Raw genomic sequence first — 144,179 nt, 5'->3', positions numbered from 1 at the left:
AAGTCACCTTTCAGGCCTTGGAGGGGAGCACTGGGTGATTCTGCCAGGTGGCAGCGGTTTTGGTCACAGGTGGATCGCAACCGCTCTATCCACCTGGGGGACCTACGTGTACCGTTTACCTGGCGAAACTGAGCCTGCTGCAATCCCCAAGTCGCCTCCATAGCCAACTGGGTCGTCCTCAATACCATGGGAAGAAGGAGCAATGCAGGGGGCGGATGAAGTGGCGTTCATTTTGAGGAATGAAAGCCACACCGCAACACTGCCATGGTCATGTTCTCGCAATGAGTACATGAACCATCCACAAACGCTGCCTCAGTGTGATCGCTGCCCAGGCACACAAGACAGCGCCAAGGCCACCGGATTTAGTGAGATATCGACCGCATCCAGGTCCTGAAAAGGACGTTCAACGCCTGCTTGTGTATTGCTCTTTTATGAGTGAAAATAAACTCTTTTAGAGAATCAAACTCTTTAAGGAGGATAAAACTCTCTTTCAGACAGAAAGTGCTGTCGAAGCGCCCATGAGTGTGGACTGCACAGTGTGCAGAGAGAGAACGCCGCTGGAAATGCACCGTAGGATCAAACAGCAGTGCTTCTTGCCAACAGAGGTGAGTGGAACTTCAGCTTTGTCTTACCATGAAACACATTTTGTATGCCCTTAAAAGACAATGATTACAACAGATCAAACATGTTTTTATGAAAAATTATATATTTCACGAACATATACTGTATATAATGACTTTTAAAACAGTGTGTGTATGTATGTGTGTGTGTGTGTGTGTGTGTGAGCGTGTATTTATCACTTTGTGGGGACCAAATGTCCCCATAAGTATAGTAAAACCCGAAATTTTTGACCTTGTGGGGACATTTTGTCGGTCCCCATGAGGAAAACAGCTTATAAATCATACTAAATTATGTTTTTTGAAAATGTAAAAATGCAGAAAGTTTTCTGTGAGGGTTAGGTTTAGGGGTAGGGTTAGGTTTAGGGGATAGAATATAAAGTTTGTACAGTATAAAAACCATTATGTCTATGGAAAGGCCCCATAAAACATGGAAACCAAACTGAGTGTGTGTGTGTGTGTGTGTGTGTGTGTGTGTGTGTGTGTGTGTGTGTGTGTGTGTGTGTGTGTGTGTTTTGAATCCAAGTGCAGAACTCTTTATTATAAACAAGATAATACAGAGCATAAAGGTGAAAAGTAAATAAATTCAGACTCAGGTCTCACCACACAAACTCAATACAATAAACAAAAATAGACAAAGGGAATAGGTAAACATTAGGACATTATATATATATATATATATATACACATACAGACTAATTGGAAAACAAGACACAACTGGAGCACAATCATTATGGGTTCTGGTAAGGGAGACTACAAAACCGAACATTAACTATAAATCTGAGTGTCAAAATAAAAATCACAACTGCCCTACAGATCCCTATTAGGGAAAGTAATTTATTACAGAGCCAGGCTTCTAGGGGTCTGTAGGACAGTTGTGATTTTTATTTAATGGTTATTTGTTTTTTGTGTAGGCCTACTGTAATGTGCTCATCTATATTTAGTATAGTGAAATTGTTTTCTAATTAAGAAATATTAATTTGATCTCACTATAAAAAAATCACATATATAAAATATTTTTTAAAAAAGCTCCACTGACAGAGTAAAACACAGAAAGAAATTATATTTTTTTCTGGGCAACTCGGATAACTTGCCCAGCATTTGCAAACATTATCAGAAACTAGCATGGGTGCAGCCAATACTTTCACAAAGTTTAATAGCATAAGTTGTATCTAAATGAATAAATACAGCAAATTATAAAGACTAAAGCACTGCTTGAGCATCAGCATTTCACTGTTTTTTCTGATTGGTTGCTCAGCTTACTCTCTATTTTACAACTGCCTTAAGTTCAGCACTCCCATCTCCAGCTGCTCTTTAGTGGGCATTTAGAGAGAATCGTCTCTGATTACACATATAGCATCGGTTTCCTGAGATGAAGGTAATAAGACATTGCGTCAGCTGAAGTTATGGAAAATTCCTTTCTTGATGACCTAGATGAAGCCCTTTGTACAATAACGGCAATTCTAAAATTGGCAGTGGTGTTTGAGCCCCACCCCTTTAGGTGCCCGGATGGCCTGTATACTTTCAGCGAGTGTGAAATCACCATTTCCTCATAATTTTTCGACTGAGGGACAACGACCGAATTGCTCACACATCGAAGCTTTGGTTTAGTAGTGCGGCTAGTTTACGCAATGTCTCCCTCCCTTCACCTTTCCATTTAGATTATGGTCTCTCAACATTGTGTCAGCTGATGCCATGTCAAGTCAAGTGGTTTTTATTGTCGTTCAACCATATACAGTTAGAACAGTACACAACGAAATGAGACAACATTCCTCCAGGACCATGGTGCTACATAAAACAACATAGGACAAACACAGAACCACATGAGACTACACAGACTAAATAACATTTCTACATAAAGTGCACGTGCAAACGTATGCAAAAAGTATGGGACAGTACAATAATCGCTAAAAGGAACAGGACAATAGGCATGGTAAGAGACAGTGAGAGACATTTGTAATTTGAGTTGTGCAAAAAGATGACACTTTCTAAAATGCTAAATGTAAACAAAACATACTATGAAATAGTGTTCTCCAGTGTCAGTCCAGTCCCTGAGTATTGAGGAGTCTGATGGCTTGGGGGAAGAAGCTGTTACACAGTCTGGCCATGCTTCGGTACCTATTCCCAGACAGCAGGAGGGGGAAGAGTTTGTATGAGGGGTGTGTGGGGTCATCCAAAATGCTGGTTGCTTTGCAGATGAAGTGTTTATGTAAATGTATTTGATGGGGAGAAGAGAGACCCCTATGATCTTCTCAGCTGTTCTCACTATCCTCTGCAGGGCTTTACGGTCATAAACGGTGCAAGTCCCAAACCAAGCAGTGATGCAGCTGCTCAGGATGCTCTCAATAGTCCCTCTATAGAATGTAGTGAAGATGGGGGTGGGAGATGTGATTTTCTCAGACTTCGAAGAAAGTAGAGATGCTGCTGGGCTTTCTTGGTAATAGAGCTGGTGTTGAGGGACCAGGTGAGGTTCTCCGCCAGGTGAACACCAAGGAATTTGGTGCTCTTGACAATCTCCACAGAGGAGCCGTTGATGATCAGCGGAGAATGTTCACAATGTGCTCTCCAGAAGGCAACAACCATCTCTTTTGTTTTGTCCACATTCAGAGACATGTTGTTGGCTCTACACCAGTCCGTTAGTCGCTGCACCTCCTCTCTGTATGCTGAATATCGTTCTTGCTGATGAGACCCACCATGGTCATGTCATCAGCGAACTTGACGATGTGGTTTGAGCTGTGCATTGCTGAACAGTCGTGAGTCAGCAGAGTGAACAGCAGTGGCTCAGTGTGGAGGTGTTGGAGATGCCGTTACCGATCCGGAATGACTGAGGTCTCCCTGTCAGGAAGTCAAGGATCCAGTTGCAGAGGGAGGTGTCCAGGCCCAGCAGGTTCAGCTTTCCAATCAGGTGCTGAGGAATGATTGTGTTGAATGCTGAGCTGAAGTCTACAAACAGCATTCGAACGTATGAGTCCTTTTTATCAAGGTGGGTGAGGGCCAGATGGAGGGTGGTGGCGATGGCGTCGTCTGTTGAACGGTTGTGACAATATGCAAACTGCAGTGGGTCTAGTGAGGGGGGCAGCTGGGGCTTAATGTGCCTAATGATGAGCCTCTCGAAGCACTTCATGATGATGGGTGTGAGTGTGACGGGACGGTAGTCATTGAGGCAGGACACTGAAGACTTCTTTGGCATGGGGATGATGGTGGTGGTCTTGAAGCACGTTGGAACGACTTCACTGCTCAGAGAGATGTTGAAGATGTCGGTAAGAACATCTGCCAGCTGGTCTGCACATCCTCTAAGCACTCTACCAAGAATATTGTCTGGTCCAGCAGCCTTCCGTGGGTTGACTCTGTGTAGAGTTTTTCTCACATTGGCCGTGGTAAGACAGAGCACCTGGTCGTTGGGAGGAGGGGTGGTCTTCCTCGCCACCACGTTGTTCTGCACCTCAAGCGTAGAAGTCGTTCAGTGCATCTGGAAGGGAGGCATCTTTGTCACAGGCAACTGATGTTGTCCTGTAGTTGGTAATGGCCTGGATGCATGTCGCCGCTGTCCTGGAAGTGACTATAGATTCTCTGTGATTGCTTTGCCTCCCTGATGGCCCGGGACAGTTTGGCCCTCACTGTTCTTAGGGGAGCCTTGTCGCCTGCTCTGAAGGCAGAGTCTCGGGTCCTCAGCAGTGCACGCACCTCCACAGTCATCCACGGCTTCTGTCGGTGCATGTGGTGATGGTCTTGGAGAAAATGACATCATCAATGCACTTGCTGATGTAGCTGATCACTGATGCTGTGTATTCCTCCAAGTTGGTAGAGTCCCCATATGTTGCAGCCTCCCTGAACATGAGCCAGTCAGTACACTCAAAACAGTCCTGAAGAGCAGAGATGGCTCCTGCTGGCCAGGTTTTCACCTGCTTCTGAAGCAGTTTTGTGCACCTGACGTGCGGTCTGTATGCTGGAATTAGCATAACAGAGATGTGGTCTGAGTAGCCGAGGTGGCCTGGTACGCGCCTGGGATGTTTTTTTAAACAAGATTAAGTGTGTTCGCCCCTCTCATTGCAAAGTCCAAATACTGATGGCATTAAGGGAGCACTGTCTTGAGATTTGCATGGTTGAAATCTCCGGTGACAATAAACAGTCCGTCACAGGCATAGGATGGTGACAAAATGCTTCAAAGAGTATGTACAAATTTTGCATCCCCCTACATAGTGAAAACCCTGGAGGGAAAATGAATCTAGACTGGGAATTTATATGAATCGTATAAATACACACAGTATAAGTACTTCATAATCAGGGTTGGGAAGGAACAATTTAATAAGAAGCACTTGACAGTGGACTACATATCCACAACTGTATAAAAACTGTTGCAAAATGCCAGTTCGTATAAATGAGCTTGGGCTCGCCTGCTGAGTACAATTCTCTTAGACAGTGAGGACCTGAAGAGAGAGATGCCATATATAAGTTAATATATATATAAACCTTGTAAATATGCTTTGCGAAGACCAACCTGCTGCTAAACATATGTCCTGCATGTCTAGAGGCCATGCCTTTGGTTGAATGCACACCAATGGGGCATCGCACACCATGTGATTCATAGGTGAGGGCGATCACATCAACAATCCAATGAAAGAGCCTTTATTTTGAGACAGACATGCCTTTCATGCATCCTCCAAAACATACAAAGAGTTGATCCGACAGTCTGAACTGACAGGTACTCTCCAAATAGATTTGCAATGCCTATATTGAGTATAGCAATTGCAATGTCTGCTGCTCATCCAAATTTAATGGTGGGGTAAGAAGGCTTGTAGATGGATGACCTGGACCCAGAAGGGCATGGATAAAACCTTAGGCACATAGCCTTTTCTGGGTTTGAGAGTGGCCTTCAAGAGACCCGACTCGAATTCCAGACATGATCTGTCAACCGCCAGTGCTTGCATGTCACACAGCCATTTAACCGAGGCTAGGGCTAGTAGGAGTTCGGTCTTTAGAGAGAACACATGTAACTCAGCAGATTCTAAAGGCTTGAATGGGGGATTGTGTACCTGTTCTGCACCAGGTTCAGGTCCCAGGTTGGGACTGTAACAGGGCAAGGGGGGTTTTGGTGCCTCGATCCTTTGAGGAACTTTATAATTAGATCATGTCTGGCTATAGAGGAGCCAGCCTCCGGGACATGGTATGCAGAGATAGTTGCTACATAAAATGTAAGCATCGACAGGGAGAGACCTGTATCCAGCCACTCTTGAAGGGACGTGAGGATATCAGCTATGGAGCATTTCACTGGGCTTTTGCTACAAAGAGCATCAATTTGCAAACACACGCCGAGCGTAGAGGCGTCTCGTGGATGGTGTTCTAGCCTGCTGGATGGTGTTCATAACCGATCGAGCTAATCCTGGCATATTTGGCCCCTAAATGGGGCAAGTTCATGAGATCCGAATCAGGATGGCAGAACATGCTCTGCGGTTTAAATGAAAGATCCCTCTTCAGTTTTATTTCCCAAGGGGGGTTGACCAGTAGCTCCACCATCTCCGAAAACCATGATTGACTGGGTCATGTCAGTGCAACTAGCAGAACCGCTTTCCTGTCCTCTCGGATTTTGCAAATGACAAAATGGAGGTGGTGTACTGGGGCAATGCATTCTTGCATTTCGGGGACCATTTGTGAGCCATGGCATCCACCCCTAATGGGGCTTGGGACATGGAGTACCACGGGGGACAGTTTATGGTTTTAGTGGAGGCAAATAGGTCCACTGCCACTTCACCGAATATGTCCCATCTGAGGATGAAGATTCCCCTGGCATTGCTCCCTGGTGTGACAGTAGATCCGCACCGAATTTCAGGCGGCCAGGGATGTCACTCACTCCATAGAAGGAGGCACCATGTTAGGCTCATCATTAGCAGTGAATGGATTCTGCCCCGGTGATTTATGTAAACTGCTGCTGTCATGTTGTTTGGTTGAATCAGAATGTGGTGAGTTGCAACCTCAGGATGAAAAGCCTTCAAGGCTAAGATAGATAGTATTTCCAGGCGACCAATTCGCACCTGTCCAGGTGCTAAAGACCGGGCGTCCATCCCGGTCCAGTGCACCTCAGCCTGTGTTGGATGAATTTGTGGTTACCACCTTTTGCCTGGAGATCATCCTGGGCCTATAGAAATGAGGCCCAGGCTGTTCAAATGGCAGAGTGGTACATTTCTGTGCTTGCACAACATAGCTTCTGATTAGGATATTAAAAGCCAATCATTGAAGTAGTAAAAATGTGCACGTTGTTCATTCAATGGAGCGAGTGCTCATCGATACACTTTGTGAACATGCGGGGAGCTAGGGATAAACCAAAGCGAAGGACTCTGAATTGATAAGCTGTTCCCTCAAACACGAATCTCAAAAACAGCCTGTGATGACATGCAATTTGTACATGAAAGTATGCGTCCTTTAGATCTTTTGATTCAAACCAGTCCTGAGGGTGGATGTGGGATAAGATCTGTTTCTGAGATATCAATTTTAATGGACACTTTGCAAGCACATGATTCAAGCGTCTCAGATCTAAAATGGGACAAAGTCCACCATCTTTCTCTGGAATGAGAAATAGCAGCTGTAGAACTCTTTGTGTGCATCGCAGTTCAGATCAATATCTATCGATTTCTTTGCAAGGAGATTGTGGATTTATGTGTGCAACATTGGCACATCCCGTGAAGGGACCATAGATGACAGAACACCATTGAAGCTAAGTGGCCAGCGTGCATTATACATGCACTCTTTAATCGATTTTAATTGATTGACAGCAATATATATATATATATATATATATATATATATATATATATACACAGTATATACAGTATATATAAAAATACAAAATATTCAGATAATTCAAATGCATTACATTCTTGTGGCAGAAGAGTTAATCATTGATAAGACAATACAAAATGTATTGTTTACTACCATATTATTGAACATAAGCCAATCATTGGCATACAGTTCACAGCAATCCATTTTGCAAGTGAATTTGTCAATCAGTTCGAGATTTATTATGAGGGCTTGTTTAAGGACACGTCAATGTACACTTGCATCAGACATGCTTGTGTAGCATCTCGGGTGCATTGCATCATAAACATAAATATTTTAGGTCACTGTCAAGTTAAATACAGTTTCATACTTTGAACACAGCTTGAGATCTCTTAATTCTGATTTGCGCTCCAAGTATTTTGAATGCAAGAACGTAATGCATGTTTGTGTTGTGCTGCTGCTGGATGGTTGTTTTCTTCACTGTATAAACTGCACGTTACCACACAGCTGAAGTTTCACTTACTGCCCTCTGGAGTAAACAGGTGGTACTACAAGCTTGCATTTCTCAGGAATCTTCCTTATTACGGTCTGGGGGCATTGCGATTAATTGCGTTATAAAATTATATATAAATCGACAGCCCTAATATACACACACACACATATATACACATAATAAATGGAAGGTGCGGATGTTAATACTTACTCTCATGTTGTGTCTCAAATTCTGAGTTTTATCCTGAGGCAATCATCAAATGCAATATCAAATGTGAATTTGACATTCTGAGATCAATTCATTGATGGGATTTGGGATGCAGGCCTTAAAAGAGAGCTTCATTGTGAGCAACAAGTCACAGTCAATGCTAATTGAAGTGCGAGATGAAGCCTTTATGTGGGCTCTAGAAGATTCAAAATCTCATGTCACAAAATTATTCAGCAACAGAAGTGTTGTGTCTGAGACAGCAGAAGCTCAGTGCGCTGCTGTTGGTATACCTGAGAAAAACTGCTACACTTGAAGAAGTTTCAAAAATTGTAGCAGAACTAGGGAAAGCTATAGGAGAGCTAACACAAACCGTCAAGAAACTAATTTTGCAGTCAGAACCTATGGCTCATTGTAAACCTAAAATACAGCCAAGGTTTACAGATGATGATCAGCCAATATGTTTCCTGTGTAATGGTGTAGGACACATAGATAAGAGGTGTGTGAAGAAAAACAATCTGTCAAAGGGAATGCTAAATTGTCAGTGCAGCAGGGAATCTTACACCCTCACTTGCTGTGTGACAGGTAGTGCAAGGGCAGTCCATAGGCTCAGCAAATATAGATACTTGTTGTGACCGACAACTCCAGGGTGCTGTGGGAAAATGTCCTGTCGCTAATCTAAAAATTAGTGGAGTGATGGTCTCTTGTTTACTTGATACAGGAAGCCAAGTCAGTACTATTTCTGGGCAGGATGAAGATATGCTGTCCACGGCAAGTTGGGTGAAGATTACAGCTGCTAAAGGTTTAGACATACGTTATTGGTTATCTTGAGTTGGAGGTTGAAATTAAGGGTATTATGAGTGTGGTTTTCAAGTATTCAGTTTTCAAGAGACTCACAAAACTCTTCTGCTGTACCAGCCCTCATTGGCATGAACATCATTAGCAGATATAGACAACTGGTTAATAAAGAGTTTGACTACTCTTGGTGGAGAGTTGCAGTCTGATTGTAGGGAGGCATTTCAGCAGATGCAGAGTGCCAGCAGTCTAGAGAATTGAGGCGTAGTCAAAGTAGCTGGAAAAGCTGACATGGTACACATTCCCGCTTCATCAATTACAACAGAAACATCTCATAATCAAAGGAAGTAATCAAGGAAGCAAAGAATATGTTACATTGTGGTGCATGGGACTTCCTGTTAGAATCAGCAAACACACCTTTACCTGGCGGTCTAATTGTTGTTCTCTCTCTTGTGACTTCAGAGAAACTGTTGTTTCCTGTACAGGCTATGAACCTCATCCTAGATGATATCTGGTTACAGGCCAGAACCATACTTGGTACTCTGTCTTGTGTTGAGAGTGTGAAGTCTAACAAGATTAGTTATTTGTATGCATGGCAAGTCATATTCCCCTGAAGTGGGACCTTATCACTCAGGGGAAGGGCATGATCCGACACCCATGGCCAGACCTCTGGAACCTCCATGTCTGGCTCCTGGACGGGACACAGAAAACCTAGCAGGCCTTTCGCCAGCGGTGATAGACACGATCACTCAGGCCAGAGCCCCCTTCATGAGACAGCTGTTCACTCTGAAGTGGTGTCTTTAGCAAAGTGCCGTTCTTCCCATGGGGAAAATCTACAGCGGTGCGTGGTCTGTGTTGTCCTTCTTACTGGAGGGGCTGGAGAGACGGCTGTCTCCCTCCACCCTGAAAATGTACATGGCTGCCATAGCAGCATATCACGATACACTGGATGGCAGACCCTCATCATCAGGTTCCTCAGGGGCATGAGCAGGTTGAATCCTCCTAGTCCGTGCATGATTCCCTCTTGGGATCTCTCTGTAGTCCTGTCAGCCTTAAAGAGAGCCCTATTTGAGCCATTGGAGGAGGCCGAGCTCAGCACTCTCTCGCTGAAGACGGCCCTCCTGGTAGTGCTCACCTCTGTCAAGAGGGTTGGGGACCTGCAGGCGCTCTCTGTCACCAGCGAATGCCTGGAGTTTGGGCCAGGAACTCTCACGTGTTCTTGAGACCCCGGCCCGGTTACTTGCCCAAGAATCCCACCACTAGCTTTCACGATCAGGGACCCGACCTTATCGTTGTTGTGTCCAGTTCAAGCCCTGCGCATCTATCTGGACTGCACGGATAGCTTTAGATACTCGGAGCAGCTCTTTGTCTGTTTTGGAGGACAGCAGAAGGGGAAGGCTGTCTCCAAACAGAGGCTGGCCCATTGGATTGTGGATGCCTTATCTTTGGCTTACCAATCGTAAAACCTGCCGTGCTCACCAGAGATGTTGCGTCCTCCTTGACACTGGCGAATGGCGTCTCTCTAACAGACATATGCAGAGCAGCGGGTTGGGCTACACCCAATACCTTTGTGAGGTTCTACAACCTCCGCATAGAACCGGTTTCGGCCCGAGTGTTACTGGGTACCAAACAGGTAAGCCTGTGTACTTGGGCTCAGTGCTCCATACACGGTGATTACCCCTCGGTAATCCTGTATGATGTATTTCCAATGTTCGGTTTCCCTGTCGGTGAACCTTGTGTCTTCTCCTTGGCAGAGCTTCACTCTGCCTCAGCCACTGTGGCTGTGTACCTCTCCAAAGATAGGGTCCTCTCCAGGGGTTTTGTTCCATATGCGAACCTCCCGGTAAGTAAGTCCATGTGAGGTATTCTCCACATGTTAACCTCCCTATTGTAGGATGTGGTCTCTATAGCGTTCTCCCTCCAGGAGAGGGAAGAGCATTTCTCCAGCACTATTCTATTAGGTACTCAGCGGAAAAATCACTTAATTCAGAAATCAGGAAAGGCCACCGCCTGTAGCCTCCGCTGGTAAGTGCTCTCCTCCCACCCTTAACAGGACCAGGGAGGTGCCTTACCTCATGACACGGTTCAGTGCCTTTGGCGTTTAGTGTAGGGATCCCTATTTTCACTACATTGAGGCAACATCAAGATAGGGAATGTATTGGTTACATACGACCGTTGACATGGCCGGGACACTCTCTCGGCTCCTCAGCACAAATCTAAATGAGTGGTGCACGCCGTCTCCTTTTATACCCATATTACTGGGCAGCGAGTGGCATGCAAATTCCACTCACCAGTTCTCATTGGCCTTTTCTGAATAAATCAGAGGTGATTTGGGCTCTCAAGAGCGAACCCCTAGTCTCACTACATCGACACAATGTCTCGTTCCCCTCATCAAGGTGTAGGATATTTAGATATTTAGGTATGCAACATTTAGAAGGGAACTTTAAAGTGCCCTCATTCTCACACCATTACATCCCAGACAGCAACTGACTCCGAGCCGTATCCGTCTCCAACTCGGCAAATACGCGTTACAGTCACATCCATTTCACTGCTCTAATTCAGTAGGCGGGAACAACAGTCTCAAAGCATCCAGACTGTATCCATGGAAACGAGCGTGCAGCTTTTTAGAAGACGAGGCAGCCACAGTCGGTATCTTACCTAAAACTTCACCAAAATAAGTCACACAGTGTGGTCAAACTGTTCTATTAATTCATTAATTTCTTAATGATTATGTTGTGTACTCGTTAACTTAAAAAGGTTTGGAGTTTTGTATTGCTCCTTAGAACTTAGAAATGTTAGCTAACTCTTATGTTATCAGAGGGCATGCTAACATGAAGAAGGTCCAGAGGTCCTTATATGGTAATTATATGTATTTGACGAATTTGAACTGCTTTTTTTTTTACTGTTAAACGTTGCTGCGTGGTAATGTTAGTGATAGGCTAGCATTAATGTTAAAGCTTAAGTTAACTAATGCCTCCCGCAGACCCTCGTTTAAAAAAAAATTAAAAAAAAATTAAAAAAAAAAATATATATATATATATATGCCCAGACAGCTAAGGGTGTAACTTGCCACTGGTTTTACAGCAGTATTGTAATGTTACAATATATAGAATTGTCCCAAACACTGTTCAGATAAATATATTTTATGAACTGTACACATACATGATAAATGTGCCTTTTATCTTTAATCATATAAGTCATGAACTGTACATGTTATTTTAATTATACACGTGAAGTATGAATGTATTAGGATTAAATGATTGGTATAAAATCAAATATTGTCTGTCTGTAAACTAAAGTAAGTCCAGTCTAAGCATTTTTGCTCTCACATATTGTATTCAGTGGGCGGGAACAACAGTCACAAAGCATCCAGACTGTATCCATGGAAACGAGCGTACAGATTTTTAGAAGACGAGGCAGCCACAGTCGGTATCTTACCTAAAACTTCACCAAAATAAGTCACACAGTGTGGTCAAACTGTTCTATTAATTCATTAATTTCTTAATGATTATGTTGTGTACTCGTTAAAAAAGGTTTGGAGTTTTGTATTGCTCCTTAGAACCGGAATGTTAGCTAACTCTTATGTTATCAGAGGGCATTCTAACATGAAGAAGTACCAGAGGTCCTTATATGGTAATTATATGTATAGCTTCTCTGTGAAAGAGGGCTTACTTAAAAGTGGTAGTACACTTCATGGCTTTCTTATTTTTTTTAAAATAATTTTGGCACCTTATTTGAGTGTGCAATAACTTAACCTAGCTTTACCTGTAACCTTTTAACAGGGAACATAAGTGTTTTTTTTTCTCTCCACATTATATTGCACATTTTAAAGGCAATAAAAGTTTAATTATTGTGCTGATTGTCAACAAAATATCAAACACTGCAAGGATTTTTTTGTCACAATTAATCTTTTTTAGACACAATGTAAAAGAGGGGACTGCCTTTAACAAGCTCTGGAGTCAGACGGAGGGCTCGCATTTCCCTCGAAAAACAACTGCAAAACATTGCAGAAGATTGTCTATTAGAACAAGAAACAACTTGTAACGCTCTTAATCAAAAGGGGCCGGATAGCTTGCCTAAATGGTTGTAGTCAGGTGTAAGCAAAGACTCACAAGACGTAACTGATATTCCACCGTGGTGATTTATTATCAGCGTCGCCGTCGGTCCCACGCACACATGGGCAGTTTGCAAAACACACAGCTAACAACAACTGCGTTACTGAATAGAAATAAAAGCAGAATAAACACAACAGAAATATAAAATGGGCTTGCACGCATACATGCGATGTTCACAGCTCGCGCTTCTCATATCGACTGCCCACTCTGAGTGAGGGAGTAACAGAGTACGTTCCATCTTAAAGGCGCATTATCTAATTCAACTTGTTACAGATTCCCCCGTCAAATAAAGGCTGACCCCAGCCGTACACAACCAGGGAGCCTTACTGTTTCACTTAACAACCATACATACATGCCACAGTTGAAAAGCTGTTACAGGGTGAGAAAAACAAAAATAAAAGCACAACCAGTACAGTCCCACAAATGTTGCAGTTAAGTTCAATAAAACAAAACAACTGTGTGCAACACCCACATAATGGAATACATTGTTTTTTCCTTTCCCTTTTTTCAAAACATCAAAACTTGAACATTTGTCAATAAACAACAAGTGACAAACAAAACCATTGTTTCATCTCTCCTTACTTAACTTCAATCTTGCGTGTATGATATGGGTTAGTCCACCTATTAACTGTCCAGTCAGAAGTAATTCTGGGGTTCTGTCTCGGTCTCAAGTTATAACGGTCAGTACCCTGGAACGGGTCATTTGTATCAGAGCACTCTGTGTCTGTAAAAACAGCACCGTCAAGTGTCTGTTCAGATAAGCTTTCTGAGGAAACGTCATTGGGGAGTTCGGTCAACCAGTCTCCAGCAACACTTAAGGCAGTATTGTCAGATTCTCTAGCCCCATTTTGGATAGAGGCACCTTCATCCCACGATTGTCCATAGTCACAATCATCAGGGAGTTTCTGTTTGGACAAAGCAGTATTCCATGGGTGAAAGGGCTGAAGGTTCACAACGTGAAACACACCAACATCCTCTCCAGTATCTGTAGTTGACATCAGACAGTACTTTTGAGACCCTGTATGGACCAGAGTATACTGGAGCCAGCTTGGCTGTAAAGTTTGCTATTGCATTAGACTTTGGGTGTGTTTTCACTGTAACCAGATCATCCACAACATAAGAAACCGAACGCCGTTTTAGGTCATAGTATCGTTTCCTACGTTTATGTCCTTCCTCTAGAGCTACTCTGGCGTGATCATGAGCGTCTTGTAAGGAAGCTCTCAAATTCCCCGGGTATGTTACATCCGGGTCATCCACTCCATTAACATTCGGTTGTGTGACTAAATCAAGTGGAGTCTCAAGCTCACGTCCATACAACATCATTGACGGTGACAGGCCTGTACTCTCATGTGGCGCAGTATGAAGAGCGAAACATATCTGAGGTATGTATCTGTCCCATGAGGTGTGTTTGTCCCCCACGTATGCACGAATGGCTGTTTTCAAGGTACGGTTCACCCTTTCTGTAGCGTTCGTCTGTGGATGATATGCCGTAGTCAACCTGTGTTCCGTACCCAGGGCGGCCACCACATCCTCGAAGAGGTTACTCACAAATGGCATACCACGGTCTGAAATCAGGTAAGTAGGTGCACCGTGTATGGCAAAGATTTCGCTCAGGAACTTACTTGCAGCAACTTGCGCTGTCGCTGTTCGGACTGCATTTACTTCTACCCACTTCGAGAAGTAGTCGACAAATACAAGAATATACTCATTTCCAGTCTGCGTCCGAGGGAGAGGGCCCACAAAGTCTAATCCAGTGTATTCCCAGTGTTTTTGTGGTTTGATTGGGACCATCAGACCTGCTGGTTTCTTTTGACTAGGCTTTGTCAATTGACACACGGAACATGAGGTAACGTATCTCTTCACATCCTCTGTAATTTTTGGCCAGAAGAACATAATCTTTAGCCTGGTCAATGTTTTGGTAATTCCGAGGTGTCCAGCAGTAGGGTGGTCATGGTAGTATTTTAACAAAGTACCTCTGATGGATGTAGGCGCATAGAATTTGAGCTGTTTCATTGGATGTAGTCCACAAGTCACTTTAGAGTCTCTGACATACAGCAAACCCTCATGAATGACATACTTTTCATCCACATCCTCTTTTCCGGCACTGCTAAGGGCACATAAAAGATCACTGACCACTGGGTCATTTTCCTGTAATTGCCTCAACTGTGTTTTGTCTGTCAGCACGACTGAGGACAGGCTACGGAGATCCATCCCTCCAATGATTGCATAATCTGGCAGAATGTCTATTGGGGCAGCCTCGCATTGAATCGGGTTGCGGGACAAAGCGTCAAAGTCCTGCAGGCGTAAGGACCATCTCGCTAGACGTCCTGAAGGGTTTGGGCAGTTCATCAGCCATCTCAGGCTATTATGGTCTGTGTAGACTGTCACATGGAGGCCCTCTACATAGGGTCTAAAGTACTCCAGAGCCCAAATCACTCCTAAACATTCCTTTCAGGCATCGAGTAGGGTTTCTCAGCCTTGTGTAGAGTTCTGCTCGCAAAAGCCACAACAACATCCCGTCCCATGTCGTCTTTTTGCATTAGGGCCGCACCAAGACCCAGGTCGCAAGCGTCTGTGTGTACATAGAATGGCCGTGTGAAATTTGGAAAACATAAGATTGGTGCTGACGTGAGACACTTCGTCAAGAAATCCATAGCAGCCTGGCAATTTTCATCCCAGCAGAACGGTGTTTCTTTCCGGGTGAGACGGAAAAGTGGTTCCGCTTTACTCGCATAGCCAGGGATGAAGCGTCGATAATAGCCTGTAAGGCCAAGGAATCCTCTGACATCCTTTGTGTCTTGTGGTGTTTTGAACTCAGTCACCGCCTTAACTTTTACCGGGTTCGGTGATATACCCTCTGGTGAGACACGGTAGCCAAGGAATATGAGCTCACTTAGATAGAACTGACATTTGCTCATCTTTAGAGAGAGACCTGCTGTCTGCAGTCTTAACAGAACCTCCCGAAGGTCTTCAAGGTGTTGTTCAAAGGTCGGTGAAGCTATTACAATGTCGTCCAAGTACATTCCACAGCATTTATATGTCAGGCCAGCAAGGACGGTGTTTATGACCCTTTGAAATGTAGCGGGGGCATTGCTGAGCCCAAAGGGAAGGACTTTGAACTGAAATAGGCCACAGTGAGATATAAAAGCCATTTTTGGTCTAGACTTTCCCTCAACGGACACTTGCCAATACCCTCGAGACAGATCCAGAGTGGTAATACATTTTCCACGGGACAGAAGGTCTAGTGATTCATCCACCCGGGGTAGAGGATATGAATCTTTCAGTGTGAGCTGATTTAGACCCCTGTAATCAAACAGAACCTGGGTTCTCCACAAGGTTTCTTTACGATCACAACTGGCGCAGCCCACGGGCTTGATGACGGCTCAATAATTCCTTCCTCCAGCATTTGTTTTATCTGTCTTTCAATTATCTGCTTTTTCTCAGGGGAAGTACGGTAAGGTGGCAAATTTACAGGCTTCGAACTACCGGTATCGATCATGTGCTCTGCCATTGACGTATGGCCCAAGTGACCATCAAACATGCACCAAAAATCTTCCACCAGGGCAAGGAACTGAGCTTTTTGTCCCTGTCCTAAACATGCCTCCTCGACTTTCCCATTTAAGTCAGATTTTTGGACACCCATGAACATCATGCGCCCTACCGCTGTAGTCTCCATCCATTCACTCGCTAGTTCACGTAGTTCTGGCGCAAAGGTGTCACATAAGGTTACTGTCCTGGATGGAATATGAATATTGACTGCAGCTCTTAACATGAAATCCATCCCTAAGATAAGGGGTGAAGCGAGATCAGGGACAATAACAAATCTATGGTAGAACCGTTTTCCATGGAATCCAGTATTCAGCCAAATGACGCCGGTTGGGCTGCAAGTTGCTCTGTTAGCTAATTGAATGGGGGGCGATAACCAAGGGTGCACTTTTTCAGAGCTTCCTGGAATGCCAGAAATAATATTAGTCCCAATTGCGGAAAGGGAAGCACCTGTATCAAGAGCTGCGTCAACTGCTCTGTTGTAGAGGTTTACTTTAGCAATGAATGGGGTGTTACAGAAGGAAGAAGAAGCCGGGTCTTCCACATGACCCAGGATGAGTTGCTCAAGTGTGGACACCGGAGAATGTTGGGGCATATTTACCTTCTGGAGGGAGGATTGCCCCTGTGAAATGTCCTCCCTCCCCTGAAGTTTCCCTTCTGCTGGTCACATTTATTTTCCTGCTCACCCCTGTTGTTGTTGCTTTGATTCTCGCTACTCTGATTATGGCCTGACATTCCATATCCTGTTTGTAAGTTCTGCTTTGCAACACCCGGGAAAACATCTGCTTGTGGCACAAAGCTACAGTTCGGACAATTTCGGGACGTAAAACCAGGTTTAGAGCATTTAAAGCAGTAAAGTTCACGTGCTTTTTCCTTCATTGGAAGCGGCGGCTCATTACGGCTGTTTGGGCCAAGAAGAGAATGGAGCTCATGTGCCCGCATCAGGAGGTCAATGACTGATGTGATCCCTGTACCATAAATTGTGACTCTGTATCGCTCCAATGCATGCTTACAAATCAGTTCAATTTGATCTTGTTCTGTTGGGGGAGACTTCAGCTTTTTGAATTCGCTCAATAGATGCGCTACAAATGTTGGAAAAGGCTCATCAGGCACTTGAACACGGACAAGGATGCCTCTCAAGATGCGCTCTTGATTGTCCGATGGAAGAAACACGCTTTTAAATAGAGCGCTATTGTGTCCAGGCTGTTATGTGTTCACTCAATACTGAAAACCATTTCCTGGGCTCTTTGGCTAGGAAGCGAGGTAATTCAAGAAGGATCTGGGCGTCACTCAGCCCCAAAGAGGTTCTGTATATATCCACAAGCTGAAGCCAGTCCTCAGGCTGAACTTTTCCATCCTCTCCAAACACAGGGGGCTCAAGTTTTGACTGATTCAAGACTGAAGCTAACGCTCTAGTTGTGCTATTAAGCAGTAAGGAAGTGTGAGAAAAGTCTGTTGCATTTTCATGTGCGATGTTGCAATCAATGGCTGTCGCTGAAAGTTTTGGCATGACGTGAACAGGTTGGGCCTGGGCATATGGAGTGGAAGAGGCAATTGGATCGTTACGTGCAGGTAAGCGGTTTGAAGCGGCTGTGTACATGTTTTGAGTGTAATCGTCAATAATACCTCTCTGCAGATCAAGGGACTCCTTTAAGCATTTTCGCAGCACTGCTACTTCAGTCTTCAGTGACTCAACCTGTGTCTCCAGGCAAACAGTCGGCTTTGGTGCTCTCCTCCTAGGCACAGACTCAAAAGGTAAAGTCAGGTCAGTCATATCTGTCATACCATGTGTGGCCATTGTATTCAATATAGGCAATATTATATCAGCTTGGTATGCAGTAAATATGGTAAAACAGTAAATTATACAGTTTTCAACAAAGGTCAACAATTGTCACCACTTTCACATTATGACGAAAATGATGGAAACAAAATAGTCTTAATTATATTTGCACTCTTCTACCTCAGAGCATAACATTTAAAAAAAAAAAAAATGTAAATCAACCGTAGAAATAACCCAGTTTAAGTGTCTCTCAATGAGTCAGAAACATCTTTACAACCATATAACAGAATTTTTTTTTTGTTTGTTTTTCACAAAAGGAATCCTAAAACATCATGTGAGCTTTCATGGCAAGCCTGTTGAATATTTCCGATGATGCTGTGAACGCAACTTCAGTTCGAATCCTGGTAAGATTCAGATGAATGTCAATTGGTCAACCGCGAAACAAGATATACAGTCAGTTGTACGGTCTTTGTCCAAACCTTCAATGGTCTACGGTCCAAGCCAGAACACGTTTTTTTTTTTTTCCAGTTGAAACTCTTGAACAGTTTTATTGAGTTGCTGGTGAATGACTCCTTTCACAATCCGAAACAAATCACACGTGCCAGAATGAATCTCACGTGTCCGTGCACAAATTACCCGCGTGCTTCTCGGAGCTTCGGCGTGGGCAAAAATGTCCGTAAATCCAGAACGAAAGATAATATCCTCGATCGACAATTCCAAAGGTCCAATCCGAGGCCAGAGACAAAATGTTTGGGCGCCACTTGTAACGATCTTAATCAAAAGGGGCCGGATAGCTTGCCTAAATGGTTGTAGTCAGGTGTAAGGTCTTGTGAGGTGATTCACAAGACGTAACTGATATTCCACCGTGGTGATTTATTATCAGCGTCGTCGGTCCCATGCACACATGGGCAGTTTGCAAAACACACAGCTAACAACAACTGCGTTACTGAATAGAAATAAAAGCAGAATAAACACAACAGAAATATAAAACGGGCTTGCACGCATACGTGCGATGGTCACAGCTCGCGCTTCTCATATCGACTGCTCACTCTGAGTGAGGGAGTAACAGAGTACGTTCCATCTTAAAGGCGCAGTATCTAATTCTACTTGTTACAAACTCAAGCTCACAAAGTTGACACACATTCCATCACCAATGACAAACAAAGCAGCAATGACTCAAGACTCTCTCATATAGATAACCATTTAGATTCCATTTGCACAGATGATATTGGAGGAGTGATAGAAAGACAAAATGTTACAGAGCCTGACTCTGAATCAGAATCTGAGTTTGCAGATGAGCCAGTCAGCCCAGTTGAAAGTTTAGCCAATTGGTCTGTACAGTTTAGTGTTTCTTTAGTAGCCCTCACAGCCCTCCTTAGTTTGTTTAGAGTGTACCACCCAGAACTGCCCAAGGATGCTCGAACCATCCTTACAACAAAAACTGAATATAAAATCCAACAAAAATTTGGTGATTTGTATCATTATATAGGTATCCTGACAGCTATGCATAGCACCCGAACCCAACTAATTGAAAATGTAGCAGATGACTTTACTTTTAGATTGCAAATAAATATTGATGGCTTGCCAATGTTAAAGAGCTCAAATTTACAGTTATGGCCCATTTTAGGACTTTTGTTGGGTGTCCCAATGAAATAACCTGTTGTTATTTGGCTTTTTTAGTTCTGACAGTCATCATTTCTTGCATGTGAGTTATGTGTAATAATTTTTTTATTTTTTGTGAATTCTGATCAGGTGATCACCTTAAAGCAAGAGAGAAAGTGAGGGCCTCACTGACCTGTAAAACCTCTGAGTTACAAACAGATGATGAGGGAGATGTCACTAGGAAGAGAAAAATTAAGCCAAGGTTTCATATTCTCAGAATATAACACCTATGCGTCATTTGAACATACATTTAGAAATATCTTTAACTATAGAGCTCACATATTAAGTACTCCAACCCTCTCTTTTTTGCTATGCAGTAATTTTCTTTAATTATCAAATTAAGCAATCGACTTTTTGTAGAATGGATATTTTGTCTTGCAGTACTACAGAAGTCAAGTGAACGAATGATTCCTAGTACAGACTCAGTAGTGTCAGGGCCAGGACGAGAACTCGGGTCTCTGGTGTGAAAGTTAGACTCTCAATCACTGAGCCACTGGAGATGGTGAACCCAACAGTGAGAGGCACTCAGAAGAAGATGAGATGCAGAAAAAGTTAATACAATTAACAGAAATCCACAGCTGAGGCAAAAATCATCAACAGTAATCCTCAAAGCACAAAAAAATCAGTCCAAAGGGGCTTTTCTCAAAAAATACCAAAAATGTTCCCAAAGGTATTAAGCACAAAAAATTTAACAGAGAAGGGAACAATCCACAGGCAAGAAAAATTAAATGTCTCAGAGTTAGAGAACACTTACTTGGGCAACCAGCTTTAGAACAACTAAACACCAAGCAAAGAGGCTATGCAACAGAGTGACTTAAATACACACATCTGAATGACACACATGTGAACCCAATAACACTAATTACAAAATAGAATAAGCAGGGCACTATAGCACCATGAGGACCTCTAGAGGCCAAAACCTGATAAAACAGCCAAAACACTGACAAGTAGTGTAGGCTAATTTAATATTTTGTGTGCCTGGTTGAGTATAAGCTGTTCTTGCTCTTAAAGCAATTTTTTGATGTTTTTAACCATGCCCAAAAATTCATTATGGTTAGTTGTTTAATTTGTTAGGCAAATCTTTGGCGATACAGACTCTGACAATGAGCCAGAGAGGGGTATAAAGAGGAGATACCACAATCTCTCCCCTTGTCCAGCACCACCTATTCCTCTACCTACTCCTGACATACCATCTAATGAAACTTGCCAGACCTCTGCTAGACCCAAGGGAGACTGAATCTTCTTGTTTCACTGGTATATTCCTGTATTCCTGTAAGAGTGGTGGTAAGGAGTGGTGGCGGTAAAAAAATCTAATTATTGTCATATTCATGTTTTGCAGCAGCACCAACTGTCCCCTTTAATACATCTGGCATGCCTTCCAGTCCTCTACACCCCTTCTCTGTTGGATATGTTCCAAAAAACATCTGTGTCTGTTTAAAACATGCCTTCGTTACAATGGATCAAATGTAATTGGACACTTGTCTACAACATGTAGACAAGTATAAACATTACTTTCTGCCTCCACATAGCGTTTTTTCCCTAAGCATCAGCATCTTTTTTCAGTTGTTCCTAATGAGGAGAGAGTGTATGCAGCCACAAAATTTCAGATTGCTCTTCATCAACTGAATTGCAGCAGCCTTGACTGCACCATAAGCCACAGTGAACTGTTGTACCAGATGTAAAATGCACTTTAGGATCCCTATGGCTTAGAGAGCCAATAGCTGACAACACTATAGTGTTGATCTGAAGTGTAGTAGTCATTGACCAAACAGCACGAGGCATTAGATGGCACTATACTCTCAGTTAAAATAGAATAGGTAAAATATAAATGCACCAACTCATTAGGAAAGTTTAGGAGAGTAAGCATAGCAAAACAGCTCACACACATACAACTGCAATTCAATCCCATCAAACAGAAATACACACCTTAAACTTCTTATGTGATATCTGATTCTGATTCTGATCAATTAAAATGTATATTTAAATCCTTGATATACCTGTTTATCCCTTAACTGATCTACATTAAAGGAGAACTATCAATCAGGAGCTTATTAGTCTGGGAAAGTTGAAGATGCTTATTGTACATTTTCTCATTCTTACGCCATCCGTTGGTTTAATCTTGCCTCTGACCATGGCGGCGTCCGAAAAGAACATGCAAGAGCCAAAGAGGCATTAACTGAGGTAAATTTCGATAGACGAAGCATAGTGGCAGTTTCTGTTTTTAGCTATTACTGTTTTTCATCAGCATAACATTAGAATGAGCAATAGTGGCTGAACTCTTAAAGAAAAAGGGGACAGTGCAGTATAGGGTTGCAGCGTTATTCCAGTTTCAGGTATACCACTGTTTGAAAATTGACGGTTATCATACCATGTACATTTGCTTATCTTTGGTATTGAGAACAAAATGGAACCGGACAGAGAATCTAACATACGCATCTCCTTTCCTCCTTGTCTGCCTGTCAGACTCGTCAACTAACGACACACACGCATACGTGTGAGTGTGTGTGTGTGTGTGTGTGCACATGCGTGTGTGTGTGTGAGTTAAAGCAGTGTTTCTCAACTGGTCTATTTCTATTTGGACTGGGTCGGACAGCAGGGAAAGAACAATGCCATGGTTCTCCCATTGAAGATATTTCGGCGGCCGCCCAAGTGATAGACTATTTAGGACTGCCAAGGCAGATTTAATGATAATCTCGTAAACAGCTAAAGCAGACATGGGCAATTTCAGGCTCTCCACATGGTTTATTGTGGCCCGCGGCTCATTTATCGTAAAAGCGTTTTTTTTTTCATTGTAGATTTCAGTTAACTTGCATTGGGACCTAACACGTCTCCACAAGTGTTTAACATGCTCAGGGTTGCCAGATAAGAGACGCAACACCCCCAGTTTGAGATTTATACTTGCGCAAATTGGAAATATTCCGCATAATGTTATACTTATTTTGTGCAATCTGGCAACCATGCACGCAAGTGCTCTTTTTCTGTCTCTCGCTTTGCCCTTTGAACAAACTTAGCGATCTGTAGTGCAATATTCTGCTCAAGGAAAAGTGTTATATGGCTACTCTGTGTCCATTCTTGAGGCTGCTTCTGATGTTTGGTGCTACTAATTTTGCAGTTAAACCTTCTCAGTGATTAAATTAAATATAAAAGAAGATTTCGGCATTGACACACGGAGGGGTAATTATTGACATGCGAGCAAAAGCAAGCCAGAGATGAATATGTATATGTATTTTTTATTTGTGCAATTTAGAAATGTTGAAGTCACTTTGCACCTGTATGTTAATCTAACTCTAAAACAAGTAAACTCTCCTGCTTTGCGACAAACATGAAAAGTTCTATAAAATTAACTTTTTTTTAATTAAAACAGACCCCTGATGTAGAGAGTGTTAAATTGAATAATAAATTAACAGGGAAGTAGAGATGGTAAAATACATTTATAAGCTCAGCCTTTATTCAGTTTTTTAATGCCTGATAGAAACGTATCTACCTTTGTAGAGCAATACAATACTTTAGGCAATTGCAGAATAGTCACATTAATCACAGATACACTTCAGAATATTGAGTACACAACTATTTCTGGGCTTAAAAGATACAAAAACCAAATCACTGCAGAATATTGGATCTCAAAAGGAATACAATGTGGCCCCCCATGCCCTACTTAAAGCCAGATGTGGCCCCTTTACCAAAATAGTTAAAAATATTAATAATTACACACCATCACCTTTTTTTATATATATAATGTTATAGTTTTATATGAAATAATCTAAAGGTACAATCTATTAGACCTTATTTTATATCAACAGTGACTGTTGATGTGATGTGACGTTTCAAGTTGTGTTTCTGCTAGTATTTATTTTTCATAAATACATTAATTTATTATTATTATTACAATTATTTAAGACTAGCACACTGGCCTAACCATGGTAATGAGGAGCCTTTCCTTCTGTGTAATATGTGTATAAATATGTAATATTAATTAACAAACGGGATAATAATGGGCTCATATAAGTAAATATGCTCTTCAATTTTTAAAAGGGGGAGAGACAACTTCCTGTAGATTTTGTTGTTGACATCAACAACAAAAATAGTGTCACTTGATACATGTCCTTGTACTGGAAAACCATGAACAAAACTATGCAACATAAAAGGAAATGCAACCCAGTATAGATTAAATACAGGTCATGTTTAATCTATGGCAGGTCGCCACTTGATTTCTAAAGTAAAATTTGTCCTGAAGCAAAACCAGTTGAGAAGCACTGAGTTAAAGGTACAGACAAGAGCAGTCTGGCTTTCACACACCTACAGTATACTGTATGTTAACTGTTAATAATCATAGGACATTACTTCAAAAGCTCACACAGCTGATGTTATTTTTCATTTAGTAGTTAATTTAAAATGCTATGCTAACATTTAAACTAACTTGCTTTAATTATATAACATGTTATAGTTACATCTTATTTTTTATCATGTTTATAATTCTGATTATTATAATTCTGTTAGCTTTCTTATTTTTTCTATTTATTTTATTTTCAAGGTACTTTTTACACATACTTTAATAAAATAAATGGTTTCAAGTTTCAATTATAATAAAGTGTTTGTTCAAAAATAAATAAATAACCCTTCTGTTTTCACTGATAACAGTAATTGTGTAATACACAGCGATACCGTGAAACCGTGATATTTTCTGAGACGGTTATCATACTGTGAAAATCTCATACCGTTGCAACCCTAGTGGAGTATATATTGTCACATGTTAGCAGTGTATGCCAAGCCCAGTTGCAGCACATTTGTCTATTTAATACTGCTACTGCTACTTGTATTAGCCTTCAGGCCGGGCACGGCGGTCCCTTTAAAACCTTTCCAAGCTCCTGGGGCATATGACATCCTCCGCGGCGGTCGCGCCACTGGGGTTGATGCATATGACACCACTTCAGCACTGGCCCCAGACTTGAGTCACAAGACAAGCATGGCGCCGCAGCACGCACCGTGTGATCATCACCCCCGCCTGCTGCCAAACTTCAAAACCATGGACAGACCTCTGCTTTCTGCGGACAGGACTACCCTTGCAGCAGGTGTCCCGACGCATCCTGGTCACAACCGACGCCTCCAGACTGGGTTGGGACGCCGTGTGCTACAGGCACGCAGCTGCGGGCCATTGGAGAGGGACCCACTGCGCTGGCATATCAATTGCCTAGAGTTGCTGACTGTTTTCTATGCCCTGCGGAAGTTCCTCCCATTAGTTCAGGACAAACATGTCCTAGTCAGGTCAGACAGCACCACTGTGGTAGCGTACATAAATCTACAAGGCGGCGTACGCTCCCGCCACATGTCGCGACTCGCCCGTCGTCTCCTCCTTTGGAGTCAGCAGCGACTCAGGTCATTGTGTGCCACTCACATCCCCGGCAAACTCAATGTGATAGCGGACACGTTGTAATGACAACGCTTGCCCAGCGGAGAGTGGAGGCTTCACCCCCAGTCAGTCCAGCTGATTTGGGAACGATTCGGCAAGGCCCAGGTAGATCTGCTTGCCTCCAAAGAGACCTCCCACTGCCCGCTCTGGTATGCACAAACAGAGGCTCCCCTCGGGGCAGACGCACTGGCACACAGCTGGTCCGCGTGGCTGCGCAAGCAAGGTCAGGGAGGAGGAGGGACAAGTCACACTAGTGGCTCCCTATTGGCCCACCCATGTCTGGTTCTCGGACCTCGTACTCCTCGCGACAGACCCTCCCTGGCAAATTCCCCTGAGGAAGGACCTTCTTCCTTTTCTCTTAAGACTGCCCTGCTGATTGCGCTCGCCTCCATCAAGAGGGTCGGGGACCGGCAAGCATTCTCTGTCAGCGACACTTGCCTGGAGTTCGGTCCGGCAGACACATATGTGATCCTAAAACTGCGACCAGGTTACGTGCCAAGGTTCCTACTACGCCCTTTAGAGACCAGGTAGTGAACCTGCAAGCGCTGCCCCAGGAGGAGGCAGACCCAGCCCCTTCGTTGCTGTGTCCGGTACGTGCTTTGCATACCCACCTGGACCGCACATAGAGCTTTAGATGTTCTGAGCCGCTCTTTGTCTGCTTTGGGGGACAGCAGAAAGGGAACTCTGTCTCCAAACAGAGGCTTTCCCACTGGGTAGTGGATGCCATTTCATTGGCCTATCACACCCAGGCCGTGCCCCCCCCTTGCGGGTCCGAGCTCACTCAACAAGGAGTGTTGCGTCCTCATGGGCACTGGCCAGGGGGACCCCTCTGGCAGACATATGTAGAGGATCGGGTTGGGCAACACCCAATACCTTTGCAAGATTTTACAATCTCAGGGTTGAGTCAGTATCATCCCGTGTTTTCTCAGGTCCGTGCCAGTAGAACTCGGTAACACGCTGATGGTCTGGCTGGATGAATCACTTGCATATAGCGCCCTTTCCCTCAGTTGAGATAAAATTGTGTGCTTTTTCTCCAAGGAGATCCCACTCCTCGGATCCCTGTATGATTCCTCCCTAGCCCTTGTGGGTCCGCAGTTCAGCGGAGGAACTCGCCGACCCAATCCACTGTGTGTACTTAATGGAATAGGTGCTCCACAGGTTAAGGACTCTACGCGAACTCCCCCTGTGTGTATTATCCGCGGTACGGTCCCCTTGCGAGTGGACCCGCATTTTTCTTAGGCAGTCCCCGGCTGCCCTCCGGTCGCCGTGTTGTAGCAACTCCCCCTCCCTCCCTACGTCTTGTTCCCTCCATCAGGGAACAGAAGCTACCTCTGTAACCTAGATGTTTTTACATAAATTACAAAACTGACATTTCATACAAAGATTATAGAGATATAAGATAGAACTTTGATCACTGATGGGAAAGTCAGTTGTTACAGCAGCATCAAACATTTAGAAGGACTTAAACTGAACTTGTTGAAACTTACAGAAACCATGTAATTTATGGTTGTGGCTGTATTCTTTATTTTAATATTGTCCTTTTTTCATTCCATAGTCTAAAACATCTCAGGTTACGTATTGTAACCCTTGTTCCCTGAAAAAAGCGGAACGAGATGCTGCGCTGAGAAAAACGCTTTGGGAACAATCCTATGTGTTTGTGACCAGCTGACATATGTGTGTAACAATGAACATTGACTGGAATTTATAGCCTCGGTTGGTGTAATCATTTGATGCACATGTGACCGGGCTATAAATGGATGCGCCACCAGCGTGTTGGTCCTAACAGGAGGCCTCAGTCGCATGGCTCCATGAATGAAGCGAGCGATTAGAGGATGCCTCCCCAAAGGCACCCCGTCCATCAAGGTGTGGCAAGCCGAAATGACAGCCACATAAACACTGAGAGTAGCGGGGCATAGGCCTGCTGACAGTTTTTCCTGCAGAAAGTCCAGAACTGAAACAATCTGGCAGTTAACTGGATCTGCACCATGTGAACTGCACTATCTTTCAAAGACACCCCACTTATTGGAGTAGATTCTTCAAGTGGAGGGAGCCCTAGCACATAGAATGGTCTCGATAACCTCAGGTGAAAGCCCTGTGTCCCTCAGTTGGTACCCTTCAGGGGCCAAACATGAAGTTTCCACAGTTCGGGCCGGAGATGAAATATGGTCCCCTGTGCCTGAGATAGAAGGTCCCTCCTGTCTGGAATTGCCCAAGCTGAGACGTCGAGGAGAGATATTAGCTCCGAGAACCATACCCTGTTCAGCCAGCGTGGCGCTATCAATAAGAGGCAAGACCCTTGCTGGCGAACTCTGGCCAAGACTTCCGGGAGCAGAGAAACTTTGGGAAATGCATACAGGCACATTCTGGGCCATGTATGCGCCATCGCGTCCAGACCCAGGGGGGCTGGGTGACTCAGAGAGAAGTAGAGGGGACATTGTGCTGTCTCTAGAGAGGCGAAGAGGTCCACTTCTGCCCTGTAAAATCTCACCCAGATTTGTTGTACTACCTCGGGGTGGAGTTGCCACTCCCCCATCTGTATCTTCTGTCTGGGCAGTAAATCTGCTCCCACATTCAGGCGTCCAGGGATATAAATCGCCCTTAGTTACAGGAACTTGCCCTGGGCCCAAAGGAGAATCCGATGTTCCAGCAGATTCAGGTGGCGAGAATGTAGACCTCCTTGATGATTTATGTAGGAGACTGCTGCTGTGTTGTCCACCCGCACAAGGACATGGCAGCCTCCCAGATGTCGGAGGAAGTATTTCAGGCCCAGAAATACCACGATGATGCAGTTGATGTGCCAACCGAACTGGTGACCCTCCCATTCCCCTTGGGCTGGATGACCACTCAAGACCGCACCCCAGCCCGTCAGAGAGGCATCTGTCATTAGCATTCTGCGACGACATGGCACACCCAGAGTGGGACCCAAGGTAAGAAACCGGGGTCTGAACCACATAGAAAGGGAACGAAGCACTTGGCACATAACCCTTATTTGCCTTAGGGGACTGGCCTTTGGATGAAATCCCCTGGCTTTTATCCACAGCTGAAACAGTCTCATATGGAGCAGGCCCAAAGGAATCACCGTGGACTATAAGACCTAGTATTTGTTGGTACTGGTGAAGAGTCCAACCTTGATCTAGCCTGAGTTTGCTCAGGGAGTTCTGAATGGATATGATACGAGCGGGAGACAACTGTGCCCGCATCGTGATCGAATTCCATATACCCCCCAGATAGGTAATTGCCTGGGTAGGAGAAAGAACGCTCTTCTTGACGTTGAGTCTCAGACCCAGAGAACCCAGATGAGCCAAGACAATATCTCTGTGCTGAATTGAGGGGGATCGGGAGGGCTGAAGTGGATGGTACACACGCCCCGTCCTGAGAGGAACTACCCCCACAAGGCTGGGTACAAGACCGTCAGGGTTTCTTTCTTTTTGAAATCACGACCCTGAGGTCCTGCTTGGGGGGTTGATGAGGGCGACGAACCTGTCCCCAGTTCTTACGAGGGGGAGCACGACTCGCCACGCTCTGTTTCTGAGCCTCCCTCCTAGCAGAGTCGGGGCGGTACTGGGTGGCCGACGGCCCCGCCCTCTGAGTGCGGCGAGGAAAAACCTGATGCCCGAAAGGTTAAGCCATAAATGCCTCTCCGTGCTGAATACAGTGGACATAGACCGACCAATAGCACGGCTGTCTGCTTGGTCGCACGGAGAGATAAATCTGTGGCCCGACGAAGTTAAGAAAAGGCTTCTTTGTCAAGCATTGCACCCAAACTCAGGTCTTTCAGTAGGTCAGACTGGTAAGCCTGTAACACGGCCATGGTGTGCAGCGCAGCACAGCCTGACCTGCCGCTTGATAAGCCCTCCCCACTAGCATGGAGGTAGTCCTGCATGGCTTAGTGGGGAGAGCGGGTTTCTTCAGTGATGATGTTGAAACCGGCGAGAGATAACCCGCAAGTGTCTCTTCGACCGGCGGCCTCATTGAATACCCTCGCGCCTCAGCACCCACGATAGCCGAATATAACGACGTTGAGGGCACGTAAATGTGAGAGGTATAAGGCTTCCTCCACGAATGAGAAAGCTCGTCGTGGAGGTCATCAAAGAAGGGAAGGGACTGATGAGGCGTTCCCTTCCCCTGGCCACCAGACAGAAATCTGTCCTCTAATTTGGAGCGTTTGGGGGTCTGTTGATCGCGAGTCTAACTGGAGTCTGGCCACCGCACGAGTAACCACATCGAGTAATTCCTCAGAAGATTTTGAGTCGTGTTTGGAGTGCTCAGATGTGGGTAACTCAAATTCCGCAGGCCAAGAGAATCAAGGTCCCCCTCATGAACTGAAGAGGCGCCGGAGCGCGCTTCAAGATCACGGGAAGGACCAGCCGGCTCTGGGGAGAGAGCGAGCGAAAGGGACGGACCCATCTCTCGCTCATCAACTAGATCCATACAAGAGCCCCACGAATGAAGTGTGGGTACCGGCTCTCGCAAGTAAGCAAGGTGAGCGTGAAGCATTTTGACCGAAAGTAGGTCACAATGCGCACACCCACCCTGTCCCAACGCGAGAGCAGCATGCTCTTCCCCCAAACAAACAAAGCAAAACTGATGCGTGTCCTTGACAGTCATAGAACGTTGACAGGGAAACACGCATCGTTTGCTTTGACTCTCTGACATTTTCCCCCTTTTTCTTTTTAAAAAAAAAAAAAAATATATATATATATATATATATATATATATATATATATATATATATATATATATATATATATCAGAAAGAGAGAAAGAAGAAAAGGTTCACTGCGCACTGCCTAACCAAATTCTAAATCCTAGCAGTGGAAAGAAAGTTTTTGAAAGGCTTGTGAGACACACACACAGAGAATGCTCTGAAGAAAAGGATCTGACAACACGCTGGTGGCGCGTCCATTTATAGCACAGGTGCATCGAATGATTACACCAACCGAGGCTATAAATTCCAGTCAATGTTCATTGACATGTTACACACATATTTGATTGTTCCCAAAGCTCTTTTCTCAGCACAGCATTAGGAGGAACACAGCACAGCTTTTTGTAAAGGGAACTAACAGCTTTCTTCTTGGTCTTTTGTTTGCTGATGCCTCATGGGAATTAAACGGCACGTGTGAAGTGGTTTGTAATACCATGGCTTTCCTACCTGTCCTGTTTTATGTTCTGTGTTGCTTTGCAGCTTTCCTCTGCCTCTTTTCTGTTCAAGACCAGAAAAAGGGGGAGTTTGAAACAGTCTGACAACGGTTGAAACAGTCTGCCACATTTACAAACAGTCACTTAACACATCCAAACACTATAGGGAAATAATCAACTAGTTTCCTTCTAGACAAGGCACCCAACATTATTTAAGGTACTCAGAAACCCTAGCTACACTAAGTCCATACGAGGTCACACTAACCCCTCAACATTGGTTATGTAACTTACACATCATGATAGGACACACTCAAATAGGCAAAATGCTAAAGCTAATCCAGTTAGCTAGCAAGAAAGTCAAGGGCATTATATCAAGATTGACTCCTTATTCTTTTCATTCACGTGCTACCATGAATTAATTGAGCATTCAGAAAGCCTTGTGTGAATAAGACATTTATCCATGATATGCCATGGTATATTGGACAAAGAAACAATCCCAAATTAAATTGAAGGAACTTAACGTGTTACACTACACAATTGAACCACCCAGATCAATTTCCAAAAGATCGCAAACCTTCATGTTATGACTTAGCATTTGGTACTTCCCGAGTGAAGAGAGTCAAACAAAACTCAATCCTCCTGATTTTAAATGGGTAGTCCTTCACCTTTGGTTCTGAATTGTGAGAGAAACAAGGCAGAAGGAATTCACCTAAATGAACTGACTAATTTCACAAACGATCACTCGTTTTCACAATGATTCACCACAATAAAAACCAAATTACCCTTTACAGGTTTCTGAACCACTTAAGATAATTAAGGATGACTCAAAACACGAACAATCGTAGAAGAGTCCAAGAGTACCAAAACAGCCCAAGAATCCTCAATGCTAGAACACTTCCTGAATAATTAGTTATTCCGCACCAGTGCTATAGCTTTGATGGAGGTGTTGTCTTGTTGTTGTTTGTGTTTGTCTTCTTCTGCTTGTTTTCCAGCGATTGCAGATGTTTGCTTCCACGTCAAACATCTTCAATCGAAAGGGGGATATGTTGAATTATACATGCAGAAGAATTGAAACATCTCACACAGTCACAGTACTTTGCTGAATCAACGCTATAAAATATACAAGACTGCATGGACCCATACACAATGCCTAGACTTGCTAGGTAATTCTGAAAATATCTTTGAACTCTGGTAACTTGTATAACTGACAAATTAATGATTGTAGCCTGATGTACCTCTTTGAAATGGGTGTAATGTTTTATCCATGTGGTATAACCAAGGAATTAACCAGTATGATTTGTAACCAGGGATTTTCATGTTTTGTTACTACACGTATAATATCCATGAAAAACATGTTTAGTATGTAAGCGTTCGTTGGCATATGCAGAGAAAGCTGATGACAACGAATATCATGTCCCTTGTACCATTCCAAGATACCAAGATTATACCACGATATAAAGTTCATGATTAAATATGCACTATTTTTGAGCGGGAGATTTGTACGAATCTGAAACAAAGGACTATAAATCAACTGTCGCAGGACACCTTTGGGGATGCGGACAATTTCAGTTCAAATGTTTCCAAACAGGAAGAACACGTTCTCTTCCTCTCTTCAGTCTCTTCCTCTCTACTCTTTGGTCTTCTCTCTCGCTCCACTGACTGCTCAGACTTCACTCTGACTATTCCCTCGTGGTCTTCTCAGGATCTCGTCGGAACCAGGTCCATGCCATGTGAGGTCCAAGGAAGCTCGGGACTCAACGTCCAGAAAAAGCTCATAACTCTCTAGGGTTCACACACCCATGAGAAGGCCTTGCTTCAAAGCCAACCTCATCATTCATACAGACAATAACTTGCGTTATACAGAGGTCCAAAACCTCGACGGAACGAACTTTCGATTAAGAACCAAGCAATACAAAGAACGCAAGGAAACACCACGTAAGTACATCTCCAATATTGTGCTCAAAGCGCTGGTGTATTTATTAAATACATTGGGTAATCCAATAGCAAACCAATGTAGACTCAAAGAAGGGTAAATGGTTCTTCAGGTATTTTTAACAGACTCCATAAAGTTCATTTTCACTGTATTGATAATTTATTTCACATTCTGTCACTCTTCTCACCAACCTGTCTCATGTATATATATATATATACACTCACCTAAAGGATTATTAGGAACACCATACTAATACTGTGTTTGACCCCCTTTCGCATTCAGAACTGCCTTAATTCTACATGGCATTGATTCAACAAGGTGCTGAAAGCATTCTTTAGAAATGTTGGCCCATATTGACAGGATAGCATCTTGCAGTTGATGGAGATTTGTGGGATGCACATCCAGGGCACGAAGCTCCCGTTCCACCACATCCCAAAGATGCTCTATTGGGTTGAGATCTGGTGACTGTGGGGGCCATTTTAGTACAGTGAACTCATTGTCATGTTCAAGAAACCAATTTGAAATGATTCGAGCTTTGTGACATGGTGCATTATCCTGCTGGAAGTAGCCATCAGAGGATGGGTACATGGTGGCCATAAAGGGATGGACATGGTCAGAAACAATGCTCAGGTAGGCCGTGGCATTTAAACGATGCTCAATTGGCACTAAGGGGCCTAAAGTGTGCCAAGAAAACATCCCCCACACCATTACACCACCACCACCAACCTGCACAGTGGTAACAAGGCATGATGGATCCATGTTTTCATTCTGTTTACGCCAAATTCTGACACTACCATCTGAATGTCTCAACAGAAATCAAGACTCATCAGACCAGGCAACATTTTTCCAGTCTTCAACTGTCCAATTTTGGTGAGCTCTTGCAAATTGTAGCCTCTCTTTCCTATTTGTAGTGGAGATGAGTGGTACCCGGTGGGGTCTTCTGCTGTTGTAGCCCATCCGCCTCAAGGTTGTGCGTGTTGTGGCTTCACAAATGCTTTGCTGCATACCTCGGTTGTAACGAGTGGTTATTTCAGGCAGATTTGCTCTTCTATCAGCTTGAATCAGTCGGCCCATTCTCCTCTGACCTCTAGCATCAACAAGGCATTTTCGCCCACAGGACTGCCGCATACTGGGTGTTTTTCCCTTTTCACACCATTCTTTGTAAACCCTAGAAATGGTTGTGCGTGAAAATCTCAGTAACTGAGCAGATTGTGAGCGGATACAACGTGATGTTGTATATCGATTTCAATGGTGGAGAATTTGTTAATAACCAATAATTTAGTTATTTGTCATTTATCTAATTTATAATGGTTGTCGAATGCAACTAATTCCATTATAAATTTAATTACCTAATAATGTACAATAAGGACAGTTTAATTTAGTTTAAAGCGCACATAGTTCAAGACCCTAAATTCCCTTCTAAATTTAGCATACCAAATACCCTTACATATAATGGTGTAAGAATGAGGGCACTTTAAAGTTCCCTTCTAAATTTTGCATACCAAATATCCTACAAAGGAATGGAGGTTACATCAGTACGTTTTGTGTTTCTTGCCACAATCGCCTTCAGCTTGCTCACTGGGGTTCTAAATACAATTATTATTTCATTATTTATTTTTAGACACAATTCATAATCATATTTTCACAATGATGACTCTAAGACTTTATAGATATTACAGTTTCATTGTCTGTTAAAGCATGATTTTTTGTAAAGTTGCTTTGAAACGATGTGTGTTGTGAACAGCGCTATGCAAATAAAAATTATTTGACTTGACTTGACATTCTTTTAAACAATTAGCTCTTTTAGATTTCTTCAATATACACTTTTAGTATTGCAATGTAAACACACTGCAAACCCGGAAGAGTTTTTGAAATGGTGCTTCTTTGCTTGCACATGCAGGTTCAAGCTGGCCAGGTGCAGGAAGCTCAGCGAAGTTGAGGGTTTTAGGGTTCCATGTGCAAGAGAGATGTCTCTGTTGCCATGAAAGAGGAAAATTCTGACAGTATGAAGCTGACTCCAGCTTATATGCTTACTATGACGTCAACATAGGCTTCGAGCTTCACTTGCCAATCAAATTGGAAAGATTTTAAAGAGTTTCTAGGTCACCGCACCTGGGAGGAGCTCCCAAAGTGTCAGCTTCTGATGCAGCGTCGAAGTAACCTTCTTAAAGGGAACAGATTTTTTAATGACATCTGTTTGTTTTGTTTGTTGATTTTTATTTTATGACCATTATTAAATGTATTAATGTTACTATTCATTACAATTATTAATGTTAGTACCTCCCATGAAGTGTTGGTGTTAATCTGGAAAGGTATTTTTGAAAATTTATATTACAAATGTTAATTCTTTGATGACCTCCATTTTATACATTTAATTAGACACCGTTTTGACAATACTATTTAATAAAATGTTAAGCATGGAATACATAAAAATAAAAATTACTGGACAAAAAAAATGTGTAATTTTATTATAATCTAAGGATGTTTATTTGTTGCCTTTGATTTTGTTTATTTGATCTATTTCGTATCGATACCAAAGTATCAAGGCTGGAATCATACTGAAGCCAAAATTTTGGTATCGGAGCAACCCTATACTTCATTCGCCAAAAAAAAAAAAACATGAAAAATGTGTTTTGTGGCACTATAATGCTACGTAAAATTGTAGCTCATTACTGGAAAAACTATACTGTTGTGAAAATAGCTGCACAGCTGCCATGCTACTAAAAAATTGTGTTAAGTCTTTTAGATAGTCACTCCCTAACACTGTCAATGTCAGCATGTAATTCATTTTTTTTTTTTCATATTTTTCACTTTTGTAGTGTGTCACTTCTCTGATCTATAAATACAGTAATATGTGTATACATGATTTTCAAGTGTTTAAACATAAATATGGGTATTGTAGTATCGCTGCATAACATACACAATCTCACCTCACAGAGTATGCGGGTATGCCCTGGGCCTTTCCTTCTGTGACATAACAGTTTGACTTCCATCATATATTGTAATGGGTAAAGGTGTGCAAGGAGGAGGTGGGAACCGGCTGAACAGTCAACGTAAGTTTTTATAACATAAATTAACTCAAATCAACTTAAACACAAACACATCGCTACACACACACACAGTGGCCACGTACGTCCCTCTCTCTCTCTTGAACTGGCGTCTCCGGCTCCCCTTTAACACGCTCTTGACTTAATGTCAGCTTTGCACCCTCAAGGCCCAGCCACACCCTCCTCCTCATCACACTCCTCCCCTGCCCAACTCAGGCCAGGGCGCAATCCGGACTGAGCTACCCCCCCATCTCTAGAGTGGAGATGCTGTTCCGCCAGGCAGTGGTCCACTCCACCACCTGGGAACCTGGGTGAGAGATGAGGGGAGGGAGAGGGAAAGGGCGAGCAGGCAACAGACAGAGAGAGAGAGAGAGAGGAGAAATAGAGAAAAACTTGCTCGCCGGTCCCCGAACACATCGTCGCCTGATCCTCAACCACTCCTCCGACCTCTGGCAGATGACAGCCGTTCCTCCCCGTGAGGAAGGCAGTGAGTCTTCTGACCCCAGGTGGATGGAACAGCTCCTCCCTTTGCTGGCTGATGGCAGCAGTTCCTCTGACTCCTGGCAGCCGGCAGTGACTCCTCCTTCCCCCGGCAGATGGCAGCTGCGAGGACACCACTATCCCTCCACCTTATGTAATAGGTAAAGGTGGGCATGGAGGAGGCGGGAATCGGTAGAACAGTCAACATAACTAAGTTCAGTAACTGAACTTAAAACAATATGAAACAAACATAAACACAAACACAGCGGCCATGTGCAACTCTCTCTCTCTCAAACTGGAATCTTTAACTCGCTCTCGCACTGATTTTTCTCTGAAAGAGTTATTTCCTCTAAAAGAGCAATACGTAGCTAGCGTTGAATGTCCTTTTCAGGACGCGTCTTTGTAAAGATGCCCTTCTGCTGCTGCGCAGTTCCTGGATGCGGTAGAGTGCTCTCCGCTTCAGACGGCCACAGGCCACAGCTTTCAACAGAAAGCACGCCACTCCAGCCGCCCCGCATTGCTCCTTCTTCCCACGGGATTGAGGACAAAGGCTAAAGCCTACAGTGCCGCTGGACACGCCACTTCTGCCCTGCATGCCATGGCCCTCTTGCAAGTCCACCAGGCCAAGGAATTCAAAGATCTGCATGGGGGTAGCCCTGATCCCGACGTGCTGCAGGAACTGCGCTCAGTGACTGACCTCGCTCTCAGAGCCACGAAGGGCACAGCACAGTCACTCGGGCAGGTGATGACCACACTCGTGGTCCAGGAACGTCATCTGTGGCTGAACTTGGTTGAGATGCGTGAGACCGACAAAGTGCGCTTCCTCAACGCCCCTGTCTCCCAGTTCGGCCTCTTCGGTGACACCGTCGAGGATTTTGCCCAGCAGTTCTCCACGGTGAAGAAACAGACGGAGGCCATTTTGCATATCCTGCCCCGCCGCAAGCCTGCTGCCATGGGCCATGCCCATCTGCTCGCCGAGGACGTCCTCCTGTGATGAAGAAACGCCATGCTCCACCTCAACCCGGGCCCAGCTCTCAGCCCACGCATCGAGCACCCCACAGGAAGTCGACATCCCCCATCTCATGGACCCCCTCGAGGATCTGCAAGGCTCCCAGGCGCACCTGAGACGATGGAACCAGGGACCAAGACGTTAGCGCCGGAGCAGGTAAGCAGACTGCTCTGTCCCCCGGTGGAGGGCCAGGAGGAGAACCTTTTGTTGAATTTATTTCATTTGCCGCAGCCCCGTGTAGGGTACCCACATTCTCAGTAAAAGAGCTATTTCCTTTGTCTCTGGGGTTGATGCATATGAGACCGCTTCAGCACTGGCTTCAGACTCGAGTCCCGAGACAAGCATGGTGCCACGGCACGCACCGGATAATGATCAACCCGCCCTGCCGCCAAAAATTCAAACCCTGGACAGACCTCTGCTTTTTGCAGGCAGGAGTGCCCTTGCAGCAGGTGTCCCGACGCGTCCTGGTCACGACCGACGCCTCCAGATCGGATTGGGGCGCCGTGAACAACGGGCACGCAGCCGAGGGCCGTTGGAAAGGAGCCCCGCTGTGCTGGCACATCAATTGCCTAGAGTTGCTGACTGTTTTCTTTGCCCTGCGGAAGTTTCTCCCGTTAGTTCAAGACAAACATGTCCTAGTCAGGTCAGATAGCACCACCACGGTAGCGTACATAAATCGCCACGGCGGCGTACGCTCCCGCCACATGTCGTGACTCACCCGTCGTCATCTCCAAGTCGCTGCACGCCACTCACATCCCCGGTGGCCTCAATGTGGTAGCGGACGCACTGTCACGACATGCTTGCACGGTGGAGAGTGGAAGCTTCACCCCCAGTCGGTTCAGCTGATTTGGGAACAATTTGGCAAGGCCTCCCGAGAGACCTCTCACTGCTCGCTCTGGTATGCCCGAACAGAGGCTCCCCTCGGGGCAGATGCGCTGGCACACAGCTGGCCCTCGGGGCTGCACAAGTAGGCATTTCCCCCAGTGAGCCTTCTTGCACAGGTGCTGTGCAAGGTCAGGGAGGACGAGGAACAAGTCACCCTAGTGGCTCCCTACTGGCCCACCCGAGCCTGGTTCTCGGACCTCCTACTCCTCATGACAGCCCCTCCCTGGCGAATTCCCCTGAGGAAAGACCTTATTTCTCAAGGACGGGGCACGCTCTGGCATCCGCACCCAGACATCTGGAACCTCCACGTCTGGCCCCTGGACAGGACATGGAAGATCTAGCTGGTCTACCACCTGCCGTCGGTACGTGCTGTCTGACACAACTGGTCACCTTTGCACATGAAATACCTGCCCACTCGTGTCAGCAGTAAACGTACACAGCCCAGCACATGGCATGATTTGAATTGGACCCCTAGAGTCGCTTCTTCGACACAACGGCAAAGTGAGCGACAGACGAGGAACGTCTAGGTAATGGATGTAACCTCCGTTCCCTGATGGAGGTAACGAGGCGTTGTGTCCTCCCGGCCACGTCGCTGAGCCGAGCCTCTGTAGTGGCCGGACCATTTCTGGCTCCTCAGAAAACTCCTGAATGAACTTGACGGATTTCCACGCTTTTATACCCGTATGTCCAGGGCGGGGTATGCAAATACTGTCTGCCTAATTCCATTGGCCTTTTTTCATAGATCAGAGGCATATTCAGCACTCAAGAGAGACCCTTAGTGTCGCTTCTTCGACACACGTCTCATTCCCTCCATCAGGGAACGGAGGTTACATCTGTAACCTAGACGATTTCAGCATTCATCATCTTAATACATGCTTATATCATTCACAGCATTTTATACATATAACACATGCTTAAAAACTCACAGTATTTTATGCATTCAACACATGCTTAAATCACTCATAGTATTTTACTTATTTGTGTACATGTACAACAGTTTAAAACAATAACATTATCATTACACTTGCTCACTTAATTGGAAAACACTCTGGGCTATAAATCATTAAATAAGATATAATTAATGTTTATGTTCTTGCACATGTAGAAAATGTGGTCAAACTCCACACATGCAATCCATATACATCCTTCAAAAATTATCATAACAAAGACTTCATTTTAACTTATGACTTATTACACATATTTTATTCAATTTAACAACATTTTGTGTAAAAGTTTATATTTACCCAAATAATTCTCAAATGATAGCTCTCTTGTACAATGTTACAAGAGAGTACTGGTGAAAGTTGGTGTTGCAAAATTCTTAAAGGGGCCACATCCAATTTATGACTAAAGTTAAATAACATGAAATTTCTCCACTTGGCTACTTATATACAGCATATATATATAAAACCTGGAAATAATTAGGCACTAATTCTAGCTTACTAATCAAATGTAAATCTGTATTTCATGTTTATTTTTTAATTAAACCTTTATTATTTGTGATGGAACAAACTGTATTATCTGAATATATCTGAAATGTAATAGTGTGTAGAAATATCTATTTGTACTCTTACATTTGAAGCATTATTAATCAGTATTTAAATAGAAGTGAAAAGAGGTAGTGCACACATTATTCTGCTGTCACCCATGGATGTTACTGCCTTTAGTTACACTTAAAGTTAACAAGTTAGATTTTAAAATGAATATTGCAGTATTATTGAGTGCAGAGAACAGGGTTTTTAAAGAAAATTCTCTCATATAGCTTTATATTAGTCTGCGCTTTATGGCCAGAGTTGTGATCCTGTGAGCCTGGATGGAGAAAGAGATGAAGAGGATGAGGAGAGAGGACTCTTTCTCATTCTGCACTCTATCAATATAGATGTTGAAGGTGAGATGAAGTGTCATTAGAGAGTGTGTCTGTGTGTGACACACAGGCTCTATATGTGGTAAGATACAGTACAGTACACACACTCTGTCCAACCAGTGCACAGCTATCAAGACATACTGTTTACTGAATCAATATTATGGGTTAGTCCAAGAACACATCTTGGGTGTGTTTGTGAGTCTGTGTGTGTGTATAAGAAAGAAACAAATGGATACACTTGCATCCTTTGATGTATGTGGAGTCAATTAACAGTGACCCCAATAAGTAATTGGACACTTAAAAACAAACTTAAGACGGTTAAAACACATGTCATTGCATTAGATCAAGTGGCATCTGCAAACAAATCATGCTAGAACTGATTTAACATTTCTCAGCTATCTGTGCAATTTCTTTCAACAGGTGTACTTGCAAAGCAACCACAGGTGTAGTTCACATAAACTAATGATATGTTCTGCTATTGTTTGACAAACAGTAGTAGTACAAAGTGTCCAAATACTTAATTTGGAACAGTATATCTATGTTTAAATCATATTTTTGTGAAATGTTTTGCATGGAAAATGTGCTTGTGCTCTCGTACTTTACAATAAATACCACTAGCTTTGATATTTGATTTGCAAAAATATTCATATACTTTTTAGGGTCACTATATGTGCCCGGGAGCTTCTACATGAGTGTCCATCAACATTTTTGTCAGTGTGTGTGTAGAGGTGTGTCTGTGATAGCTGCAGGTGCACACAGAGTTTATAAAGGTCTGTGCACTTTTGTGAGGGTCTGTGGAAAGTGCTTCTTTGAGCAGTATAGTCAATTATTCAATTTCAGGTAAGTGTGGTGTCACTATTATTTCTGTTTAGCTGTAAACTTGTTTTTGTGTTCTTTGTTTTGTTTTAACTTATTTTAAACTTGTTTTACAAATGTGTCATGTTATACTTTTAGATTTAAACGATAATTTGAAAATGTGTATTTTACTGTTATAGATTTTTTTTATATGAAATAATTAGAAACAGAAAACAATGCAATATTTCCATGGATCCTTCAGTGTATTGACCAATATATATATATATATACACACACACACACACACAGATTCATAGCTTAAGATTCACAACTACATAACTTGTACATAACTGCATTTTGAATGAAAATCTGCATAACTTTTACACTTTTACAAGAAGAGCGTCAATGGTAAAAACAGTTACATCCCAATTACTTGTCAGGTTTTTTAGATCTAAATGTGGATGGTTTCGCTGGACACCTAAAACAAAAACTCAACTCATTGCACAAATAAAAATTATTACTATTATATGCAACTTATGCTGTATTTCCACACTTCTCATGAACAAGGGTCAACACAAGATAACCACACACACACACACACACAAGATTTAGTGGCTACATGTATCTCTCAGTTGGTAAACAACACCAATGTAATTTCAAGCAATTAAAAACAATGTAGGCAATTAACAATTTCAAAATGTATCAAATCTGTCTAAACAATTTTGCCATTTTGAGAGTTTTTTTTAGGTGTATCATATTTTTCAACTATCAAACATGAACATGAAAACACCAAACTGAACATCAAGCTTAAGATTAATAATTTCTGAGTGAACATTGTTATAAAAGAGAGAAAATGTTGTACCATGTCTTATTCATATAAATTTTGATTTGTACATGTCTGTGCATAGCCAATGGCTGTTGTATGCTTAGCAGATCATTATCAGTTGTTTCATAAGATACAGTTAGTTGTTTTATAAACAAAGTTTGATGTCATATCAAGACATTGACCTCACAAATTTCTTTAATCAATTCTCTAGGTTTTGTTATCACATGCTTGCTTATTTGAATTATACACACATTTCTCTGTTTATGTATTGTCTTGACAAGATAAACTAAAAATCAAAGGATTAAACTGAATTAATCTGTCATGTATGTTGTTTTCTAGCTACTCTGAAAGTGAATACCAACGCCAATACTAAAACAGAGTCTCTAGTAAGTGTGCACACAATCTCTAATGCTTTATAGTTTGCCATGATTTTTGGCATTGAGACACACAAGCACACAAATACACTTACATACTGTACATGTGCTCACGCTCACTGATAATTTTCCACATTTGTACACTGGCTTGTGCCACTTACACTCTTTATGTTTGGACAGCAAACATGAGCTTTAATTTATCAGTCATCACTAGACAGGAAACTCACACACTGTCACGCTAAGCACTGGTGGTCCAGTCATCATGATTAAGCACTTGCCATCTCTGCTTTTGCATATGACAAACAGTAGAACAAGAAGGACACTGAGATATAATTTGTAATGAATAATTGTCATCTACTGTAATATTATCAGCATAACAATTTGCAGCATTGAATAAACTATAGGCAGTGTTGGATGTAATCTGTTCATTTTTGTCAAAAATTCAATTTTCATTTAAAATTTTGTGTAATCAGATTACAGCTACTTATTCTAAATTAAGGCAAATACTTGTACATACATTACTTGGGTTACTTGTGTATTATACATTCAAATATGAATTAATATGTTCATGTAAGTCTGTTTGTATTTCTGTGGCAGCTTATGAATGTGCCTCAATGAACAATGAGAAAATACAGACATCGTTTTGAATTTGTTAAGTGGAAAAACGTCTCGGGTTACATATGTAACCCTTGTTCCCTGAAAAAAGCGGAACGAGATGCTGCGCTGAAGAGTGCTTTGGGAACACGTCTCAGTTGTGACCAGCTGTGAATATGTATGCAACACGTCAATGAACATTGACTGGAATTTATAGCCTCTGCAGATGTAATCATTGGACGCACCTGGCGCAGTGGCTATAAATAGATGCGTCACTGGTGCATCATCAGATATTTTGTCTTAAGAGCATCCCAGTGCGGCAGAAAAGCCATGTATTCTGGGCCATGTATGCACCATCGTGTTCAGCCCCAGAGGGGGGGACTGGGTGACTCGGGGAGAAGTAGAGGAGACATTGTGCTGTTCATAGAGGCGAAGAGGTCCTCTTCTGCCCTGAAAAATCTACCCAGATTTGTTCCAAGTGGAGGGAGCCCTGAGACTTAAAATGGTCTCGATAACCTCAGGAGAAAGCCCTGTGGCCAAGCATGAGAAGGTTCCACAATTCGGGCCAAGGATGAAATACTGTCCCCTGTGCCTAAGAAAGAAGGTCCTTCCTGTTCGGAATCGCACGAGGCGAGCTGTCGAGGGGAGAATTTAGCTCCGAGAACCATACCCTGTTCGGCCAGCATGGCGCTATCAGTAGGAGGCAAGACCCTTGCTGGCGAACCTTGGCCAAGACTCCCGGGAGCAAAAGAAAAGAAACGCATACAGACGCATTCCGGGTCATGTATGTGCCTTTACATCCAGACCCAAGGGGGCTGGGTGACTCGGGGAGAAGTAGAGGAGACATTGCGCTGTTCATAGAGTGAAGAGGTCCTCTTCTGCCTTGGAAAAATCTCACCCACTACCTCAGGGTGGAGTTTCCACTCCCCTGTCGGTATTTTCTGTCTGGACAGTATATCTGCTCGTATATACGGGCATCCGGGGATATAAACTGCCCTGAGTGACAGGAGCTGCCCTGGGCCCCAAGGAGAATCCGACATGCCAGTAATTCAGCTGACATGAACGTGGATCTCCCTGATGGTTTATGTAAGAGACTACAGCTGTACCCGCACCAAGACATGGCAGCCTCAGGAGGAAGTATTTCAGGGCCAGAAATACAGCCATCAACTCGAGACAGTTACTGTGACAACCGAGCTGACGACCCTCCTATTCCCTTTAAGCTGGACGACCACTTAAGGCCGCTACCCAGCCCATCAGGGAGGCTATCATTAGCAGCCTGCAACAACGAGACGCACCTAGAGTGGGACCCAAGGTAAGAAACCGGGGTCTGAACCCTATAGAAAGGAAACGAAGCCTGCGGCGCGTAACCCTTATTAGCCTAGGGGATTTGGCCCTTGGAAGAAACCCCCCTGTCTCATGAGCAGAAGGTCCAGAGGGATCACCAAGGACGCAGTCGGCCTGAGACCTAGTACAACCTTGACCTAGCCTGACTTCACTCAGGGTATTCTTAGTGGACTTGATTCTAGTGGGAGGCAGTTGTGCCCGCATTGTTATCGAACTCCGTATGGTCCCCCGAAAGACAGTGTTCAGAGTGGGAGAGAGGACGTTTTTCTTGGCGTTGAGCCTCAACCCCAGAGAAGCTAGATGAGCTAAGACGATATCCCTGTGCTGAACTGCCAGTTCCTGGAACTGTGCTAGATCAGCCAGTCATCTATGTAATTCCAAATGTGGATGCCCCGGAGTCGCAAAGGAGCATGCGCTGCAGCCTGCATTTGTGAATGTGCGGGTAAAAAGGGCTAGGCCAAATGGAAGAACCTGATACTGGAAGGCTTTGCCCCCGAAAGCGAACCTTAGGAACTTCCTGTGTTGTGGCAGAACTTCAAAGAGAAGAAGTGCGTCATGAGATCAATTGTGACCAGCCAAACATGATGTTTGGCTTGTGACACGATCGTCTTGATAGGCAGCATCTTGGGCTTGAACACCCAGACTGGGCAGTTCAAGCCTTAAGATCTAAGGTCAGATGCAACCCCCCACCCTCCTTGGGAACCAGGAAGTATTTGCTGTAATAACCTGACTCTCTCTCTGGAAGGGGAACACGTTCCGTGGCCCCTTTAGCCAAAAGATTTTGCAGTTCGTTTCACAGTAGACATGCCTGATCGGGTTTACTGTAGTGGAGACTATGCCATTGAAACATGGAGGGCGGCGAGCGAATTGAATTCTGTAGCCCTTTTCTACTGATCTTAGGACCCACGTAAAATATCTGGCAGAAGTTTCTATGCTGCCAGGTTCTTAGAGATGGGTATTCATTTTTGAACACTTCGTGTTGAGGGGGTGTCGAGTGTTCCGCGTCCTGGATAAATGCAGAAAGCAGCGAAACACCCAACTTTTTGATGGGAACCTCTACCTCCCGAAACACAGTAGGTGGCGGGAATGTAGAGGTTTCGTGGGGGTACCGGGAGGAGCGAAGTGGGACACGCGCCCATCCCGAGGGGAGCTACCCCAGAAGACTAGGCGTAAGACATCAGGGTTTCTCTCTTTTAGAATTTAGGGTCCTGAGGTCTTGATTTGGGGGCTGTTGAAGGCGATGAGACTGTCCCCAGTCACCGCGAGGGGGAGCACGACTCGCCACGCTTTGCTTTTGAGCCTCCCTTCTAACAGGACCGAGGCGGGTCTGGGTGGCTGACGGACCCACCCCCGAAGGCCTCCTCATGGCTTTTCGCCTCTTGGAACCAGGAGATAACCGTGCTCATGGCGTCTCTGAATAGGCCAGTAGGCGAAACCGGGGCATCAAGGAGGAAAACATTATCCTTGTCCTTGATGCCTGAAAGGTTGAGCCAAAGGTGCCTCTCCGTGCTGACAAAGGCAGACATAGACCGGCCAATAGCATGGGCTGCTTGCTTGGTCGTGTGGAGAGAAAGGTCTGTGGCTCAATGAAGCTCAGAAAAAAACTTGCTCGTCTATCGGCTTTTTAAATGACGATGCCAAGCCTGGCGCGAGATAGCACGCAAGCGTCTCTTTGACCGGCTGCATCATTGAAGGTCATCAAAGAAAGGAAGAGACTAATATAGCGTTCCCTTCCCTTCCTTTTTTTTTTTTTTTTAGCCACCAGACAGAAATCTGTCTTATAGTTTGGAGCGTTTGGGGGGGTGCCTCTTGTTTGCGTGGCCAGTCTAGCTGTAGTCTGTCCACAACCCGAGTAACCACTTCAAGTAATTTCTCAGCCGCTTTATTATTATGCGTGGAATGTACAGAGGTTCAGCGCCCCCCCTCGTGAAACGAAGAGGCGCTGAGGCACGCTTCAGGCTTACGAGAAGGATCTGCTGGATCTGGGGAGTGAGCGAGCGATAGGGACGGACCCGTCTCTCGCTCGTCAGCCAGCTATATGTGAGAGCCCCACGATGAAAGAGTGGGCGCTGACTCCCGGAAGTAAGCGAGGCGAGCGCGAAGCGTTTCGCCAGAAAGCAGATCGCAATGCTCGCACCTGCCCCGCTCCAGTGCGATAGCAGCATGCTCTTCCCCCAAACAAACAAAGCAAAACTGATGCGTGTCCCTCTTGGCAATAGAGCGTAAAAAAGGGAACATGCATAGTTTGCTCTGATTCTCAGTCATTCTCTCTCTATTTATATATATATTTATAGAAAGCAGAGAAAGGAGAAAAGGTTAACTGTGCACTGCCTAACCAAATTCTAACTCCTAACAGAGGAAAGAAAGTTTGACAGCTTTGTGATGCACACAGCACAGAATGGCTCTGAAGACGAGAAACCTGATGATGCACCGGTGACGCATCTATTTATAGCCACTGCGCCAGGTGCGTCCAATGATTATATCGGCAGAGGCTATAAATTCCAGTCAATGTTCATTGACGTGTTGCATACATATTCACAGATGGTCACAACTGAGACGTGTTCCCAAAGCGCTCTTCAGCGCAGCATCATAGTGAAGCTTTTTGTAATGGGAACAAACACTTTCTCTGAAAAAGGTTTTAGAAAGTAATTCAAAAGTTATTAGTAATGTGTATTTTTTTTTCAATGAACTAATCAGTAAAGGAAACTGACTACAATTACAGAGAAGTAATTAGTAATTTGTAGTCGATTACTTTTGGTAACTTACCCAACACTGACAACAACATCTTTGTTTTGGTTTATTATGATCTGTGGTCAGGTTTACGTGCAAATGAACGAGCTAATGAAGAACCAGAGACAGCAGAGCTATTGGCAGGAGGTGGGCAGATGGGTGGGCTATGAAGAGACATACGATATTGAGGCGGGCTGCTGGGGCCCCTCCCACATCTCCTACCTCACATTCAAGAGCCTGGTGCAATTGCGCAGGACAATGAACACTGGTGAGGACCTGCCTGTGAGGTCATAAGGGGCAACCTGAACTGTTTTTGCTAGAAATGACAATTTATAATTAAATTCAATTTAATTCAATAAGGTCTGATTCAATTCAGATAAATGCATTTCAGCTCAAACCAAGTCATTACGCATTTCTTCTGAACTTAAAGTCAAAGCTGTGTTTATCAGTTTAGTAGTAATAAACCTTATATTATGTTTGGAATAGTTATAAAGCTACTAAACTTAAATTATTTGGATAAAATTCATAATAACTTCCATTCATGACATTAAAAAAAAGTATGTAATGCCATATAGATCTTTAGTTGAAGTACATTCAAATTTGAATGTCATGAAACTTATATTTATATTTGAATGTACGTCAGCTAGATTGTAAAAGGTGAAAATGTGCAGATGTTACCATAATTGTTTCTTAAATTTCACCCAAAGTTAAAAATGCTCTCATCATTTTCTCACCCTCATGCCATCCCAGATGTGTATAGATTGTGTTCTTCAGTAGAATATAAATTATGACTTTTAGAAGAATATTTCAGCTCTGTGGGTGCATTCAATGCAAGTGAATAGGTGTCAACATTTATATGCTCCAAAAAGCACATTAAGGCATCATAAAAGTAATCCATACAACTCAAGTGTTCTAATCCATATTTTCAGAAGTGTTATGATAGGTGTGTTTTAGAAACAGATCAATAGAATCAATCAGTTTTTGCTTGAAATTCTTCTCCCTGCCCAGTAGGGGGTGATATGCATGAAGAATGTGAAAGTGATCTGTTTCTCACCCACACCTATCATATCACTTCGGAATACATAGATTTAACCACTACTTTATTCTGATTTATGTGATTCAAAGTTTTGGCACCCATTCACTTGCATTGTACTGCAGAGCTGAAATATATTTCTAAAAATGTTCACATGTTCTGCTGAAGAAAGAAAGTTATACACATCTGAGATGGCATGAGGGTGAGTAAATGATGACAGAAAATTGTATTGGGGTGAACTATTCCTTTAAGGAGATATTTGAACCTGACCTTACACTTATAAATGACTTTGGTTTGTGCAAACTGATTTAATCATATTAAATAATATGCTAACTTATATTCTTAAATAACTATGCTAAGTTTGGCTAAATTGAAGTTGTAAAAACATAATATTATAGAATACTGTAACAAAGTTCACAGTAAGGGGGAAAGGAGGATGCGGGAGACGGTGAATCCAACTCAAACGGTATGTTTATTTTAAACTTAAATCACGCTTTTCAGAGCCACACTCTAAATCATTAAAACCCTCTTAAAACACCCTTAAAACCCATCTCCACTCTCACTGCAATGACAAACAGCTGTTTGAGACAATCATTGCCAGGTGATTCACAAGCCGGTGCTCAACCACGCCCCCCCCCACCACCACAAATACTTACAATTAGTTGAAGAACATTAAAATTAAGATGTCATGAAATTTTCATTAGTTTATTTCCTCATATTCATAAATGATGAGCTGTTTCTACCTGACCTACAATACCCTTAAATAATTTATGTAACTTTATGTAGTCAGGTTGATTCAGTCACATTAAATTATGTTTCTAAGTTAATATATTTGAATATGGTAGTTAATTTACGTTGCCACATGAAGCACATTCTTGGTTACCTGATAAAAAAAACAGCGAAACTCTTATATTTTTAACATTAACATACAGGTACATTACATTATGTAATTATTAATAGATCCTTAGTTAATGTGCCTTCAAATTGAAATATCATGAAACTTTTATTCAAATATTTTCATATGCATTCATATTCAACATACCTTTAGACATGGCATATATTTTTATAAACATTTGTAAATGTCTTATTAATTAAAAATGTTATTAAATATTACAAGGAGGATTATACTGCACCAACATCCTGGTCTCAGTGCTGCCCCAATGCTGTTCTAATATCAGTGGTCACAAAAATTGTGGAATGTGAGCAACAAGGTAACTTCACTGCACAGGTTCAGATAAAATGGTAATGGATCATTTGTTTCTTCTATAAGAAGGACACTAAAAGCCTTGCATCAATTCCTGTCAAACCTGCTGAACTTGTGTTTATCAGTGGTGTCCCTAGTGGGGTTTTTCAGTATTGTGATAAATCTCAGTCACAGCCCCTATCCTCTGCCTCATTCCCTCTCTTTGACTTCCAGTGACCTCTCACTGTTCTAATTTATTTACACTTTGGCTGATCCATGATCAATGGAAACATGTAAATTCTTCACACTCTAAACCCCAACCTCATCCTCTCCCCTGGTTTAACCATGTTCAGTGTCTCTGTGCTCTTTAAGCACTTTTGCCTGTGTACTGATTTAACTGTCTTCTCTTTTTGTATGCTCTTGGTTGGGATCAGGTGTGGTGATGCTGGACCAGGAGGAGAAGATGCTCTCCAGCATCATTGAGAAGATCGTGGATGCTCTGATTAGCAAACAGGAGATCCAGGCAGGGGATAGAGATAAGGTTCTTCAAGCTTTAATGCACAACCAAAGGTACTAACACACATTTCCTTAAGTTTAGGTCCAATGTGGGCAAAATCTTTGATTCCATGCATGTCAACACTTTCGTTTTTATATACTTTTTTGTTCTCTGAACAATTTTAAAGAAACAGTTCACCCAAAAATAAAAAAATTATGTGGTTCAAAACTGATATGCTGTTATTTTCCTATGTGACACAAAATTAGAATTCTTGAAAAGCTTCATGCAGATCTTTTTCATATAGCTGAGCACAAAAGTTCATAGTGATCATCATAGTGGCTGTAGAGATCCATAAAATTACCCTAAACATAGTACATAGGACACAATTTCATAATTTGCTATTCCTAAGGATAGTATAATGTTTTTCTATTAACTATATGTGTAAAAAAGGCCACCCTTCAGAAAACTCCCCCGCCTCTGTTTGTGATTTGGAATGTTCCAAAACTTTCTGGGGAGTTGGAAACAAGATATTATGGAGAAAGGATGTGTAGATGTGTTTATTAATAGTTAAATTAGTCAGAAGTGTTGCCAGCTAAGGAATTTGTGGATTATATGTGTGCGTGCAACTAATTAACCACATACAATAAATCATATACAAGTACACCCTGGTGTGAGACTTAATGTTCTAACCGGACATCCTGTAACCGTTCAATTACTCCGAACCAGAGTTAGACTCAAAAGTGAACAGCAGTTTTTACATGGTCCTTCGAGCCGGATAGTGGATTGTTACAGACATGTCTCACCCAGAAAGAGAAGCCCCTGCTGTGCGACCAAGGAGACGAGTTAACCCTCCAGCTTACTTCGAAGACTATGAGCTCAGCATACCTGGGCCTCGTCGACAGCAACCACGGTCGCCTACCTACCGGGGTGTACTGGAGGATGAACCACTAAATACTACAGGTTATTCCAGATCCACTTCACCAATCAGCCAAACATCAGAGTGTTCAGAATGGATAATGACTGACTAATGGGACAGCACTTCTGAAAAGCTGAGAGAAAAGAATGCTGCATTGCAACTACCAGTGAAACAGCTACCAGAGCTAGCAGTTATGTTAGAGGAAATGAAGCGGGAGAACGCAGCCTTGCACCAGCAAGCCAGCCATTTCCCTGAGATCATCTCAGCACTCCAAGAGATGTGTCAACAGAATGCTGCACTTAGTCACAAGCTTCAAAGCCTAAAATCTGAGCGGAGAACTCCGCCTGAGTCAGTCACTTCACTGATGCCATCACCATGCTCTCACTCTCCAGCAGTCCACATTCAGACTCCACAGCCATACCGCCCAATACCAGCTCCACGCTCCAGGCTACCACCATCCACCACTAAGAGACAGCCATTCCCGGCAGTGCCAGTGGAAAGCCCAGAGCTGATCGAGGACCTGAAAAACATGAACGTTTCTTCCTCCTCATACAAGAGAGCCCCCTTTACAACACAGTATAGCGACTCACCTCAGATCAGGTATGCTAACTCTCTTCCGTATTCTCTGCCACCTCGGCTGCCTGAGTTTGTGGTCCCATCACAGGACTGGAGGAGGCCAGCCCACGCAGAATATAGTTCAGAGTGTATCTTACCCTCATCTACCCATGAGAAACCCTACAGAGGTCCAGCCCCTACCATCCCCTTCTTTACGTCTCCTGACCCTAGGGAGTTTTCAAGGCTGAGAATTGCTTTGGAGAACATCCTGCCCGATGATGCCCGATGATGACCATCTGAAATTGGAGGAGGCACTCCTGGTGGCGGACTCTTACAGCAATGCAAGGTTTCCTTTCACAAACACCATGAAAGCTCTTAATAAAATGTATGGTCAACCTCACCAGTTAGCCCTGCAATGAATTTCTGAGCTGATGGATGGACCTAACATACAGAGTGGAGATGTAAAAGCCTTCAGGATGTTTGGGCTGCAGGTGCGCTCTCTTGTCAGTATGTTGCAACAGCTGGGCCACAAAGGTAGCGTAGAGTTGGAATGTGGATCACATGTGTCTCGACTCCTGAGTAAACTGCCACATGACCTCAGATCTAGTTTTAAGCGATACACCCAACCTCTGCAAATTACTTTTCCCACATTGCTGGACTTTTCTGATTGGCTGGAATATGAGCTTCAAGTACAGGAAGACAACAGCCAGTATGCTTGTCACCCAAGGCAGGAATCCTCAGTAAGCCGCAGAGAGGTGAGAAGAGAGTCTAAGCAGCCTCATAAACTGACTACTATTCTGCTTGGAACTGAAAAGTCACAGTCCACACCTATGTTGTCAGCCACGTCTAAACCAGTTACAGTTAGAGAGTTGAAGCTGAGAGCTTTTTGTCCATATTGCGACAATAATAAGCATTATTTAAATGGCTGTGACAAATTTAAGCTTCTCAGCAATACCAGAAGACAGACTGGATAAAGAAAAAAAAACGATGCTGGCGTTGTGGTCGTGGACATCAAGCAGCCAACTGCATGCTACAGAATCTCTGCCCAACGTGTAATAAGAAGTACCTTTTGGTACTGCATGATGTCAATGACCAAAGCAAGCCACCTCAGCAGAGTGCAGTTCCTTTCAGTGCAGTTTTGTATGTCGACCACCCAACCTCTGGCAGTAAAGTGCTGCTTAAAGTGACTAAGGTTCTGATCAGAAATGGCAACATTGCAATGGAGGCCTATGCAGTATTAAATGATGGATCAGAGAGGACCATCATTCTGCATGATGCAGTGCAGAAATTAAGACTCAAGGGAGAACCAGAGGGTCTTGTACTCTGCACGGTGAGACAGGATAACCAGGTCCTTCACGGGGCGGCTGTGATCTTTACTGTGTCCCCAACTGTTAATCCCAGTAAAGTCTACAAGATCCGTAACGCCTTCACAGCCAAGGCACTGGGTCTGGCAGAACATACACAGGCAGTCAGTGTCCTGCAAAAGGAAATTCAAGCATCTTGCTGGGCTACCTCTACAACAGATGGACAATGTACATCCATTGCTTCTCATTGGCTCTGATTGCCCCACCTCACTACACCCATACAGCCAGTCAGACTGGTCCCCCTGGTGGACCGGCGGCAGTGAGGACACGTCTAGGATGGACACTGCAGGGTCCAGCTCAAGATCTGAACAGTCATCTTACCGCTAAACAATGCCTCTTCACCTCGCTGCGACCCATCAATGACCTTTTTGCAAATGTAGAGAGAATGTGGCAAATGGATGTTCTACCTTACCAGAGTGAAAAGGTGATCACCAGTTCACGTCAAGATAAAGAATCCGAGTTCATGGCCCTCAGTCGGATCCAAGCCGAGTCATTTCCTGAAGATCCACCCAATACACCCCATTTTGGTGGATGCTGGGAGCGGGAAATTCGATCTTTGAAAACATCCCTGCAAGTAACCCTCAGAGCACAGACAGTCACTGAAGAAGTATTGCAAACTGTTCTTATTGAAATAGAAGGAATACCTAATGCCTTTGCCCATTGGGTACACATCTTCGGACATCACTGACCCAGATCCAGTTACACCCAACATCCTTTTGATGGGGCAGCGAGATGCCTCACTTCCACAAGTGACATACAAGCATACAGTTAAATTAGTCAGAAGTGTTGCCAGCTAAGGAATTTGTGGATTATACAGGTGCTGGTCATATAATTAGAATATCATCAAAAAGTTGATTTATTTCAGTAATTCCATTCAAAAAGTGAAACTTGGATAATGTATACATTCATTCCACACAGACTGATATATTTCAAGTGTTCATTCCTTTTAATTTTGATGATTATAACTGACAACTAATGAAAAACCCCAAAATCAGTATCTCAGAAAACGTGAATATTGTGAAAAGGTTCAATATTGAAGACACCGGGTGCCACACTCTAATCAGCTAATTAACTCAAAACATCTACAAAGGCCTTTAAATGGTCTCTCAGTCTAGTTCTGTAGGCTACACAATCATGGGGAAGACTGCTGACATGACAGCTGTCCAAAAGACGACCATTGACACCTTGCACAAGGAGGGCAAGACACAAAAGTTCATTGCTAAAGAGGCTGGCTGTTCACAGAGCTCTGTGTCCAAGCACATTAATAGAGAGGCGAAGGGAAGGAAAAGATGTGGTAGAAAAAAAGTGTACAAGCAATAGGGATAACCACACCCTGGAGAGGATTGTGAAACAAAACCCATTCAAAAATGTGGGGGAGATTCACAAAGAGTGGACTGCAGCTGGAGTCAGTGCTTCAAGAACCACCACTCACAGACGTATGCAAGATATGGGTTTCAGCTGTCGCATTCCTTGTGTCAAGCCACTATTGAACAAGACACAGCATCAGAAGCGTCTCGCCTGGGCTAAAGACAAAAAGGACTGGACTGCTGCTGAGTGGTCCAAAGTTATGTTCTCTGATGAAAGTAAATTTAGCATTTCCTTTGGAAATCAAGGTCCCGGAGTCTGGAGAAAGAGAGGAGAGGCACAGAATCCACGTTGCTTGAAGTCCAGTGTAAAGTTTCCACAGTCAGTGATGGTTTGGGGTGCCATGTCATCTGCTGGTGTTGGTCCACTGTGTTTTCTGAGGTCCAAGGTCAACTCAGCCGTCTACCAGGAAGTTTTAGAGCACTTCATGCTTCCTGCTGCTGACCAACTTTATGGAGATGCAGATTTCATTTTCCAACAGGACTTGGCACCTGCACACAGTGCCAAAGCTACCAGTAATTGGTTTAAGGACCATGGTATCCCTGTTCTTAATTGGCCAGCAAACTCGCCTGACCTTAACCCTATAGAAAATCTATGGGGTATTGTGAAGAGGAAGATGCGATACGCCAGACCCAACAATGCAGAAGAGCTGAAGGCCACTATCAGAGCAACCTGGGCTCTCATAACACCCGAGCAGTGCCACAGACTGATCGACTCCATGCCACGCCGCATTGCTGCATTAATTCAGGCAAAAGGAGCCTCAACTAAGTATTGAGTGTTGTACATGCGCATACTTTTCATGTTCATACTTTTCAGTTGGCCAACATTTCTAAAAATCCTTTTTTTGTATTGGTCTTAAGTAATATTCTAATTTTCGGAGATACTGAATTTGGGATTTTCATTAGTTGTCAGTTTTAATCATCACAATTAAATGAAATAAACATTTGAAATATATCAGTCTGAGTGTAATGAATGAATATAATATCCAAGTTTCACTTTTTGAATGGAATTACTGAAATAAATCAACTTTTTGATGATATTCTAGTTATATGACCAGCACCTATATGTGTGCGTGCAACTAATTAACCACACACAATAAATCATATACAAGTACACCCTGGTGTGAGACTTAATGTTCTAACCGGACATCCTGTAACCGTTCAATTACTCCGAACCAGAGTTAGAATCAAAAGTGAGCAGCAGTTTTTACAATATGAATTGCTTTGTTTTGTGTTTTGTTTTATGTTTTTGAGAGCATGTGGTCTGTAGTCACCCTGACAGAATTAAAGCCAGTTCACCCTTTTAAAGCATGTTTTTTTTATCTCTTTGTTTTTCTCTAGCCAGTCAGTGGAGACACAGCCTCTGACTTTACCTGTGGAAATGCAGAAATTCTCTGTCACAGAGAGAGTGAGCAAAAGCTTTTCCATTTTGTAACTGTTCTAGATATATGATGTAAAATGATCTCATTAGAATTCACAGGTATTAGTAGGTAGAGTGCAATACAAATACAAATACAAATTCACACATTTGAATAGATATTAAATCAATAAAATACATGTACTGAGAGCTTCTAAAATGTAAACCTTTTATGTATAAACAACTGTCGAGAACTTTCTCAAGAAAATGTACTGAGTCCTGCTATTTGTGTCCAAGTTGGGTATAACTTAAATATAATTTTAATGGTTTGAATTATTATACTTGACATTTTTCTGACTGTTTTGTTTAATTCTCAAAAGAGGGATGCAGCTGACAGTGCAGAGGCCGCTGTGGTGCTTGTTGGCAAGTATAATATCAAATCCATTGGTTTTACAAATAGCTTTTAAAACACACATTTTGTAATTCCAAGTATATCATTTACAGTCAAGTGTGCATTATCAAATGACACATGTTACTGACAGCAATACACAATAATAATTAAGTTTGTGTATTTTTGATCAGGTGCTCTGGAATTTCTGGAGAAGCCAACGGTGGCATTCATGCGTTTGCGTAATGCTGTGGTGCTGGAGTCGGCTCTGGAAGCTTCTGTACCTGCGAGATTCATCTTTATTTTGATCGGCCCATCTAAGAATGACATGAACTACCATGAGTGTGGCCGAGCAATGGCATCACTATTAGCTGACAAAGTAAGAGAACTACAGTAACTAAATATATGATCAAAATGAGAGAGAAGTATAAATTAGAAGGATAAAGTTTTCTATAATTAGATGCACATCATGACTTAGCTAATTAGGCCCTGTTCCCAGATCACTGTCCTAACCCTCTACACCTGTCTCTCTCTCTCTGCTCTCTCTCTCTCTCTCTCTCTCTCTCTCTCTCACACTCACACACACACACACACACACACACACACACACACACATACACACACTTTAGGTATTTAACCAGGCAGCATTCCAGGCTCAGAGTGACAGGGAATTGACTGATGCTGTGGAAGACTTCATGGACTGCAGTATCGTGATCCCCCCCACAGAGATACAGAATGAGTCCATGCTCTCGGCACTCATCCCCTTCCAGAAGAAACTTCTGATGGAGAGACTCCGCCCCTCTGATCCCAAACTGCGTCTGGATGTAAAACCTCGCAAATGTGAGTACACATACAAAGTAGACCACATGTTCCATGACAAATCTACTTGACACACTTGATCCAAGTGTATATTTATACATACATGCTTTAATTCCTCTTTGCACTGCTATGAAGGCACACACAACAAAATAGAGTTTCATTTAAAAAGGTTCTGGAGGAGCAAGTAATTTAATCTGACCAATCACACTGCCAGATTAAGAGTATATAGTACCTCTACATGGCATTGAGTCTTCTGGCATTCGGCCCCACACATTGCCCACAAAGAGACCTGTGCAAGTGTCTCAACTGGGTCTGCAGTAAGATGTAACTTCGTTGCAAAACATTCTCCTTCATCAGAACAGCTCTTCCGTCCAAACAATTTCGTTATTTAACAGAAGCTGCCACAGCATCTCATTTGTTTTCACAGAATTGACTGCTACCACGTTAAGTGTTATATTTTAATCAGTCTTTCTTTCTATTCTCTATTCGCCGAAGCAGATTATAGCATGAAGTTGCTTCTGCAAACTTTCTGCTTTGGCACTGTACAAATGTCTATCTATGGCTGTTCACATGTTCTCCTATCTAAACTTCCCACCTGGAGCGGTCCATCACGTAAACCTGCCTCCGTGAACGGGTGCTACTCCGGCGTCATGAAACTTGAGCTCTAGCACAGCTTCATTTGAACGCAAGGGAATCAAAAGATTAACTATTTAATTAAAGCATCATTCCAATGCTCCCCAGCATTTCAATCTGGTTCTCCCGCACAAGTGATTCATGTCAGCCTCATTGCCGTTCAGATCGTTTAGAGCATGCTCCATTCAGCGATTACTTTTCTTCCAACATGACAATCACGATTGTTTTCCCTTCAAATCGCACTTCGGAGTGTGATTATTCTATTCGGAAAACAGCGTGCAACAAGCGAACGCCTTCCAAATGACTCGCTGCCGCAGCAGCTCCCCCTCTGACCTCACTACAGCTATACATAGCCTCTGCCCGAACAGACATGAGCCGTATTTGGCTCCGCAAGAGGTGGATCGCGCACCACATCCAACTCATTCATAATCATTCTGAAACATGTCTCCCCTCCGCCCAGCATTCAAGCTCGCCTCACAGCCCCAAAAACCATGAAGCAAGCGTTTCTACAAACTTCTACTCATCTCTAGACCATAACATGACTTTCCCTCCTCCCACCCAGGACAAACGCTTCGCGCAGTTAAAAAATCAACACAACATTTTATGGGGGGGGCCAGGGTGATCGCTATAATGTGGTTTGCTCTTGGTGGGGTGCATGGTGTGTTGTGTGTGGAGGCCACGATGGATGGCCTGAAGCCTCAACATGCGCTATCAAGCCATGTGATAAGATGTGTGGGTTGACGTCTCGGATCTCGAAGTCACTACGCCACCACGAGGACTCAGAGCACATTGGGAATTGGGCATTCCAAATTGGGAGAAAAAGGAGAGAAAAAAACATAATTTTATGTTACAGACAAGCCTTCTCTACTTTCACGTGAATCATTGGATTACAAACTCTTAACAAGCTTGACCATAGAACCTTATTGTTGCTTCTAAAGCATTTAAACAATCCATAATAATCTCACACTCCACCCAAATTTAAAGTAATTGGTGTAAACCGACATTAGTGTCCTGAAAATAAATGCTACCTATCAGGATGAGCTACCAACACTATAATTGCAAAGTTTTAGGGTTGGGGTTAGGGTTTGGGGTAGGGTTAGGGCTTAGAATAGCCACATGTCATATCACACAATGTGATTTTGCTGTTAGCACATCCTGATAGGTATTATCTGCCTGACAAGATGTGCTACCTAGGTTTTTAACACTTTTCTTGCTGTTTTAGTACACACCGTTTGGTACCATTCTCCCATGCCTCCCGAATTGTGCTACCCATGTTTAAGCTTTACACATCACAGTTTTTACTGCTGGTAGCACATCCTGAGCAGGTAGCACAGATTGTCAGAACATTGTCACAATATTTCAATTTCTCTGTAGAATCTATTATATGTAAAAAATATAAACAAGTCGTATTATTTGCCACACTACTGCAAATGGTGCTCTTATAGTATCTATTAAATCCAACTCTCAGGCACAAACTCCAATGATTTCATACAAACAGTGCAATTCGCTGTACAATCGCTGCAACTGTGGTGTCTTTTGGGCCATGCGACAAACTCCCATTACACCGCAAACAGCGCAATGCGTCGTTCACATCCCACAACCGCGACACGTCTTTCAGGTCATGCATCTAAGTTTACATGGCTCTGTAACCCATATCATGCCATTCATTCAATATGAACCATTACCCACCTGGTGAACGACAACAATCGGTCCGTTTCAGGTCTTCCATAAACAGTTCAACACAAGCCACATCTCAATGTATCAATCAATTTCATTCGAATATAGCCTTCTATACACCCTCACATCAAATGCCGTGCTCAACGACCCAATCTTTGGTATTGCAGGGCGAGTTCTAACTCATGCGCAGCATAAACTGTTCACACGTAAACACAGGTTCTTCCATTTCCCATTTTTCTCTCCTCTCCACATCCTCCTTCGCCTCACACCTCAATCAATCCAAAAAACTCCAAAAAACTCCGCACCAACCGTATCCATATAAGGAAAGCACAACAAGCTCCAATTAACTAATCACAACGTTCATAATGGAGGTCAGGGAGATGAACTCAACTGATCCCGATCTGTTGTCCCTGGCTTGAGTTCTTGTGGGAGTGTTAGCAAGTCTGCTACATAAAACTGGTGCCGTGACCCAGATGGGAGTTAGGTTTAGAGGGGTTGACATAATTGTAGCCAGCGGTACATGATACCTGTGCAGTCTGTAAACCTCACTTTCCTGGCTTTAAGAGTCGCACTATTGACCGAGGCTAGAGCCATGACTTTTATAGCCTCCTTGCTAGCACGTCCGACTCTCATCCCAGTAATTACCGGTTCGTATCCTGCTCGGGGTGGAAGAAAATTACTACAATTTCCAAATGAGGAAGATTCAGAATAATAGTGTTGTATTTTAACTTCCTTAAAGAGTTATGAAAACTTCCTAGTGATGGCACCCCTAGAGGCAGAGTTTAATTAAATATACTGTTTGTCCTCAGATTTTAAAGGTGTTTATATGAACAAGGGTTCATTAAGTTTGGACATTGGGTTCAGATATACTGTAGATATAGGTCCATTACTTAATACAGGCCACAGCCAAAAATGTAATTGGCTCGTATCCGGCAAACTATTTAATGAATCAAAATTTCCTGAGTACCTTTTTGTCTGGGGTGTTTCTGCACATGATACAATCCACAATTTGCATGAATTGGACCAAATGTTTTGGATACAAAAAAATAAATAAAAGGTTGTTCAGCTCATTTAAAATGGCATAATAATAATAATAATCAGGCAGAAATTGAAAATCATGTGACCGTTGTTTTATAATCTGTGACAATGGCCAGCAGACATTACATTATATCTTACAAGGTAGTCAGCTGCTTGCACCCCTAAAGAGTTAACTTAACAAAAAGCCAGAGAACACAGATCTAATACTAATTTGTCTTCCCATAGTTTCAAAATCATCAAGTCGCCCTTCTGAGGATCCACTGGCACGTACGGGTGTTCCATTCGGTGGCATGATCAAAGACCTGAAGAGACGATACAAACATTACGTCAGTGATATCACTGATGCCATGAATTCTCAGGTGGTGGCTGCAATCATCTTCATCTACTTTGCTGCACTCTCCCCTGCCATCACCTTTGGAGGCCTTCTTGGTATGAATGTTTAGTCTAAAGAAGACAGGGAACACAAATAATGTATTTAAAAAATAGCAACCTTTATACACTACATGGACGAAAGTACGTGGACACCTGAACACAGTGTGCTTTTTGAGCATTTCATTTCAAAACCATTGGCAAAAATAGGGAAAACTGTTATCAAAAGGCTTTCCACTAGATCTTGGAATATAGTTGTTCAGATTTGCTCACATTCCGATGCAAGTGCATCAGTGAGGTCAGGCACTGATGTTGCGCATTTGGGTCAGGCCCAATTTTCATGGGATGTTCCAATTCATCCCAAAAGCGGTCAATAAGGATTCAGGTCTGGGCATGATGCAGGCTAGGCAACTACCCAAACCATTTCCACAAATTTACAAGCACACAATTCTCTAGAATGGAATTGTATGGTGTAGGGTTGAGATTCATCTTCATAGGAAGTAATGGGCTTTGCCAAACCTGTAAATGAATGTCCACATACTTCTAGCTATGTAATGTCTGTTGTTTGGCACTCATCCTTTTTTCACAGCTGATAAGGTGGATAACATGATGGGTGTGTCAGAGCTAATGATCTCCACTGCAGTACAGGGCTTTATCTTCTGCCTGATTGCTGCCCAACCTGTACTAGTCATAGGCTTCTCTGGGCCTCTGCTGGTGTTTGAAGAGGCCTTCTTTAGTGTGAGTGTCTATTTGAAGAACATTTATTTGAATACAGCATGCTGTAAAAATGAATGTATACTTGACTTGATTGCTACAATGGTGCAGAACCTCTAGACACCCTTTCAAAAATGACAGTTCTCATAGGAACTTGCAAAATGTAACAGAATATTCTGTAAGAACTCTCAAGACTGTTAATGGTTCCTTCAGTAACCCCATTCTAAAGGAAATGTTTTGAGGCACTTGTAATGTATATTTTCCATGAGTTAAAATAGGAAACGAGGTTCTTCATAAGGTTCTGTAAGTGTCACAGTTTGAGAAACAATCTTTTCATGTTTACACTGCCCATTTCTTGTGTTGTTGTGTTCAGTGATATCTTGCTCTTCCTCTTGCCTGTAGTTCTGTAAGTCTCAGGATATTGAGTACATCGTTAGCAGAGTGTGGGTTGGCATGTGGCTGGTGGTCATCGTCGTGGTGATTGTTGCTTTGGAAGGAAGCTTCCTGGTCCGATTTATTTCCCGCTTCACTCAAGAGATCTTCTCCATCCTCATCTCCATCATCTTCATCTACGAGACATTTGCCAAACTCGGCAGGGTACACATTACAACATAAAAAAAGACACACATTGTGTCAACAAACACACCAAACCTCATCAACATCACCAACATTTGGAAGTCAACATGACTTCAAAATTCACACTATTTACCTTCTATAAAGGCCCACTTTTCAAAATACAGTCAATTGAATATTCTTCACTCTGAAATACAGCACATCGCTGGGTTGTATGAATGCTTTTTCATGTTTACTTTAATGTTTTGAAGAATTATCTTGAATTCTCAATATGCAACAATCCATTCAGATTCACATCCTTATATTCACAAATTTCAGGACCATTAAGATTTTTTGCATTGTTATATTTTTTCTTGACAATGAACAACCCCCATCCCTATTCTCACTACTGTAAAAAAAAAAAAATGTAAATCTCATTCACATTACTGTAATGGAAAAATAAATATGATATGGTATTTAAATTGTAAACTATTTATACAAAATGTTAGTATTACCTTTAATTTATGTTTATGATAAAAAAAAACTCAAATTATATTCTGTATTATAATAATGCAAATCTAATACAAATCCCCATCATGAATAATGAGAACTAAAAATAAAAATAAATCTCCAGACACATATGGTAATGAGATTGGGAGGAAAATGTGCTTAGTTCTAAATGAAAAAGTCTAGGTTATGGATTTAACCTCCGTTCCCTGATGGAGGGAACGAGACGTTGTGTCAAAGATGTGACACTAGGGGTCTCTCTTGAGTGCTGAATATGCCTCTGATCTATGAAAAAAGGCCAATGGGAATTAGGCAGACAGTATTTGCATACCCCGCCCCCGGACATACGAGTATAAAAGCTGGCAAATTTGTCAAGTTCATTCAGGATTTTTCTGAGGAGCTGGAAATTGTCCGGCCACTACAGTGGCTCGGCTCAGCGATGTGGCCAGGAGGACAAAACGTCTCGTGCCCTCCATCAGGGAATGGAGGTTACATCCGTAACCTAGACTTTCCCCGTCTGTCGCTCACTTCGACGTTGTGTCGAAGAAGCGACATTAGGGGTCCAATTCAAATCACGCCATGTGCTGAGCCGTGTACGTGTACTGCTGACACAAGAGCGGGGAAGTATTTCACGTGCAAATGTGACCAGTTGTGTCAGACTGCACGTACCCTTCCCCAATGCCCCATACAAAGTCGTCGGAATCCTTTTGGTTACCCGAAGCAGGGGAACAAGGTGACGCTTGCCAACCTGGAAATGGGCCGAGCCTAGCCGGGCCTCTTTTCTCTCTATGTTTCCCGCATAGAGCCAAACGGCTGGGAACCTTACACGCATCGTGGGAAGGGGGTCTTACCCAGTTGGGAAAAGACCATGCGTAGACAACATCTGACCAGGAATGGGGAGGTAAAGTGGCAAAATACGTTACATGGGCCACTCAGGTCAAATGTGGAAAAAATGGTGCGGTGGTAGATCCAGCCTCAAGGAGGGGGGAGTTGCTACAGCACGGCGACTGGAGGGCAGCTGGAACTGCCTAAGGGAGACGCGGGTCCACTCGCAAGGGGACCATACTGCGGAAAATACACACAGGAGGAGTCCCGACCTGTGGAGTACCTATTCCAGTACAGGGTAGATTTGAGTACCCGCAGTGGATTGGGTCAGTGAATTCCTCCGCTGAATTGCGGACTTATAGGGCTAGGGAGGAGTCATCCAGGGATCTGAATATATGGAATCTCCTGGAAGAGAAAGCGCACAGTTTTACCCCAACTGAGGGAAAGGGTGCTAGGTGTAAGCGATCCACCCGGCCAGTCCGTCAGCGTGTTGCAGAGTTCTACAGGCTTGGACCTGAGAAAACACGGGACGATACTGACTCAACCCTGAGATTGTAAAATCGCGCAAAAGGTATTAGTGTTGCCCAACCCGCTGCTCTACATAAGTCTGCCAGGGAGGTGCCCCTGGTCAGTGCCCCCAAGGACGCAACACTCCTTGTTGAGTGTGCTCGGACCCGCAAGGGGGGGACACGGCCTGGGTGTGATAGGCCAATGAAATGGCATCCACCACCCAGTGGGAAAGCCTCTGTTTGTAGACAGCGTTCCCTTTCTGCTATCCACCAAAGGAGACAAAGAGCTGCTCAGAACGTCTAAAGCTCTACGTGCGGTCCAAGTAGGTAAACAAAGCACATACCGGACACAGCAACGAAGGGGCTGGGTCTGCCTCCTCCCGTGGCAGTGATTGCAGGTTCACTACCTGGTCTCTGAAGGGCGTGGTAGGAACCTTGGGCACGTAGCCTTGTCGCGGTCGTAGGATCACATGTGTGTCTGCCGGACCGAACTCCAGGCAAGTGTCGCTAACAGAGAACGCTTGCAGGTCCCCGACCCTCTTGATGGAGGTGAGCGCGATTGGCAGGGTAGTCTTTAGAGAGAGGGCCCTGACTCCAACTGATTCTAGAGGGTCAAGGGGGGTCTCTGAAGGCCACGAGGACCACTGAGAGATCCCAGGAGGGGAACAGGCTTGGCCGGGAAGGATTTACCCTCCGGGCACCTCTTAGGAACCTGATGATTAAGTCGTGCTTACCCAAAGACTTTCTGTCTACTGCGTCGTGGTGGGCCGCGATAGCAGCAACATACACCTTCAAGGTGGAAGCGGACAGCCTCCCCTCCAACCTCTCCTGCAGTAATAAGAGCACTGACCTAACTGTGCACCTCTGTGGGTCTTCAGCCTGGGAAGAACAACAATTTGCGAACAAGCGCCACTTCAGGGCGTAAAGTTGCCTGGTAGAGGGGGCTCTGGCTTGGCTGATCATGTCTATGATGGCAGGTGGTAGCCCAGCTAGATCTTCTTGACAAATCCAGGGGCCAGACGTGGAGGTTCCAGAGGTCTGGGTGTGGATGCCAGAGCGTTCCCCGTCCCTGAGAAAGAAGGTCTTTCCTCAGGGGAATTCGCCAGGAAGGGGCTGTCGCGAGGAGTATGAGGTCCGAGAACCAGGCCCGGGTGGGCCAGTAGGGAGCCACTAGGGTGACTTGTTCCTCGCATACCAGAGCGGGCAGTGGGAGGTCTCTCGGGAGGCAAACAGGTCTACCTGAGCCTTGCCGAATCATTCCCAAATCAACTGAGCCGACTGGGGGTGAAGCCTCCACTCTCCACCGGGCCAGCATTGTCGTGACAGCGCGTACGCTACCACATTGAGGTCACCGAGGCTGCGCGCCTCAAGAGGCTCTGGTGTTGAGAAAAGACTTGAAGCACTTACTTAGAAACTAACTCTTTTAGAGAAAATAACTCTTTTAACTGCGCTGTCGAAGCACCCAGGGACAAACTGCACTGCCGTGCAGAGAAGGAGAAAGCCACTTTCTCATGGCCCCTGGCGGCAGGTTTGTGGCAGGACAGGATGCCTCTGTCTGCTTCTTCACCGCTGAGGACTGCTGGGCAGAGTCGTCAACGGTGCCGCCGAATGGACAGAGCTTGGAGACAGGGGCATTCGAGAAAGCGTGCTTTGTCTACCTCCCGTATTTCGACCAGGTCCAGTCCATAGATTCCATTTCTGGACCACAAGGGTGGCCATCGCCTGTTTGAGTGCCGGCGCTTCAGACCTTCGTGGCCCGGGGGGCGCGATCGGTCATTGAGCGCAATTCCTGCAGCACATCAAGGACAGGACTACCCAAGTGCAAGTTATGAAGTGCCTTGGCCTGGTGTTGGTTGCAGGAAGGGCCATGGCATGCAGGGCTGAAGCGGTCTGGGACTGCTCCACCGCGAGGGTATTGAGAGCGGAGGAGTGAGGAGTCAACTCGACATGCATGTCTGGGAAGAAAGGAACCGGGGGGTGCGCAGCTGTGAGCGGCGCACATGCCCGCGGAACCAATCAAGTAGCCGTGAGGGGGAACCAATGCCCGCGGAACCAATCCAGCCTGGCGCTCGCGGTACCCGGGAAAGCATAGTGGACCTCTGTGCGTCAGGCGAGCAGACCCGAAGGTGGCGGCCCAGACGAGTCATCAGCATCAGACACCGCTGTAATGCTCTCAGATGCAGCAGCGATGTCGTCATCCATTTCCGGGAGCTCAAGGGACCAAGGGGCCGTGAAGCAGGCTGCACTCATCCCAAGCTCGAACGGAAGCAAGCGTACCGGGGAGGCTGGTGGTTCGAGGGGATTTACCCGGTGAACAGAGCCCGTCATTATCACCAAAACGCCTCCATCGCCCGCGGCGCCTGCCTCAATCTCGTAGGAAGGAGGCAACTGCAATGCTGCCATGGCTATGTTCTCGCACTGAGAACATAAACCATTCATAAAACGCTGCCTGTGTGTAATCGCAGCCCAGGCACGCACGGCAGCTTTTATGACCATCAGAGGTGGGAGGAAATGAACCGCATCCAGAAACTACACAGAGGCAGAAACACGTCCTGTAAAGGACGTTCAACGCCAGCTGTGTATTTGCTCTTTTAGAGAAACTAACTCTTTTAGAGAAAATAACTCTTTTAACTGCGCTGTCGAAGCACCTAGGGGCAAAGTGCACTGCTGTGCAGAGAAGGAGAAAACTACTGATGTGCATCGTAGATCCAACAGCAGGCAGCGTCAGAGGAACAGGAAGGGGTGTGTAACATGCTGCTGACTGCATATACGACCATCGGCTCGGAAGAAAATTTCTGAATCAACTCGACGTATTTGCCCACGGACCTGTTTGAAGGTGTTCAGACAGAAAACAGCGGTTCCACTGAAACTGTTTCAGAGGCTATCCCGGGCGACCTCAACACTGCAGCGAATGTGCTGCCATGACAGGTTACCAGCAGGGGAGAGTGGAAACTCCACCCTCAGGTGGTCCAGCTGATTTGGACTCGATTCAGGCAGGCGCAGGTGGACCTGTTCACTCCCCGGGAATCCTCCCACTGCACGCTTTGGTACACCCTGACCACCTGGCACCCCTCGGTGTAGACACGCTGGCACACAGCCTGCCCTCTGGACTATGCAAATATGCGTTTCCCCCAGTGAGCCTACTTGAACAGACCAAGGTCAGGGAGGACGAGTAGCAGCCCTACTGGCCCACCCAGACTTGGTTCTCGGACCTCACGCTCCTCGCGACAGCCCCATTCCCCTGAGGAAGTACCTTCTTTCTCTGGGACAGGGCACAATCTGGCACCTGCGACCAGACCTCTGGAATCTCCATGTCTGGCCCCTGGACAGGACGTGGAAGATCTCCCCGCCATGGTAGACACGATCACTCAGGCTAGGGCTCCCTCTACGAGGCATCTGGCACCTGCAGAAGAGGTTGGAGGGGCGACTCTGCCCCTCCACCTTGAAGGTGTATGTAGCCACTATAGCAGCACACCATGACACAGTGGACGGTAAGTCCTTAGGGAAGCACGACCTGATCATCAGGTTCCTGAGAGCCGCCAGGAGGTTGAATCCCTCCAGACTGCACCTCGTTTCCTCATGGGACCTCTCTGTAGTCCTTAAGGGTCTACAGGGAGCCCCTTTTGAGCCATTGGAGTCAGATGAGGCAGACTTTAAAGACTGCCCACCTGACTGCGCTTACTTCCATCAAGAGGGTAGAAGACCTGGCACTGCAGCGGACACACTGCCATGACAGGTTACCCGCAGGGGAGAGTGGAAACTCCACCCTCAGGTGGTCCAGCTGATTTGGGGTCAATTTGGGCAGGCGCAGGTAGATTTGTTCTCTGTCAGCGAGACATGCCTGGAGTTCGGACTACTCTCACGTGATCTTGAGACCCTGACCGGGCTATGTGCATGCAACGTATATCTTCCGCTAAATCATTTCCCTGTTGGTAAGTCTTCCTTCGGCAGAAGCCCCTCGGCCCCAGTCACCATGTTTGTAGAAACTCCTCCCCCATTGGGTAGGACCTTCCTTGGGGCTTCTCCACATGACATACTTCCAACATGGCTCGGCAAGACCATGTGGCGTATTTCCACTCAAAATACCCCCCCTCTGGTTGGGGTGTGGTCTCCGTGCTGTCTTCCCCTTGGGAGTGACCCCACCCACCCGACGTAGACACTGGTGGCACCAGTCGGTTGAAAGATTTCACACTTTTTTGGGGAGAGAAAAAAAGAGGCATGACTGAGCTTGCCTGTCCATATTTTTTGAGCAGTTGACTTGTCCCTGAAGGGCCGTTTGACACTCATAACAATGTTGGGGGAGGTTACATGTCGGCCTGGTGTGCTGTCTCGTAACGCCAGTTCACGTAACACAGTTCAGCTAGTTGTGGCATTTCGTATAGGGACCCGTAGTGTCACTACATTGACACAAAGTCGAGTGAGTGACAGATAGGGAACGTCCTAGTTACTTTCATAACCTCCGTTCCCTGATGGAGGGAACGAGACGTTGTGTCCCTCCTGCTACAACGCTGGACTACCCGCTGAAATGGCCGGGACCTTCTCCCGGCTCCTCAGCACAAAACCTGAATGAGCGGTTCACACGCCAGCTCCTTTACACCTGTATGTTCGGGGGAGTGGTATGCATATACCACACCAATTCCCATTGGCCTTTTATCAAAGATCAGAGGTGTCTCGGGCTCCCAAGAGTGACCCCTAGTATCACTACATCGACACAACATCTCGTTCCCTCCATCAGAGAATGGAGGTTACGAAAGTAACAAGGACGTTTCATGACGACATACATCAATTACTATGTCAGTGTGTTCCAACATGAGAATAAACCGCAAAAAAGTCTGAATTGACTAAGTGCGGGGAAAAAAAATTGCATGCTATTTCTTCATGATGCATCTGAAATTTAATCTATGCACAAAATCAACCTTTTGAGCAGAATCGTCCATATTTCAGTGGATATAACTCATCTTTAGAAGATTTACTTAATGAAATGCAAGACAGAGAAAGTGCTAGAGCATTGTTGTGATGGTATTCATTCAAGCCATTAACTTCAGTATCCAACTCTTTGTTTCATCCTCCATCACAGATTTTTGGAGAACATCCTCTTAATCTCAATTACGATCATTTGAACAGTACAGTGGAGGACCCGTGGCACTTAGTTGTCAACTATCAGAGATTTATTGATAATGCTACAGGCAATGTGACTGTCGCGAGGGACATTCAACACCGGGCTTATCCCAACACCGCTCTTCTGTCCATGTGTCTCATGTTTGGCTGTTTCTCCATTGCTTACTACCTGCGTATGTTCAAAAACGGCAAGTTCCTGCCAGGCAAGGTCTGTATAGATCTCTAAATTCTGAAATATTATGATAAAAATCAGGCAAATTGGCAAGCTTCCATTAATGGAAGTATCTGTATCTTATTCTGAATGTTTGTTTCATAGATTCGACGTTTGCTTGGTGACTTTGGAGTTCCCATTGCTATTTTCCTAATGGTTGCTGTGGATATCAACATTGAGGATGCATACACTCAGGTATGTGTGTAATTTTGAACTGTATATGTGTATTTGTAAATATTACAATGGAATTCAACATTAAACTGACATTTATTTTTATTTTTATAATGTTATACTTAATTAAAATGTTATTACTTTTCTGTTTTTTGGGGGGTTGTTTTTTTTGCTGATGCTTAAAAGACTGCATTTAAAGATAGATCTTTATGGCACCAATTCAGATCCAACCCTGTACAATTGCTGTTATAACCTCTCTGACCTTTGACTTGTGTTATAGAAACTGATAGTGCCTAAGGGTCTTCAGGTGTCCAACCCTAAGATGAGGGGCTGGTTAATCAACCCAATGGGTGAACACAAGACCTTCCCTGTGTGGATGATGTTTGCCTGCATTATCCCAGCTATGTTGGTGTTTATCCTCATCTTCCTTGAATCTCAGATTACCACGTGAGTGATATTATTACTGTAGAAACATGATTTGGTACAGTAATTTTCCCTAGGCAGTGCACCATGTCTCTGGCCAGGTTTTTGTTTCACATCGCAAGCGTGAGCAAGGTGTATGTGGAGCGAATATGTTTTGGAACCCCATGTTAACATGTTAGAGCATTCATATCTGAAGCTTCAGCAGAGCATCAGAGCATAACTTCAGTATCGGGTGAGCAGCTGCGTTGCTGGGATTTCTGCTCCGAGTCTATTTTTGCAATGCTGCTCACGCACCATTAAAGTGACAGTACACTGTTGATGGACAAAATGAATGTAATTTGACACAAAAAAGAATACTTTGCACATTATAAGCATATATGTGTCTAGTGTGTCTTTATATAAAAAATTACAAAATATTACTATTGTCTAATAGCTATTTAAGCTATAAGTAAAATGGCACAAAACTAAATTCAATTATTTTAATTATAGCTTAAGCAGAAGTATAGTTTATCATTTAAAACTACAGTACACTTGTCACGATTCCCTTGTTGTCTGCCCCGTGTTTCACTTGTCTTTGTCTAAAAACTACACTTACCACAATTCCCGGATCTCAACCTGGAGTTAAGTGCCTTGCTCAAGGACACAATGGTGGTGGCAGTGGGGATCGAACCAGTGACTTTCTGATTAACAGTTATGTGCTTTAACCCACTACGCCACCACCACTCCATATAAGCACATCTGGAGTTTGCCAGAAAGCATGTGAGTGACCCAGCTGCGATGTGGGAGAAGGTTTTAAGATCAGATGAGACCAAGATTGAGCTTTTTGTCCAAAACTCAAAGCGCTATATGTGGCACAAACTTAACACTTCCTATGCCTCAAGACACACCATCCGTACAGTGAAGTATGGTGGTGGCAGCATCATGATGTGGGGATGCTTCTCATCAGCAGGGACTGGGCATCTTTTTAGAATTTAAGGAAGAATGGATGAAGCAAAATATAGGGAAATACTACAAGAGAACCTGCTTAAGTCCGCTAATAACCTGAAGCTTGGGAGGAAATTCACCTTTTAACATGACAATGATTCCAAGCACAAGGCCAAAGCAACATTGGAGTGGCTCCAAGAACAAAAAGATAAATGTCCTACAGTGACCCAGTCAAAGTTCTGATCTCAATCCTATTGAGAATCTGTGCAACTATTTGAAAATTGCAGTCCACAAGCGTCACCCAAACCACCTGAAAACCTGGAGCAAATCTGCTGAGAAGAATGGGCCAAAATCACTTTGTCACTGTGTGCAAAGTTGGTGCATATGTACCCCAAAATACTTACAAAGCAGTTATTGTAGCAAAAGGTGGCTCGACCAAATATTAATGTGTGGGGTTGAATACTTATGTAGCAAGATATTTCAGTTTTTTATTTTCATAAAAATATTTCCCAACAAAAAAACAATGCCACTTTACAACAATTGATTTTGAGTTTCAGTGTTTTAAAATAAAATATTAATCAGAATGAAATTTCAGTGTACCATTTCTAATTCGGTAATATGAGAGAATTGTTCAGGAGTCTGAATACTTTTGCAAAACATGCTCAACCTTACTGCTGTGAAGGTGCTGATAGGGCATCAGAGTATTTCAAGTAACACATAGCTTCTTCATCGCTAGACAAAGACTTAACAACTAACTAAAATGCTTTTTATTTGTGATATTTGGTCATCATTCTCCCACCCGTCATCAATAACAGATGGATGGGGAAGAACAATCGCCTTGCTGTAATTGTGTTTTTTGTTCCCAAGTTTCTCTTATTTTAATGCTGCTTTAATACATAACAATTGTTTAATCTTAACCAGAAGTTCCACCCAATGTTTGCAGGAGGTTCACCACTGCCGGTGAAGAGCTGCAAACTTCTGGCAAACAATTGCTCATTCAAATATTAGCACATAGGGATAGTTCACCCAAAAATGATAATTATCTCATAATTTTCTCACCCTCATGCCATCCGAGATGTGTATGGCTTTCTTTCTTCAGCAGAACACAAATGAAGATTTTTAGAGAAATATGTCAGCTCTGTAGTTCCAAAAAATGCAAATGAATGATCACACGTTTTAGCACCACAAATCACATAAATAAAACATAAAAGTAATCCAATGGACTCCAGTGTTTAAATCCATATCTTCAGAAGTGATATAATAGATGTGGGTGAGAAACAGAACAATATTCAAGTCCTTTTTTAATCTAAATCTCCATTTATGGTATTCGAAAATGACTGAATACCATGGGAGAGTTAAACGTGTTAACACGAATTTAGTATGATAAAATTGCTTATTAACCTTATCTATGTGTAGTTATAGCCAATACAGGGATAAGCCAATTACAGGGTTTAGTTACCATAACAAAAAAAGTTGTAATATTGGAGATAACTTTACATATGTTAGTAAACAATTTGATCACATTAAAATCATGTATAATCCCGTGGCTATACTTTTGAATTTATGTGTTTTTTAGTATTTAAAGACTGGTCCCATTCACTTTCATTGTAAATGACCCACTGTTACTGCAATTTTTGCTTTTGCTTTTTTAAATAAAGAATGGACAAATCTAAATTATTTTATGTGGTAAACAATATTATGCTGCCTATACTGTTTTTTTTTATTTTTTATCTTGAATTGTATTTAACCCAGATTATTCCTTTAAACTAGCGCAGTGTTGCAGATTATTTCCGGGGTATAACAGTCAAATACAGTTTAAATTGTCACTTGTCGCAGTCACGGCAGGTTAAGTCAGCATGTGGTTGCATGCTAGATAGCAGATAGTAGATACATTTACAAAGAGTTACATATAATTAAACTTCCTCTGAAGAATGATTTGCATTCTTGAAACTTACATATGCAGATCTTTTCTGAATTACCTCTCTTTTTTAAAGACTAATTGTGAGTAAACCAGAGAGAAAAATGGTCAAGGGCTCTGGGTTCCACATGGATCTTCTCATCCTGGTCAGTATGGGAGGACTAGGTGCCATATTCGGCGTACCTTGGCTGAGTGCAGCAACCGTACGCTCCGTATCCCATGCCAATGCCCTGACTGTCATGAGCAAGGGCCCGAAGCCAGAGATCGAGAAGGTTCTTGAACAGAGAGTCAGTGGAGTAATTGTGGCCTTGCTTGTCGGTATGTTGACCAATCTCTGACATTCTCTTAAAGGGATAGTTCACCTTGAAAATTATGTTATCATTTACTCATCCTCATGTCATTCCAAACCTGTATTAGTGGTGATGATTTTGATTAATTTCAGTGACTTGATTCTTTTGATTCAATTTCAACAAAAGGTTTGTTCAGATTCATTCGATTCGTACACTGACCATATTTTTAAGTTACACCTTTGCACACAAGTCACTTCATTATTTCAGTGAAGGGGTGTGTTGGTTTAGTGGGTCCAACCAATGATATACTCCTTCACAGCCCACTCTTGAATGATATTGGCTCACGCTGAAGTCAGTCTTTAAAAGCATGACAAAGGAAGACAAATTGAATTTTTTTACGAGTTTACAAATGAGTTTACACTTTAAAAATAGAATTGAATCACCATAACCATTTTCACTACAAATGGCAGGTCTTATTGTCCCTATGTTAGCAAAATGTTGGGCTTAGTTATTACCAAGAAAAGAAAACTTTAAGAAAAGCCTAAATATCTTACACTGTGTATCAAAATGCCAAATTTACACATTCATAAATTTGGGATCATGTTTTGTGTATACTGTACCTATAAACTTGTCTAAACTTTTTTTCTCCTTGTTGAACGTAGTTGACTCATGCTGAACTGAACGAACTACATGCCTCCATCTCGTTCAGTCATTCAGCAGATCTTTGTTCAGGAGTCATTCGCGAATGAGTTTACCAGTATATTCAGTTCATTCACAAACCATCTCTCATCTCATTCGGACTCAAATGACCGACTAGTTGTGTGATGGGGCATATTCATTCAATGGGTAAAATGATATGCTTCTTCACAGTGTACACATGAAAACTATTGGCTCATGCTATAGTGAGTCACTGTATGGAGGTGAACGAGAACGATTCATTCACTTAAAAGATTAGTTCATGAACGAAACATCACTAACTAGCTGTTGTACGGCTGCAACTGGATCATTGGGTCATTCAGTTGAACTTGAGAACTGGATCTGTTTGATTCATGAACAAATCGTTGTTCCCTTTACAAAAGGCTTCACTTGATGCTGCGCTTTGCTAAGCGCTTTGGGAACAATCCTAGTTGTGACCGAGCTGTGAATATGTGTGTAACACGTCAGTGAACATTGACCAGAATTTATAGCCTAGGCTGATGTAATCATTAGATGCACCTGTGGCCAGGTGTCGTCAGATCCTCTTTTTTCAGAGCGATTCTGTGTGTGTGTGTGTGTGTGTTTTACAACCCTGTCAAAACTTTCTTTCCTCTGCTAGGAGTTAGAATTTTTTAGGCAGTGTGCAGTGAACCTTTTCTCCTTTTTTCTTCTTTCTAAGAAAATAATATATATATATTTTTAAAAGACAGAATGACTGAAAGCCGGGGCAAACAATGCGTATTCCACTGTTTTCGCTCTATAGCCGAAGAGGACACGCATCAGTTTTGCTCTGTTTGATTGGGGGATGAGCACGCTGCTCTCGCGTTGCAGCAGGGCGGGTGCGAGCACTGCGATTTGCTTTCTGGCAAAGTGCTTCGCGCTCGCCTCGCTTGCTTCCGGGAGTCAGCATCCACGCTTAGTTTGTGGGGCTCTCGCATGGATTTGGCTGAGGAGCAAGAGACGGGTTTGTCCCTTTCTCTCGCTCTCTCCCCAAACCCAGCTGGTCCTTCACATGATCTTGAAGCACGTTCCGACGCCTCTTCAGTTCATGAGTCCCTTCCCTTCTTTGATAACCTCCATGAAGAGCTTTCTCGCTCATGGAGGAACCTCTATTCTTCCCGTGTTCACGTACCCTCGACGTCATTATATTCGACTATCATGGGTGCTGAGGCACAGAGATATTCAGTGATGCCGCCGGTCAAAGAGACGCTTGTGGGCTATCTCTTGCCGGGCTCGGCATCATCATTCAAAAAGGCCTCTCTCCCCTCAAAGCCTTGTAGGACAACCTCCACTTTAGTGGGAAGGGCTTATCAAGCAGCAGGTCAGGCTGGTGCTGCTCTGCACACTATGGCTGTATTACAGGCGTACCAGGCTGACCTGCTGGACGACCGGAGTGTGGGTACTGCACTCGATGAGCAAGCCTTCTCTGAGCTTCGCCGAGCCACAGATCTTTCTATCCGCGCAACCAAGCAAACAGCCCGTGCTATTGGCCGGTCTATGTCTGCCTTGGTCACTGCGGAGAGGCACCTTTGGCTCAACCTTTCGGGCATCAAGGACAAGGACAAAGTTTTCCTTGATGCCCCGGTTTCGCCCACTTGCCTATTCGGAGACGCCATGACCACGGTTATCTCCAGGTTCCAGGAGGCGAAAAGCCATGAGGAAGCCTTCGGGCAGTTCCTCCCTTGCCGCACTCAAGGGGCGGGTCCTTCGGCCCCCCAGACCCGCCTCGGTCCTGTTAGAAGGGAGGCTCAAAAGCAAAGCGTGGCGAGTCGTGCTCCTCCTCCCAGGGATTGGGGACAGTCTCGTTGCCCTCGGCATCCCCCGAAGCAAGACCTCAGGACCATAATTTCTAAAAAGAGAAAACACTGATGGTCTTGCGCCTAGATTTAGGGGGTAGCTCCCCTCGGGACGGGGCGCATGCTTCATTTCACCCCTCCCGGTACCCCCTCGAAGCCTCTCCATTCCCGCCACCTCTTGGTGTTTCAGGTGGCAGAGGCTCCCATCAAAAGTTGGCTGTTTTCGCTGTTCTCTGCATTTATTCAGGACGCAAAACACTCGACAATCCCTCAACAGGAAGTGTTAAAATCTAATACCCATCTTAGAGATCCTGGCAGCGTAGAAACTTCTGCCAGATATATACTTTTTCTGTGGGTCTTAAGAACAGTAGGAAAGGGCGTCAGGATTTAATTCACCACCGCCTTCTGTGTTTCAACGGTGTGGTTCTCTCTACCGTAAACCGGAAGCAAATCTCCTGGTTAAAGGGGCCATTGAATGTGTTCCCCTTCCAGAGAGAGAGTTAGGTTATTACACTAAGTACTTCCTGGTTCCCATGGAGGGTGAGGGGTGGCATCTGGCTTAGATCTTAAAGCTTGAACTGCCCAGTCTGGGTGTTCAAGTCCTAGATGCTGCCTATCAAGACGATCGTGTCTCAAGCCTTACGTCTCGTTTGGCTGGTCACCATTGATCTTATGACGCACTTCTTTACTTCAATTATAAGTTCTGCCACAACACAGGAAGTTCCTGAGGTTCGCTTTCGGGGGCGAAGTCTTCCAGTGTCAGGCTCTTCCATTCGGCCTAGCCCTTTTTACCCGCACATTCGGTGCATCTGCATTCTGAATTATATAGACGACTGGCTGATCCTAGCGCAGTTCCAGGAACTGGCAGTTCAGCACAGGGATATCGTCTTAGTTTATCTGGTTCCTCTGGGGTTGAGGCTCAAAGCCAAGAAAAGTGTCCTCTCTCCCACTCAGAACACTGTCTATCGGGGCATCGTATGAAGTTCAGTCACAATGCGGGCACAACTGTCTCCCGCTAGAATTGAGTCCATTCAGATCACCCTGAGCAAAGTCAGGCTAGGTCAAGGTTGCACTGTTATCAGTATCAACAATTTCCAGGTCTCAGGGCGACCGTGTCCCCGGCCCGAATTGTGAAACCTTTCATGCTTGGCCCCTGTAGGGTACCAACTGAGGTTCACAGGGCTTTCTCCTGAGGTTATCGAGTCCATTTCAAGTGCTAGGGCTCCCTCCACTTGGAACTGATCTGGGTAGATTTTACAGGGCAGAAGAGGACCTCTTCGCCTCTGTTGATAGCGCAATAGATAGCCCGGTGGGGGGCTGATCGTGGTGGCGCATACATGACACATGGCCTGCATGCGTTTCCTTCTAATAAGTTCATATTACAGAACCAGCTAACTGGCAGTTTGCTTCAGTTCTGGGTTTTCTGTAGAAAGAACTGTCAGCGGGCACTTGCCACTGCCAGGTTCTATGTGGCCTCCACATCGGTTTGCCACACCTTGGTGGGCGGGGTGCCCTCTAAGAGGCATCCTTACCGGGACCTCTTCATAGGGTAAGACCCCCCATTTAAACCTCTAGAGTCAGCGTTTGGTAGACTTCTGACTCTCAAGATGGTTTTTCTTATGGCAATTACGTCTCTAAGGAGACTTGGGAACCTACAGGCTCTGTCTCTTTTGCCGGCCTGTTTTGAGTTTGCCCCAGGTATGACCGAAAGCATTCTTTGCACCCTCAACCTGACTACCTGCCCAAGGTGCCTTTCGCGACCCTTGGCCGGTTATTCTCTAAGTCTTCTGCTCCCTGCCGTTTGTAACGCTGGAGCAGCTAAGACTTCTCAGACTTTATCCAGTCTGTACCCTTCAGACTTATGTCCACCGCATTTGCTAGTGGCGTAAAGCCAGGGCAGCAATTCTTCACTTGGAAGCCGTGACCTCCTGGCAGACTATGTCACTTTGGGTGAGGGACATTACTTCCCGGGCCTACGAGGCGCGAGGTCAAGCTTCGCAGGTAGGTTTTAGGGTGCACTCTACCAGAGGGCTCTCCTCCTCTAAGGACTTGTCTAGAGGTCTCCCTCTGAAGCAAGTTTGTCAGGTTTTTTTCGTATGTAACCCTTGTTCCCTGAAAAAAGAGGAACGAGATGCTGCGCTGTTTTGCCGCACTGGGATGCCCCAGGACTGCTCTTCAAAAAGAAGTATTTGACGACACCTGGTGACGCATCCAATTATAGCCTGGCCACAGGTGCATCTAATGATTACATCAGCCGAGGCTATAAATTCCGGTCAATGTTCATTGACGTGTTACACACATATTCACAACTCGGTCACAACTAGGATTGTTCCCAAAGCGCTTAGCAAAGCGCAGCATCTTATACTGCTTTTTTCAGGGAACAAGGGTTACATACATAACCCGAGACGTTTTGAGCTGGTGCTTTTCAATGAACCAGTTGATGCAGTTCACAAACTGGACTTGGACTAAGTTTACAAGATAAAGATTTCAGTGAATAACGACTTGAGTTTGGGCTTGTTCACCACACAAAGCTAGCTTGTCCTGTATGACATCAGAAGACCTATGGTCATATAGACTATTTTGATGGTTTGGAACAACATGCGGATGAGTAAATGATAACACAATTTTAATTTTATGGGGAAACTATTCCTTTAAAGAATGAAAATGTGGTTATTGCATTACTACATATCCTTTGAAACATTATGTTTGTGTCAGTTAGGAAAGCTTAATTAACAGTGTCTTTGTCTGTTGGCAGGTCTGTCCATTCTCATGGAGCCCATTCTGAAGCTGATTCCCATCTCAGCTCTGTTCGGAATCTTCCTCTACATGGGAATCACGTCCCTCAGTGGTATTCAGCTCTGGGATCGAATGCTGCTCCTCCTTATTCCCAAAAAGTATCACCCCAATGAACCCTATGTTACCAAAGTATGTATCTCTCATACATTCATATATTACATTTGCATTTTCCATTATTCTTTGGTAATACTATACAATTATTATTAAAATTAGAGTTTTTTTGGAGTATTATTAGATTAGGATTCTGCACACCTAGTCAAAAAGTGTAAATGCTAATTGAAAGACAATTATATACAGTTGAATATACAGGTGTTTGATCAGCTTTGGGCACTTTATGAAAAGTTAAGTCTTGTTGAAACATTTTTCCGACAACATACCTTTGACAAATGCTTTTAAAAAAAAAGCACCTTCAAAGCAACTGTATTCAAGGTAGAATTTTTTTTTTAATCTATTTGTCTATCACAACTTTTTTTTATTATTATTTGCCTACTAACACCAACAGTAGATGCACATGCATCACAGGAGATTAATGTTTTTGTTTTTGGAAAGTCATGAAAATTCTCAGTGTCATTTCCAGCACATCTCAAACTCTGCATTGTGTTCAATAGAATTTTTTGGTGGACATTATTGAGATGGAAATTACATTTTTTATTTTTTTAATAAAATGACTCATTTGTCTTGCTAAGGTAAATTTAACAGCTAACATTTTATGTATCCTAAATACACACAATTAAAAAAAAATTACACTTTTTGCGTAATTTGGCAAAATTACAACTTGATTGGAAATAATTTTCTCGCAAGTGATATTTACCTTTGAATTTTCTTAAAACATTATTATTAATATTTTATTTTTATTTTTCATATTTCACCTCATGCATGCTCACAGACACTTTTATGACTTGGTCAAGTCAAGTTTTTATTTGTATAGTGCCTTTCAAAACACACATCACTTCAAAACAGCTTTACAGAAGATCAGGCATTAATAGAAGATAAAACAGTAATGTCTAGAAGTCATTATTGTGTAGTTTGATAAAATTTGATTGTGAATTGTGTTTAAAAATGAGTAATTCAATAATAATTGTATTTATAACCCCAGTGAGCAAGCCGAAGGCGACTGTGGCAAGGAACACAAAACTCCATAAGATGTTGGTTAATTGGAGAAAAATAACCTTAGGAGAAACCTTAGTCTGGCTAACATCATAAATATAATGCCAATATTACTTATGTATAGTGCAAGTCATGGTTTAAAATTAATAAACTTGTTAAGTGTGAAGGGACATTGTTTAAACAAAGATTTTGAATGAACTATAAGATTAATATTAACTGCAGAAGTTCACATAGATGCAATTGTCCTTGTTAATTGGCTGATGAAGGCTTTTGTTGGCAATTGATAGTCGATGTATTTCATTTCAAGAGTGTAATCCATCATTAGACCAAGGTGATGCAGGCAGAGATCAGTGAGCAGGTATACACATTTTTGCAAAAATGTATAAGGGGCAAATAATGCCACAACTGTGCGACAGCTATAATAAAAATAATAAAAAATAAAAATAAAATAAAGATAGAAATATTTTGACAATAAATATTGAAATGCATTGTGTTTATTTCATTCTTTGTTTTTCAGTGTAAAAATATGTAATTATTTGTATGTTTGCATAGTTTAATATTGAAAGTCTGGATCTGAGACAAGGCAAAACAGTAAATATTTATACATAAAATACATTTGAAAAATACCACAAATAAATGATGAAGGCCTGGTAAAAAGGTCATAGTTCAGTTTTAATGAGACCCTCATATAATTTAAAATCTGTTTGTTTTATAAAAAACAACCCCTGGGACATCAAAGTGCCCTAAGCTGAAGAAACACCCATACTTGTGATTAACATCTTATGGAGTTTTGTGTTCCTTGCCACAGTCGCTTCCAGCTTGCTCACTGGGGTTATTAATAAAATTATTTTTAATTACTTATTTTTAAACACGATAAATAATCATATTTTATCTAATTACACAATGATGATTCATCAACATTATAGACATTAGTTTTATCGTCTGTTAATGCCTGATCTTTGCCTGCTTTGAAACGATGTGTGTTGAGAAAGGCGCTATACAAATAAAATTGACATGACTTAACAAAAAGGTGTAAAAAAAAATAAAATAAAGTTATAATACTGTTCATCATTTGATGGAAATTTTCTGCCATGATCAATTGAAAATGTATACAAAGGTCTCTTTAAAATTAAACACCTACTTACTGTGGGCAATAATAATAATAATAATAAATTTTATTTGTACATCTCCTTTCATAAATAAAATGCAGCTCATTAAAACATATATATATAATACAAAGTATTAAAACATAGAATTCAACATTTCAGAGAAAGTAAAACAAATCATTGCAATAAAAATTAAACCGTATAAAGATAAAATATAAAAAAAAAAAATGAATTAAAACAAATGTAAATTATAAACATACAAATGGAATATAATGATAATCAGTAAAAAACTAAACTCAAAATATATTAATCAAAGATAGTTTGAAAATGTCTTCAAATGCTTTTTAAAAATGTAAATGCTTGGTGCCATTTCAATTGGTAAAGCATTCCTGATTTTGGGCCCATAATGACTAAAAGCAGCTTCTTAAGATTTACATTACAGTTTGTAATTAATTATGCATTGGAAGACCTCAAACTGCGAGTTGGAACATAATTTGATAAACAGTCAGAAATGTATTAAAAGACCATTAAAAGAACCTTAAAATCAAACATGTAACCAATGCAAATAGCTAAAACTGGTGTAATGTGGTCTCTCCTCCTGGATCTTGTAAGCACTCTGGCTACAGCATTCTGCACCAGATCTATACCACTCTTAGGTAAGCCAGTACATTGTGCATTACAATAATCGATGCAAGAAAAATAAACAGCATGAATCAATTTTTTCGCATCAAGTGAAACAAAGGGTCAAATTTGTGCGATGAAGATGATAAAAACAGGTCTTAGTAACATAATTTATATGAGACTTGAAATTCAGATCAAAATCTAGAAAATCTAGAAATCTAGAGGTGAAGAACTTTGACACTAAAGTTCTTCACCTCTGTCTTTGACTGTAAACCCAGAGTGCAGTTTCAGTTCTTTACCTCTCATGTTTTAAGCCAACAATAAGCACCTCTGTTTTATGTTCATTTAAATGCAAAAGGTTTGTGTTCATCCAAAGTAAAATGTTGGACAAACATTCAGACAATCTATTTAATGCTTGTGTGTCATTTGGTACTACAGAGATATATAATTGAGTGTCATCGGCATAAAAATGGTAGTTTACCTCATGTTCATTAATTATATTTCCTAACGGCAGCATATACAATGAAAATAAAAGTGGTCAAAGAGCTGACCCTTGTGGAACACCATTTAGTATGTCATGTTTCGTAGAGGTACAGTCACCTAATTTTACAAAAAAATATCTTCCAGTAATATATGGTCTAATCAAATTTATGCCTGAGAGGCCTATGAGGTTCTCAAGTTTGTTAAGCAGATTACTGTGATCTACTGTGTCAAAGGCTGCACTTAGGTCCAAAAGCACTAGGAATGATGTATTACTCTAATCAGTATTCATTCTAAGATCATTCACCACTTTTAACAATGCCGTTTCAGTGCAATGACTGTTTCTTAAACCCGACTGATACTTCTCACACCAATTGTGCTCATCTAAAATCTTTATTGAGCCATTTAAAAATATTTTTTTCTAAAAACTTACTTAAAAATGTTTTATCTTAAATTGGTCTTAAATTATTGAGAACTAGGATCTAGGTTGCTTTTCTTAAGTAGTGGTTGCACAACTAGGTGCATTTGTGAAATTACCAGATTCTAAGGAGATTACAAGTTTCTAAGTAATAGTGCACACTAAGTGCTTAAGGGAAGAAACACAATCTATAATTAATCTAATTTATATAGAAAGGGGAAAAGAATGACAATTACTACATTTAAATACAGTGCAGTGCTATTTGAGCACATTTTTCATCATAGATTGCAGGTGGTTTTCTAAATAAGATGCAGGGTTTTGTACTAATACATGCTCAACTCTAAGTAAATTCACTCCTGAAATGTTTGCATTTCCTTTTTCGTGCACTTTGTACATTGTTTGGTTTATCACATGACTAATATAATTCTTCAGCCAAATCTATCTGATCAGGGATTTTGGACTCAAAGGCAAAGTTTCTTTGAAATTCCAATTTAATTTTTTGACTAAACATGCAGAATCCTTATTATTTTTTTTATTTTATTTTTGTGTCTCAGTAATATTGACTAAAGGTTTTTTTTTTTTTTTTACCACACTGCTTTCTTTTCCTGTTGAGATGCAATCACTATTCTCTGATATTTGTGTCACCACAAGACTTCAATAAAACGCCTTTGGCATGAGTTAACAGCTTATCGTGGTCTCTGGCTCCCTCTGCAGGTTAGCACCGGTAAGATGCACTTATACACGGCTATCCAGGTTATATGTCTGGCAGTTCTGTGGATGGTGAAGTCGAGCCCTGTCTCACTGGCCTTGCCGTTTGTCCTCATACTCACTATTCCTCTGCGCATGTTAATGACTGGACGACTTTTCACTGAGCTAGAGATTAAGTGTGTAAGTGGAACTACCAGATAATCACAGTGGCATCCACTATATTGCAGTGATATACTCTATACAATGACGTCTACTTAATTTAATGATCATTAGGTTTTGAACAAATCTTCAGGCATGAGACTTGGCTTCGGGAATGCTTGTGCCCCAAGATTTGGTAAAAAGTTAATGATCATTAAAGGTGCAATATGTATTCAGAAACCCATGTTATTAATGACACCTGTGGACGTTAAGTGAACTGCAGCCAGCTATCTGTTGCTCGTGCTCCTGCACACACTGCATAGGGACAGGAGCGAGCCAGCATGGACCAAAACAATTATGTAATGTACAGAGAGACAACGTGATTCACTGGCATCGTGCTGACAGAGGTAGCATAATTCAAATTACATAGTTATGATTGTTCCCCGTCTGTCGCTCACTTCGCCATTGTGTCGAAGTAGCGACACTAGGGGTCTCTCTAGAACGCCGAATATGCCTCTGATCTATGAAAAAAGGCCAATGAGAAGTAGGCAGACAGTATTTGCATACCCAGCCCTCTGACATAGGGGTATAAAAGCGAGGAAATACGTTGAGTTCATTCAGAAATTTTCTTCGGCGCCGATGGTCGTGCATGCAGTCAGCTGTGAGTCACACACCTGTTCCTGTTCCTCTGACACTTTTGTTTAGGGTAACCAGAAGGATTCCGACGACTTTTATGGGGCACTGGGGAAGGGTACATGCAGTCTGACACAGCTGGTCATCTTTGCACGTGAAATACCTGCCCGCTCCTGTGTCAGCAGTACACGTACACAGCTCAGTGCATGACGTGATTTAAATTGGACACCTGGTGTTGCTTCTTCGACACAACGTCGAAGTGAGCGACAGACCGGGAATGTCTAGGTTACGTATGTAACCTCCGCTCCCTGATGGAGGGAACGAGACTTTGTGTCCTCCCGGCCACGTCGCTAAGCCGAGCCACTGTGGTGGCCGGACCATTTCCGGCTCCTCAGAAAAATCCTGAATGAACTCAACGTATTTCCCCACTTTTATACCCGTATGTCCGGGGGCGGGTTATGCAAATACCGTTTGCCTACTTCTCATTGGCCTTTTTTCATAGATCAGAGGCATATTCAGTGCTCAAGAGACACTCCTAGTGTCGCTTCTTCGACACAACTTCTCGTTCCCTCCATCAGGGAACGGAGGTTACATACGTAACCTAGATGTTTTACTACATACTTTGAGACTGTATATTATATTTGACTCTCCAGTGCTGGAACAGGGCTAAAACAAAGTGTGGAATTAGGTCTGTCTATGCAAGACCGTAGTTTGAAGTAATCACTTTTCTTTGCACAATACATTGACTGCATTGATATGATAGCCTATGTTGGAACGAAGGTCCCTCCAGGAATCAAATGCCCTGCTGATGTTCACTCTAGTTTTCGCTTGACCACGATTATGTTTCCGCATTGCCAGACTGGATTCAGTAGATACATGTTTTGTTTTTTTGTTGGCTTACTCTGACTGTACGTTCACACCAGAAGCGGTGAGAGCGTCAAAATTCGCTCTGGCTGCCCTGCCTTCGACGCTCAAGGACGCTCGTGGACGCTCTGACGTAGTTGAAATAGGCGGCAACGTTTGTTCAGAATGCTTTGTTTTGTGAACTATATTTAAAGGGGACGCAATTTAAACATCCAGACATGTCGACCATTTACTTTTTGCCGACCTATCACAAGTAGCGTATATCCTCATGTACTCTTTAAAATGTGAAAATAATTAATCGATCGATGGCAGTAAGTAATTAAAATTATAGTTGTTTGTTATAAAAAATAGAATACATTTGTAGTAATAACTGTGGTCTTGGTCATATATTACAGGGAAACCCGTCACGGCAATAATTCGTTTCTCCTCCATTTTATCTTCGGAACGAATGCTTGGTGGGAACCAAAGTTTACACGGTTGTGTTCTCTAGACTTCGCTAGAGCGGAGCACTTCTATATTCCAATAGGTTGCCGCCGAAACGCGTCACAGCTCATTACCATAATGTTGACTGCACTTGAACTTCCATCTGACGCCCACGCCGCCCAAGACTCGCCGCGCCGCTTCTCGCCGCGGAGAGACGCTGGCTGTCATTGAAAATGAATGACTTCCGGTCGATTTGACGCTCTCGCCGCCTCTGGTGTGAACGTACGGTGAGTTTGTGTAGGAGTCGGTGTTGTGCTGGGAGCTGGACGTTTGCTCGATTCATCTCCAAGATAATGTTACCTAGTGTTGCTGTTTGTTGTCACTGTTGAATAGCAGAAGAGAAGCTATTACTGTATGAGGCAAGGATCTCTGGAGCATACATAAACATAACGGCAAAAACCGACCTGCTCCCTTCGCATGAAAATCAGTCTACAGGTTTTAATAGGCAACCTAGGAAGTCCGGGATGGGCTCATTTTTTAAGTTACAAAAAAAGGCTAAGTTTTGTAAATTGAAAAGGACAAAGAGTTAGTATAGAATATTAGTATATTTTACTTGAAACCTAAAATATCTATGTTATCTCCTTGCTTTGTACTTTCATTGTAGCTTGACGCTGATGATGCCAAGGCAACATTTGAAGAGGAGCCAGGAGTGGATGTGTATACTGAAACTCAAATGCCATTGTAGACCCTACAGCCTGCAACAAGACTCATTTATCACAATAAGCTTGTGATGTCATTTGAAAACTCTGAAAAAAATATACATTTCCCCCTGTTGAGTAAAGTTTGGAAAGGTTTTTGAATAAAGTTAGTGTACTGTGAGTTTGTGCAGCTTTTCTGTGTTATTATTGTTAATTAATTTTGCCCATGCAGATTATATAAGACATATCTTGCTAATTAACTAATATCAGGTATATTACTTAAATGTGTCATCATGACTATGGAAAACTCAATAAAAGTGCCTTACATATTTTTGCTAAAGCTTTGCACTATTACACAAACTTTCAGCCCTAACATTTTAAGGTATTAAATTATGAAGGTCTATAAATTCACATGTACTATATATAGTACAAGCACCTCAACAAAAATATTGTTATTGCATTTTAAAGATATTGTTAACTTTGTATTATTGGAAAAGTTAAAGATTTGCCTTGCTCCAAAATGTGCTACAACCAGATGTGCTTTTAATGCCACTGGCGATAAGACAACAAATCCAAAGAGACATTGCATAAGGGACTTAAATTTATATTTCCCAAAAAATAAACAAGCTTGAAAAATAGTGTGCCCACCCCATAGTCACAGTTTGATGTTTCACCATATGTAGCTATATTGTCACCTGCAACAAGAAAGTGTTGCAATAATACAGTACCTGCAGTTACCTCAGCTGTCTGTGGTAATTGTACTAAGCTATTCTCAGATATGACATTACAGTATATCTAATATAATGTACTGCATTCTCTTATGCTCATTATTTTTGTTTGTGTGGGGGAAAAAATATATAAAAGTATATAAGTATAAAAGTAAAATAAGGCTGTAACCTTTATTTTTATTTGCATTCCCAATAAAAAATATAGAATAAAATAAAAATGAAACGAGAATGCCTCGACATTTGCGGCTGACAAATGAGACCTCCGGAGGACGCATCCTTCCAATAGAGACAGAGCGTATTAGGCCACGCCTACACCAGGGCGGGAAACAATCCAACCGTCTCCATTGACTTTGCATTGCGAGAGGCTGCCTCCTTGTCATTTATGACTTATAACAAAAAACAAAACAATGTCTAAAAGCTGCTGTGTGACAAGGTGTACAGCAAAAAAGCTAAATAACCCAGAAATACATTTGTATAAGCTGTCGACCCCAAAAAACGGTTTGTTTCAGGACATAAAAGTGGATCAATTGAGAAATTATGCATAGGGTTGCCAACTTCAGAAAAGGAAAATACGGGACACTCAAAATATTTGTACAGTATCACACAGTGTATGTCATATCAGTGTCTGCGGGTAAATAGCCTATGTTCTCAGACATAAACACATTTGTTTTGGTTAACCTATTTATGTACAATTTAATTCTAAATACTTTGAATGTCATACACTTCTTTTCTTTTTACAACAAACTATCGTTCAAAATAATAGCATTTATCTGACATAGAAAGCTTTTGGACGAATACCAATTGGCCCAAGCTACAGCTACTTGCACACATAGCTAATATAAATATATATATATATATATATATATATATATATATATATATATATATATATATATATATATATATATAGCTTTCTAATAGCTAAGTTGTCCTTGTCCCATTATTTTAGTAACAGTGTGTGTTTTGATCGTAGGTGAAATGATGCTGTTACCTGGTGATTCGATCAAATAGTTGTAGATATCAGGGTATTTCACGTTGGGCCTTCAGTCGGATAATTTTTCCAAAAAAAGGAAGGTAAGGAAAAGGGGCACTGACATTTACCAATACAATTTTACTTCTCAATATATCTCCTCCTCTCAGGTTCACATAGGGTGGTGAAATAAGCAATCGACTTGGTTAAAATTATGAATGTTATTTTTTTTACAATATCATCGCGTTCCAGTGGGCGTAGTTCTCAGAGTAGTTCGAGAACTAGTTGCGCTCTGTCTCAATTGATCCACTTTTATGTCCTAAACAACCCGTTTTTGGGGGTCGACAGCTTATAAAAATGTATTTCTGGGTTATTTAGCTTGTTTGCTGTACACCTTGTCACACAGCAGCTTTTAGACATTGTTTTGTTTTTTGTTATAAGTCATAAATGACAAGGAGGCAGCCTCTCGCAATGCAAAGTCAATGGAGACGGTTGGATTGTTTCCCCCCCCCCGGTAGGCGTGGTCTTCAGATTATGACGCGTTGCGCTCTGTCTCTATCGAGACACGAGGAAGAACGTGGGCGGGCACTCTTGCTCCCTTAACTCAGACCTGGCTAAGCGATTAAGCGATGAGCGAAACAGTATCGATTGCTGATGATCGATTCGCCGGGTCTGAGTGAAGGGAAATGGCAGTCTGCAGACGGGCATAACAGACCCAGCCGTGAAAGTGGAACTTATTTGTTGTATGTGAGGAAATACCGCAACGCAAATGTCTGTTTGAACGTTGTATGTATGTTACCTTTTATTCGCAGGCCATTAGTGCGACAAATAACCGCTCAATTCCTATGAAGTTTTTTTAATCCATTGATTTGATCAGATGAGCAGGCACAGTCAGTGCAGTGAACAGACAGAAAAGACAAACAACCTCCATTCCACAGCTGGTGAGTGACAGGAATGAACAAATAAAAAGATTACTTCTGGCAGTCACGCCACAATTTAGGTTACGATTTTTCCAGACATAAGGTATAACCCCTTAAAAGTCAAATCCATGTCAGTACAAGCTAATAAATACATTAGAAACAAACCTTCCGCTTTGAACGTCTTTATAAAAAAAATTGCAGCTATTATGTTCAGTAACAAACCTTGTTGTTTATCATCTTAGGTCGTTAAAGCTTTTTATTTGATCTGTATCCAAGCTACGGAATTATCATGTTATTTCAGTCTAAAACGCGATTCAGTGCGAGGCGGGCTATGCGCAATGTCGCGATTAGTTGTTTGACGCGAATTTTTGTTGACACGGTTATGTGATGTCTTTTACCTTTTGTTAATAGGAAAACTGAAATTTATGACGAAACCTTTCATCTTTGTAAAACTCGAACGATTGCAGTAAACGAGCGTCATTAAACGGAATGCAATCTTCTTGCAGTCATTTACATATAACTTGCATACCCCCGGTTTTATTGGTGATATCAAGGGCGTAGATTCCAGGGGGGATGGGATGAAGGGATAACCCTCCCAATAATGAAAACAAGCTAGTACATCTCCCCCCAATATAATTGGTCATTCTCAATATTATAATGAAATGCAGATGTTAACGATTAAGACTCGTGTTTTGAATGCCTTTATCAAAGCGTCCGCCATCATATTTTGCTGTCTCATGCCTGCCTGTGTCTCTTATCTTCCTTTGTTTGGTTTGTTGTTGCAGTCTCTCCTCAGCCGATGACTGTTGCACAAGTACTACAGCATGTAGACAGCAGTGCATTGTCCCGGACCTTTTGCAAATGAAAATGGAGGACGTGTCTCTGTCCAGTATGGACAGCAGTAAGATGGAGGTGAGTGGGTACAGCATTGTCTTTCATGTGTTGTCATTTTCTGCAAATTTGCATAGTTTATCCAACAAACGAGTTATGCTGGTGTTTCAAAACTGCATCACAACACTGTCTCATGGTCTTGTACTCTTATTTCATAATTTGATTACTTGGCGACAGCAAATTATTTTGTCATAAACATTTATCAACGCATGTATTGCACCCTCTCCCATAGGGCTTTGCTCAAGAGATCCTGTCTGACCTGGTGGAGGATGCCTGTTTGGGTCTTTGTTTTGAGGTTCACAGGGCTGTCAAACAGGGATATTTTTTCCTAGATGATACAGACCAAGATAGTATGAAGGACTTTGGTAAGAGTCAGACACGTTCATGTAACTGCCATTCCGGGGCTTAAACCGGTTTAGGAATGTGAATTGGATTACTTGTATGGAACATTTCAAAAGGTTTGGTTTACTCGCACCAGATTTCAGTCAGACTAAAACAATCATTTATCTTTTTATGTCACGTAAACATTTTAATCTGGCGGAAATCACATCACTCTGGATTTTGCTTAGACTAACAGACTGTAAAGAAGTCAATGGAAAGGAGGAGGCGAGAACCGGCTCTTCAATATAAATAATAGTTTAATATCAAACTTAAAAGACAAACACACACACGACGGACATGTCCATTAACTATCTCTCTCTCCCGCACAATCCTCCGCAGTCGGCCTTTATCCCTCTCGGAGGCTTGATTAGCCTGATAAGGGACCGGGTGTGTATGATCACGACCCGGCCCCACCCTCCACCCTGCCACACAGACCTATATAATGTGATTTTAACTCAACCTCATTCAGCATTTATACACCTTAATAGGACCATAACAAATACTTCAGTTTTGGCACAAACGCTTATCACAAGCTTTTCAAAGTATTCTTCATTTGACTGTGTGTTCATACACAGGCGGTCGGTGCATGCACGCTACAACTGCTATGAGATACTATTTCTCTTCAGAAGTTTAGACTCATAAAGATCTCTTTATATTTCTTTAGACTCGAGTTTGCGTTCTTGATGTACACATCCACTGTTGTTTCTGCCTTGGTCTCTTGATGTTTAGCTGTGATTACATCTTCTTCTAGAGTTTCTTCGTGACAGCAAAGACTCAGTTGTGAGTGTTGCCACCTTTTGGAAATAATTACAGGCGCACACGCATTCAGCGCATCCAGAGTACGCGCAGTCTGAAAAATCAGGCTGCGCGCGTTCAGTGTTCAAGAACTCCGCTCATGACTAAATTTGCTTCATGTGTCATATACACAGACACTTACCATTTGCATCTGACGAAGTATACTTTGGGCTTTATTCCCACCAATTCTGAGACAAATTTGATAGACAAACTGATTGTTTATTGTTAATAATTTAATTGATTAAGCTTATCGATTAATCAATTTCAGAACAAATGCATTCATTAATAGAGAAAAGACTGTCTATACTGTTGTCCTCTGCTAGGGGACACACTACAGCTTGCATGATGCGGGTTGAGCATGCAGGTACGTTTACCTGAAATCTCATCTTCACCAGTTTGTAGATGTATGTTATTATGTTTTCACACAGCATGTTCTTATTTGATTTTCATTTCAGATAAAAAAGCCAGTTCCTTGTTCTTCTTTAGGTGTTTAAATGTCAGTTTGCTAAGTATATTTTTGGTGCATTGGTGCCACCAGCACACTGGATTTTGTAGCTGCAGCAGCATGGAACACTTATCTCATTGGTCGGTCAATGTTGTACACCGTACGACGAAAAAAAATCCGAATGCTCTTCGAAAAAACACTTTTGATTATCTTGTTTTGTGTGTATAGCTCTGTAGGATTCTATTGTTCTTATTCAAAAGCTCATTCACAACTAACATTCACACAGAAAATGCGAAAATAAGTATGATGAACAAATAGTCTACAGTCATTATGCTAAATGCCCATAATAATGTGTTACTAATGTGACAATTACTGACGCTTCATTTCAAATCAAATGGATATCAGTGGGAGAATCAAACCTCCAATTTAATCAATCGCGCTGCCTCAGCGGATACAATACCAATGTCTCAGAGGTCAAATGTACAGGTTTCAAAATGTTTTGGATGGTATTTCCTTTTTCCACGTCCATTTGTGTCATATCTGTAAATCATGTTACTTTCTTTATCTACACTAAACTGAAAAAAAATGTCTCTCTACTGACATTTTTGATATCTGGATTAGGGCTGCCCCCGACCAAAGATTTTCCTAGTCGACTAGTAGTCATTAATTTAAGCCATTAGTTGACTAGTCGTAGCAGGTTTATGATATTAATTGAATTGCTTATATGTTGGGGGCATCAGAAAATGGTTTTGATAACATTGCTAACACTGTTCTACACTACAGAGAAATACTAAACTGTAATAATGAGCCTTAAAAATATACAAGCGCACACAAAGCGAGCCGCAGCGGTAATGATCCTGAATGTGTCGGGAAAACCAGCAAGAGACTGTCTGAACATTTTGTTAATCTATAAAGAAATGCACATTAGCGTTGAGCAAACAGACGATGATTTCTGGGATTGACGATGGTCAGAGTGATCACCAATAGCTGATGCTTTTGATATTAAGACAATATTTGGCTCGTTTTCCCATTAATCTATAAAATTATTATTATTAGACTTATTATTATCAAATTAATATTACAAATAATTTGCCTGTAGGCACACGCTTTAAGAAACACTCTTTATTATATTAAGAACAGTCTTTATTATATTAAGAACAGATGACAGAAAAGCCGTCTATGCTCATATATGACGTGCTGATACAGAGGCGTGCAATCTCATGGAACACGTGCATCTAAGGATCTCACTCTTTGTAGAAACAAAGGCAGAAGCCTTCCGATTAAAAAATGTATTATGAGTGCTGCAAATGACCTCAGACATCTCAGCTGCTTTGAGGTTGCTTTGAGATTAGTTCACTTTATTTCCACAGAGCAGTTTATTGTGAACGCAACTCTGCAGCCTGTAAAATAATACAAAATATATAAAATAATACAAAAACTCGTTCACCTCGAACCATGATTATTAACATCATTATTATTTTTACATTTATAATTGTTTTTATGTCTACATTTGTGTAAGTAATTTTCCGCCTGCATGTTTAGACGGATTCTTGCCTGACGGAATATCGAAAGGTGTTTGGAATATTCACTGATCCCTCAGCCCGAGGTTTCCGATATAATTGGATATTGTGGTTTTTTTTTTTTTTTTTTTAATATATATATCGTGAAGGAGGGAACAAAATTAATTTATTCACACACATGGTGTATTTTCCCAGACAATGAAATACCCAACCGGTAGATAATGCACTGATGATGCAGGTTCTTTGCCAGAGAGATGTTGACAATTGTTGTAAAGCCATCTTTCAAATAGTTAAACATCACACATTTTAAATGCATTTTTTTTTTTTGTTAAAATAAATAAAAAATAAAGTTAGAAGTTTGAAATCAAGGTGTCTTGCTTTATTGTGTAGGCATAGACCTAACCCTGCTTAACAAAAATTATCCCATAGAACCACCTAGCGTACAACCAGCAATAACACCGGTGTTCGTCAGTTTCCTGTGGATTTTTGTTTTTTGACCAACCGACCAGTCAACACTTAGTCGACCAAAACTCTTCTCATTGACTAATGGTTAGTCGACCATCAGGGGGCAGCCCTAAACTGGACTATCAGCAGGGGCAATGATTATACATACAATGGTTTGATATACTGGTACTTTATAAGTACTTAATTTAAGAAGTTAAATTTTACACTTTGACTGCTAACATGCCAGTGGAAGTGTGTGACAAAATTGTCATTTTGGTACTGACTGCAAGAATTTCCGTGAGCTGGTATCTGCTTTTTATCTCATATAAATATAATGGTTAAAAGCAGCTGATTTCGATATGTAAAGGAATACTTCACCAAAAAATTACAATTCTCTCTTCATTTACTCACACTCATGTCATTCCATACCCATATGACATTTGTTTTTCCATGGAAAACAAAACGAGATCGTCAGGAGTATGTTCACTCTACAATTTTCCATACAATGAATGTGGATGTTTATTTGTATTGCCAAGCTGCAAAAAGGATTTAAAAAAGCTACGTAAAAGTCTTCTGAAGCTGTACAATAGCTTTGTGTATGGAACAGACTGAAATTTAAGTTGCATTTAACTGAAAATCCAACCTGAAACTCTGTTGTCTACTATGTCTCTTGTAGAAATTGTGGACCAGCCTGGAGTAGATATTTTTGGGCAAGTATATAACCAGTGGAAAAACAAAGAGTGTGTGTGTCCCAACTGCAGTCGGAGCATTGCTGCATCTCGCTTTGCTCCTCACCTGGAGAAATGTCTCGGTATGGGACGCAACAGCAGTCGCATTGCCAACCGCAGGTACTTCACTAGTGGCACAAAACACATTTGCAAATAAATGAAATAATGATTGTTTTCAAACAAATTTCCTAACTACTTTCCCCATCTGCCATAGGCAGCCAAACAGATAATCCCTCTCAAATGTATTACGCTTATTACTCCCAAAAATCATCTCCAACAAAGCAAGAACTCTGCATTTACATGACATTTTAAATTATTGTCTTATTCTCTACTTTTGATCTCAAATCATAAACGACATGTGCACACATTGCATGAGTTGTTAAGAACTGTCAACTATTTGCAAGGCACAATCGGCATAATGGGCAAAAATCTACCCATGTTGATCGGTTTATTCTTATGCGTTACACGCATTGTCAGCTTAAGGTGTGCTCACACTAGGCTTTGAGTACACATTTTTTCGGACAATGTGAATGGACCAGGATATGATCTTGGTTCGTAAGGGCTTCTAGTTTTAGTAAAATAACACTTCACAAATAACATTATATAAAAAAAACATTTTTCTTTATTTTTTTTAATCCCTTTTTCTCCCCATTTGGAATGCCCAATTCCCACTACTTAGTAAGGTTCTCATGGTGGTGCGGTTACTCGCCTCAATCTGGGTGGTGGAGAACAAGTCTCAGTTGCCTCCACTTCTGAGACCGTCAATCCGCGCATCTTACCACGTGGCTTGGTGTGCTTGACACCGTGGAGACTCTGCATGTGGTGGCTCATGCTACTCTCTGCAATCCACACACCCCATTGAGATCGAGAACCACTAATCGTGACCACAAGGAGGTTACCCCATGTGACTCTACCCTCCCTTGCAACCAGGCCAATTTGGTTGCTTGGGAGACCTGGCTGGAGCCACTCGGCACAGCCTGGATTCGAACTCGTGACTCCAGGGGTGGTAGTCAGCGTCTTTACTCACTGAGCTACCCAGACAGATACGCCACAACATTAAACCTTAAACAACATTAAAATTGTACACTCTTAAATGTCTAGGCTTGCAGAGTTTTTTTTTTATTTTTATATATGATTCCACATTGTGCTGATGCTACTACTAAACTTTAAAGACATATTGCATAATTTTCATCAGAACTTGTGATCTTCATTGAAGATCACATGGATTGATTGATCCAAGATGACAGCGAGGTAGCACGCAGCGGCCACTCCGGATCCAAAATGGGGCTATTTTTGTCACAGCCCGACTTTTACGGCACATGGACATTGGAGCAACCAGTGTTCGTGTTCACCTTCGCCAGACACTGTTAAACTATAAGATTCATGCAACAACCAATCTGCATGATGATCTGCAGGAGTTGCTACGCGAACTCCGCTTGCTCCGGGACGTCGTAAGTGGTGTGCGAGGAAGCGAAAGCGTGTCCTGAGTTGCACTTTAATTATTGTCACTTTATAACTGGCTGCTACCTCAATAACTGCTATGTGCACAGATCACTATCTCATAGTATGTTATGTTTACCTTTGTCATTTTTAGAAACGGTCATCTTTTTGCACTACTGTGTACTGCCTCTCACTGTGCCCATTGTCCTGTTATTTTTTTTAAAATGTATTGTACCCTCCGATACTTTTTGCACGTGCACTTTATATAGGTATGTTATTTAGTCTGTGTAGTCTCATGTGGTTCTGTGTTTGTCCTATGTTGTTTTATGTAGCACCATGGTCCTGGAGGAACGTTGTCTCGTTTCACTGTGTACTGTACTAACTGTATATGGTTGAACAACAATAAAAACCACTTGACTTGACTCGTGGATGAAATGGTCCTACATAAACCATTTTTAGCTGCATGCTTCATATTTCCAGATATTTCAGACTAAGAGGAAGATCGTGGTTTATACATTAAATAGTGCCTTTGTGTGTTTGTAATGTGCCCTATGTGATAAATCCATCAAATTACTTCTCTTTAGTGGTTTCTTAAACAACAATAATAATTTTTTAAATTATGTTGAACAAGTTGTTAATGCTGGTTAATCTGTTAACTGTCCAACATCCTTAATTCAAAATTAAAATTGCAGTATGATTAAAGATGTGTACCTGCTTCCTATTATTCAGAATTGCCAGCGGCAACAACACAAACAAATCAGAGAGTGATCAAGAAGACAATGATGATGTCAACGACAATGACTGGTCTTATGGGACGGAAAAGAAAGGTGGGACTAACGGCCAAGACACCAAAGTTGGGCCCTTGAGCAAGGCCCTTGATCCTATCTGCTCCAGGGGTGCCGTATCATGGCTGACCCTGCACTCTGACCCCAGCTTAGCTGGGATATGTGAAAAAATTATTTCACTGTGTATATATGCAAAAAATGTATGTATAATGTGTGACAATAGATTTATTATTATTATGTATTGACTTTTCATTGCAATCTCTTCATAGATCAGTGTTTAAATGTAAAGATTACTTTTCATGTCCTTTAACATTTGTTAACCTTTTGCTTTCCAGCCAAGAAGAGAAAGTCAGATAAGGTATTTTTACATTCTTTGAAACAACCTGTACTTTTGGTAAGTTCAATTTACTGTTACAGAAGTTATTTCATGCGCGTAGATGACCTTTCAACATTTGTAGCTGCAGAATGTGGGGCAATCTAGCTGTAGAATTCCTATCCATAATTCATGTCTACTGTTTTTATTTTTGGCTACAAGTAGTTAATCACAAGACAAACTTGCTCACTAATAAGTGTTGGACTGTAGCATACAATATCTGCCCTTTCACCTTGCTTATTCTCCTTTACTGTGTCTTTTCATTTGTTTTTATGCATATACTGGCTGCTAAACAAGCCAAACAACTGAAGGCTAATGTTTGATGTCTCTTTCTCGTTATACAGAATCCAAATTCACCAAGAAGATCCAAATCAATGAAACACAAAAATGGTAAGCACGTGCTCTACCATCCAAAGCAAACAAATCTTCTCATTTTGAGAAAAACATGTGTTTTTAGCCTTATGTTTACAAAATTGACTTTACTAGCCCTGGATCATTAGGGTCCACCAGACCCTGAGCGATGTGTTTTCATTTCTGGTCGGATCTCATAAATTCCTGGGGCTTTGCCACTGCAGAGTTGTTTGACTACCTCAGTGACCTCCCCCAGGGAAATAGAATCTGATTCCCCATCAGCCTCCGGCTCTGCCTCTAGCATAGAGGGCGTGTTGGGATTTAGGAGTTCTTCAAAGTGTTCCTTCCACCGTCCAATAACCTCCTCGGTTGAGGTCAACAGCGTCCCATCTTTGCTGTATACAGCTTGGATGGTTCCCCGTTTCCCCCTCCAAAGGTGGCGGACGGTTTTCCAGAAGCACTTTGGTGCGGACCGAAAGTCCTTCTCCATGGTTCTCCGAACTTTTCCCACACCCACTGCTTTGCCTTTGGTGTTTGTTATACTCTTGAGTTTGATCTAAACTCAAGAGACCGTTGTGTGTGTGTGAAAATCCTAGGAGATCTGCAGTTACAGAAATATTCAAACCAGCCTGTCTGGCACCAACAATCATGCCACACTCCAAATCACTGAGATGAAATTTTTTCCCCCGTTCTGATGGTTCATGTGAACATTAACTGAAGCTCCTGACCTGTATCTGCATGATTTTATGCATTGCACTGCTGCCACGTGATTGGCTGATTGGATAATCACACGAATATATAGGTGTACAGGTATTCCTAATAACGTGCTCAGTGATTGTAACTACACAAATAAGGTTAGTTAGCAATTTTGGTCACATTGTAAGAAGCCAGTTTTTCTTGTCCAAAAGTACAAATAATAACTACAAATATACCTTTATGTATTCCAAAGAGATGATTAAGAGTATGCAACACTTCTAAAGAGTATGAAGATATCTTTAATACTTCTGAAGTTTTAGGCTCTCCAACTTTGGAAAAAACTAAAAGAAATAAAAATGTTTTACTTGCACCATTGGCACATAATGCAACAAGGGGTGCTGAAGTCAACGGATTTTAGTAATATACGTACCTATATCTGTTTAAAACCAAGTTATAATGCTGGCATTTTTTTTTCAGGGTTGACAGAATTACCCAGTTAACATTTAGCACAATTAAAGGGATCGTTCACCCAAAAATGAAAAATTATTTCATAATTTACTCTCATGCCAGATGTGAATGACTTTCTTCTGCAGAACACAAAGATATTTTGAATAACATTTAAGCTCTATAGGTCCATTCAATGTAAGTAAATGGGTGCCAAATGTTGACATTATTTCAAGTAAAAAATGACTTTAATCCATGTCTTCAGAAATGTTATGATAGGTGTGGGTGAGAAACAGATCAATATTTGTCATTTTTTACTTGAAATAATTCTCCCTGCCCAACAGTGGGCAATATGCATGAAGAATGTGAATCACCAAAAATACAAGAAGAATGTTGGTCTGTTTCTCACCCACACCTATCATAACATTTCTGAAAACATGGATTAAACCACTGGAGTCATGTGGATTATTTTTATGATGCCTTTATATGCATTTTGGAGCTTCGACATTTTGGCATCGATTCACTTGCATTGTATGGACTTGCAGAGCTAATTAGTCTTTTAAAAATTATAATTTGTGTTCTGTTGAAGAAAGTTCTGTTCATGCTATTGGTGTGTTAAAACTGTCTGCGAAGTTGCATCTTTTAATTCATCCCCTTTAAAGCACTACTGTTAAACTAGATGTGCATGACACCAGTCATTTTTCCAACAATCGTTAACAGACAGATTGTTTCACGTTTAATTGAATATATCACAATTCCAGTGGGTCAGAAGTTTACATACACTAAGTTAACCTTACCTTTAAGCAGCTTGGAAAATTCCAGAAAATTATGTCAAACCATAGACAAATAGAACTGATAGGCTAATTGGAGTCAATTAGAGGTGTACCCGTGGATGGCCTACCTTAAACTTCAGTGCCTCTTTGCTTGACATCATGGAAAAAAACAAAAGAAATCAGCCAAGACCTCAGAATAAAAATGGTGGACCTCAACAAGTCTGGTTCATCTTTGGGAGCAATTTCCAAATGCCTGAAGGTACCATGTTCATCTGTACAAACAATAGTATGCAAGTATAAACACCATTGGACCACGCAGCCATCATACCGCTCTGGAAGCAGACGCATTCTGTCCCCTAGTGATAAATGTAGTTTGGTGCGAAAAGTGCAAATCAGTTCCAGAACAACAGCAAAGGACCTTGTGAAGATGCTGTAGGAAACAGGTAGACAAGTATCTGTATCCACAGTAAAATTAGACTTATATGGACATAACCTGAAAGGCTTCCCAACCGTGAAGCATGGGGGTGGCAGCATCATACTGTGGGGGTGCTTTGCTGCAGGAGGGACTGGTGCACTTCACAGAATAGATGGCATCATGAGGAATTCAAATTATGTGATATATTGAAGCAACATCTCAAGACCATCAGCCAGGAAGTTATGGCTTGGTTGCAAATTGGTCTTCCAAATGCACAATGTCCAAACATACCACAAAGTTGTGGCAAAATGGCTTAAGGACAACAAAGTCAGGGTATTGGAGTGGCTATCACAAAGCCCTGACCTCAATCTGATAGAAACTTTGTGGGCATAACTGAAAAGGCGTGTGCAAGGCCTACAAACCTGACTCTGTTACACCAGTTCTGTCTTGAGGAATGGGCCAAATTTCCAGCAACTTATTGTGAGAAGCTTGTGGAAGGCTACCCAAAACAATTTTAAGGCAATACTACCAAATACTAACAAGGTGTATGTAAACTTCCCACTGGGAATGCGATGAAATAAATAAATCATTCTCTCTATTATTCTGACATTTCACTTTCTTAAAATAAAGTAGTGATCCTAACTGACCTAAGACAGGGAATGTTTTCCATTATTAAATGTCAGGAATTGTGAAAAACAATGTATTAAATGTTTAAATGTTTAAAATATTTTAAATGTATTTGGCTAAGGTGTATGTAAACTTATGACTTCAACTGTGGATGGATGGATATATCCCTAGTTAACCATGTTGGTAAATGTTGAAAACTATAATAACAACCTTTTCTATTAGTTATTGAAACCAAAATAGAGCATTATATGTGATGAATATCTTCTTGTGAATCTTTTTCTTGAAGCTTTGCTGGGCTCAAAGCGTCGTGTGGACAACCAGGACAGCTCCTGTGTGTTGCTAAGAGACGAGACATTTTCTCAGTAACACTTTTTGTTGCAGAAGTCACTCACTCCCCACAGTCCCCACAGTTGACCTTACGATGGGATTGTGTGAGCTAAGTTATGCTGATCAGTGGAGGAGGCATGGACTAATTCTTTTGTCGTTCAGTTTACATGAGTATTTTTCCCCCCAATATTTACCATTTATTTTTTTCTTCAGGAATATTTGCACAGTTGCTCATGTCTTGCTCATGTAGCTTTGAGCTGACACAATGACATGTAGGATAGAGGAACATGCGCAGTGCTCTCAGGGACAGTTGTAACTCATCATATCGGCCACCAGAATCAGCCGAGAGTCATAGACCCTGGGCTAGTTGACTTTTCCCTTTACATGGATACAGGATTTGTACCAAATTATACCTGCTCATATGTGACCTCCCATTCTAGTTGGATATAGAAGCAGCAGTTGATAAAGAATCATACAAGGTTATGATCAAGGTTAATTGCAAAACAAATCAAGATTTGTAATCAATGTCAGTTATTCTCGATCAGGTAATTACTACACAATTTGTACACAAATGTTATAGAGAATCATGATCCAGTAGAGTGTTTTCTTTTCTCTGTAGTTCCAACAGCCAAAGTGTGGTACTGTTGTTCTATATTATGTCCCTAGTTCTTTAGGGACATAATATTTTTTTATTTTTTTTAAATCAATGGTAAGTTATTGGTTACATAGAGAGCAGAGTTTGGCGTAGATTGAATCAAGGCTTGAGAGTATCTTTATCATTGTAACTTTTTTTTTTTTCTTTTCTCAATTTCTTATGTATTAGATGTTTACAGTGTAAGGTCTCCTGTGCGGTTTCACTTTGTTTGTAACTGTGTATATATGTATTTGACTGGTGAAAAATGCTGCTATGCTGACCGTGAGCCATACGCTTATGGGCATATTAACCAATAAATGATCAGAACTCTGAACGTGTTTTATATGTGTTCAAAACAGCATTTATTTCAGAAATGTGGGGGAAAATTGTCACGTCCTACTTCGGATTATGATTTAAGTGCCATTGTACTTACAAAAATGATATGGTAATCAAAGTTTCCACCAAAATACCATGGTTATTACAATTATAAAACTGGGATCATGGTAACAGCCACGGTTATAAAAATAAAAATAAAAATAGTTATGAAAATATTCAGAAATGTTCAATTATTTAATGTATTAAAATAATAAATATTGAAATACAAATTTCAGTCTATACAATAGTACAGTTGAGTGCATAAGTTTGTGTCCCAAATGATGTTTATCATTTAAAAAACATAATTTTTTTTTTTTTTTTTTTAGTACTCTCCTGATGAAGATATTTTACATAAGACATTTACATACATTTACATTTTTAGAAGAATATTTCAGCTCTGTAGGACCTCACAATGCAAGTGAATGGTGATTAGACCTTTTTGAAGCTCCAAAAATCACATAAAGGAAAAATAGAAGTAATTCATATGACTCTAGTGGTTAAATACATGTCTTCAGAAGTGATATAATAGTTGTGGGTGAGAAACGGATAAAAAAAGTCCTTATTTTACTCTAAATCTCCACATTCACTTTGACATCTGAAAGTCACACGTGCCTATTTAGTTTAAATTTCACATCTGAAATTGAAAATGGAGGTTTAAAGTTATAAAAATTAATTTCATAATTAATTACAATTAAATTTAAAAAATAATAATTGTAGTGTTGGTGGTAAAATTGTTCTGTTTCTCACCCACACCTGTAATGTTGGTATATTTACTATTGCTTTGTGTTCTGCTGAAGAAAGAAAAAAATCTTACACATCTGGGATGGCATGAGAGTGAGTATATAATGAGAGAATTATTATTTTTGGGTGAACTAACCTTTTAAGATTTGACAGAAACACCCACTTTTCTGATTGGCTCTCTGTTCTTAACTGACCTGCTTTCTCTACTTGACATCTCTCTGTAAACTAGGATTGATGTGTTGTTGTGGAGGCAACAAATGCTCTTTTTGCTTTTAGGTAATGACTCAGTTTAGTTCATTTTAAGTAGGCCTACATATTTTGGTTACACATTTCTATAAAATATTAATTATATAGAATAATACATTTAACACATGAATTATTTTAATATACACAGATGAACATTAACTTGAGTGTGACAATGAACAAGCAAGAAATACAGGCTAGACAGTATTTTGAATTTATTGAGTGAACTTTTCTGTGAAAATTGAATTAAAGAGTAACTTAAAAGTAAATAATTAGAAGGTAATTTTCTTGAGCGCTACCTGCAATTACTGCGCGCTAGGTCTTATGAAATTTTCATGCCTGCGCTAATCGCAAATGGGCGTGTCTGGGAGTGTTTGCGCTATATTTGGGTGTATGCCTGCAAACGGTGGGTATTTGTATGTAAATGAAGTCACGTAATTTGCTATTTTCCTGAGAAACAGGTCATTGCAGCACATGTCTAAAATCAGTTCCTGCATTTGCAGTTTGAAGAGTCCACCAGCAGGTGCTAATAAAGTTAATTTACAAACTCTGAAATATAGTGGAACATTAAATAATGTCCCTAGCAATCACTGTTGTGTCCGTTTTATGAAACATTAGTGAGATTTGTGTTAAATTCTAGAGGTCATGGTTTATTCTTGAGATTTGATTATTGTTATGTTTATATGTATTATTGTATTTATGGTCTAATTAGTTTTAATACGTTTCACCTGTTGCCATTGAGTGATTTTTATGTCACTGCAAAATGGGTGATGGAAGAAACTGTTTAAACAGTTTGAACACTGTTATTTCAACTACATTTCCGTTTAGTTTAAAATGTAATGTGAATAAAAATATTTTTTGGTTTAAGTTTTTCGTGTTTAAATAAATTAATTAAATGTTTAAAGCAAAATCTTTAACATTTTGGCTTGTTTGTGAAGCGCAAAACAAAAATTAACCAAAAATCCCTTGATCCACAGAAAATATCGATACAATCACTGTTAACACTAGCAATGATTTCTGTATCACTATGATTAAAAATACTTAGCCTATATTCTATTTAATGGATCCAAATCCTGATGAGAACCAGATTTTCTATGCGAGTAAAATCACTTTGCTAGCGATGCATGTCACTAGAAAGATGCTAGACATTCAACATGAATGCAGTTAATGAACAAAAGAACATTTGTCCATATTTCTATTCTTCTAATTCATTCCACAGCAAAAAGTTAGACAAACAAATTCTTATGAATGTGCTGTCTTTGTTTATATCGCAGGTGGGGAATGGACTATAATAGGATGCATTCAGTGCAGTAACCAGAGTAAAACCTCAGAATTAAACTGCACTTGACCCAGCCCACTAGCGCTTTTGCCAGTCCCACTTGTGCCTTGACTTAGCGCATGATTGCACGAAAATACCAAACTTTCATGGCCATGCCACTGACTTTGTGCTTATAGTGCTGGTGCTTTAAAATATGGCCCGTAATATACCCATGAGGAAATCATTATAGTAATCTGATTGTAAATTAAAAAGTAATTAGTAATTGTGAATGGATTACTTTTTAAGCAATAAGTAAATACTGATGTAATGTAACAAATTACACTTACTGCAGTTTTTTTTTATTTTACTGTTTTAATTCTACTGAAAGCTAATGTGTGTTAAGCTAAACTTTTTTGGTGTTAAAATACTTTCTCCTATTCCAGCTTAATATGCAGAGACAGTTATAAGTAAGCCATAAATGGTTAATTGTCTTGAAAAATGTGGCACTATAAAAATAAATCCAGTTTGTTTTGATTAGACTAGATGACTATGGAGTGAGTTGGTACTGGATTTCTGTTTGTTCAATCAACAGAAGATGGGAGCTATTTTTAATTAAAAAAAAAGAATTATATTTGAAATTCAGTTAGGTGGAGCATAAACACACGTCAGCTTTCAATTTAAATTTAGAATAACTGTTTTTTTTCTTTCTTTCTTTTTTTGGTTTTAACACTGTTAAATAAAATAAGCCGATACAAACTAATTTGGGAAAGGCTAAAATTTGGTTTTCCTTCAGTGTTTAAAAGATTTATTTACCTTTGAATATAATTTGGGAAAGGCTCAAATTTGGTTTTCCTTCAGTGTTTAAAATATTGATTTAACTTTGAATATTTGATGCACATGTGAGCGGCATTGAAACGCCCCTTTCATCTGATTGGTCAACTTGCCCCGTCTTCTATATCCTACTCCCTTCAGCTAGAATTAGAGTTGGGATCGCTCTCGAAATGTGTCTCAATTTTCATTAAATATTGTCCCGAACCACCACTAACTGTAAACTATGCATGCCGTAGGCCTATGTATTAGAATCTTGCTGCTTTGCACATCCTGACGTTGTTGCCTCTTAATTGACGACACGTGAGAGATCGCAAGCCACATCACTTGGCCATAGGCTATGCTGACTGGGAGTTTGTCTAAATAAATTATTCTTATTTTTAATAACTTTGTATGATTTTGTAGTGACTAGTGCCGCGTAACACAAAAGTTGCGTCACTTTGTATAAAAGCCCTAAGTGTTAATGTGAGTTAACACGTCCATTTATTTTACAAGTAATATATTTACTAAATGTTCATCCAGGCTCAGGCAATTACGTCGGAATCACACTCTATCAGCAATACGGCTTGCAGAAATTAACATTGCATTTATGGATATAGGGTGAATAGACGTCCCAATAACAAGGAAAGTCCTGATTTTACACGCCGTGTCCCTCCGTCTTGTGTCCGAATCTAGCTATTCGAATTTTATTTCCACTCCAATCCATGTTCATGATGCCTAAACATTAATATAGCATTCGCTTTTATCCAAAGCAAAATAAAAAATATTTTAATTACATTTATCAATGGGACACGAATACACAAGTACAACTAAATCATACAATGTTATTAAAAATTATATATAATAGACCAAATCCCAGTCAGCATGGCCAAGTGACGTGACTTGGTATCTCAAACGAGTCGTCCATTAACAGGCAATAACACCATGATGTGGCCAGCAGCAAGATTCTAATACAAATTGCATGCATAGGTTAGAGTTAGTGGTGGTTCGGGTCAGGACAATATTTACTGAAAATTTAAACAAATTTGCAGAGCAATCCCAACTCTAATTCTGGTTGATAGGATTAAGGCAGTACAGAAGACGGGGCGGTTGACCAATCAGATAAAACGGGCGTTTCAGTTTCGCTTTCCTGTGCATATAGCATTTTCAAACCATATATTTATTTTTTAAACAATGAAAGAAAACGAAAATCAAGCAATTTTTCCCTTTCTCTTTATTAATTTGATCTTTTAACTTTATTAACAGAAAATTAAAATGTCAAAAGAAAATTAGTTTGTATCTGCTTATTATATTCATCAGTGTTAAATCCAATAAAGATGAAACCACATTTTTTCATTTTTGGGTTTAAAAAGTGAAAAAGAATGGATGTGGAAAGTACACGGACCTTGCTACCTCAATTAAAATTCAGTTATAAATCAGGAATTGTGTCTGAAATGTCAGTTTCTCTATGGCCCTGTTAAGTCTTGGTATATTAACATCTGTCTCATGTGATCCGCTCACAAGTGGAAAGCGCTTAATATGCTGGTGTGAACGGGGTCTAAAATGTCTTGTGATTGAATCATTCAGATCACATCAGGTGGTGGGAAGGGATGCTACATTATGGCTACATTCCAGTTAGTGTGAATGGAAAATATGTCCTGATGGGTCTCCAAAAACTCAAATGAAAATTATGCCATCTTGGGTGGACTTTTAGCGAGGCCATGAAACAGCTGGTATTCTGAGAACATGAACACTACTGCATGGAAATAAATCTTTTTTTTTTTAAATAAAACAAAACATTGCAAGTACATTTGGTTGTGTGACATGTTCAGTGTCTTCCTGTTTGCTCAACACCAAAAGTGACATTGTTTTTGTGCATTCTAGACCAGTGGTTCTCAACGTTTTTGACTCCAAGTCCACTGTCCAATACAATATTTGAAGGCCCCCTCGTCTGAAACTAGACGTGTCTGATTAAAAGAATTAATCATGGATAATATTTGATTCTAAGTTTCAGAAAGATTCTGTTTATGATTTGTAGTCATACATTTTAAGTATTTTTTAACATTTTAATTATGTTGAATTATTTCTATATTTCTTATTTTAAATTTTAAGTCAACTTGAGGCCCCCTTTGAAGTGTTCTGAGGCTCTATAGTGTTCGTTGTTTGGTTCGTTGTGTTCGTTGTTCATGCCCAAAAGGGTTTTCAAGCAGGGAGATCAACAAACTAGATCGCGCAGCCTTAAAGCACAGGGCACCCTGGGCAGTCAAGGGTCCCCTGGTAGTCAAGGGCCCCTGGGCACTCTGGGCCCGATCGGTAATCTGTCCCTGGGCATGGGAGGCGGGCAAGAAATACATTTCCATTTCCTTTGTCACTTTTAACTTCTGTTAGAATTGTTGTGTAAACGCAATAATACATGGACAATCGTGCTGTTGTACTCAGTGTCCATAATAAATATACATTCAATTCAATATGATAAATTGCTAATTTTATTTGAATTTTTTTTCAATTATTACATAATTTTATTTAATTTATTGGTTAATTATTATCAAATAGCTGATTCTGTCTATTTACCCAAATCTTTAGATATGTATTGTTTAATTGATTTCTCTGTTGATTTAGGATATAGCTTTCCCAAATGATTATTTAGTGGCACTAATGGGCCCCCATAATAATACCTAATACCCATAATACCCAATACTACAGTCATTATTGCCGCTAAAATCAATCCCTTATACAGGGGGATTAGAGGGAATATTATTTGGCAACCCAGAGGGAGGAGATTTAAGAAGCCACACACACTGATAACTGTAGACATTGGCCAGGCTCTTAAAATGTTATTGAGAGGCGACCATTAAAATAAATGGGGGGTGTTTGACAAGCTTTTATGGGAAGAGCTGACACACTCAACCTACAGCGAGTGAGAGTGAGCGACAACAGCGAATCGACAACTCGATGTGACGTGCTTGAATATGACTTTTATGGAGTTTCTTCAGTTGCCTCAGTAAAGGTCTTTTTTTTTCTTGTTTATTTAAAAAAAAAAACAATCAAGCCACATAATGGCTTCTAGAGTGGGTTTCCCCATCAACTCCACCACCCCAATAAACCTCAACATGAACCCGGGTCACAGCAGCGCCATGAGAATGCCAGCAATGCCGCAGAATTCCCCCTACAGAGGGCTGACTATAACACCGAACCAGTACCACCAAGTAAGTGATAAAACAACTCATTATTTTGTTCTTTTAAGCACTGGCATCGCGCCATAGCTGTCCACCCTGCTACCTTCAAGGAAGTGACACTCACAATAGATATTTCAAAACCGCTGAAACTATTTATCGCATTAAATATTGTAGAAAATAAGATATGATCACGCATTTTTTTGAGAAAAATATGAAGAGTGGTCTCTAAAATGTTTTAATCACTTTGTGCTTTATAGTGAGGCCCTCGAAGAACAAACGTCTGCTTCCGCGTTTCTGTGTCTTCACGAAGAAAACGCGCGTGCTTTACTTTGAACAAAGTTGCATGCAAAGACATTTGGACGAACATGCATAAAAGTTTTTTTTTTATGTTTGTTGTTGTTTTTTAAATGTGCCATGGTAAAACCATGGTATTCTTTGAAGTATCTTGAGTTGACCACGGTATATGAATATGGCATTTCTAAATAATTTAAACCTTTAAAATAAACCGAAATGATTTAGCAAAACAGAAATATTTGGTAAAATAAGAAGTGTTTACTATATACACTATTGCTAGGTCACTAATCAAATAAGCTCATTTACACGGTGACATTAACCATGTGAACTTTTTTGGTACCAAATTTCAGATTTCACTGCTTCCATGTAGGAATTCTAAAGGAATATGCCGGCTTTAATACAAGTTACGCCTAATCGGCAGCACTTTGTGGCGTAATGTTGATTACGATCAAAAAACAACTGGACTTGTCCCTCTTTTAAAGCTACACTATGTAACTTTTTTGTTGTTGTTAGAAAACATCAACATATTATTAATGAGAGAGTGAAACAAAAATCCATATTCCAAACCATGTCTGTACCCAAATACACTCTGATAAAGTATTATAATGATCTATAGAGCTGTCTGGATGGATTTCATAGGAAATTGCATACATTGGTCATTCGCCCGTGCATGTCACGTCATATCTGTACACACAGAAAATAAGCTCCTGCTATTGTAACGTGTGTGTGTGTGTGTGGGAGTAGCTGAAACTGAAAGTTTCTTGTCACAACGAACAGAATTTTTTTTTTTACCATGGATCATTGAAATCGGTAAACCTCAGTGGAATCACTGGTTGCAAAAACAAAGAAACCCAGAACAGAACAGAACAGAGCAGAGCAGAGTCTACAAGCAAAAAGGGAAAGTGACAGAGTCTGTAATAAAACTCGAATCCACATCAGCTTGGCTTTTCAGAGGTGGTGACAACTCCAAGATCTGAAGAGATTTAAAAGCATATCTTTAACATTGAGGCAAGCTTATCTAGTTCTAGTAATATTAAAACTGTGTAGCTATCTGTTAAATTGACAAAGCTATGAGAATATAGTGGAGAATGTCAAATGCTTTAATCCCATAAATATACATTTGTTTTTACCCACAGCGCCCAAGCATGCCACCTAACCGAGGAGTGCCTATGGGGGGCATGGGGTCAATGGGTTCCATCCTGCCTGGTCCATCTTATAGTGGAGCCATGCCCATGCGACCTGGAATGCCTCAAGCTCCAATGGACCCCACTCGGAAAAGACTCCTTCAACAGCAGCAGTCGGGGGGCCTTATGGGTCCCAGAAGGGGGTTAGTAAATGAAGTATCATTATATGTTCACTTATGGCCACAATTGCCATTGCTACAGCTTAAGTATTTGTGACCGTAGTATTTGCACAAAACCGGTTTCCATGTTCGTCTGCTGGTCTTCCGTGTTGGCTTTTAAAACTGTAAAGAGCATATGATTCATAATAGTAACTGTCAATTACTGAACCCAAAGTGTGATTTGCTAATGGGTCGAGGCTTGTCTCAGGAGAACAAAGGTTTCTTTGTCCCTAAAACCTGGAGATTCATTGTTTTGTTTTGTTTTTATTGCCAAAGAAAGCATAGTTTTAAACTTGTCTAATGACATTAACTGAACCAAAGGGTAGATTGCCTGTTGTTTATTGGGATGTAACGATCCATTCATCTGGATTGATGCAAATGAAAATCCTCTCTTGATTTACTTCCCTTTAAGCCATCCCAGATGTGTATGACTTTCCTTCAACAGAACCGAAGTGAATCTTTTTATAAGCAGATTTCAGCACAGTTTGTCCATAAAATGCATGTACTGTAAATGGGTGCCATCAGGCTGCTGGGTGTTTGATGGTCCAGAAGTCATATTTGGGCATCATAGAAGTAATAAACATGACTCCAGTCAATCAATTAATGTCTTCTGAAGGAAATCGATAGGTTTGTGCAAAAAATAGATAATTAAAACTTGATAAACTTCTAAATGTGCTTCCTGCCAGCTGTCAATGCATCAGTGATTTAAGCGCTGTGCGGAAGCAATAATTTAAAGTTCAGAATCGATCTGTTTCTTACACCAATCTGTCGGTTTGCTGCTGATAGACTGGAGTTATTTTTAGACTTGATTACGTTTATGCTGCCTAAATACGCCTTTTAGACCATCAAACAGCCAACAGCTGATACATGCATGGTATGGAAAAATTGAGCTGAAATCTGCTTGTAAAAATCCTGAAGAAGGAAAGTCATCCACATCTTGGAAGGCTTAAAGGTAAGTAAATCATGAGAGAACATTTTTTTTTGGGTGACCTAACCCTTTAACTAAAGCCCCTGTCCAGGATCTGCATGACTTTATGCATTGCACTGCTGCCACATGATTGACTGATTAGATAATCGCATTAATAAGTAGGTGTACAGGTGTTCCTAATAAAGTTGTCATTGAGTGTATATCGCCGGTAGAGCAAACATTGCTATTTAAATAAACATGTCTTGTTATTAACATTTTTATTGATTCCATCCTCAAAAAACAATAAACGCAACATAAAATAAGGAATCAGTTTTATAAATGTACCCCACCTGACACAAACATGCATTAAAGTGGTCACTTAAATTTATAACAAAAAATAAACAATACCAAAAAATATATACTTTCAAAAAACAAGTGCACATACACATCAAACTAAAATTTTTAAATCCCTCTCCACTGCCCCTCCTTGAGAACCTCCAAAAAAATCTAAATATCCACCCCACTTACTATTAAACAAATCCAAGTTTTGCAACCTTCTATGAATCTCCTCCTCAAATGCTTCTGTGCAAAATTACATAATGGAAAATTATATATAAAACAAACCCCAACCAATAGGCAGAATAAACGCAAAGAACATTCACAGAACTGTTTTGAAGGTGTGTGTGATGGGGCGGAGGTCAAGGCCGGTCCCTTATCAGGCTAATTAAGCCTCCGAGAGGGATAAAGGCCGACTGCGGATGGTGGTGCGGGAGAGAGAGCGAGATTGTTTACGGGCAGCTGACCGTCGTGTTTGTGTGCGTTTGTTTGTGTCTTTGGTTTCAGTTTTGCATTAAAATATTATTTCTATTGTCAAGCCAGTTCTCACCTCCTCATTTCCATTTGAACTCCCTTTACAGTGTGTTCCTCCACAAAACAAGCTCTAGTCTGTAGCGGAACTAGCACAATTTTTTTATATATATATATATAAGCCGTACAGTTTCCTCAAACAAACAAATAAATGTTCAGTGAGCCGGCTGGTCATGACTGCAGCAAATGACGTAATCCTCCCAATGTCCTAGAAAAATACTCCACAAAACAAACTGTGGAGCCAATAGGAAGCATACAGTATCTCACAAAAGTGAGTACACCACTCTCATTTTTGTAAATATTTGATTATAACTTTTCATGTGACAACACTGAAGAAATGACACTTTGCTACAATGTAAAGTAGTGAGTGTACATCTTGTATAACAGTGTAAATTTGCTGTCCCCTCAAAATAACTCAACACACAGCCATTAATGTCTAAACCGCTGGCAACAAAAGTGAGTACACCCCTACGTGAAAATGTCCAAATTGGGCCCAAAGTGTCAATATTTTGTGTGGCCACCATTATTTTCCAGCACTGTTTTAACCCTCTTGGGCATGGAGTTCACCAGAGCTTCACAGGTTGCCACTGGAGTCCTCTTCCATGACCACATCACGGAGCTGGTGGATGTTAGAGACTTTGTGCTTGGCCAGTCCTTCACCCTCAGCTTCTTTAGCAAGGCAGTGGTCATCTTGGAGGTGTGTTTGGGGTCGTTATCATGCTGGAATACTGCCCTGTGGCCCTGTCTCCGAAGGGAGGCGATCATGCTGTGCTTCAATATGTCACAGTACATGTTGGCATTCATGGTTCCCTCAATGAACTGTAGCTCCCCAGTGCCGGCAGCACACATGGCAGCCCCAGACCATGACACTCCCACCACCATGCTTGACTGTAGGCAAGACACACTTGTCTTTTGTACTCCTCACCTGGTTTCCGCCACACACGCTTGACACCATCTGAACCAAATAAGTTTATCTTGGTCTCATCAGACCACAGGACATAGTTCCAGTAATCTAGGTCCTTGGTCTGCTTGTCTTCAGCAAACTGTTTGCATCCTTTCTTGTGCATCATCTTTAGAAAAGGCTTCCTTCTGAACGACAGTCATGCAGACCAATTTGATGCAGTGTGCGGCGTATGGTCTGAGCACTGACAGGCTGACCCCACCCCTTCAACCTCTGCAGCAATGCTGGCAGCACTCATATGTCTATTTCCCAAAGACAACCTCTGGATATGACGCAGAGCACGTGCACTCAACTTCTTTGGTCGACCATGGCGAGGCCTGTTCTGAGTGGAACATGTCCTGTTAAACCGCTGTATGGTCTTGGCCAGCGTGCTGCAGGTCAGGGTCTTGGCAATCTTCTTATAGCCTAGGCCATCTTTATGTAGAGCAACAATTCTTTTTTTCAGATCCTCAGAGTTCTTTGCCATGAGGTGCCATGTTGAAATTCCAGTGACCAGTGTAAGGGAGTGTGAGCGATGACACCAAATTTAACACACCTGCTCCCCATTCACACCTGAGACCTTGTAACACTAACAAGTCACATGACACCCGGGAGGGAAAATGGATAATTGGGCCTAATTTGGACATTTTCACTTAGGGGTGTACTCACTTTTGTTGCCAGCGGTTTAGACATTAATGGCTGTGTGTTGAATTATTTTGAGGGGACAGCAAATTTTCACTGTTATACAAGCTGTACATGCACTAATTTACATTATAGCAAAGTGTCATTTCTTCAGTGTTGTCACATGAAAAGATCTAATCAAATATTTACAAAAATGTGAGGGATGTACTCACTTTTGTGAGATACTGGAAGTACAAAGAATGTGCAGATTCATCCACAACATCCCCAAGCAGTATTATTCCACACAAGAAAATGTTGTGATTCTTCCAAGAAAGCTTTCCTTTTGCTCCTTGCCTCGCGCAACACAAGATCTTTATCGGATTGTCTCAGAAATTTGCAGAGAATTGATCTGGGCCTGTCTCCCTCTGCAGATCTGCGAGCTCGATTTCCATCTTATGGTCTGTTCTGTCGAGCAGACTTGGGAAAAGCTTGTCTAGGAATTTCACCGTATCTTGGCCTTCCTCATGCTCAGGAATTCCAACAATTTGCATGTTATTTTGCCTACTTAATTCTCGAAATCTTACATTTTCTCAAACGCGTTACAAATCTATCTTGGTCATTGGCGGATTAGTGGCTAAATTCAATCTCCAATGACTCCAGATAATCGTCCGACACTCTTGTAACCAACTCAGAAATGTTGTTTCCATCGCCGTAATTGATCAACGTATTACAGCAAGATCCACCCAAGTCGGCAACTTTCATCAGCGTCACAAACATGTTGGACAGTTGATGCTGGATTTCTCCTGCCGCACTGTGCAGATAGAGTCCCTGGTTTGCAGGCCTGTCAGAGGTTTCAGCTTGAGCATGTAAGTGTCTTTTTATATCTCCAGAGCCTGAGGATTTTGACTTCTTTGCCATGTTGACTTCAAAAGAACATATGTAGCAGGATGTATCGAATCTCACTGGATCAAAGCTCACCATTTATACGTCTGCTCCTCCCATGGCATCACGTGACTACTCTCTCATGACTTAAGAGTTTAGAGACTCACAATAATATTTAAAATCCACTTTGCAACAGTTTCGTTTTGTTACTTTATGAACACAAACCTTCCCCAAGAAAAACTGAAAAGGAGAGATTCTGCCCCTGGAAAACGGAATTAAACAGCATTTTTAAACCAGTTGTCTCATCACAAAAGAAAGGGATCTGTGGTTGACAAGATAATAATAATTGAAATCAATATTAAATCTGCTTTTCATCGCCTTGTCCGCCATGATTTTTCCTCTAGCACAAACTCCAGTCTGCTGTGATTGGTCAAGAGAATAAGCAGTGTGCACTGTTGGGTAGTAGACCACTGTAGAGCTTGCACCAATGTGGTTTCTGTTAAAGTGCACAAAAGAGTGAAAATGTCAAATGGGACACCCTACAGTCTTCGTGGGCATGTGCAAATGAAGGCCACAAGACAACATAGTATGCCATTTGGGACAGGACCATAGAGACTTAGGCTCTTTTAACTTGATAGTAAGCAACCACCTAGGAATGATCCAGAACACACTAGCAACTATATAGCAACAGACTTAAACCACCCACAACACCCTAGCATTGTGATGGTGAGTACGGGAAAGCAACACCCACATTTTCTTCAGAATATGTAAAAAAAAAAGTGTGTGTGTGTGTGAGAAAAGGAAAATAATAAAGGTTATAAATTGTCAGAAAGGCTTTAAGGAATTTAGCTTTTTATTGTCAAATATTGTGCTTGTGAGTTTTTGCAAACAGTCCATGAAGAAAGATAGAAGTTCCTATCTTTTCAAATATTTAAAATCAGATGATTTGTTTCGTAAATCTCATGAGAAGTTATGTTTGAGAATAATATTGTGGCATATAAAACTCTGGACTTTTTTTTAAATGATATTTTTACATATGTGCTCAGAGTGGTTTTCGTAAATGTCTGCTCTATACTTACAGGGTCAAAAGGCGTAAGATGGCTGACAAAGTTCTCCCACAGAGGGTGAGTTTAACTGTAATGGTATACATGTGTTTGTGTGATGATGAAGATCAGAGTTTCTAATAACCATCATGTTCTCCAGATCAGGGATCTGGTCCCAGAGTCTCAGGCTTACATGGACCTTCTGGCCTTTGAGAGAAAGCTGGACCAGACCATCGCTCGCAAACGCATGGAGATACAAGAGGCCATCAAAAAGCCTATCACGGTATGGCTCCTTATACAATTGGATAAGCAACTACTGGTGTAGAGTTTTGAGGTTGTGTTTCATTTTCAAACATTGTTCATGAGTCCCTATTTTTAAAAATAGTTTTGCGTTCCCTTGCAATTATTTGGAGTTCCCCCTCAAATGTTTTATCCATCCCTTACAAATATTTATTACAAATTAGTGTAAAAAAATAAAATTAAATCAGAAATGAAAATGCATGTGTATGTGGTTCAAAATTACCACAAAAAAAAAAGACATTTAAAAATTAGTCTTTAATACAAACACTCCAAAAATGTGTCTACATTTAATTTTTCAGACTCTCAAGGCCGTGACAAGTTTTCAAGGATCGGACTGGGCTGTGTTGCGAACTGGTTATCCAGAAAAGTGAAGCTTGCGTCATAATAAAAGCTAGATACCTGAAATGGACTTTTAAAAAAAAAAATGTGTTCTACATTTTTGAAGTGTACATTTATAACATTGTGCTTATTGTTATATTACCCTGGAATTAGTTGAGCCCATATTATGCTAATTTACAGATTCGTGATTTTATTTTGGGGGTCTATTAGAATAGGTTTATATGCTTTAATGATCAAACACATAATTTCTCATACTGTACATTTTTGCTAAACCTGTATTCATCCTCTGCTCAAACGCTCTGATTTAGGTCCTGTCTCTTTAAAGCCCCCCCCCTCTCTGAAAAGCCCAGACTACTCTGATTGGTCAACCACATGTCGGAAATGTAACGTCGCTTACTATAACTGGGTTTCAGGCTTCCTTAACAGCTGTAAACACTATTGTAACTATGGTAACAGTGGTGTCGGTTTTTGCCATACTAGCTCTAGTTCGAGTCTGATAATAAAAGTTTGGAAGAACAAGCCGATCGACCTGAATCACCTTCAAAATCATGACTTGAGCAGGTTGTTTTGCAGTGGTAAGTTTTAGTTTTTACAAGTACACTGTTGGTTTTATTGTGAACCTAACCAAGCTTCAGCCATTTCTTGTAGTTCTTGAACAATGTTGTCTGTGGGAGAGAATAACTTCCTTTTGCTTGGACTTTGTGCTTTGTAACTTTGCAGACATTTTACATGCACAAACAGCTATATTAATCACTAAAGGAAAGGTAAAATCCCAAAAAGCATAATGGGGCCTCTAAAAAATTTATTACCACAGCTGCTGAGTGTGACAGAGGCATCTTCTCTCATCTGGCTTGCTTAATCCACTGTTTTCAATTTTATTTCCTCTTCTGGAAAGTCATTCAAATGTAATGGTGGGGGTTTTCTTTTGGTCTTTGAGCAAATGGATAAGTGAAAATAGTATTTGCTGTGATTTCCCATTCACCGCTGTCAAAGTTTACCCTGCAAACGCTGGCGCGTCCTGCTGGATATTTCATCATTAAAGCGGAAACAACTTAAAATACTCATTTTGGGGCATACAGATAAGTGTAAAACATCATTAGAGACTATAAAGGGTGTACTTTTATTTATTTACACTCACAATAACAAAACCTTGTGCTTTTGTAAAATAAAGAAAATAAAAAGGGTGAGCTGTAAGCAGTCTCCGTGTGTCTAAAGAAAGCTTAAGATTTCTACTTTTAAATGAAACAAATATTCTCCTGCAATGTAATCTGTATGAAACAGAGCGATGTACTGTTTTTACAGGCTCCGCTCATTATAGGTAATGTGATCCCATCCACCAGCACAGCACACTATTCATACGCTAATGTGCTGAGACTATCAAGGCAAATGGTAAACACCCCCCAGTGAGGTTTGATATAAACACAATTCATTCATTTTACTGCGCGTTTGTAATGATACACAGGCAAGGAAACTCCTGGATAGTAAGGAAGAGTTAACATTGGAGATGCACCGATCGACCGGCCAGGGACCGGAATTAGCCGATTTTCCGCATGCTCGGACCGGTAACCGTCCTGTCAGCCTCGCGTCTTACCGATTCCAAGCCAGTCCGTTTTGTTGCCAGCGGCGCAGGCAATAACGTCACAGCCGCACGTAAACATGTCATTGGCGTGGAAGATCTTCACTGTGAGTGAAGAATATATAAAGTTCGAAATGTGTAATAATTCTAAGGCCAAAGTAAACTGTGGGGGAACCACCACAATAACTTTCGGATCAACAAACCTAATTAGACATTTAAAACACCATCACCCAGCTGAAAATGCCCATTTTAAAAAAGAAGCTAAAAAGTGAAAGCGGCTAAAGCTAGCCAGAGTTCAGAGCCATCCACAAGTCAGCAGCCTCTCCTATCATTCCTTGGTATGAGCAGCGAAAGGACCAAAGCAATTACGAGGAAAATTATGGAATTCATGGCCCTGGATGACCAGCTGTTCTCCATAGTTGAGGACAGAGGGATCAGAAATGTGATAAATTTCCTCTATACAGAGTATGAGGTACTTTCTGACGTTGCGTTGCCCGAGTTGTTTAATCTCGTGTCATGTAACACTGTGCCTGTTATCTGTCAACATTTGGGTATACCAATCCGGGAGAGGGGAAGTGGGGTGCTGCATGGCAGAGGCAGGTTAAATACATACAAATTGTGCCGTTGTGATTTAACGTAATTGTTCCCACCATGTCCGATATTAAAATCAGTGCGACACGCATTGCAAAAGGCATGGGCATTGTTTGGATATGGCTTCGGGATATGAAATTAAATTCTTCCATCCAGCTGTTGTTAAATTTAGATGTATAATTCGTTTTTTTTGCACCAGAGCACCAGCTGAGTCTTCCTCTCCCATCTACCAGTGATGCTTGATTTAACATCCCGCGTCTACTGCCTGCGCAGATATCAACAGTGCAAATGGGTTGTAGGTTGCCAGATTGTGGTCATAAATGATTTGTAATGTGTATGATGTATCGATTGTGTGAGTAGGATGCGTTTCATTCAAGATCTGGCAACTGGACACCTTGGAATAATATATTGATTTGATTATTCATATAATGTGGTTTGGGCCATACAAATTACGGGAGTTTTTTTGGGAGAAATAACAAAACGGGAGACTCCCGGGGGAAAAATGGGAGTGTTGACCGGTATGCAAGCCGTTCCCGAAGCAGTGCTCAGTTTTACAACTGATATTTGTACATCTAAATGAAGTTGAGCGTATTGGAGACTTCAGTTTTTCAGGTCTTTGGAATTGTTTTGTTAGATGAGTAATAAAGAGAAAAAGGTCCATTTATAAAAATAGTGGACAATGACATTTGTTATATAAAGCAACTAATTTGCAGTTAATTGTTATTTCTACCTCTTTCTAGTTACAGAGCACTTTATTTTGAGAGTTGTTTAAGTGAGAGAAGATCCTGTAACTTAGTGCAGTTTGGGGGAAATTGTAATGTTTAATAATTTATTTTATTATGAAAATAAAATTTAGAAAGGTAGATTTTGTTTGTATATGTGGTCAATAATAATTCTTAGAAAGAAAATCGGAATTGGAAAAAAAATCTGTATCGGCAGGTCACACGTGCAAAAAATCGGAAATCGAAATCGGCCAAGAAAATTGCAATCGGTGCATCTCTAGTTAACATTTTCCTCAGAAGAAGAGTGGGACTCCGATGAACATTTGTATTTTGAAGAGAGAAGTGATCCAGCCGAGGATACAATTTCGGACGAGTTACTCATTTAGTTTTCTTTAGTTGACATGCTATTTTGGATAAACATGTACATATTTTTCTAGTGGGACTGTTTCCAGACTTGCCAGCCAGGATTCGGAGTATTGACATTTGAAATATGTCCTAATAAACAGGTTTTAGTTACATTGAAATGCTGTTTTGGCTAAAGCAGGTATTTAAATTGTATGCTGTATGATATGTAATATAATATAAAATTATATGAATGTTTAGATTATATTTTATCTAATGTTTATGCTGCCTCCATTATCAACAAAGCTTGTGCTTGCAAATGTGTTCAGGTGTGAATGAGTAAAATGCACTTTAAATATGCCCATATTAGAAAATCGGCATATTGTAATGATTTCTGAAGGATCATGTGGCAGTAATGATGCTGAAAATTCAGCTTTGATCACAAATTGCACTTTACAATATATTCAAATGGAAAACTGTTCTTTTTAAATTGTAAAATGAGTTCACACAATGTTTTTACTGTATTTTGGATCAAATAAATGCATTCTTGGTGAGCAGAAGTGACTTCTAAAACTTGTATATGGTAGTGTAGGTATAAAATTAAGTCTTTATGTAAAGAAAACATATAGTCAGATTACTTTTAACTTTATTTAACTTAAAACTTGATTTTGATCATTAAGTCTCCTCACATTCATTCTCTTTCTGTCACATTCCTCATTGATAGGCCCAGGGGAGGGGTCTTTTGTATCCTCAGGTGTGAATTACAATCCATATTCATGATCCTCCTCGCATATGACCTTTTCTAACACTAAAATTGTCTTACAAAAGTTCAATTACTATATTGTTTTGTATGAATGAGTGATCAGGATGGTTTTCACATCATTTTGTAGCAAAAACTCTAGGCTACAAGATCCAGGTCTCAAAAGTCTTGTGGACAAATGTTTAGTATGTGTTATATGGCCTTCTTTCAAAAACCACGCATAAACGTTATTTTCTCAAATACTAACCTGTACATACATTTTGCTTGCATATTATTTTAGCCCAGTTTGTGCTGAATACAGTGTTATCAGACTTTAGCCATTTAATATGTTTTTAAGCAACTAAAAAAGCACAAATGTCAAGGCATGTCAAAACCTTTCCAGGGCCCAAAACACCCTCAGACCCCAGAGGGTTAATGGCACATTATCATATTGGCATATTTTTACTGTGGTATCAAAATTGGTATAGAGAACTGTGAAATTTCACTGTTATCTGTACCGACTGCTGAATTTTTGGTACCGACAACACTAGTTGCTATAGGAAAAGTTTTGCCAGAATCATAATTTTTTTTTTTTTTTAACCATAGTTTTTGTTTTCCTGGATTATTACTATGTTTTTACTACAAATAAAATTGTTAAACTATGGTTACTGTAGTAAAACCATGGTAAATTTTGCTATGATGGCTACATTTTGCATTGTAAAAGTTGCTATGGTTTTTTTAACTACAAATACTATAGTTTACCTATGGTTACCCATATGAATTTCTGTAAGGGATGAATAAATCTTTGGTGAGAGAATGCAAAACTTATTGTGAGGAAACGCAAAACTAATGCGAGGGAACAAATAACTATTTTAGAAAGTCAATTCCGGTCCTGTAAGTGTCTCAGTAATGGAAATTTTGTCCAACACTGATAATCGATTACAAGTGTTCCCACCAGTGGTGGACGAAGTACACATACCATGTACTTGAGTTAAAGTAAAGATACTCAAGGTAAAATATTACTCAAGTAAAATTAGAAGTGTGCCTTTAAACATTCACTTGAGTAAAGTACAAAGTATTGCTTCAAATGTACTAGTATCAGTACTATGATATTTTATGGCCATAGTGTCCTATTATAATTTGTCACAAGACTCTGCTTAACTCAGTCTACATGAAGACTAATGTCACTCTTGGCACACCAATCTATTAATAAATGACATTAATTAGTCAGATGTGTGTGTGTGTGTGTGTGTGTATATATATATATATATATTTGAATTGAATACATTTTTTGTGTGTTTAATTTTGGAGGGAAGGGGACTGTTCCCATAAGGTATAATACATTTACAGTATTTACTGTATATATTTTTCTTGAGTGTCTATGGTCATAATTATTAACATCCTAATGTTATGATACATTCACATAAACCTGCACAACGCCATTAAATATATATACACGCGCACACACACACACACATATATATATATATATATTCATTCTATGTTATGGGAGCAGCCAATTTCCCTCAAATTAAACACAAAAACGTATTAATGCAGTGTTTCTGCTACTCCCCAGAAAAAAAATGCTATTATATGAAAGTCATTTTAGTGTCAACATAATAAGCAATGTACATTATGCATCAATATTTACCAATAATTGCTGCAATAATAGCTGCTGCTCTCTGCCCCGCTTAAAATCAATGGCAACGCAATTTGTTTGGAACTATTCACGAGAGCTACACGAATCACGTGACCGCGCGGCGGCGAGATCACTGTCGCAACCGTCTATGTTCGCAACTCTCATATTTAACGGCTCTGGGGTGCGTTTCCCGTACAACGATGTAACTTGCTGCTCCACTACCGTAGTATGATGCACTGTTGAAGAAATCAACTTGCTAGTCACGACTGTTTCCCGAAACCGTATTGTCGCAAATTGGTTGTTCAACCACGTTGGTTAATGATGTCACATGTGGTGGAGTAAAAACTACTTTTAATGAATCTGTTTGCGATCGAATTAATGCTAGATGTTTTGCTATAAATTACGGACATGTCATCTGAGGACTCTCATATTTTTCTCAGTTATTTGCTTTATTTCCAGATTCAATCATAGGCTCGTTCTTACACACTAGAGCACGTTCACACATGCGCACTCTTCAGAAACGGTGCTTTAAATCTATTGACAAACTAAAATACATAAAGGACATTTGTATGTCTTCTAAATAAAAGATACTGAATGTCATCTTGCTTATTTGGCTCAAGATAATAATTTATTAAGCCCACATGTTATAATAACAAGAAACTCTGCTTCTAACCACAGGTCGAGAGCTGTCATTCCAACCACACAATTCTGTGATGCTGTTTGCGAATGTTCGTTGGAACGATGGTTTCGGGAAACACCGACTCGTTGAACTATGATGATAACGACGGATCTTGCGACCATAGTTGGCTAACGATGCTTTTGGGAAACGCACCCCTGGTTCGCGCTTAGTAGATGCCGCCAAGGCAAGTTCAAAACAAAGCGCGCGCGCTGTACTGTGATTGGTGGCTTGTTTGAACAGTTACGTTTTTATCCACTCATAAATAAAAAGGAACGACTGATTTTGAAAATGTAGTAGAGTAAAAAGATATTTGACTTTGAAATGTAGTGGAGTTAAAGTAAAAGTCTCCCCAAATTTAAATACTAAAGTACAGATACGCAAAAAAGCTACTTAAGTACAGTAACGAATTACATTTACTTCATTACTGTCCACCACTGGTTCCCACACATCTTGAAAACCTGGAATTTTGCAATGCAGTTCCCTATCTGTCACTCACTCGACATTGTGTCGATGAGTTTACACTAGGGGTCACCCTTGGGAGCCAAGACATCCCTGATCTTTGAGAAAAGGCCAATGAGAATTAGCGTGTGGAATTGCACTCCCCCGGACAGTGCCACTTGCAAACGCACTCCGATTTCTTCTTCGGAGCAGAGCAGACGTATTCACTGAGCTGAATCTCCCGTGTATGTGTGTAATATATATATATATATATATATATTACACTCACCTAAAGGATTATTAGGAACACCTGTTCAATTTCTCATTAATGCAATTATCTAATCAACCAATCACATGGCAGTTGCTTCAATGCATTTAGGGGTGTGGTCCTGGTCAAGACAATCTCCTGAACTCCAAACTGAATGTCAGAATGGGAAAGAAAGGTGATTTAAGCAATTTTGAGCGTGGCATGGTTGTTGGTGCCAGACGGGCCGGTCTGAGTACTTCACAATCTGCTCAGTTACTGGGATTTTCACGCACAACCATTTCTAGGGTTTACAAAGAATGGTGTGAAAAGGGAAAAACATCCAGTATGCGGCAGTCCTGTGGGCGAAAATGCCTTGTTGATGCTAGAGGTCAGAGGAGAATGGGCCGACTGATTCAAGCTGATAGAAGAGCAACTTTGCCTGAAATAACCACTCGTTACAACCGAGGTATGCAGCAAAGCATTTGTGAAGCCACAACACGCACAACCTTGAGGCGGATGGGCTACAACAGCAGAAGACCCCACCGGGTACCACTCATCTCCACTACAAATAGGAAAAAGTGGCTGCAATTTGCAAGAGCTCAACAAAATTGGACCGTTGAAGACTGGACAAATGTTGCCTGGTCTGAGTCTCGATTTCTGTTGAGACATTCAGATGGTAGAGTCAGAATTTGGAGTAAACAGAATGAGAACATGGATCCATCATGCCTTGTTACCACTGTGCAGGCTGGTGGTGGTGGTGTAATGGTGTGGGGGATGTTTTCTTGCCACACTTTAGGCCCCTTAGTGCCAATTGGGCATCGTTTAAATGCCACGGCCTACCTGAGCATTGTTTCTGACCATGTCCATCCCTTTATGGCCACCATGTACCCATCCTCTTATGGCTACTTCCAGCAGGATAATGCACCATGTCACAAAGCTCGAATCATTTCAAATTGGTTTCTTGAACATGACAATGAGTTCACTGTACTAAAATGGCCCCCACAGTCACCAGATCTCAACCCAATAGAGCATCTTTGGGATGTGGTGGAACGGGAGCTTCGTGCCCTGGATGTGCATCCCACAAATCTCCATCAACTGCAAGATGCTATCCTATCAATATGGGCCAATATTTCTAAAGAATGCTTTCAGCACCTTGTTGAATCAATGCCACGTAAAATTAAGGCAGTTCTGAAGGCGAAAGGGGGTCAAACACAGTATTAGTATGGTGTTCCGGATGGATGGATGGATGGAGTGGCAAAAACGAACGTGTCTTTTTTTCAAGATGCTTTTTCGTTTGTGTATAATTCCTGGTTGCGGTTGATATCTTTCCGCTTCTGATGGCCATGAAGCCTTACGTGTTGAGGTGCTACCCACGCGGAGTCAGCATTCTTGGGTGGTTCGTGTCCTCATTGCGAGGACATGACCACGTTGTGGTCACGGCTCGCCTTCGTAAGAGGGCAAGCGGCTCCCCGACACTGTCTACCTACGGGTATGAGGCGGGGTCGGTTAGCACTGGGGGCGATATGGGGACATCAATTGGAGATTCTCCGCCGGGTATTCCCCACGGACCTCCCATTCACCATCACGCTCGTATGCTCCTACCGAGCTCTGGAGCGAGGTTGCCGGTCCGTCTCACGCTGGGCCCGCATTCTCGTTCAGAGTTCATGACGAAAATGAGTTGTCAATCGCAGCATCTGAGAGCTGGTTCCTCAAGTCATGTCAATTTTATTTGTATAGCGCCTTTTCACAACACCCATCGTTTCAAAGCAGCTTTACAGAAGATCAGGCATTAACAGACGATAAAACTGTAATGTCTATAATGTCGATGAATCATCATTGTGTAATTAGATAAAATATGATGTTAATAGTGTTTAAAAATTAGTCATTAAAATGTTTTATTAATAACCCCAGTGAGCAAGCTGAAAGTGACTGTGGCAAGGAACACACAACTCCATAAGATGTTTATTAAAGGAGAAAAATAACCTTGGGAGAAACCAGACTCGCTGTGGGGGGCCAGTTCCCCTCTGACTAACATCATGAATATAATGTAAATATTACTTATGTATAGTTAAAGTCATGCTTTAAAATTATTAAACTTAACTCTTTCCCCGCCAAACACGGAATTTTCCGGGTTTCCGTGTTTTAGGTGTTATACGGTAAGGAAGACCCCTGCGCATGTTTTGAAAGAGTACGCAACTCTTTGATCAAAGAAACAGACTGCGATCGTCTCAAACATGAAGAAGTGGAGTATTGAGAAGCTCAATATCAGACATAAACATTCCTTTTTCTCAGCTTTTTGTCTGAAATGTTGTTTTTTGACAAAACCTACCTCTGTTCAAGTCGCAATAAAAAAAGAACAAATGAAGATAAAATAAAATCGTTTTTTTTGCCTAAAAGCAGAGGCTCGGATCTTTATTGTGATATATAGCATCTTCATATATTCATGGAAGAAAATATTCTGCGGGCCATTAAAATTTAGCGAAAATCGTCAAAAACCCTGGCGGTGGCTGGCAATTTTTTTTTAAAAACGCTGGCGGGGAAAGAGTTAAGTGTTAAGGGTCAGTGTTTAAACATTGATTTTGTATGAACTAAGATTAATGACCAATGTCTTTGAAGTCCATCCTGGATTAACTGCAGAAGTTCACATAGGTGCAATTGTCCTTGTTAATTGGCTGATGAAGGCTTTTGTTGGCAATTGTTAGTCTATGCATTCCATTTCAAGATCGTAGTCCATCAATAGTCCGAGGTGATGCAGGCAGAGATCAGGGATGTGAAACTCAGTTCAACCTGGCCGGTAATTTCGGTGAGGTTCGGTGTGGTCCATTTTAAATCCAAGGTTCAGACCATGGCATATGAAGTATCCCATGTCTTATGGTTGGATTTGGCATCAGTTCATCCTCTGAAGTCCATCATTAATAGACTGAAGTGATGTTTGGCTGGCACCGGCTGCATTTGGTCATCATCATTCAGCGACACGTAGCAGTGGAGTCCAACACGAAGCAGGAATGGTGCTAGATCCAGCCGGTTCTGGTGACCTCAGGATAGGACGGGAAACAAAATATATAAGCATAGATGCCATTAAATTTATTGCAGAGTTATAAATCATGATCAATGTTTCTGGTTCTGGCAGACCCAACTAAAACAGCCTAATTGTGGGTTGGAGAATAAATTAGGTGTATGCCTGGCTAAATGGAGGAGTCTTTAGTCTAGATTTAAACTGAGAGAGTGTGGCTGCATCTCGAACAGTGTTAAGGTGCGTACACACTGCCAGCAACGTCGCGCGACAGCGACTCCATCCCATTCATTTTCAATGAGAGCACAGAGACTTCCGGCACCACGAGCTGTCACGACCGGCGGCGACTAGATGTGTGCGTGTCCAGCGACGAAAAAAGTTGAGACAAGTTCAACTTTATTCAAATGAAGAACGAATTACGGAAGCGACAGCCAATAGGAGAGAAGACGGGAGAGCTCACGTGATCCTTCTTGCTCTCTCAGCTCCTGCAGTAATGGAAAGATGGATGAAAGGCTAATTCTTGCGGTTAGAAATTTTCCAGTGCTCTGTGTATCTTCCCACATACAAGGACATTTTTAAGAAAAATACTGCGTGGAAAGGTGTATCTGAGATCACAGGGATTTTGTGGACCAGACAGACCGGCATTTACATTTTTGCCTCAGATAAACAGCCGCTATGGCAAACGGCACGCCTTGTTTCTCATTCATCTTTGATATAAATGGAATCAGTACATAAAATGCTTTATATTTAGTCTTTTCCCTCCAAAATGTTTGTTTTTAGCGGCAAGAAAAGAGATTTGCTGTCAACAGCAATGGAATGACATCCGTGAATGTCATTTTATAAACGTTACTAGGCAACCAGTAGTGGGAACGCCCACTAGCGACTTCACCGCCAGCCACTGGCGACCTGCAGCGACAAAGTCGCTGACAGTGTGTACACAGCTTTAGGGAGACTATTCCATAGTTTAGGAGCCAAATATGAAAATGATCTACCTCCTTTTGTGGAATTTGATATTCTAGGAACTATTAACAGGCCAGAATTTTGCAATCGTAATGAACGTGATTGAATATAGCGTGGTAGAAGGTCACTTAAGTACTGCGGAGCTAGACCGGAGCTAGCTTTGTACGTAGTTAACAGAATTTTAACCATGATAAAATGGGGCTAATATGATCATATTTCTTGGTTCTCGTTAGCACTCTGGCTGCTGCATTTTGAACCAATTGAAGTTTATTTATTGATCTTGCTGGAAATCCTCCCAGTAATGCATTACAATAATCTAGTCTTGAGGTCATGAACGCATGAAATAGTTTTTCGGCATCAGCAACAGAGAGCGTATGCCTTAATTTAGCAATATTTCTTAGGTTGATGAATGCTGTTCTACAAACATTGGTAATTTGATTTTCAAAGGACAGATTGGTTTCAAATATAACACCAAAGTTCTTTGCTGTTGAAGATGATGTAACTGTACATCCATCTAGTGTCAAATTATATTGTAGTGGCTTAATTTTAGAGGTTTTCTTTTTGGTCCAATAATTAGTACTTCTGTTTTGTCAGAATTGAGTAGAAGGAAATTTCTGGCTATCCAATCTTTTATTTCTTTGATACACTCTGCTAATTTCGTGAATTGTGAAATCTCATCAGGTTTTGAAGAAATAAAGTTGTGTATCGTCGGCATAGCTGTGAAAACCTATTCCACGATTCCTTATAATATCTTCCAGGGGAAGCATATACATGAAGAAAAGCAGAGGCCCTAAAACTGATCCCTATGGCACTCCATATTTTACTTTGTTTCGTCATGTCTGACGCTGAGGACTCTGAACTCTCACCCTGGGTTGCGGCAGCTCAGTCGCAAGCCGACGCGGAGCTGATGGCCATGCTTGCTCGGGCAGCTGCAAGTGTAGGGTGGAGTAACGCTGCCTTGCGCACTGAGATCGCCTCCCTTCTACAGAAGGATGCGATAGAGCCTGTCCCTCCAGTTGAGAAGAGGGGGGGGTTTTACAGCCTCTACTTCGTCATACCCAAAAAAGGCGGCAGATTGCGAGTTCTGACCCGGGCTCTGCACAGACTCCCATTCAAGATGCTCACGCAGACACTCACACATGTCCCGCGAGTGAGCTAGGATTAGTCAGTCATCAAGATAGTTGAGGATGCGGAAGCCCACTTCCCTTAGTGGTGCAAGAGCGGCCTCTGCGACTTTAGTGAAGGCGCGAGGAGACAAGGTCAGGCCGAAGGGTAGGCTTTGTACTGGTATGCCCAACCCTCGAAGGCAAACCGGAGAAAGGCCATGCGAGTGTCTGGCTTCAGGATTGGTTTGTGGCCGTAGACTTGAAGGACGTGTTCTTCCATATCTCGATTCTTCCTCTGCACATACCCTTTCTCCGGTTTGCCTTCGAGGGTTGGGCATACCAGTACAAAGCCCTACCCTTCGGCCTGACCTTGTCTCCTCGCGCCTTCACTAAAGTCGCAGAGGCCGCTCTTGCTCCACTAAGGTAAGTGGGCTTCCGCATCCTCAACTATCTTGATGACTGGCTAATCCTAGCTCACTCGCGGGACATGTGTGCACACAGGGACCTGGTGCTCCTTCGGAGAGGCTTGCATCAGTAATAATGGCATTTTCCAGTCATCGATATAGTGCAGTTATTGTTTTCCATTTCAACACTGCTGTTGTTTAAACCTATTTAAAAAAAAATTGTTGTTAACTTTACTACGACTAAGGTAGGACCTCAAATTTGTATGAAAAATGAATTTTCGTGTTATGGCCAGTAACCAACATGATATATGGGATATACAGTGCCCCCAAAAATATTTGGGGGCACTGTATATCCCATATACGGACACTAAAAAATTTATGAATATCATTGTATTAGATAATGTATCAAACCAATGGCATTTAATTTTTTATTTCAAGAAAGGGAGCACAAGCAACCTTTTTAAAGCAAAACATTTCACAAAAAGAAGTTTGTGAGGTTTCAGTTTATAAAACGATGTAATAAAAAAATATATATATGCTTTTATTAATACTAAATGCAATTGGACCGATTTTAAAAACTGCAGGTGAAATCAGGTGTCACGACATTAATATATAGATACAATTGTTAACTATTTAATACTTTGGTAAAGATGCTCAATTGTGTTACACTCTCATTGGTAGTTGACAGCATAATTAAATCAGCCAGAACTCTTCTCATTTGAACAACATGGAGGGATTCTGCCTCTGTTTACTTTCCATGATATCTCTAATGACATGGTAATTGTATAATCTATATGCATTTTGTGCTCGTCTAGCAAAAACGCAAGTTGAGAATCTACATTTCCAACACCTACACACCTCCCAAACCAGAGGGGGAGGAGGCTGACAAAGTGGCATCCTGGGAACTCAGAGTGGAGGGCAAACTCCTGGAGGATGTACGTAATGCTTATCTTTATATCAGTGTTTCTTAAAGAATGGGTTGGGTCCGAATGTGCTTAATAAAATGTGCAATTATTTCCTTAGTTCGATTAAAGGGACAGTTCACCCAAAAATGAAAATTCTCTCATTTACTCACCCTCATGAAATCCCAAGTGTATATGACTTTCTTTACCAGAACACATTTGAAGAAAAATAGACAAATATCTTAGCTCAGTAGGTCCTTAATATGCAAGTGAATGGAGATAAGCTCCAAAAATAACAGACAGTCAGCATAAACGTCATCCATGTGACATCAGCTGTTAAATTAATGTCTTGTAAAGCGACACAATCGCTTTTGGTGTGAAAAGATACATTTTTAACTGTAATTTACTTTGTAATGTATCCGCTGAAGTTGTATGGATGATGTTTATGCTGACTGTCAGTAATTTTTGGAGCTTCAAAAGAAAAATCTCAATCCACTTACATTTTTAAGGACCTACCGAGCTGAGGTATTTTTAAATTTTTCTTCAAATGTGTTCTGGTGAATAAAGAAAGTCATGCATTTCTGGGATATCATAAGGGTGAGTAAATGAGAGAATTTTAAATGTTTGGGTAAACTATCCCTTTAACTGTAACGTATACATTTTGACAAGAGAATTTACTTTCTCGAAACACATAAATAGTGTTATTGTACGCATTTAAGCACATTCACATTCAGTCTTCATAATTTGAAATTTTATAACTTGCTCCGCCTCTGAAATTACTTTCCTTTTCGGTTGATATCACCTGGACCATGCAGGTAATTGGATAAAGTTAACCAACAGCCAAAGAGTAATTTAGCTACAGTTGTTGGTAATACAGCCTTTTTTTGTAAATCGTAGTATTTAATGTTGTCTTGGGTCAATGTAGGTTTAGACCAAATTGATTTTAAAAGAAGAATTCTTAATGGGATATAATGAAATTCATTCAAAGTCATTAAAGATAATCGAGTGAGTTTTGTAGGAATATTGAGTTGCTTACAAACAAACATTGTATTCAATGTGTACAGTTGTGTGCAAAGCAGCTGTTGGGATGGGAGGATAAACAACTTTATGATGTTGGATAATGGTCAGCTGCTTGACACTAGTTAGCTCGATCTTATTAGTTCCGTAAAAATGTGTTCAATATGTATTGGAACAGTTTTATTTTTTTCATTGTGTACGCATTTTTTTATTAATTTTTTTTTTTTTTTTAAAAACAGTGATCAGTATCTGTTGATATTCTGCTATTTTAGTCATAAGATAAATTAAATTAACTGATCGTTACAGCATATATAGTTAGTTACTCTATGGAATGCTCTACGGTTTTGTAAGTGAATTTCAAGTAAACATCACAAAATGTCTTATTTCTTGAGTCAAGAAATTTTGTGTTTGCTGGTTACAATGTTGTATATGCACTCAAATGCATGGTGAGGTGTCCATTTACAGTGTTTCATGACAAGCAATTTCTCTAGATAAGGCTGACTTCACTCTGTACTTCATGTCTTTTTATTTGGCATTCTTGAGTCTCTCTGGCCTTCTGGCTAGATTTGAACTGGCTCATGTCCTCAGCTCACTCCTACATACCAGATGTGCTTTAAACTTTTCCTTGTCCTCTCGCTTTTCTTTTGAGGAAAATGAAGTCCACAAAATGGGCATGCATTGGCTAGCTGAAAGCCCCTGGCTGTGTTGCTGCCACATGAATAAGAGGAAACACTTCTTTCTGTTTCTAATTTAATTTTTTTTTTATGCCTCTGTGGTGGTGTTGTACTGAAAGCGAGGGAGAGTGAACATATTGCACAAGCCTGTATTGGCACAATAGCTCTTTGTATGTGAGAGCCTGTTTGTGTCGGAGTGTATGTGCTGCTTCTAAAAAAAAAAAAACAACTCCCCGAGTGCGGTCAGCTCCAAACAATGCAGTAACAATCAACGGCATGGAAGCATTAAAATGATTAATGTGTTCTCGCCTTTTTTTTCCATTTTTAGCCTGGGAAACTGAAGAGAAAGTTTTCATCCTTCTTTAAAAGCCTGGTCATTGAACTGGACAAAGAACTTTATGGCCCAGACAATCACTTAGTGGAGGTATGGTATTACAGCACACTCAGAATATAAATGATATACATTTTTTTTAAAAGATTGAGGGGGACTAAATATGGTGTTGTTTACAAGAGTGCATGAGATGTCCATTGTGCTCTAACTAAGCTAAAAACACTCCAATGACATGATGGCTCACAGTGACTTGCATAAAAATTAAAGCTATTTGTTTTAAAAAATCTATATACGTTACATAATATGCTGATCAGTAAATTTAATTAATCACAAATTAAAGTAAATAAAATATCTAAATTGCTGAGAGAAAAAAAAATCAAGATAAATCAAAGCATTACATTATTGTGGCAGATGATTGAAGCATTGAATAGGCATTATAGTGTCATTGGAAGTCAGTATACTGTTTATTTTCATATAATTGAACAAAAGCCTGGGCTATAGTCAAAGTGAATTGATTTTGGGGCCTTTTTAGCTTTGGCACATGACTAATTGTTTAATCCTGACAGTCGCAATGACTTAACCCTAATTAAATTCACCCTAATCAAACATAGACCCTGATTTACTGAAAGTTTACGTGTATAAAAACATTTGCAAACTTGATTGCACATATAAAATGTCCCAGTTGTTGTTCTAACATAGTGTTCTGAGTATTTCTATTGTAAGACATGTAAGAATAGCCAAGATGCTCTATTTTGCATGTTTACTTTAATGAATATGCAGTTTTAGGCATACATCTTATATATTTGCAAAATAATGGACAGTGTCAATGCAAATGGATTTATCAAGCCACAAAGTAATTTCAGAAACTTTAAGACCAAATTAATACTGAAAGGCAGGTAGGTATTAAGGCCCCGACATACCTCATACGAAATGGAAGAACGAACAGTTGTGACATAATTTCGAACAAAATCTGGCCAAAACAAAGTTGTTTTTGAGTTTATTTTGGTGGTTGTTGAACTTTCAGAACTTAACACCTTCTTATTGCCATTGGTCCATGTCATCGGTAGGTGTGATCTGCCCAAAGTAAGAAATGCCTTTTATCATCTGTCTTTTTGTCTGTATTCTACCCATTAACAATCTTTTATACACCCATCTTTGCAGTAGTTTCAGTTTCATAAAAAATTACAATAACCGAGTATAATCGGCATATATTATGGCCACGTGAGGAATGCAGAATGTAACGTGACAAATTATGCATTATCTAATACATATACATTAATTTAAATGTTCAAGTGTTAAAGACGCTGGCTACCACCCCTGGAGTCGATAGTTTGAATCCCAGGGTGTGCTGAGTGACTCCAACAATGTCTCCTAATCAACCAAATTGGCCCGGTTGCTAGAGAGGGTAGCGTCACGTGGGGTAACCTCCTCACGATCGCTATAATGTGGTTTGCTCTCGGTGGGGCGCGTGGTGAGTTGTGTGAAGCCTCCACATGCTCTGTCTCCGTGCAATGCGCTCAACAAGCCACGTGATCAGATGCGCAGGTTGACAGTCTCCGACACCGAGGCAGCTGAGATTCATCCTCTGCCACTTGGTCACTATGCCACCACAAGGATTTATGAGCCCATTGGGAAATGGACATTCCAAAAAGTCATCACTCAAAAAAACAAAAAAAAAACACGTCTTTTACTGATCTCATGTGAATTCTACTCCTAGACTGAGGCATATAGTCATTGATGACACTTTTTTTTGTAGTAATAGTTGATGTTTTACATGTAGTCTTGAGTGTCCTCCTATTTAAATGTGCCTCCCCCAGTGGTGTGGCCGGTGTCTGGATGTTTACAAACAGTATGCAGTTGCTCAGCTGTTTCAAACTTCTTTTTGGCTTTTAGCGAAGAACGAAAAAGAACTATATTCATGTGATACAAAATTATTTCTCACAGATTTATTTTTTTTTTTTTCTTCATTTTTGTTTCTTCAGAATTTTAGAACATTTTCTTTAGAATCTTAACTGATAACATGATTTATAATGCATCACTCTTATAACCCTATACCTTTTATAACCCTAAATATAACACCTCTTATAACTCTAGCTTCTTTTTGGATTATTTATTTTTGTATTTGCTTATTAAATTTGTAATTATATCCTTTTCTGTATGTATCAGTGGCACAGAATGCCCACAACTCAGGAGACGGATGGCTTTCAGGTAAAGAGACCAGGTGACGTGAATGTGAAATGCACTCTGCTTCTCATGCTGGACCATCAGGTATTGCACACACTTTTAAAAATAATGCTCCATTTAAAAGCCTAGTGAGCTGCCTCTGTTTGCAACATAAGGCATATCTTCTTAGGCTTCTTTCTGATGCCTTTACATAATTATGCTTCGAGCTGGGTGATAAAACGATATAGATATTTATCGCGATAAAAAAAACTCCACGATATCGACAATAAGTGAGTAATTTTCGATATTTAGCCTTTGTTCTACATCTAGACATGCTTGTTGCTAAAAACACTAGCAGTTTGGCTTTCTTGTCGTGTGTTTCCACTGGCGCGTGCTGAGAGAATGTGAGGGAACGCTTTCAATTCCTTCCTACGGAAGCCGAGCTTCAAGCTCGCAAGTTGGATTGTAAAACTGACAGCAGTGCGGGGCAAGCGGTTCTCTAGTGTTGGGAGTGGCTTCGTGCGGATTTATTCCGCTTCAGTGGAAACGCAGCCTCAGACTGTATGAAGTTGCTATTGCCCCTGCTACGCAGGCGACCGCGTACCGGATCCAGACCCCAGATTGATTCCATCTTGACTGCAAGATATCATGATGATGGTTACACCCTCTTCTCGTCTCTAGTGAGCAGCGCGACAAAACAACAGTGGCGGTTACATCATATCTGAACTTTCTGCGCTGTATTCTTGAATATTTTTCTCTAGAACTGAAACACGCTTCACTGATGCCCGGCCCAGGGCTGCACCTGCATCCTCTTTTCCCCACATGTGCGTAAACATGAGGTGCGTGTTTCCAGAGGGCCTTTAGATCAAAGTTTTTTTTCTTTTTAAATTTTTGTTTTATCAACATGTTCCAAGCCTTTAATAATAAACAAATCGATTTTTTTTGCCATATCGCCCAGCCCTAACTGTGCTGCCTTTTTAAGTGACCTTGTTTTGGCCAAAATAACTTGTCCTTACAAATTAGAAGATATGATACTAATTCTATCCTAGATTAGAAATATTCTTTGTGGAAGTGAAGACAATACCAATTGAGCTGAAAGTGAGTGAAAGTTTTATATGTAGAAATATGCTTATTTTATGCAATACTTAATGTTGATTTTAAAATCTAATAATAATGGAATATTTTAGCCAATATTTGTGTTTGCTATGTATTCTTGTCAAGTCAACCATATACAGTTAGTACAGTACACAGCGAAATGAGACAACGTTCCTCCAAGACCATGGTGCTGCATAAAATAACATAAGACAAACACAGAACCACATGAGACTGCACAGACTAAATAACATTTCTACATAGACTAAATAACATTTCTACATAAAGTGCATGTGCAAACGTGTGCAAAAAAGTACGGGACAGTACAATAAATTACTAAAATGAACAGGACAATAGGCACAGTGTGAGACAGTGCAGCACTGACCAGTACTCATTTGTAATCTGAGTAGTGCAAAAAGATGACACTTTCTAAAATGCTAAATGTAAACAACATACTGTGAAATAGTGTTCTATGGACATAGCAGTTATTGAGGTAGCAGCCAGTTATAAAGTGACAATGAATTAGAGCAACTCTGGACATGTGCAAAAGTTGGATCGTGCGTGCGTGCGTGCGTCAGTCCAGTCCCTGAGTATTGAGGGGTCTGATTGCTTGGGGGAAGAAGCTATTACACATTCTGGCCGTGAGGGCCCGAATGCTGCTGTACCTCTTGCCAGACGGCAGGAGTGCTAATTAGAGTACCTCATCACTTATAAACTCGAAAAAATGTTGCTGTCTATAGAGTGTGCCAAGTCACTTATGAGGTTTTATTTTGATTGGTTATTTTATATTTGATTGATGTTGCTTTACAAGGCAACTGCCTATGTAGGCAGCATACAGTGAGGGAGCACACTAACGTTTGAAACAAAGCCTAACTCGACAAAACAAAGCATTGCACTGCAGTCAGTTTGTTTCAGAATCTGGATGGCTACACAGGATTTTGATGCATATTTTTATGTATATGATAACCTTTTTTTTTTCTCTGCTGTCCTGGTCCAGCCTCCGCAGTATAAGCTGGATCCTCGTCTTGCTCGACTCCTGGGCGTCCATACTCAGACCAGAGCTAGTATCATGCAGGCCCTGTGGCTCTACATCAAAAACAACAAGCTGCAGGACTGCCATGAAAAAGAGTACATTAACTGCAACCGATACTTCAGACAGGTAACTAGGAGTGTAACGGTTCTTGGTAAAAATAAATTTACAATACGGTTCACCACCCACAGTTTGGCAAGCATTGGCATCGTGGTCTGTTCACGTCAAGTTTAATGACACATCTGGTACACAAGGTTAGGTGAAGAAAACAAACAGTCAAACTGATTTTGGCAGAGTTTTTAGCAAAGTTACATCCTCTGCTAATGCCCCTGAATGGATCTGTAGATGGATACGCTTTGCCTGTGTTTCACGTGGGTCAACTTGATGACATCACTGTTTTGCAAGCGTTGTGTGTATTTAGGTAATGGCAAGTGGAAAAAAAACAAGCCGCTGATAGAGAAGCCCCCTGCGTTTCTTCTTTCTGGAAACCGAATCACATCTTTTTGCAGTCAGTTACAACAGCGATGGTCAAAAAAAAAAAAAATGTTTACATAGCAGGCTGTTTGCAGACATTGCTCAGAGAGAGTGCCATATGCTGATAAAATATCAATAATGTGCATGAAGGTATAAAACGTGCATGCAATTATTTCTGATCAAGGCAAATACTGTACCATAACCATGAAACAATTTGAACCATTACATCCCTACAGGTAACCAAAACTTTTAGCCTTCTTAGCAGTGAGGTAGCTATAGTAGTACTGTGTTTTTGTTTCTCACAATTCCTTAGTTCAATCTCGAAAACATGAGAAGAGTCTTCAGATAATGTACCTCTGTAGTTGAATACTTATTTTAAAACTAGATTGCACCAAGAATAACTTGATACCAACAAAGTCAGTCTGGGGTTAGGTGCTTTGAAATATTCATTGTTGATAAATTGAGCTGTGTGTGACTGAACTGCTGTAATGCTGCAGATTTTTGGCTGCTCCAGGATGAGGTTTTCAGATATCCCCATGAAGCTTGCTAGCCTCCTTCAACACCCTGACCCCATCGTCATCAACCATATCATCAGGTGTGTCCGTGTGTGTAATTTGTGTTCTAAAAGTTCTTTCTTATTGCAGTTAAATGCTTTTCTGTTTACATTTTTCTTTTTAAATTCAAAATGATAGTTTTTTGAAAAAGTGGTTTACCAATGTGGCTTTTTTAATGCCAATGCTGATCTCTAGTGAGCAGGTTGACCAATGGAAGATATAATAGAGATGCATAACTTCAGACACTTTTACATTGCCTGATTTCGTCTGTTTTTGTGTATGTCTCATACTAATTTGTTTCTAAATTTCAAACAAAATCTTACATAAAACAAAGGCAATCGGAGTAAACACAAAATACAGTTTTTAAATGATAATGTTATTTATTGAAGCAAAACAAATAAAATATCCAATACCAACTGGGCCTGTGAGAAATGGTAAAAAAGTGTGAAAAGCAGTTCTGTGAAGAGGGGGCCAAAATTCCACATCGCCCATCTCCAGTTATCGGAAGCATTTGTTGCAGTTGTTGCTGCTAAAGGTTGCACAACCAGCTGTTAAGTTTAAGGGAGCAGTTCGTTTTTTTAGATGGATGATATGTGTTGGATAAATAAAAAAATATATATATATATATATATTTCAGAAGTCAGTACCAATACCATTGAAATTTCACGGTACTCAATACCATTTTCGGTACAAAGCAAAACACAAAAAACAGGTTACTAAACAACACTTTTCTTAACAAAGTTAACCAAACATTAGCAGCAGAACTAAGAAAAAAAATATGCCATTGAGCAACACTTGTAATTTAAATATATTATTTTTGAATTATTACAAAACTGTACAATGTATGCTTAAAGTATTTTTAAACACTTATATAAGATTTGCTTCAACTTGTGCAACTTTTAAGCTTAACAAGTACTAAATAAATCAATAAAGCTGCATATTGCCATTTTTCTTCATGATAAGAAATGCACAGTGACATATATTATGATTAAATAAGTCGCGAGCCATCGTATTCTAATCTAGCTGCATTAAGCGTCCGCGCTCGAGGGATGAGCGTCCCCAAGGCAGAGTTTCTCAGCAGGGTACAGTTTCAATCTCTCCTCATTAGATCGGGACATTCACGCAACTCATTGAAGAGGCACCAACCACACAGAGAAATGCCAGTTTCTGAGTTTATAGTTATTAACTTGATCTGCTTCTGTATTATTTGAACTTTAATAAAGCTATAATGCATTAAATATAACCGCATTTAAGATGTAATGCCGGGATGTTTCCTGTAAAGAGCTCCTGCTCCTCCTCTTATTCCACACAGAGAGTGCTTCTGAATTTATTTATTTTTTTATAATTCCCATCGTTTTTAATAATAAAAACAAAATACAGTTTTCTAAAATGTATATAAAAAATTTTTTTGTGTGTTATCTCGTTTGAAGATCTAAAAAAATTTAGAATGAAAAATACAAGAAATCATGGAGGGGTAAATACATTTCCACAGCACTGTATAGTAGAGTAGTCTTAAACATTGTTACAATAACAATTTTATTTAAAAACATTTCCCACAACTAACAATGTCCAACAGTGTACATACATTTTAATGTGTCTTTTTTTTTCCATATGTTTTGGAAGTCATTTAAATTCCCACCACTTTGTCATTTTGACCATCTAGTCAACAAATTAATAATAAGTATATATTTTCGTATTGATGTTTTAAATGTGCATCTGAAGTGTTCCGCTCCATGCAGAGTGTAGTCTCGGGTGTCAAAACATGCACGCATGTCATCATTGAAGTCTCATACTGTATAACGGCAGCGGACACTTCCCAGCCGCTCCAGCACTGGACGCAACAGGGAAAAACTCTGTGTGGATTTTTGCAGATAACCGATAGTTCCAGAAATCGGTGCTGATTAATCGAAACATACATATACATATATATATACATATATATATATATATATATATATATATGTATATATATGTATATATATATGTATATGTGTCGACTTCCTAATGTTAACAAATGGAACCTTAAAAGTGTTACCAGTTATATTTACCTATATATTATTTATTTTTGTGTATAAACCGCACCAACCCGCATCTCAGAATAGCATTCTGATATAATATTCTTCTCACCACAATTGAACAGAGCGGTTATCTGAGTTACCGTAGACTTTGTCAGTTCAAACCAGTCTGACTATTGTTTACCTCTCTCATCAACAAGGCATTTCCATCTGCAGAAGTGCCACTCACTGGATGTTTTTTGTTTTTGGCACCATTTGGAGTAAATTCTAGAGAATGTTGTGTGTGAAAATCCCAGGAGATCAGCAGTTACAGAAATACTCAAACCCAGCCCATCTTATACATTTTTGGTTTAAAATGTGATTTTTTTTTTATTTTTTTTTTTAAACTTACCAGACCATGTGTCCTACTGTTGCATCCACCTTGAGCAGGAAGTGAGAAAGGGGTACTTGGAGTTATAGCTGACAATGACATTGTCTGATTTAATCAGGATTATAAAAAAAAATCTGATGGAGATAAAGTGAAGACCACTTTGTTTGGCAGTTTTATATGGAAATATATTTATGAATGTTGCATTTTAAAACACTTCGTTTGGCAATTTAACATTGACCGTGCTGAGGACAGGTTAAATGACATGTGCTTCCAAGTATAGAGCATGCATTAAACAAAATTCTAGTGAAATTATTAAAAAATATAAGTGATTATTTCCCTGAGCATACACACTTCCTTTTAAAAGTATCTTTTTCAGTATTTGTATTATGATTTTTTGGGGGGTTTTAACAATCAGATGATTTTTGTATGCAAGACATATTTAGTGCGTGTGTGCGCTCTTAATCTTTACCAAAATATGTGTGGATCCTAATGATCCGAAGAAGACTGCGTGTTTTGACATTGATGTTGAGGTGGATGACCTGCTTAAGGCTCAGATGCTCTTAATCTTTACCAAAACTGCTTCATATTTCTGTATTTTTTTGTAAGTGTGGATCCTAATGATCAGAAGAAGACTGCTTGTTTTGACATTGATGTTGAGGTGGATGACCCTCTTAAGGCTCAGATGACCAGCTTCCTGTCATCAACCACCAATCAGCAAGAGATTGCTGCCCTGGAGATGAAGGTGTGTGTGCATAGACATGAATGACAAATTATGCATCACCCCCAATTCTGAAAACTTTGCAAACACTATATTTAAATGTTTATGCCAAATTTACATACGTTTTGGAGAAAAAAAACAATATACATTGTTTAAACCAAACATCCGTGTTCTCCATAAGATCCATGAGACCATTGAATCCATCAACCAGCTGAAGACCCAAAGAGACTTTATGCTGAGTTTCAGTAAAAACCCACAGGAGTTCATACAGGACTGGCTCAAGTCTCAGAGCCGAGACCTCAAGGTACACCGAGAACATGCACCATAATTTGAACTTCCCTGTATGGTTTTGGTCATTCAGAATTTTCATTTGCCATTTATGCAATTCTTTTGCTGCTTTGTGCAGTTAATGACAGACACTGTGGGGAACCCAGAGGTGGAGCGGAGAACTGAGTTTTACCACTCATCATGGGTCACAGAAGCAGTTGGACGCTACATTTTTTCAAAGGTGAAAACTTTTTTCCATCCAAATATAAAAGACAAGCAATCAGACTTTGGTAGTAAATGAGGTTCTTAAAGCCCTCATGAAACCAATTGACAAGCAGTTTTCTTGCTTATGACAAATTTCCTATTGGGGCAGGGCATATTGATGGACCCATTCTTTTCCTTATTTTTTTAAATAGCCAATAGCCTTTAGTTTAGATCACAGCTGTGAAGCATGATTTGCTATGTGCTATTGCAAGATGGAGTGCACCTGGTGTTTAGAATTTTGGGGGAGGAACATTCTCATTCGAATGAGCAGATTAGGAGTATAATATTAAAAGTGTATTAGAAGTCTGTATTAGCATTAAGTTGATGTCTGAACCCGGTGTCCCTAAGACCGTGTGCCATCAGATTTTAAGCCAGAACCTGAAATCGTTCACTTTATAATTTCTTCTCCAAGCAAGTACATTTTGTTGTATCATGCTGGATTTTATTTCAGCAACATGGGAAACATTCATTATAGTATAGTAACTGTAAACTAACACCGTTTTAATATGGCACAGCGACACAGAGCAAAAGGGGAAAGACATTTGCTTCCCGTTTATCAAGCACTGGAACTTCGCTGGGTGCTGAACAATCTGGAATTATGTGTAACAGTTACAGTATATGAAGTCATCTTTACAGCCTGGTCTTGTTCAGAATCTTTGTGACACATGCGCTTAAAAATAAACTGGAATGTAGCAGAACGCAGGTGTCTCTGGATGCATTTATAAAAATGTACGTTTTTAATTTGTAGCAGAGTTGTGTAACTTTGTCTGTTCGCACATGTCTAAGTGAGCTTGCGTGCACGAAATAAGTTATTTATTTATTCACTAATTACAAACCAGAAGTTATATTTTAAAAACTGAATTGAACCCAACCCATAACCGAATGTTTGTCAGGTTCCGTTAGGTTCGGATCGGATCGGATTGCAGACCTTTAAGCCGCCTTTTCACTGTCTCCGACATTAACAAAAGACGATGGACTTTTCTCCCCCTAGTGGCAGTCGTGATGAACTGTCATTTTTCTCACAACTGATTTTATTCATTAAGGGAGAAGCGATGGGGTTTACCTCAGAACATTATTTTGTGTGAATTTGATGAGCAGATTAATTAATTCAATTAAATTCATGATTAACATTCCCTCTGTATCATGAATATTTATTTTTTTATCATTATGATTGTTTTTGGACTTTTATTGTTTAGATTTAGTTAAAATTATGATAACAGCAATAACAATCATAATTCAGCAAATGGGAAGCAGAAATTAATTGATGTTAATTTTTAATATATAGGTTTTGCGTGTGCAGAAACAAATGCCACATGTAGGGCTGGGTATCGAGTTTGATACATTTTAGGCACCGACCGAATTGCCTCTGAACAATCGAGTATCGGAAAATGTCTTTTTGTCGTTCGGTACCAAATTTCGATACATTTACATTTATGCATTTGGCAGACGCTTTTATCCAAAGTGACTTATAGTGCACTTATTACAGGGATAATCCCCCCGGAGCAACCTGGAGTTAAGTGCCTTGCTCAAGGACACTATGGTGGTGGACATAGGGATCGAACCAGCGACCTTCTGATTAACAGTTATGTGCTTTAGCCCACTACGCCACCACTCCAGTACCTACACTCCAACACCTAAGGGGTTAATCTAGTCAACGTCAGTGATAAGCATGTAGCATGCTAGATGTGCCCAAATCTAAAAGTGCTGGTATCAGAAAATGGTTTGAGTTCAAGGGCTGAGAAAGAATGTTATAAGTAACATTGCTAACACTGTTCTATATTACAGAGAAATACTAAACCATAATTTTTACAAGTGCACGCAAGAAGCGAGCCGCAGCGACACAGGGAAAAGCGGGAATGGTGCACTTATGTGTCGGGAAAAACCAGCAAGAGACTGTCAGAACATTTTGTTAATTTATTTTTGTTAATATAATTTGTTATTCACATTCGGGTTGAGCAAACAGACGATGATCTCGGGATCAATGATGGTCAGAGTGATCACCAATAACTGATGCCTTTGACCATGTCATGACGATATTTGGATAGTTTTACCATTAATCTATTAAATTATATATATACATTTCAAATGAAACTGGAAAAACAAAAAGTGCATTTAAAATGTGTTTCAACTTTTTAAAAGATGGCTTTACAACAGTTTAAAACCGGAGGGTTACATGATATTTGTGTATATATGAATATATAACTTCCGGTCGGCGGTTATGCACTGTCAAGTCGCACGAGTTGAAATGTATCAAAGCAGCCGAAGCTCAAATCTGATCCAAAAATGTCGCATCCGGACTGGCCCCCCCGCAGCCCCCGTACGACACACAATTGGAAATTACTATGGTCTGTCTTATGTCAGATGCAGCGTAAAGGCGGCTTTAATGTGCATTTCTATTATTTATCAACTTCTATGAGTAGCATATAGATGATCTTAAAGCTAACAGACATGGACTAAAAGCCATAAAACTACAGGATTTTATGTCATTGTTGTCTTTTAAGGTTACTGCTTCCTCGGTTTTGTTTTATAACAAAGAGCCTGAATCTTTCGGTCAGGTCAACATACACCGTTTGTAATTTATTTTGATTATAGGAAGAAGCCATTCATGAAAAACAATTTCTGTGGTGAGACACGATATACTCCATCTAAAACTGTATTACGTTTTTCCTAATTGTCTTATGTTGCATGTTTTATTAAAGAACTGACATTGAGTGACTACATGGCATATTTGTCACACAGGCAGACCGTTTAAAATGAACAAAGGGTAAAGGCAAAAGGTGATTTAAAATGGTGAAAATTTTAAAGAATGGTGACCAGTCACAGCACCTAAGATGAACTTTATGCATCAACTGTTCTTATGTAAATTTTACATTATCTGTTATTGATTTTATTTTTATTTTTTATTTAGGTCCAACAGAGGAGACAGGAATTGGAACAGGTACTAGGAATCCGTCTCACTTAAGAGTCCAACTCCAAATCTGCTGACACTCGAGGAATACAGCTGGTAATGTTTGAGATTGAATAGAAACACTTCATATAGATGTTTTTGGGTGTGAGTATTGTTTGGAAATTTTGAACATATTGCACTGTTATAAACAGCTTGTCAGTTGCAGCATTTGCAGATTGTACCGTGACACATTTCTGCTTAAAACAAATCTCAAATGCTGTTACAAAGTTTAACTGGAACTCTTCAGTTATGTATCCTTCTCATTTAATTAATTTACCAAGCTTCTCTTGTGTATTCTGAAAATGTAATATGAAATTAAGTCATCTATTTCATGTTTGTCTTTTTTTTTTTTTTGCATTTTTTTTATTGCATCCTTTCTTGTTTATCTATATTTTACAGTATGATATACTGTATGTTGTTGTCTGCTAAAACTCTACAGATAACAACCGATGCAAAGCAGCTTTTTTTTTAATTTCATAGTACCTTTTGTGTTTTATAGTAGGAATTGGCAAACCTATGTGTGCCATTTTTTTTCTTTACTTATGAAGTAGACTAGTATGAATAGGATTTTTTTTATTATTATTATTATTTTTTCTATAATACACAATATTCTGGATTTTTCTATTTGGTCTCTCAGGAAAATATGTGCGGTGCTATTCAAGAGCCATGTTTGCTTGTCCCAATGGGAAATTAAGCACATTTGGTAGCACAGCTGTTCCAGTTCACTATACCAGACTTGTTGTCTTCATCTTGTTTGTGTTTGTTGTTTACAGATTTGTTTTTTTGTACAACAATGCTCTGATTTGTGAATGATTGAGCTTACTTGTGTAAACCATCAGTATATTCTTAAGTTCAGGTTTTCAAAGCCATATTTTGGAGTTTTTAATTGGTTTACTATAGTTCAGGATGTACTTCTACATTCCAAACACCAGTTGGGAATTTTCTGTTTGAGTGTTGGATTTAATAAATTGTGATTTCATGTTGGTGTAGTAAATTCAGCTTTTGCAAGTATTAATGGCTGCAAGTAGAATATTCTGTGTTCAATACTGTAAGATTTATGGACCGCATCTGTGGCATGCATTTGACTACACTTGATCTGTTGATTTATACCTCAGTTATTAAAAACAAACGATGTGTTTGCAGTTGAAATCTTTGGGGCAAGCAGTTGCTCCCTAGACTTCTAGTGCTTTTCTGTGGTATGAGTAGACCATATTTTTGATGTCAATAGAGCTTAACTTATATTGAACCCGGAATATTCTTTGCAATGGTTTAATTTTGTTTATAACCTAATTTCTCAGACAGTTTTATTGCTGATTTGAAATGCAACAAGCTCTTAAACTTTTTCTTCTGTTAATGCAATTAAATTCATACAACTTAAAGGTGCTGTAAAAACATTTTTAATTTTTTTAAATGACAAGCAGAAAATGCTTCTATTTCCTTAAAGATATTAATGAAATGGGTACAATGAAATATCACACCTGTCTCTGTAAATGGTGAAAAAAGCAACTGGCCGTGGACTGCGGTTAGTTTGACTTGTCAATGCACACCAAGTTTGCGGACGCTTATTTGCTATCGGTGCTTTTTGCTAAGTGAAGTTCTTGAACTTAAAATTGCTTCCAACACCTTTTTTTATTTATATATCAATCAAATGCTTATCTTTTTATGCATTTTGTAACTGGGAAATTGGAGCATTTTAAACAATAAAGTTGTTTCCACAAAGGTGAACTCTCATATCTTTAATCAATGTATTTACATTTAAGAAAAATGGCTTGTTATTCTTCCCATCTACGTTGGGCACTTATTGGCTGCTTTTCTTTATTATTTGGTCCAAGTTATCAATTTTAAAAACGTTTTATTTTTATTAAATTTGAATTTTGTAATGAAATTAATATGGTGGCACAAATATATTTTGTCTACAAAACTAATTCAAACATTCTGATCAAAAGATTTTTAAGATCATGAGAAACATTTCAGTCAAGTGTTTCAAATCTTTTGACCGGTAGTGTATATATGTAATGTTAAATAATTATAGATCAATACTGATAAGAAACTAAGAAAAGTAGGTAGATTTTTGTCTCGTCCAGTCTAATGAGATATGCATCAGAGGGAGAACTGTTGGTTAGACAATCCATCAGTCATGTTGAGGCATGTAGACTGTAGTACTGATAAACATGTTAGTCTGGAAATATCTGTCATTGGTAATGCCTCACCTTTTCTTAAGAACATTTTCCCACATAACTGATTTAATGGGGGCTTTCATTGTTACTCCTCAAAATGTTGATATAATAGGATGGGTGGACTTCAGTTGACATTTGATCTTGAATGGCTATATGATGCAGATCAGAGATCTGGATAATGTGTATATTATGTAAAATGTGAAACCCCCAGGGACTAAAAAACAGTTCATGGACCAAAAACTGAGAAAAAAAAAAAAAAAACGCTTTTGCAGAGTGAAACTGAAAACCGGAACAAAGTGATTTTCAATTGTTCCGGAGTGAAAACGTTATTTATAAATAATGTTAACTGGTTAATTTTGTTCATTTTAAAAAGAATATTATTAAAAGTTTTTATTTTGTTCTAATTGGTTAACATTTGAAAAGATTGCAGAACTTCTGAACCAGGACAAAAAACTGTTTTTGCTCTGAATGAACCGAAATAAAAAAACATTCAGTTTGTAGTCCCTGCAAACGCCACATACATATACTACATAGTTAAGTCATTAATGTATTTGTTCAGTTAAGCTGTTACAGATTCAATTTTTGCCTCTTTCCATTTAAGTTTCATATTACCCCAGCAATTTACAATATATAATTGCCATAATAATATGAAAATTATAGTGAAAAGAAAATTCCCAAATTAAGTTTTTTTTTTTAAAGCTTAAATGTGTAATTTCTGTGCCATTAGCATCACTGAAAGAAATTGCAAAAATAAATATTTTTGTTAAGCAGCTTTTTTGAACACTTCCTCTTGTCTTCTGTGGTTCAAACAAAGTTGCACTCCTAACTCATGTGATTGGTCGAGCCATTGTTGTTGTGTCAGGCTGGACAGCCGCTCAAAACACAGCAATTTTTATAGCACCAATGAGACCATTTTTTTGAAAATCGACGTACAACGGATTTACTTAAGAGTTGTGTCCACATATTAAGTTGGGATAGGAGAAAGTGTTTTAACATTAAAAAAAAAAAAAAAAAAAGTGACACATTTCAGCTTTAATTAGTTTGCACAATCCACTTCTCCTGAACGCAGACATGTTCTGGGTCCTATACCATGAAGCCGGTTTAGTTTGCGGCAACCCTGGGTTCTGTTTCATTCCTACTGACCGCCAGAGGCAGTATTAAACACTACTGGATTATCGCAGCGCCAGCCAGATAGGTCAAGAGAATATACCAACAAAGTCACATAGTGACGTATGCTGAGCCCTGGGGGTTATAAACCACAGCCGCTCAGCACTCTACCTCTTTCGCTTTCTCGCCTGGTTGATATAGGTTGTTTTACCGAAGTGATATATTGCGCTGTCAAGTGCAGCTTACAAGAGCAGCGAGATATCGTCCTCACAAGCTGTTTCAGCGCGCATCTACGCCACTTCAATGGATTTGAAGTGTTTTTAGCCGCATTTTGGTGAGTTTCATTCCTTTTCGTCGGTAACACTCTGTGCCTCTCGGTGCGATCCGGTGGCTGGTGTTTTCCGCGCTATAAGTTAACGGTCTTCCGTTGACATTTTCATCATTCATTCAGTTGTTCTGAACTTTTTTCCTCGAAATTATGTGATACTCTGCGCCCCTTGGTTCAGTCAATCGGCCATTTTAGACATTTATTTATCTTTTTCATGAGATAT

The 144,179-nt window shown here is 40.9% G+C and overlaps 3 protein-coding genes across 5 annotated transcripts; all 3 read left to right on the top strand.

Moving 5' to 3' along the window:
* Window positions 1-40,481: 40,481 nt before the first annotated feature.
* On the top strand, window positions 40,482-84,459 carry slc4a1b (solute carrier family 4 member 1b (Diego blood group)). The gene is made up of 18 exons (XM_052112433.1): window positions 40,482-40,587; window positions 41,708-41,754; window positions 46,498-46,678; window positions 49,061-49,196; window positions 54,663-54,729; window positions 55,059-55,101; window positions 55,261-55,445; window positions 55,696-55,906; window positions 59,459-59,662; window positions 60,192-60,340; window positions 60,719-60,913; window positions 67,787-68,035; window positions 68,144-68,233; window positions 68,490-68,656; window positions 71,551-71,792; window positions 77,012-77,181; window positions 81,499-81,672; window positions 84,215-84,459. The coding sequence occupies exons 3-18, from the start codon at window positions 46,510-46,512 to the stop codon at window positions 84,293-84,295; spliced, it is 2,532 nt and encodes an 843-aa protein (XP_051968393.1). The 5' UTR covers window positions 40,482-40,587; window positions 41,708-41,754; window positions 46,498-46,509; the 3' UTR covers window positions 84,296-84,459.
* A 2,168-nt stretch (window positions 84,460-86,627) lies between these two features.
* Window positions 86,628-99,263, top strand: atxn7l3b (ataxin 7 like 3b). 3 transcript variants are annotated; one of them, XM_052112453.1, is made up of 9 exons: window positions 86,628-86,736; window positions 86,824-86,887; window positions 87,652-87,778; window positions 87,990-88,122; window positions 92,019-92,190; window positions 94,240-94,337; window positions 94,631-94,653; window positions 95,013-95,058; window positions 98,261-99,263. In XM_052112453.1, exons 3-9 carry the CDS (start codon window positions 87,728-87,730, stop codon window positions 98,338-98,340), a joined length of 603 nt encoding a protein of 200 aa, XP_051968413.1. In that variant the 5' UTR covers window positions 86,628-86,736; window positions 86,824-86,887; window positions 87,652-87,727; the 3' UTR covers window positions 98,341-99,263. The 3 variants fall into 3 exon arrangements, with proteins under 3 accessions (XP_051968413.1, XP_051968412.1, XP_051968414.1); XM_052112454.1 differs by having other exon boundaries at window positions 86,634-86,732; XM_052112452.1 differs by having other exon boundaries at window positions 86,633-86,887.
* A 5,936-nt stretch (window positions 99,264-105,199) lies between these two features.
* smarcd2 (SWI/SNF related, matrix associated, actin dependent regulator of chromatin, subfamily d, member 2) lies at window positions 105,200-142,062 on the top strand. Its single transcript, XM_052112438.1, has 13 exons — window positions 105,200-105,565; window positions 106,966-107,156; window positions 112,470-112,512; window positions 112,592-112,714; window positions 126,342-126,461; window positions 128,448-128,543; window positions 130,617-130,718; window positions 132,703-132,864; window positions 133,707-133,804; window positions 136,755-136,890; window positions 137,048-137,170; window positions 137,273-137,374; window positions 140,306-142,062. Exons 1-13 carry the CDS (start codon window positions 105,416-105,418, stop codon window positions 140,357-140,359), a joined length of 1,500 nt encoding a protein of 499 aa, XP_051968398.1. The 5' UTR covers window positions 105,200-105,415; the 3' UTR covers window positions 140,360-142,062.
* The last annotated feature ends 2,117 nt before the right edge of the window (window positions 142,063-144,179 follow it).

This window comes from Xyrauchen texanus, chromosome 40 (assembly GCF_025860055.1).
Source record: "Xyrauchen texanus isolate HMW12.3.18 chromosome 40, RBS_HiC_50CHRs, whole genome shotgun sequence".
NCBI lineage: Eukaryota > Metazoa > Chordata > Actinopteri > Cypriniformes > Catostomidae > Xyrauchen > Xyrauchen texanus.
Note: the sequence above shows the minus strand (reverse complement) of the source record. Positions and strands in the feature narration are given on the sequence as shown.

What these genes read in the sequence shown, in the direction of transcription:
- slc4a1b (XM_052112433.1), top strand. Translation starts at nt 46,510, where the DNA reads ATGAACGAGCTAATGAAGAACCAGAGACAGCAGAGCTATTGGCAGGAG. An exon ending in GGATGTAAAACCTCGCAAAT is followed by an intron (nt 55,907 to 59,458) that starts GTGAGTACACAT and finishes GTCTTCCCATAG; the next exon opens with TTTCAAAATCATCAAGTCGC. An exon ending in TTGAGGATGCATACACTCAG is followed by an intron (nt 68,234 to 68,489) that starts GTATGTGTGTAA and finishes CTTGTGTTATAG; the next exon opens with AAACTGATAGTGCCTAAGGG.
- atxn7l3b (XM_052112453.1), top strand. Translation starts at nt 87,728, where the DNA reads ATGAAAATGGAGGACGTGTCTCTGTCCAGTATGGACAGCAGTAAGATG. An exon ending in TTATGGGACGGAAAAGAAAG is followed by an intron (nt 94,338 to 94,630) that starts GTGGGACTAACG and finishes TTTGCTTTCCAG; the next exon opens with CCAAGAAGAGAAAGTCAGAT. An exon ending in ATCAATGAAACACAAAAATG is followed by an intron (nt 95,059 to 98,260) that starts GTAAGCACGTGC and finishes TTTTTCTTGAAG; the next exon opens with CTTTGCTGGGCTCAAAGCGT.
- smarcd2 (XM_052112438.1), top strand. Translation starts at nt 105,416, where the DNA reads ATGGCTTCTAGAGTGGGTTTCCCCATCAACTCCACCACCCCAATAAAC. An exon ending in GTCATCAACCATATCATCAG is followed by an intron (nt 133,805 to 136,754) that starts GTGTGTCCGTGT and finishes TTTTTTTGTAAG; the next exon opens with TGTGGATCCTAATGATCAGA. An exon ending in GACGCTACATTTTTTCAAAG is followed by an intron (nt 137,375 to 140,305) that starts GTGAAAACTTTT and finishes TTTTTTATTTAG; the next exon opens with GTCCAACAGAGGAGACAGGA.